This window comes from Ruditapes philippinarum, unplaced genomic scaffold, assembly GCF_026571515.1.
Source record: "Ruditapes philippinarum isolate M1 unplaced genomic scaffold, ASM2657151v2 ctg3395_1_1_1_1, whole genome shotgun sequence".
In the NCBI taxonomy this organism is placed as follows: Eukaryota; Metazoa; Mollusca; class Bivalvia; order Venerida; family Veneridae; genus Ruditapes; species Ruditapes philippinarum.
The window spans coordinates 1-130,077 of NW_026856044.1; the positions used below are offsets into that span (position 1 = coordinate 1).

The 130,077-nt window shown below is 32.7% G+C and overlaps 6 protein-coding genes and 1 long non-coding RNA gene across 7 annotated transcripts; all 7 read right to left on the reverse strand.

Moving 5' to 3' along the window:
- Positions 1 to 1,123: 1,123 nt before the first annotated feature.
- LOC132745220 (uncharacterized) lies at positions 1,124 to 3,259 on the reverse strand. Its single transcript, XR_009627810.1, has 3 exons — positions 3,210 to 3,259; positions 1,627 to 1,762; positions 1,124 to 1,351 (listed from the first exon to the last, which is right to left on the reverse strand). It is a non-coding gene; the product is annotated as an uncharacterized LOC132745220 (long non-coding RNA).
- Positions 3,260 to 15,461: 12,202 nt separating this feature from the next.
- LOC132745222 (neuroendocrine convertase 2-like) lies at positions 15,462 to 26,229 on the reverse strand. Its single transcript, XM_060734071.1, has 13 exons — positions 25,962 to 26,229; positions 23,563 to 23,658; positions 22,666 to 22,788; positions 21,417 to 21,551; positions 20,912 to 21,006; positions 20,325 to 20,413; positions 19,582 to 19,781; positions 18,858 to 19,076; positions 18,326 to 18,423; positions 17,880 to 17,986; positions 17,396 to 17,516; positions 16,538 to 16,851; positions 15,462 to 16,003 (listed from the first exon to the last, which is right to left on the reverse strand). Exons 1-13 carry the CDS (start codon positions 26,136 to 26,138, stop codon positions 15,744 to 15,746), a joined length of 2,034 nt encoding a protein of 677 aa, XP_060590054.1. The 5' UTR covers positions 26,139 to 26,229; the 3' UTR covers positions 15,462 to 15,743.
- A 4,490-nt stretch (positions 26,230 to 30,719) lies between these two features.
- Positions 30,720 to 47,255, reverse strand: LOC132745221 (neuroendocrine convertase 2-like). Its single transcript, XM_060734070.1, has 13 exons — positions 46,881 to 47,255; positions 45,622 to 45,717; positions 44,347 to 44,463; positions 43,829 to 43,963; positions 43,332 to 43,426; positions 42,945 to 43,033; positions 40,546 to 40,748; positions 39,832 to 40,050; positions 39,514 to 39,611; positions 37,864 to 37,979; positions 36,719 to 36,839; positions 33,540 to 33,865; positions 30,720 to 33,383 (listed from the first exon to the last, which is right to left on the reverse strand). The coding sequence occupies exons 1-13, from the start codon at positions 47,043 to 47,045 to the stop codon at positions 33,052 to 33,054; spliced, it is 2,112 nt and encodes a 703-aa protein (XP_060590053.1). The 5' UTR covers positions 47,046 to 47,255; the 3' UTR covers positions 30,720 to 33,051.
- Positions 47,256 to 47,964: 709 nt separating this feature from the next.
- On the reverse strand, positions 47,965 to 51,628 carry LOC132745225 (asialoglycoprotein receptor 1-like). The gene is made up of 5 exons (XM_060734075.1): positions 51,486 to 51,628; positions 50,520 to 50,617; positions 50,013 to 50,109; positions 49,571 to 49,790; positions 47,965 to 49,387 (listed from the first exon to the last, which is right to left on the reverse strand). Exons 1-5 carry the CDS (start codon positions 51,514 to 51,516, stop codon positions 49,357 to 49,359), a joined length of 477 nt encoding a protein of 158 aa, XP_060590058.1. The 5' UTR covers positions 51,517 to 51,628; the 3' UTR covers positions 47,965 to 49,356.
- A 2,298-nt stretch (positions 51,629 to 53,926) lies between these two features.
- Positions 53,927 to 68,802, reverse strand: LOC132745223 (neuroendocrine convertase 2-like). The gene is made up of 17 exons (XM_060734072.1): positions 68,665 to 68,802; positions 67,765 to 67,862; positions 67,283 to 67,379; positions 66,810 to 67,029; positions 65,304 to 66,523; positions 64,702 to 64,785; positions 63,378 to 63,494; positions 62,904 to 63,038; positions 62,453 to 62,547; positions 62,061 to 62,149; positions 59,953 to 60,155; positions 59,149 to 59,367; positions 58,839 to 58,936; positions 57,322 to 57,428; positions 56,475 to 56,595; positions 55,410 to 55,735; positions 53,927 to 55,254 (listed from the first exon to the last, which is right to left on the reverse strand). The coding sequence occupies exons 5-17, from the start codon at positions 65,466 to 65,468 to the stop codon at positions 54,932 to 54,934; spliced, it is 2,082 nt and encodes a 693-aa protein (XP_060590055.1). The 5' UTR covers positions 65,469 to 66,523; positions 66,810 to 67,029; positions 67,283 to 67,379; positions 67,765 to 67,862; positions 68,665 to 68,802; the 3' UTR covers positions 53,927 to 54,931.
- Positions 68,803 to 74,156: 5,354 nt separating this feature from the next.
- Positions 74,157 to 76,528, reverse strand: LOC132745224 (perlucin-like protein). Its single transcript, XM_060734074.1, has 5 exons — positions 76,280 to 76,528; positions 75,956 to 76,035; positions 75,617 to 75,719; positions 74,764 to 74,974; positions 74,157 to 74,400 (listed from the first exon to the last, which is right to left on the reverse strand). The coding sequence occupies exons 1-5, from the start codon at positions 76,464 to 76,466 to the stop codon at positions 74,382 to 74,384; spliced, it is 600 nt and encodes a 199-aa protein (XP_060590057.1). The 5' UTR covers positions 76,467 to 76,528; the 3' UTR covers positions 74,157 to 74,381.
- A 7,569-nt stretch (positions 76,529 to 84,097) lies between these two features.
- Positions 84,098 to 97,065, reverse strand: LOC132745226 (uncharacterized). The gene is made up of 4 exons (XM_060734076.1): positions 96,901 to 97,065; positions 91,403 to 91,491; positions 90,641 to 90,689; positions 84,098 to 86,007 (listed from the first exon to the last, which is right to left on the reverse strand). Exon 4 carries the CDS (start codon positions 85,721 to 85,723, stop codon positions 84,755 to 84,757), a length of 969 nt encoding a protein of 322 aa, XP_060590059.1. The 5' UTR covers positions 85,724 to 86,007; positions 90,641 to 90,689; positions 91,403 to 91,491; positions 96,901 to 97,065; the 3' UTR covers positions 84,098 to 84,754.
- Positions 97,066 to 130,077: the final 33,012 nt, after the last annotated feature.

Here is a 130,077-nt window from a genome sequence, read left to right on the forward strand (position 1 = left end):
AATCATCAGTGATCTTTAAGTCATCAGTTACCTTTTAAGTCATCAGTGATCTTTTAAGTCATCAATATATTTGGAGTATTATTCAACTTGGAAATTAAGTGATTTATTGGAACTTGGATTATTAATTATTTTCTTTGTGGATTTTATTGTGGGAAATTTATTCTAAAGTGTTCTTGGATTTACTTGGATTTAACTGTGCTATGGAAAAGGATCATTCCAGGATGCAAGACTAGACATTTGTCAATTTTTATTTGGACTTCAGGTATTTGTAAAGTTATTTGTTATTTTATTTTTCTTTAATAATTTTTCTGTAATAAATTTGTTATTGTTACAAGTTTGTTGCTGGCTTTTCTTTCTCGTTACGCCTGGCTCGTAACAACGCTCAGTCAGACAAGACCACCGACCAGAAACCTGGTTTTCTTTTTCTCTTTTTTATTTCGTAAAATGGCTTTAGAAGAAAACGGACAGTAAAATAATCAAATGAAGAATGCCTGTAGGTCGTCCAACATTATAAAAGTAAAAATTTCGCCTTCTTAATGTCATTCAAATTGTTCATTAAACGGCATAAATAAATCCATGATACCGTCCTTGCCCCTAGGTTCAGCTCGAGCATTTTTTAAATAAGATATTTAATCCGCCGATATACACATTTAGCTTTTCTCGTAGAACGTTAAGTCCACAAGGCGTTGTATGGTCCCTAAACTTGTAAATGAAAGTTCAAGCAATAAACGAGATAACAGTGAACAGATCTAAAAAACGGGATTTGATAGGGTTATGAAGACTGTTGTAACTATGTCATGTGTTCCTAAATGGCAAACTGTGAAACAAATTAATGAATATAATTTATCTTCTTTTCATAAGAATTAACAAGTTCAAGTTCATTTTCAGCGCTAATACATTCATTTGTTTTAACATCTAACTTGCTTTAAATCCATTACTAGAACATAATTGAACACATGTTGAACCTGTCTAAAGAATTAAAATTTTACTGATTTCTTAGACATATTGCGCCTTAAAGTATTATGGATAAGTTCTTATAAATTAATTGTTAAGTCTGATATTGGTGATCCTGAATATACATGTATCATGCTATGCCTCATAATTGAAAAAAGGAAACAATAAGACAGTTGTATGTGATAAATTAAGAATATGACTCTTTTCAACAAATTAGAGATCCTTGTATAGCGTGTCTACTGAAGGATGGATTGGAATATTGCAATTGTCTGTAACACAGCAGTAGGTACATTCAAAGGAAAGAAAGTTGAAATCGCTGCCCTTGAATTGTCTACATTTATCGTTATCCGATGATCCAAGGAACCAGTCTGTATAGCATGTAGAAAAGTTCCCGCAGCTAAATACAAAAAAAATATATGTTGGTGGTGCCTTTCTGAAGAAGGTGGTAACTGTAAGGTGTATATGTAGACAACTGTGTTAGTAAGTGGTTTCTTACAATATAAGTTTATTTATCTAGATAAACTCATAATTTTAGCATGTTTCGTATTTTTTCTATCCCTATCATAAATGTGCAATACGTTTGTGCATTACAAGTCTAAGAAAACAAAACATAGCAGTAAAAGATGATTACATGTATAATGACCTGTTTGGCAAAACATAATCTGTATTTACCTTCTTTCAACCGTCCTTGTGCCATCAATGTAATTTGTTAACTTGTTGATACAATAATTATTAGGCGGCGAGCAAGGTGTAGGGGCATATAGTTGCTCACATAGGAACCGGGGTCCTGTACATACAGCACACGTTGCTAAAAATTGAAATATCTATTAAGAAATAATGCAAATCAATCAATATATTCTCATTTTTATGCTAAACCTTATATCACATCCGGCAAACTTACGCTCAAATTTCAAAATGTAGTATGCTGAAAAACGAGCAAATAGAGCGGGAGCTGTTTTAAACGGCTGAATGTAAGTACTCTTTAATAATTTAATAATGTGTTTGTCTTTTTATTTATTTAATTTTTGTTGTTGTTGTTGTTTTTTTCTTCAAAAAACGGTCAATGTAGTTCCCAGTAGGACTGATAGAGGCTCACAGTGATTAGATCTGTTGCAAAAATGACAAATTAAACTCAAAGGAACATTTTCCCCTGACGAAATGAACGACGATTTCTTGAATATTGAACGTTTAAACCCTGAAAATGCTCTTCTCATTTCACATTTTGAGAATGTGTATTAGAAAAAAATAACTACCCGTTACAAGAACTTGTCATTAGATCGTAAGCCTGTCGGGTATGATATATACATGTAGGTAACTTTAATAAAGCAAATTTCAAAATGTAGTATGCTGAAAAACAAGAAAATAGAGCGGAAGCCGTTTTAAACGGCTGAATGTAAGGACTATTTAATAATTTAATATGTGTTTGTTCTTTTATTCATTTAAGTTTTTTTTTAAAACGGTGAATGAAGATTCCTGTAGGATTGTTGAAGGCTCCCATTCCAATGATCTGAGCTGTTGCTAAAATGGGAATTAAACTAAACTCGAGAGGACATTTTTCATCTGACGAAATGAACGACGATTTCTTGAATACTGAACGTTTAAACTCTAAATAATGCTCGTCTCATTTGATTTTGTTGAAAACGTGTATTAGAAAAATAACTACCCGTAACAAGAACTTATCATTACAGCATAAGCTTTCCGGGTGTGATATATAAATGTAAGTTACTTAAATAAAGCTTGTGCTGAGGGGTTGCCTTTAAGTGTTTAGGGAAGAGTATTGAAGCCACCGTTCATCTCTTTATGATCGTTAGAGGCGTCTAAATGGGATCTATGCATCTCTTAGTTCCAGCAAGTGAGGTGGTTTTGATCCCATGTGATGTTCTAAGTTTGTAACACCTGAGATAAACTATAGTCATCTTTCCTGTTTCGGGACCATATATGGCTTAAATTGTATATGTGTGCAAATAGTAAGCAAGGCAAAACGTGGGATAGTATTCATTTCAGTAATGCTATTTGAGTCAAAATGTGCACAAAAGTTGAACATGACCATCCACAAAATAATTCTAAATGACAAAACACTGGGGATAATACTGCTATTCTAACAATCAAGCTCGTTAAAAAGAATTATCTACATCTCGCGTTCATCAAAGTGTATCGTGTTTCATTCTCAAGAACACATTTCATTATAATTGAAGCTTTTGAATGTGTGTGTGTTTGTGTCTAAAGAGAAGTTTATTTGTGCAATAAAATGTTACTTGTAACTGGTGGTAACGTCCTGGGCTGCCTCGATGTTGTACTTGTTTGTACAGTTCCATTCATGAACGGGCTCAATCAAACCGAGCCTGCAACATTAAATTGTGTCGTATTGGCGTTCTTTAGGGATTCCTTTTTTCTTCAATTTACATGTTTTGATTTTACAAAATATTTCAATTTTCTAATCTAAAGTCTTATCAGAACCACATTTAATGCCGAACGTGATTATTTAAACGGAAAATATTTGAAATGCTCAAAGTTTGATGCATTTTAAGAGTTATATATATGTAACGAGTGTTACCTATTGATAATGCATTAGCCACTGCTAGTGTCACACATACGAGGAAAACAATCCGAAGTTTAAACATTATTAAACTTTATACACTACTGTCCTAGATTTTTTGATGAAAATAAAATAATGACACAATGACTGTATCTTATCTTCATTATCACAGGGTTAAAAATTGTTACTTGTTACTTTATCTTAAAATGCCCTCTAAATCTGACCCAAACAGGCCATATATAAAATATTTTCTAACACTCACGAGAATGTGTCACTATAGACAAAGAAGGGAAAAAAACGGTGTTAAACTGCAAATAAACACTGGTTAGGGACTGCTTGTATATGCGGCTGTTATGTTTTCACCCTCTATTATATTATTTGCAAAGCCTTTTAAAGCAACGATATAAAAAGCATTTGTATTTATATTTTCAGTTCTTATAATGTTTCATACAATACCGAAATAATATCTCACATACACTAACGCCACATATTTGATTCATATCAATATTTATATTGTACCAAAATGGCGTTAGTATAATTATACATTACCGTTCTTCTTATTATATGACCATTCATATTTGGTTTTCTTCTTCTTCTCCTTCTTCTTCATCTTCTTCTTCTTCTTTGAAAGTTTATTTATTTATTTATTTATTTATTTATTTATTTATTTATTTATTTATTTGAAGCTTGACTAAATGTTCAAATCTGGATTGACATGATCTCGTATTAGGAGTGATGGTTTACGGGTAGATATACAATGCCACGACCTTGCATTTTTGGTTGGTCAGTCCTTTCCTTGATTTTAAGTAATACTGAATGGGTGGCGTGTTCTCTGAATATACCGTATCATAATTATGATAGAAATGTTATAACGATTGTATTAGCATGTACATGAATCTTTCAAATTTCAATTAGGGGTACAAATATATATTTAACTTATTGCAAACATAGACATGTAAAATTCTTACAATAGGAAAAAAATATATTATTATATAATATATATCAGCAGCAAAATTATTGTCTGAATTAAAAAAAACATTTAAATTGAAAATGCTTGTATGAAAGAAATATGACAGTAAATTGCCTCAAAAGCGAATGACAGAGGCACGAAATCATTGATAAACTGTTAAAACCCTATTGAAAATAGCAACGTTGAAACATTTTATTCTGTTGACATTTCTAATATTCATGTGTGTTGAATAACAGAGACATGTTAGAACTCAGAAAAATTGTTGTTTCTGATAGTCTTTGTTACATACGTAGCCCCTAAGATAACATGTTTAACACTTTTTTTTCCCGGCACTTAATTCGTTTTTACGAAATATTGGTTAGAAGTTTCGAAATATTTATTATATTTTCACAAAATATTAGTTCGTTTATACGAAATAATAATTCGTTTTGACAACATATTTATTCGTAATTACGAAATATTAATTAGTTTTTACGAAATATTAATTCGTTTCTATATTAACTGTAATTACGAAAAATTATTTCGTTTTAACGAAATTTTATTGTCATTGTGAGCTTGACAATCAACACAATCATATACAAGCCTGGATCAACTTCGACACCAAATATAATGATTTTATTTCATGCTTTCCAGTGTTTTATTGTAATTTGTCAGATGATTATATTCTGATAAACCACTAGTGAAATTTATAAAATATAATTTTCACTGTAGCCGAACTATATCTGAATGCGGATGAAAAGAAAATCATAACTAAATGGAATAGCAGGCTGAAATAAATGCCGTCATGCGTAAATGTTGCTTCTTTAGGACAAGAAAGTCTATGTCACCATACATCATGTTAAAAATGTAACAAAGTTAGAGAAATTTAACAGCACTATATTTCAAAATTGATGATGTGACGTCATGATGTGATGACGTCAAAAAGGAGAATGCGCGACGTTACGCGGCAAAATCAGTAAAAAAATACTTAAAATCACTGAAATAGCATGAAATAAAAAGAAAATTTATTTGTTTTACATAAAAGATTGGAATATAATTTCACTGAGTGAACACCACATGCAATATTTTCTCTAGTTATTATATTTTTGTGAAGAGGATTTTTGAGTGAGAAGTCATTTTCTTTTTTCCCATTTTGAAATACATATTTCCAACAGCTAGTAACAGCTTTTAATTTTAGAGACAATTAATATTTTTTGATATGTTTCTTTGAAAAGGAAACTGGCTATATTATTACTTTCTTTCATCATACACATTAGTAAAACGTAAATGTGATAAAAAGCGAATTACGCAAGCACGAAATCATTGGTAAACTATTAAAGCAGCACGCCTCCAGATTCATGTTAATTTTCGTAACAATTTTGGAAATGTATTTAAAAGTAATATAATGTGAGGTGAACAAATAAAGAATTTGCAGTCGGAACTTAAAACCCACGAAAAATACCAAAAAATGGTCAACATATGCAAATACAGCCCTTATTGGTTAGTAACACAGTACAAATATTGTGATAATATACTGCAAAATCTGTTTTAAACTGATCATTACATGTAAAATATAACTTGGACCTTGAATGATTTTACCTGTCTTAAAAGTTTATTGCATTTTTCTCAATATTTGTTTTCTTGAAATATTCTGGCTCATCTGGGGGCGTGCAGCTTTAAAACACTACTCAAAATAGCAACATTATATTTTGTTACAAAACATTTTACTCTCTTGACATATGTAATATACTATTTTGTAAAATAACAAAAACATTGTATGTTAGCTTTAAGAAAAATAATTGTTTCTGGAATTCTTTGTAATTCTTCATTGAAACAAAATCTACATTAAATCAGGCATTGAAATTCTACATTGAATTCTACATTGATTGCATTACCATGCTGTTTAAAGATTAATCCCATGAGCTCAAAGTCAACAAATTTCTTAATGAACCTAAAACTGATGGCGCCTAATTTTAAAAATGGAAAATTGCAATAGCGCACAGGGCAATAGCAGATATAGATAAGAACATTATGATAAGAGTAAAATAAGATATATAGCTTTCATTCGCAGTTTTTACGATCTCTTCCTCGTCATCTATTAAATCCTCGTCTTGAACATAATTACTGTCACTAAAATCAGTCTTATCATTTATCCTCTTTTCAGTTACATTATAAAATGATTTAAACGGGTGACTGGCCAGTTCCAAAAAGTGTTAATGCTAAAATTCTTCACCTCTAGTTGTTCTGAAAAAGAAAACGATGTTTGAAAGTTAATATCACAATGAAAAGCCAAAATTCCTTCCATCAAAATGTTAATTCTTTACCTCATAAAATTTGTCAACTTTTTATTATTATTATCATTATTATTTTTTATTATCTCATCATTATCAAATTTAACATCAGCCCCTTAAATTTACTCTACACATTAGGATCTAACATTTTACCATAGGCATCTTCTCGTGGTCTTTCAAACAACCAATTATTGGCGAGCTTTCATTATTTTGAAAGCGATGCGGTTTCTAATTCTTACCACTCAGTAGTTAATTTTCACAATTTCGAGTACAAACATGACGTTGTCAGATAAACGGTCAATACAATCTTGCCATTTAAAAGTGACTCTATTATTTCAAGTAAATTTGTTAAAAATTACTTCAAATCAACAATGTTTTAACTTCCATGGATAACGTTGTTTTGATACTTCTTCTAATGCCTATCTGTAAAAATCGCTTTGATTGCATGGCTAAAAATAGCTTTCTCGGGAAATCCAAATTATAAAAAAGGCGAAACATATACGGTCGTCATCAGATCTACATGGAAGAAATAAGTAGATCTGAACATAAGTCAGAAAGTACAATGGATATGAATAGATCAAGGAATGATAAAATCTTTTCTCTTTAAGATATTGCGTAATTATAATTTCAACAAGCTTTATTTAAAAGAAGGAAACACATCTAGAAAAGATAGGAACTCCACATAGGAACACATACTTTGATTAATGTTTATGGCTTATATTGAAAACAAATTGTCAGTTTCCGGCAGGGGTTTTCACCCAAAATGAACATGACGTAAAATTTCATATTCTCCATCCTCGTAAGTTTTTTTTACGATTTCACATTTCCTTTGCGACTTAAGTTAGCTTAGTGAACAAGTCCGAGTGTGGTTGAAACAAAGAACAATGTCAAGTAAGTCGTCATGCTGTTTTGTATAGCTTAAACTTATTTTGCACATGCTCTAATTGTTTTATACAGTCTTTATCCGACAGCACAATGGGTCTACTTGTAGGTAAAGTGAGTTATAACATTTTCTCGAGGCAACCTGTAAATAAAAAGTAAATTACTGACATAATACAAGAATAAACAAGTATACTACGCAGACTTAACATCGGCGGGGTAACAAAATAAAATATTCAGACAGCAAGAAAACCACTTGTAGAATACTTTTTTAAAAATTTTATTTGTTGGTCAAAGCAAATTCAACTGCGTACATTAACTGGTATTTATCTCCAACACTCCATTAACACCAGTTTGCATAAAAAATGAAATGAAATGACCAATGAAGTAATACATTAGGGTTTAAATTAAAGTGTTTATTTTATCTTAGCCGTCAAAAATTACTATTCGCCGTCAAATTCATATATGTTTCATGCAATACAATCAATAACTTTAAGATAACGATTGCAGACTCGACTTGATTTCGTCTGTTTATGAAAGGTTGTGCAAAATCTCGCACGCCTTCTAGTACCGGCTTAAGTAATATTTCTTAGGTCACTCTGCAAAATCTATGTATTTTAAAATCTTTCTTGTAGCATCAAACACAGTTTTCGTAAACTTTTTTAATTTTACTGACCGTATTCTGCAAATTGCGGCTTCTTTGACTGTCTTTTGTTTGTTTTTGTGCGTGGTACATTTGTCCAATTTCTTGCCATAAGTTGTCATTTTTGCAGATTTCATTAATCAAAATCCAAAAAGAAAGAATTCAACTGAAAATATGAAAGTTAAATGACTCTATGAAAATTATTTAAAAAAAATAGAGATAAATTCGCCTAAAGATTTAAGGCTTGCTAATGAATAGTTGGGTTATTAATGATCATTTTCTTTTACTTTGAAGATATTTTACCTGTGGTTTGTGCTTTTTCGTATTATTTTATTCAATAATTTCTTAGATAAATGTCTGTTGTTTCTACACCTTTCTTAAATTTAATAGAAAACAATTTAAGAGATAAACATGGCAGTTACAGAAAAAGATTCATTGAATGTATTCAAGTTCTTGTTCGATTATAGTTGGTAGCCTTTATTTTTCAACATTGATACAAGTTTACCTTTATAGTTTACTTTAAGGTGTTCACTATAACTTACACTGTAGCCAGCGGCATTTTTTCTGAAGTTGTCCGGTGTTTTCTAGTCTTTCATTGTGAGGCTGACAATACAATAATGTTTGTAAATCTCTCCATGTAATGTTAGGACTGGAAAAAGCGTTGTTATATACCAAGGTGATTTAGTAATATTCCATCTTTTACCTTGCACAGAAATATCTTAGATATATTGACATTTTTATCTATAACAATATATAATATTGAATTCTAAGATGACATATAAACTTCATATGATAAATCTAACAAAGAGTCACACTTGTGAACGCTTTTGGATAGCTACAAATGATTGAGGTGGTAATAATTTATATCTTTTTACGAAACTCTATGAAACTGCTTTCATTTTGTTTAAAGGTTTTGAAAATGACCACCTTAAATTAAAAAAATAGACTTAAAAAAAAAGGTAGGCCTCAAAACGTGAATTGTTTCATTATAACAGTCCGAGCGTTTCCTTATTTTTATGTTTTTATACTCTTTTTTGCCTGTATTAGTTAAAGCATTTAAATACCAGAAGCTAAAGCAGTTTTGAAAGCAGAATGTTCCCCCTAAAATCATTCAACACTTTGTTTGTTCGTGGCGTTGTAGTCTCCTGTGTTAAGCCAAAAGCAAAAACAACAATCATGGTACCCTTAATTGACCTTATTCGGGGGCTACAGGTTCCATTGGAACGTACCCAAATTTTTATTTATTTTCCATAATCAAACTGTATATGGAAATGGCCAAAAAAAAGTTTGTGACTGGGCTACATTAAAAGCTTAGGTTTACAGAAATTACATTTCATTAGACAAAAACGTCTCCAAATTAATTTGAATCAAAATAAATCCTATATAATGCACTGGACAGCAAGGGGAATTCTTCTTATGATTGACATAATTTTGCCCCTTTTATCACTTTCAATTTTGTTGATGTATCAATGTTTTAATTGAGGTCAATATCAAAGCCGAACAGTTTATATACTTAATATTATTCTTGTGTTGTATTTTCTCAAAAATATGTATTGAAAATGTTACCAAGGGATGATACGTTTTGAAAATTTTTTTTTTGCGTATACTTTCTAATATTTCTATATACATGTACATTAAGCTTTACTAAGTTTTTCCATGTCCCCGTTTTTAATTTGGAGTTTTAAAAACTCCCCGTAAGGGTTGGATTGCCCAAGGGTTATGAAAAAGGTGGGGGGCCACATGGAAAGTATAATGAGGTTCTTGATCCGCGTTCTTGCCAACACTTGAGATGGTGACATTGTATATTGCTGCTACCAGAAGCTTCTATGTTACCAATCATAATATAGGACCAAATGTCCTATTTCTCCTGGCAGAAAAAACACAAAGATTTTCTTCCCTCTTACCTTTTCGACCCATTTTAACAAGAAATAATAATTTGTTGAATTTTTTTACGAGAAAAGTTACTTAAGACAATAAACTAATTTTTACAATTCATCACATCTAGTTTCAGAAAACCAGCTTTTGGAGCATTCAAAATTTAATATTGTTACATTTTCAATTCAAAAATATTAGAATCAGTAATGGTTTGCTTTCCAGCCTGTACCATTGTTGGAGGAAAACTCAGCGGAGGCCTTTCTTGGTGCCAATTATTTCAGCCACGGAAAACGGACACCTTTTAGCAGCAAACCGCCGACATGCCCGTATAAGCTAGCTGGATAACTTCCCTCGCATTAAAAAATGGGCTTGAATCCCGGAAACTACCTTTATCTACTTCGGACACGGACGCGTAGCCCCTCAAGGTATTACATCCGTATTTCCCTTAGTTTCAAAGACATAGAGCCGAAAAAGCCCAATCTAAATGAAGGAGAAAAGCCAACAATTTTGAGTTTTTAATTTTTTCAGCAACTTGTGTTGATTACTTTGCAAGCCTAGGTTTATTCTTTACTAGGAAAAAACCAACTTCAATTAACGAAATAATTATTTAAACCTTTGTTTAACGCCTTCTTTTAGAGCCTTGATATTTCATGTAAATAGTTGAAGCCTTTCTAAATTTACCAGCTTTAGATTGAAACTGTTTGCCGCCTACGTCGCATGAATATATATCTATTTCATCCTTTTTATAAACAATAGCTGATGGAATATGTTTCTGTTGATAAGGCAAATCCATGAAACATCCATGAAACGGGGCTCTCGCCAGGATGGAACACTTTTAAAGCTAAAATATCGAAAGGGAATAATATCTTAAAATGCGAAAGATTTATGCATGATGAACGTTTCTACCGGTAATATCTTAATATATTTGTTTAGATTAAAGCGACAAATCAAATTGAAATAGTACATAAATGCATGTATTATCATTATTAGAAACTTTAGTCGTCGCCTTAGAAACGATAGTAGAAAAATATATAGAACCTCTCTCCCCTGAATAAAATACTAACTTACTTACTTACTTACTTAATTACATACTTACTTACTTACTTACTTACTTAACTACTTAAATACTTACTTACTTACTTACTTACTTAGTTACTTACTTACTTACTTACACTTACTTACTTACTTACTTACTTACTTACTTACTTACTTACTTACTTACTTACTTACTAACTAACATATCATTTAAATTATTTATTGTTTATTACTCTCAGTTGAAGAAAAAACAACGGAAGTTGAAATGTATGTTTGTTTATAAGAAACATATTGCAAACCTGCTAATTTTGCATTAAATGCAACTCCAGCAGAACAGTTGATTGCCGAATTCCGCACCAATAAGTCCAGTGGCCATTGTTCCATTAATGCAAAGACAATAGTGAACACATATACATAGAGAATAATAGGTTGGTGCCGTGGATTGAGAAAGTTTATCTGGCGAGGCGGAGGAATTTATTGGGTGAGCCGAAGGCGAACCCAATAAATTCCGGAGCAGAGCCAGATAAACTTTCTCCATCCACGGCACCAATCTATTATTCTATTTATCCTGTCACCGTTTTTTTAAAGAATTTTATTAGGCAAACAACCTTAAATCACACTATCGGAAATGTTTCTATATAAACAAAGAAGGCCCTAATTTTTCTACACCAATGCACTCGCCGTTCTTATTATCTCCCCGTGTATTTTCACATTGAGGGCGCCATTTTGTTTGAAAAATGTGATAAATAAAAACAATTTTTTGTCGAATTTTGTTGTGAAAACTATCTAGAATGAAGGAAAATGGTCTAACTAAGAAAATGAATTCGAATACCAATATCTTTTATTCAGTCGTTAACGCTGTACAGACGTTTAAAGTATTGTTTACGTGACGTCACAATGTAGCGCCAAACAGCACGTGCAAAACAATCAAATCAAGTACGCTATTCTAAAATGTCGCAAACAGTTAAGTTTTACATTTATTTCACTTTAAATAATTTTTATTTCGCTTGAAAAATTATAGAGTGAAATAAAATAAACAAACAAAGTTTTATCAACGTTTCCAAAATTCGTTATTCTACACACAGAAGATTTAACGACAGTTTTTATATTTTTTCTTGAAAAGTAGTCCGGCAAACATGCATACCACGTGATCAAGTGCCGTAGATCAGTAAAAATATACGGCACCTTGTTATCGGGCCGAAATTGAGACAAGTGACAGGATAAATGTATTTATCACATACCCTTGCCGTTTTTGCGACTCCGTAAATATATTATTGCACGGCCGTGTACATATTTTTTCGTGACGTCATTTACTTTGTATAAGCATAGCGTTATGTCACGCAAAATGTTAGTGCTACACTATAAGCGCATCGATGAAAAATGGTTCTTATTCAGTTCAAACGGTCTTTACTGTTGGTATATGATAAACTGAATATTAAATTCGTGTAAGTTCATTGCAAGAGACTCGCATAACAATTATACTACTCAAATTGCTGAGCACTAAGGGTATGTTTGTAACTTTCTTATAGTGTATGTCAAATATAAGATTTGTTCTTATATATGACATAGTGATTTAAAACATCAATTAGGAATTTGTTACCAATTTTTATGTGTTTTCATATTGATAAGTTTTGATTGTAATGAAATTGTGTTTTAGACGGGTGTGGTGGAATTTGTGAAAATACTCTTTTGCAATGTTCTGGTGAAATATCCAGTTTCGAGATCAAACTATAAATAGTGATTTTTAAAAAAAACATTTGTAAGTTTATTAACAAACTTAAGATTTTTGTAAGCTCCGTAACAACCGTTCGCCAGAGGCTTTTTAATAGGAAAAATTTACAAACTTCTTTAGAAAGGGAAAACATGAATTTTTAATGTTTAAATAATAGTATCAGAGAAATTTAAGATACTTGTTACCTGAATAAAGTAGCGATAAATGTGAAAAATGTCATTAAAGTAGCAAAATGTAAACAATTTTGTATTTGACTTCCATATAAAATACTTATTCACTATTACTGTACCCATTTCCAAAAAGCAACAGATGAAAAAGATGGTTCAGATAATTGGCCAATGAGTAACTTTTTGGATACTATTGAAGAACACCAAAATTTAAAAAAAAAGCTTAAGAAATACAAATAAAAGCATAACGGGCCTTTAAAACGTTATTTTTATAATATCGGGTGGATCGGGACCCCACCATCCCGTCTGGACTCCCCCCAGTCTTGACTTCCCCCTCAGTGAGAACTTTACATTATTGTATTTTCTGATGCTGACATTCAATCTCTGGCACAGCGCTTCACGACATAATTAACAACAAGTAGCTTTAGTTCTCAAAACAGCTTAAAATTAGCGACATAAAAGAAGAAATATTTTTATTTTGTTACAAGTATCCAACAAATTACAACGCATTCAAAGTTTAAAAGTAGTGTTGGCTTATAGAATTGTCAATAAATGCACAATCACAAATTACGCGGTTTTATATCATTTAATCAATGAAAATGCTATTTTTTAGCGATGTCGATTACCGAATACTTCAGATAAATCTGACTGTCGAGTGGTGGAGTATATACATGTCAGACTGTTTTGGTGAGAACATTTTTGCTAAATTATTTACATCAGTGCTAAACAAACAGATTTATCATGAACAAAATACGTCGAATTTAATAAGGATTACAAACCCTAAAATTCTATAAAATTATTTGAGTTTATTCAGTTTTCTTCGTATAACTTCCCCGTGGTGCAGGGGTAACATGCTCGTCCAAGGTGCAAGAGGTCTGGGGTTAAAAACCCAGTCGAGACAACTATCTTTTTTTGAAATGGTCTTTTTTAAGCCACGATATGCAAGGATAAAGTGTGGCTGTCATAAACAAATGAACATAAATGATTTTTGATGCAAATCTGGTCATGCAAAATTCCGTATGTATCAAACTCAAACTGTTACAGTAAAAAATCTAAACGCAGTCGCTGCATCTCGGTGCCCTGCAAGATAAATAATAGTATATTAATATAAACTTATACAGGAAAATATATACTTGTACATACAGATTTACAGTACGATTTAGTTGCAAAGATCAGAAAATATCACAGAGATTGCAGCCCTTTGATTATGAATGTGTGACTACTTAAATAGTTTATGATATTTTTGTGTTCTGCCTGTACGGACTAATACTTAAGTTTCTTAAATGTCACATTTAGATAAGCTTAATAAATGGCCATTTCAACATAATCAGGCACAATTTTTACTGAAATGTCTTATTAAGATTTCCCAGAAATTATACCTTTTATCTATGCTAAGACTATTATATTTCTATAAAATGTATCAATAAAAATAAACGGGAAAATGATGCAGTTAATGAAACGGAACAATGGAGTTAATGAAAGGTGTACATTCTTTTGAAATTAATGGAAAATGTGAGAAAAAATATATATTTTGAGTTATTAATTGATACAAATTCTTTATTTGATGAAAGTTCTTCACTCATTTAAAATACCTGCTGATTCTACTATAATTCAGGACACATGTTTTGCCTCTATTCAATACCTTGATTTTTGTTTACCATTGGCTTTGACTACAATATATTATTTGAAACATCATGAGAATTCATTTTAATGATTTATTTTTTATGACCCCAAAGTGCGGTCGCTTGTCTAATGTTCAGAAATGCATATGTACCTGTTGGTCAAAATTAGACCTCAAACTTCGTAACGCACTCTGAGGTCGGACCCCAAAGTACGTAACGCCCTTTTGGGTTGGACCCAAAAGTGCGTTTGATCCCAAATTGCGGTGTTACAAAGCTTGACTAAATGTTCAAACCCGGATTGACATGATCTCGTATTAGGAGTGACAGTATGTGGGTAGGATTAAGCGCACGTTTAACTTATTTAAAGAATATGATATATAATGCCACGACCTTGCATTTCTGGTCAGTCCAATCTTTTTATTTTAAGTAATACTGAATGGGTGGTGTGTTCTCTGAATATACCGTATCATAATTATAATAAAAATGTTATAACGATTATGATATCTCGTACATGAATCTTTCAAACTTTAATTAGGGGTACAAATATATACTGAACTTATTGCAAACACAGACATGTATGTAAAATTATTACAACAGGAAAGATATATGTCATTAAGCTATATATCTGCAGCAACATTATTGTTTGAATTTTAATAAAAAATCGAAAAAATCGAAAATGCTTGTATGAAAGAAATATGATAGTAAATTCCGTAAAAAGTGAATGACGCAAGCATGAAATCATTTGTAAACTGTGAAAACCATATTGAAAATAGCAACATTATATTCTGTTACAAAACATTTAATTCTCTTCATGTATGTAATATACACGTGTGTTTAATAACAGAAACATTCTTTATCAGCTTTAAGAAAAATAATTGTTTCTGGAATTCCTTGTAACGAATTCTACATTGAAATTCTCCATTGAAAATAAATCTACATTAAATCATGCATTACAATTCTACATTGAATTCTACATTGATTGCATTACCATGTTGTTTAAAGATTAATCCCATTAGCTCAAAGTCAACAAATTTCTTAATGAACCTAAAACTGATGGCGCCTATTTTTGAAAATGGAAAATTGCAATAGCGCACAGAGCAATAGCAGATATAGATAAGGAAATTATGATAAGATTAAAAACAGATATATAGCTTTCATTCGCAGTTTCTACGATCTCTTTCTCGTCATCTATTTTTTTATTACTGTCACTAAAATCAGTCTTATCATTTATCCTCTTTTCAGTTACATTATAAAATGATTTAAACGGGTGACTGGCAGTTCCAAAAAGTGTAAATGCTAAATTCTTCACCTCTAGTTGTTCTGAAAAAGAATACGATGTTGAAGTTAATATCACAATTGAAAAGCAAAATTCCTTTCCATAAAATGTTAATTCTTTACTCATAAAATTTGTCAACTTTTTATTATTATTATCATTATTATTTTTATTATCATCATCATTATCAAATTTAAATCAGCCCCTAAATTACGCTACACATTAGGATCTAACATTTACCCATAGGCATCTTCTCGTGGTCTTTCAAACAACCAATTATTGGCGAGCTTTCATTATTTTGAAAGCGATGCGGTTTCTAATTCTTACCACTCAGTAGTTAATTTTCACAATTTCGAGTACAAACATGACGTTGTCAGATAAACGGTCAATACAATCTTGCCATTTAAAATTGACTCTATTATTTCAAGTTAAGTAGCAGAAAGTACAATGGATATGAATAGATCAAGGAATGATAAAATATTTTCTCTTTAAGATATTGCGTAATTATAATTTCAACAAGCTTTATTTAAAAGAAGGAAACACATCTAGAAAAGATAGGAACTCCACATAGGAACACATACTTTGATTAATGTTATGGCTTATATTGAAAACAATTGTCCAGTTTCCGGCAGGGTTTTCACCCCAAAAATGAACTGACGTAAAATTCCATATTCTCCATCCTCGTAAGTTTTTTTTACGATTCACATTTCCTTTGCGACTAAGTAGCTGAGAACAGGACCGGTGTGGTGAACAAAGAACAATGTCAAGTAAGTCGTCATGCTGTTTTGTATAGCTTAGACTTATCAACACATGTTCTAAATTGTTTATACAGTCTTTATCGACAGCACATTGGTCAACTTGAAGGTAAGTGCGTATAACATTTTCTCGAGGCAACCTGTAAATAAATAGGTAAATTATGACTTAATACAGAATAACAAGTATACTACACAGCTTAACATCGGCGGGGGTAACAAAATAAAATATTCAGAAAGCAAGAAAACACTTTTAGAATACTTTCAAAATTTATGTTTGTCAAGCAATTCCCTCATGACTAACTGGTATTATTCCAACACTTCATTAACACCAGTTTGCATAAAAAAACGAAATGAAATGACCAATGAAGTAATACATTAGGGTTTAAATTAAAGCGGTTATTTTATTTTATCTTAGCTTTCAAAAATTACTATTCTTCCTCAAATTTATATATGTTTCACCAAATATACTCTTTCGAGAGCAATAAAATCAATAACTTTTAGATAACGATTGAAGACTCGACTTGACTTAGTCTGTTTATGAAAGGTTACGGATTGTGCAAAATCTCGCACCTCTTCTAGTACCGGCTTAAGTAATATTTCTTAGGTCACTCTGCAAAATCTATGTATTTTATAATCTTTGTTGTAGCATCAAACACAGTTTTCGTAAACTTTGTATTTACTGACCGTATCTGCAATTTCGCTTCTTTGACTGTCTTCTGTTTTTGTGGTGGTACGTTTGTCCAATTTCTTGCCATAAGTGTCATTTTTGCAGCATTCATTAATCCAAATCCAAGGAAAGAATCAACTGAAAATATGAAGTTAATGACTGTATGAAAAAAATATTTCTTTACAAAATGTAATTTGCCTAAAGATTTAAGGCTTGTAATGAATAGTTGGGTTATATGATCATTTTCTTTTACTTTGAAGATATTTTACCTGTGGTTTGTGCCTTGTTCGTATTATTTTTTCAATAATTTCTTAGATAAATGTCTGTTGTTCTACACCTTTCTTAAATTAATAGAAAACAATTTAAGAGATAAACATGGCAGTTACAGAAAAAGATCATTGAATGTCATTCAGTTCTTGTTCGATTATAGTTGGTAGCCTTTATTTTTCAACATGATACAGTTACCTTTATAGTTTACTTTAAGGTGTCACTATAACTTACACTGTAGCCCAGCGGCATTTTTCTGAAGTTGTCCGGTGTTTTCTAGTCTTTCATGTGAGGCTGACAATACAATAATGTGTTGTAAATCTCTCCATGTAATGTTAGGACTGAAAAAGCGTTGTTATATACCAAGGTGATTTAGTAATATTCATCTTTTACCTTGCACAGAAATATCTTAGATATATTGACATTTTTATCTATAAACAATATAATATTGAATTCTAGATGACATATAACTTCATATGATAAATCTAACAAAGAGTCACACTTGTGAACGCTTTTGGATAGCTACAAATGATTGAGGTGTAATAATTTTATATCTTTTTACGAAACTATGAAACTGCTTTCATTTTGTTTAGTTTGAAATGACCACTTAAAAAATAGACAAAAGCTCAAAACGTGAATGTCATTATAACAGTCGAGCGTTCCATGGTTTTTATACTCACTTTGCCTGTAGAGTTAAAGCATTTATACCAGAAGCTAAAGCAGTTGAAGCAGATGTTCCCCTAAAATCATCACACTTGTTGTCGTGCGTTGTAGTCTCCTGTGTTAAGCAAAAGAAAAGAACAATCATGGTACCTTAATGACCTTATCGGGGCTACATTCTATTGGAACGTCCAAATTATTATTCATAATCAAACTGATGGAAATGGCCAAAAAGTTGTGACTGGGCTACATTAAGCTTAGGTTTACGAAATACATTTCATTAGACAAAAACGTCTCCAATAATTGAATCAAATAATCTATATAATGCACTGACAGCAAGAATTCTTCTTATGATTACATACTTGCCCCTTTTCACTTTCATTTGTGATGTATCAATGTAATTGAGGTCAATATCAAAGCGAACAGTTATATACTTAATGTTATTCTTGTGTGTATTTTCTCAAATATGTATTGAAATGTTACCAAGGGATGATACTGAAAATTTGTTTTTTGCGTACTTCTAATATTTCTATATACATGTACATAGCTTACTAGTTTCCCATGTCCGTTTAGAGTTTTAAACTCCCCGTAAGTGGATGCCAAGGTAGAGGCACATGGAATAGTATATGAGGGTCTTGATCCGTTCTTGCCAACACTTGAGATGGTGACAGTGTATATGCTGCTAGCCAGAGTTTCTATGTTACAATCATATATATGACCATGTCTATTTCCTGCAGAAAACACAAAGATGTTTCCTCTACCTTTTCGACCCTTTAACAGAAATAATAATTTGTGATTTTTTTACGAGAACAATGTACTAAGACATAAATCAATTACATTCATCAACTAGTTCAGAAACAGCTTGTGAGCATTCAAATTTAATATGTTACATTTTCATTCAAAAATAGTATAGATCATATGGTGACTTTCCAGCTATACTGTTGGAGGAAAATCTCAGGAGCCTTTCTGTGCATTATTTCAGCCACGAACGGACACCTTAGCAGAACCGCCGACATGCCGTAAGCTAGCTGGATAACTTCCTCGCATGAAAAAATGGTTTGAATCCAACTACCTTTACTACTCGGACACAGACGCCCCTTAAGGCATTACATTTGTATCCTTAGTTCAAAGACATAGAGCCCAAAAAGCAATCTAAATGAAGGAGAAAAGCAACAAGTTTTAGTTTTAATTTTTCAGCAACTTGTGTTGATTACTTTGCAGCCTAGGTTATTCTTTACTAGGAAAACACAACTTCAATTAACGAAATAATATTTACCTTTGTAACGCCTTCTTTTAGAGCTGATTTCATGTATAGTGAAGCCTTTCTAAATTTACCAGCTAGATTGAAACTGCATGAATATATATCTATTTCATCCCTTTTATAAACAATAGCTGATGGAATATGTTCTGTTGATAAGGCAAATCCATGAAACATCCATGATTCGGGACTGTCGCCAGGATGGAACACTTTTAAAGCTAAGATATCAAAATGGAACATTATCTTAAAATGCGAAAGATTAATGCATGATGAACGTTTCTACCGGTAATATCTTAACATATTTGTTTAGATTATTACGACAAATCAAATTGAAATAGTGCATAAGTGTACCTATAATCATTATAAGAAATCTTAGACGTCTCCTTTGACGGCCAGACAGGAAGCCGACCCGAAAATGATTAATATAAGCTTCCACTATTTGTTTCACAATCAAGCGAAAATTTATCTGTTTAAACTAAACACTAGTCGAAATTCTTATTTCGATGTTTAAAAAATCCAGAAACATTCGTTTATAAGATATATAAGATAAGTTAAATTTTTGCTATACTGGAACATTTAACACAATACTGTAAAAATTCTAAGCATCATTGAAGATATCGAAAATTTATTATTCATTAAATTACACAATGGTAAATACATTGTATACAAAAACACCAAAATGGAATTTAGATAAGTTTAATGTTTCTTGCACGTGTTGATTCAAGTAAAGAGATGTCTTGAATAATGTAAAAAAAGTAAACCTGCTACTTTTGACTCAAATGCTACTCCAGAAGAACATTTGTTGTTTCCAAACACAGCAGCAATTAGTCCGGCAGCCTTTGTGCCATGGCTACAAAATATTCATTTTACATCTTTGCATATCAAACAAAATAATCTATATCATTTCACTGTCTAACGATACTGGGGATGCTCATGCAATATACACTTATTATACAAAAAACCCTAATGTACGTAACTTTAAATGGACCTCATCATATTAAAAAAAGAGTATTTTAAGAGAATTGAGCTGTTTGACGAAGTTCACATGATTGAATTTGAATCGCCGATAAATTATGAAAAAGAGTGTAAAATGATATTTTTACAAATATTGTACAGTGTTAATTGTCGATCATAAGTTCAAAAGTTCTGTTTAAGGTTTCTACTATTTTCAACAAACACTCTCTGTCGGTCTGTCTCAAAGCCTTTTTTTGTTTTGTTTGTCAGTCCTTTTTTGTTTGTTTGTTTGTTTGTCTTTGGTTATTATTTCATTGAGCTCCTCAAGGACCGTTAAGTTTAAGAAACTAACAAATGTTTAATAATATTAATATAAAAGGTAAAAACGTCTTACCTAGTAGCTTCTGATGTTTCGATGAAGTCTCTAAAACGTGGAGGGTAAACATGGCTATGGTTTTTGTCAACGAAACTATATGAAAGATCACTGGCCTGAAAATGATTTATATACTCATATATATATGTATGTATATTATCAAATTAAGTAACATATTTAAAGTGGTCCACTTCTCGATTATATTGTAAAGATAAAATGTTTTTTTTTTATTAATTACCTTGACAAAAAACAAACATGCAACAGATATTGTTGCAAATTCATCTTTAGGGTTTGTAAATGCTGTGTATTATCCATGTTGCTTTCCGCTGATGGAGGTAATGAAGAAACAATATATTGATTAAGTAATGTGTACTATAATGTAACAAGTGAACACATTACAAGGCTCAGTATTCGGCTTTTCTATTATTTTTAACGCTTATTAATTCGTCACTATGATGCCCTCAGGTAAATGTACACTCTTCTATGGTATAAATTACTTGTGCTATCGTTCTTTCTAAGAACTAACAATGTTAGATTTTAAGTCAGGATGGTCCACTTCTACTCCAATATCAACAACTGCCACGCTGACGCCATGTCCAGTGTAACCAAGTGACCAGGCTTCTTGAACAGCCATTCCATAGTATGGCCAGCATTGGCCTTTCTGCAAATACCATGTAATGACAACACGTTTTAAGCTCCATGCTTCCAGAAGAGACAGAATGTTTAAAGAAAATCAAATTTGAGAAAAATGAATTAATATTTTAAGAAATATAAAAAGATTCAAGATTCAAGTAATTATGTTATGTGCTATTTATGACTGATTTTGCAATAATTATTTCCATATTTCTACGGTGTGACTAACGCACTAAGGGCTATGTTTGCATGTTTTGGGACCTTTTTGGTTATTTACGTGGATTGAAAGTACCGTTTGCAGCGTGTCAATTACTTTTGTTGTTCATTTCACAATATTTCTCTTTTAAATTCATTTTCAAAGTTTACATGAACATTTACATTAATGTTCGAAACTGTATTTAAAAGTAAAATATTGTGAAGTGCAAAAACATGTTATTCACTCACAACAAACGCCAATTGAAATCTACGAAATATCTCCAGAAAAGTTAAGTACAAGTATGCAAAACATATATGGTGATTAATACTTCAAATCAGTTTTAAATGGCATATAACATGTGAATTATTTCTTTAAATTATTTGAATTTGAATATTATTACTTTTCTTAAAGGCTGATTTACATGAAATCTTTTGACTAATCTTGAGACATGCAGCTCATTTCTTGTAACGGTGTAATTAAGTTGTTACATTTTATCGAAAACTAGTTCAGGAATATCCAAGAGCTATACATTTGTCAAAATAATAAACGAAATAATAAACGAAATATTCAAACTCTATTTGATTTGTTCTGTTTTAGTTATAACAACGTTTGTTTTTTTCGCATTTAGTGTTCAATGCATTGACTTTAACTTAAAGAATAACAAAAAAAAGAAACAAAAAAAAAACATGCAAAAAGCATTTCACCAAAGGATGTGGTGACTATTTATGTTCTTAGTCCACACATTTCAATACCAGATGATCTGTATTAAGTGTGCTGTGATTTAATACTACTCCCGAACCAGAACGTCTCTTAATGATGACATAAACGTATCTATATTCTAATTTATTATTATAGATTTGTTACTCACTATCATAATCGAATGTGGAAAATAATCAGTTATCTAACTCCACTTATCTGATCTTATCTATAATGGAATTATACTTGCATATGCAGATCTCTTGCGTCGGAGTATCCATCTGCTGAACATTGTTTTTGCTGGTTCACTGGTTTGGTTTCCTCCAGTATGATATCTAACGATTCCCTTTTCACTTTTTTCAATGTTTAAAATCTGAAATGAAAAACGTGTCTTTTATAAACTCATAAACATTCTTGTATTCTACTGTAGAATAAATTATTATAGATTCCTTATGTATAGCGTCTGGCCATTAGAGCTTGAATTTGGCACCTTGCATATCCTGAATCCCTTGCACATGAATAGACGATCACATCGTTTGGACTATATTCTGGTGAAATATAAAGTGTGTAAATGCATAATTCGCGTCCAAGTGCCCAGAAATTACGTGCATTGGCTTTCAATTGTCATTTTGAACTTATAGTTTACGTAGGCGGTCACAAAGGTAAAGAAACGTACTTATTTATAAGTTTCAACGTGTTCGTCGGTGGCCAAGACATGAGTTTATTGCAAAAAAGAAAGGTCGCAGTGCTAGAAGCAACGTGCATCCATGTTCTATAGAAAAATGTGTGTAAAAGTAACGATGCAACGCCGGGCAAGGGCTCAATAACATGCAATGTCCAGATCGTTTGAACATGAAAAGAGGCCCAACGTAGGGAGGTCCAAACGATTCCTTTTTACTTAGGAAGGAAACTGCGGTCATGGCATATAACAGACGCATTAGTTACTTGTAAACTGTTATTCGCATATTTTAAGTATTTAACGTGATGCAGGTGAAAATATGGTGTCACGACATACTTGTAATATTTACTAGTAATTACCTTGATTATAAATCTGATTGTATAACCTCAAATGTTTCTAAAAACCAAACACAGATTTAAACCAAAAACATGAAAGGTTGATAATTCTGTAAAATGAAATTAATGTTACCTTGTCAACGAAAAAGCCCTTGAAAGCCTTTATATCAACTGTGATGCCCTCTGTGGGCGACATATTCCCTTCGAACAAGAGTATATTGGATACAAGCTGCAATGGAATCAAAATCATATCATACTTACTTACAATTTTGTATAATGTATTAATTAATAATAACTTTTGTCTGCTTGAATGTAACAAACTATTTACATTTTATTTTGTAATCTTTTTGCAAGTTACAGTTTGCCTTTTGCTTAACTTGAGCACATGTGTTTACAATAACTGATGATAACCACTCAGATGACATCCTATTACTTACATATGATATTGAAATTATGATTGTTTTAACGCAGAAAACATACGCTTTTATTGTCGATCTACCTCAATAATTATGTTTATTTTATGCTTTTCAGTGGATAACTGACTTATCCGTGAAAATTATATTTGATAATTGCACAGTGAAAATTATCAAAATATAATTTCACACTTTTCAATGACGAAACTACTTTTTTAAGATTTTCCCCATGTGGTACCTCAATTTTATTTTTGCTGACAAATCTGACAATGTCAGGCTGTTTAAAGAAAAAGCAAAGCTGAAATTGATAATAGTATAAATGTCAAAAGTAATCAAAAGGAAAAAACTTACTTCTATTCATTCAAATACCAATCACCAAATTTAGTCTCTAAATTTTTTTTGTTTAATTTTTACAGTCTAAAAAATACATTCCTTCCACATGTAAAACTGCTCTTGATGACATTTAGGCATATAAAAGTATCCTACGAGCAATAACTGCCTTATGCTTTATGAAAAATTGAAAAGCAATGATAACCATTATCGTAGAATAAGTAAACAGCCCAGCGTTCCTGAACCATTTTCTAAGTTTTCCATTTTCCTAGCTGCTTTTTTAATTTTTTCACATCTGTCAACACTTATTTTCGTCTGTTACAATCCTCAAATAAGTTTTCTTTCTTTTAAAAGGTGTATGACTAACAAATCCAAATGATATCTCTCTGAATCAAACACAATTATTTTCCTCCCGTGAAATACACAACTTTAAAAAATGGCTGCCGCTTACATTTAACAAAGCTATATTGTAAATTCCTGGTAAAATTATCTCCTACAAGATCAATCAGATGATTAAAACCCCAACAAACGCCCCTCGTTCCGGGTAAGGCTTTATCTAAACACTCACATGGCGATAAGTCTAAACCCAGTGCAAACGTCCGAAGCTAGTGCTTATTTTCAATTAATACTACATCATAACATTTACGTCTTTTTATATTATAAATCTACAAAGAGAGCGTGTATAGCTATACACCAAGTTTAAAACACCCTACGAGTTTTAACTACTTTCTTTAATCTGACCATTTTTTATTTATTTTTTTTTTCTTTGGTCAATTTTAATTTTTATAATTTTTTTTAAAAGAACAGTAAGGGTAATACTAATTACCTCTCAACTTTAAACGTATTATTGAAAACGATAAAAGCAAGATAAATGAAAAACATTTTTTTAAGATACCATTAATTGTAGCACATATCTTTTATTTATGTACGTCTTATATGCTAGTATATATCTGCCATATCTGTAATTGCACTGTGCATTTTGCCGCATGGGTCGTTCACATACTGGTTTGATATGAATAAAACTTGTAAAACTTATCTTCAACAATACTGCTAACTTGGTACATTTTCTTTACGGTGTAATTATGTTTTTACATATCTGGCACGTTTTAACCCACGTATTTTTGTTAGACTGTATCATATAAAGCTACAGTCTCACTTACATCCCGGCAAAGTCCCGGGAGAGCCCCGGTAGACGTCCGGGGTGATCCGGGGACGACCGGGGTACGACCGGGAACAACCGGGGTACATCCGTAACTCTGCCGGCAAAGTCCTGGATGGTCCGGGATGATCCGGGAACATCCGGCATTCGACCCCGAGACCTTACCGGGATGGTCCTGGGCTCTGGGAGTAAGTGAGACCGAGGCTTAAAATAGAATTACAATGTCTACATGTAATACTGCACATATCCAGAAGCGTAGAAAAATGTGGGTTTTTTCTCTATCATGATTTTTAATTTGTTTTAATGTTTCTACCGGTAAAATCTTGATCCCATACTAACTTGCCAACATCACAATATTCAAAGTCACGCGCCGTTTTGAAGCAATACTGCGAAATTATATCCGGCTAACAGAACATCTTTAAATTTTTCGGAAGTGACGTTGAAATAGCTAATTGAAATATTAAACATTTTCATAATATGTAAACAGCGCAAATTGTTATAAATTACGTAAACTAACAAAAACCCTGTCATAACATAATCATTCTCAGCATAATCATTCTCAGTTGACTTTTGCTATATAATGATAAATAAATAATGATTTATAACGTTTATTAACCAACGATTGTTTACCTTTCTGACATATTTAAGTCCAAATCTTTGTGACTCTAGTGTTACTGTATCTATCCATTTCTCCTGTATTTGAATAATGTATTCCTGCTTCCGAATCTTGTCTTTCTTTTCTAGCACTTCTGAAAATGCTAGAACAATAAAAAATATTAAATACCACATATAAACAAAATATTTCATTATCTACAAAGAAAATTTGTCGCGGTAGTCAAAATGATAATGGTTGAGTTAATTTAACCATGTTGTTATTGTTTAACCTTTCGAATACAGGTTTCGGTTTTATCGCAAGCTTACATTTTTATCTATACGCATTAGTCATATTGTCGGATGATGTTTTCATAACTCATCCGTTTATCTTAATGCGCAGTTATTGACTTTTCATTAATAATGTACTTCGTACTGGTTAACGACCAAGTCAAGTGCTTCTTAATGACTAAGTTCAGTTCTGATTAACGACAGAGTCCAGTACTGGTTAATGACCCAAGTTTAACACTTGTCAATGATCAAGTCCAGTACTGGTTAATGAACAAGTCGGGTACTGGTTAATGATCAAGTCAAGTACTTGTTAATTACCAAGTCAAGTACTGGTTAACGATCAAGTCAAGTACTTCTTAATGACCAAGTCGAGTACTGATTAAAGACCAAGTCCAGTTCTGGTTAATGACCAAATCTAGAACTGGTTCATGATCAAGTCCAGTACTGATTAATGAACAAGTCAAGTTCTAGTTAATTACCAAGTCTATAACTGGTTAATGACCAAGTTAAGTATTTGTAAATGACCAAGTCAAGTACTAGTTAATGACCAAGTCTAGTACTGTTAAATGATCAAGTCTAGTACAGGTTACTGACCAAATCAAGTACTTGTAAATGACCAAGTCAAGTACTAGTCAATGACCAAGTCTAGTATTGGTAAATGATCAAGTCAAGTACTGGTTTATGACCAAGTCTAGAAGTGGTTTATGATCAGTTCAAGTACTGGTTAATGACCAAGTCTTGTACTGGTTAACGACCAAGTCAAGTAGTAGCTAATGACTGCGTCTAGAGTACAGGTCAATGACTAGTCCAGTACTGGTTAATGACTAAGTCATGTACTGGTAAATGATCAAGTCTAGTACTGGTAAATGATCAAGTCTAGTACTGATTAATGATCAAGTCCAGTACTGGTTAATGAACAAGTCAAGAACTGGTAAATGACCAAGTCAAGAATTGGTTAATGACAAAGTTTAGTAATGGTTAATGACCAAGTCAAGTACTGGTTAACGACCAAGTCAAGTACTTCTTAATGACCAAATCTATTACTGATTAACGACAAGGTCCAGTTCTGGTTAATAAACAAGACTAACACTGGTTAATGATCAAGTCCAGTACTGGTTAACCCTTTTCCTCATGAGCATATTGTGAAAAATGGCCGTTTTCACTGAAAAGCCTCCTGTTACAAGTTCAAACTGCTATGAAACTATGAAAAATGCTTCAATACTAATATAACTTGGCACAAATATTGACTGGACCATTGCCTTTGTAACGACATGCTTAATCGTAAATTTCCTGTTATCATGGCAACGAGGGGACATCTCAAAATTGCCAAAAATCAATATTTTGCCTCGATTTTTCTATCAAAATTTATTTCAAAGTGCTGCAACTTCTCAAGGGATTGAGAAAGGGTCAAAGGCTTTTAAGTGTTGGTTACACGTTACCTTATGATCGACCTGGGGTCATTTTTAGCCTTTCACAAGTACAAAATTTTCTTGGCTATGAGGGGGAATCCGATCCCCCTTCAAACCGCCCAAACAGAAGGGGGACATCCCCCTTTTGGCAACCCCCTGATGTATCTGTTGGATGGGGGGCGCCGCCCAAATAGTGCTCACTTTTTAGCAACATTTCTCAAACGAAGACATGTGTTTGGGGCCAAAATCAAAATAGGACATTTTTTCACTATTTCAGGCCTAAAAAAAGGGGGGTGGGGTCGAAAGTGCGTTGTTTCGCGTATATATGAGGTAACGGGTTAATGAACAAGTCAAGTACTAGTTAATGACCAAGTCTAGAACTTGTGAATGACCAAGTTAATTACTTGTAAATGACCAAATCAAGTACTTGTAAATGACCAAGTCAAGTGCTAGTTAATGGCCAAGTCTAGTACTGGTTAATGATCAAGTCTTGTACTGGTTTATGACCAAGTCTAGAACTGGTAAATGATCAGTCAAGTACTGGTAAATGACCAAGTCTAGAACTGATTAATGACCAAGCTAAGTACGTGAAAATGACTAAGTCAAGTAGTACTAGTTAATGACCAAGTCTAGTACTGGTAAATGATCAAGTCTAATACTGGTTAATGACCAAGTCAAGTACTTGTTAATGACCAAGTCAAGTACTAGTTAATGGCCAAGTCTAGTACTGGTTAATGATCAAGTCGAGTACTGGTTTATGCCCAAGTCTTGTACTGGTAAACGACCAAGTCAAGTACTAGCTATTGACCGGGTCTAGTACTGGTCAATGATCAAGTTCAGTACTGGTTAATGACCAAGTCATGTACTAGTTAATGACCAAGTCTAGTACCGGTAAATGATCAAGTCAAGTACTGATTAATGACCAAGTTAACTACTGGTAAATGACCAAGTCCAGTACTAGTAAATGACTGAGTCAAAAACTGGTAAATGACCAAGTCAAGTACTGGTTTATGACCAAGTCTAGAACTGGTTAATGATCAGGTCAAGTACTTGTTAATGACCAAGTCTTATACCGGTTAACGACCAAGTCAAGTTCTAGCTAATGACCAGGTCTAGTACTGGTCAATGACCAAGTCCAGTACTGGTTAATGACCAAGTCATGTACTGGTAAATGACCAAGTCTAGTACTGGTACATGATCGAGTCTAGTACTGGTTCATTACCAAATCATGTACTGGTAAATGACCAAGTCTAGCACTAGTAAATGACCGAGTAAAAAACTGGTTAATGACCAAGTCAAGTTTTATTGATAACCAAGTCCTGTACTGATTAATGACCAAGTCTAGTACTTGTTAATGACCAAATGCAGTGCTACCAGTATTAATTCATGACCAAGTCTAGTATGGGTTAATGACCAGGCCATGTACTGATTAATGACCAAGTCTAGTACTGGTTAATTATCAAGTCACGTACTTGTTATTGAGCAAGTCTAGTACTAGTTAATGACCAAGACTAGTCCTGGTTAATGACCAAGTTAAGTACGTTAAGAACTGGTTAATGATCAAGTCTAGTAGTAGTTAATGACCAAGTTTAGTACTGGTAACTGGTAAATGATCAAGTCTAGAATTGGTTAATGACCAAGTCCAATACTGGTGAATGATCAAGTCTAGAACTGGTTAAGGACCAAGTCTAGTACTTGTTATTGACCAAGCCTAGTACTGGTTAATGACCAAGACTAGTACCAGTTAATGACCAAGTTAAGTATTTGATAATGACAGAGACCAGTACTGGTTAATGACCAAGTCAGTACTGGTAAATGATCAAGTCTAGTGCTCGTTACTGACCAACTCCAGTACTGGTTCATGACCAAGTCAAGTACTGATTGTCGACCAAGTCCTGTACTGGTTGTCGACAGTATATAAACTATCTCGAATATAAAAATATTGCAACAATGTTCGTTTAGAATAGAGTTTTACCGATATATTATGAACAATATTTACAGAAATATCCGTTGGTCAAGTAAATAATTGTTTTTTTTAGAGTAACATAAATTGAATAAATTTATGGCAAAATTTCAAGTTTTTTTTTTATTTGAACCTGTTCAGTGACCATTTGCACCTGAATATGTGACACATTAAAGTCCCATTATGCCTCAGAAATATTTTCTTTTTATTTCTCAAAGTTTTTTAATATTTTTGGTGTATTTCTATAGTTCAAGAAAATTACTTATTGACCAGTTATCTGAAACATGTTTTGCACCTGATGCTTTTTGGAAACTATTATACTTAAAGTGAATAAGTATTTTATATTGAAGGCAAAATACTTCTTTGTTTACATTTCATTTTGCTACTTTTATGACAAATTATTTCACATTGATCGCTATTCCTTCAGGTTTAAATCATCTAACATGCTCTTAATCATTATTTATACGTCATAAAATTCAGTTTTGCCTTTTCTAAAAAAAAATAGAAATATTCGTTACTGAGGAATTATGTGACTTTCAGAGAAGTACCTGTATGGTCAGCTTTAATAAACGCTGCGCTATGACGCTATGGCGTTACAAAATTATAATCGACAGGTTTAATTTAATTGTTCTGTAAGCCAAGAAAACCTTGATCATGCAATATACAATGCTTGGCAGAAAAATCACGACAAGGCTGACCCTTCTTAAGATTCAACTTTCTTCTTAATATTTCCATTATTACATCAACTTTGAAATTTTGAAATATTATCAATATGATGTCCAAGTCGTCTTTCAAAAAAGGGTGTTTTTTTCAGCCGAACGTGAAATATTTTTACCCCATCTTTTAGACACTTGCTTTTAATTTGTGCTTTTTAAAATCCTATTTGATTAAACATCTTGTCAAAACACATTGTGAATCATTTAACAACATGAGCACCTTGGAAACAACATCATATAAACTACTTGAGTTAAACCATTTTAAAACTAAATGGTTTAATTACTTAAACATGCTTCAAAGCGATAAATTTGTTTAATGTTTCTTACCTATATTCAAAGTATGAATAAAAAGTTAATGAGTATAAGAAAACACCAGAGCCAGGTCGTTTATGGGACAGATAATAGGATCAACTTCAGAAAAAATATAAATACATTTAATTCTGAAAGTATTTCAATCTAATACAAAGGCTTAATAATAAATTCGAAAGAGTTTACAAATCAAACAGATAGAAGAATCAAAATAGACAAAATACACTGGCACATAAGGACTCGAGGAATACATTCTTCATCGTTACAAAATACTTCTCATAAATGTAGATGTTTACACGGTTTTAATAAATAGCTTAAATTAAAGATATACTATGCTAATCTTTGAGAAAATAGTTTTATCGCAGAAATTTATCGAAATTAATGAAATGTTTACTTAATATACCTAAATTGATTTTAACAATGTAAACAAGAGCCATATCAACATGGCCATCCCCGCCGAATGTGTTTGCTCATTGGAAGAATGTTTATGTAGTAGAGCAGAATAATTCCATTTTAAGAGGTCTTTTGGTAATGAAAACTGATGGCTATAGTGATTACAGATTTGAAACCTATGTGAATACTGATGGTTGAAAATAACAAAGGGCAATAACTGAAAAATAATGCAGGGTAGGTTATCATTCTTGTGTGCTGCATCCCTCCTCAGTAAAATCTATCCATCTTGGAAGTTTCAAGTTGATACCTCAAATAATTTTGAGAAAAAATTGTATTGAAAAATTAAGTATGAAAAATAACAAAGGGCAATAACTCAAAAATTATAAAAGGTAGAGTTATCATTCTTGTGCACTGCACACCTCCTGAGTTAGATCTATGCACCTATGAAGTTTCATGTTGATATCTCAAAGGCCTTTTGAGTTATGCTCTGGACAAAAATTAATTTTGAAAAATAACAAAGGGCAATAACTAAACAATTATGCAGGGTAGAGTTATCATTCTTGCTGTGCACTGCACTCCTCCTCAATAAGATCCATCCAGCTATAAAGTTTCAAGTTGATACCTCAAATACTTTTTGAGATAAGCTCCGGACAAAATAGCATGAAAAAGAACAAAGGGTAATAACTCAAAAATTGTATAGGGAAGAGTTATCATTCTTCCGCACAGTATTGCTCCTCAATAAGATCTATCCACCTATGACATTTCATGTTGATATCTCAAACACTTTTTGAGTTATGCTCCACTCAGGTGAAAAATTAAGTATGAAAAATAACAAAGGGCATTAATTCAAAAATTATGAAAGGTAGAGTTATCATTCTTGTGCACTGCACACCTCCTGAGTGAGATCTATGTACCTATGAAGTTTCATGTTGATATCTCATAGGCTTTTTAAGTTATGCTCTGGACAAAAATTGATTTTGAAAAATAACAAAGGGCAATAACTCAAAAATTATGCAGGGTAGAGTTATCATTCTTGTGCACTGCACTCCTCCTCAATGAGGTCTATCCACCTATGAAGTTTCAAGTTGATAACTCAAATACTTTTGACATATGCTCCGGACAAAAATGTCGGACGGAAGGACGGACGGACGTTCTCACAGGACAGTAATTATGTGGCTACTCTATTGTTCTCTCTATTGTTCTTTTTAGCCACGTAAAAGAAAATAGCCACATAAAAGCATTACGGAATGAATGACATCAAAGAGAAAGAACAGTTACCTATTGTCCCTCTAGCCACATAATTACTCTCCTGTGAGTGCGGACGGACGGATGGACGGACGGACGGACGGACAGAGACTATTACTATATCCCCCGCCGCCTTTTCGGCGGGGGATAATAAACACTATGTAAACACTAGGTACAGGAAACTGCAATCCCTATTGCGGGTCAAGTAAATAAAGTTGTTCCTTTTCTTTAAAAAAAACGTTATTTTTATTTTTCTTTTAATCACAAAGAGACAGTGTATCAATTTTCAACGTCTTCAAATTTGAGCATGATATATCTTTAGCAATATAATATTATCACTTTTAATAGGCATGATTTTATGATACTGATTAATACAAAATATAGAACATAAGCGCCTATGATACTGGTATCAAAGAATCAATATTATTTGAAAAGGTTACTCTAAATACAGAACATCATTGTGACCCGTAATTTGGAAACGCAAAAGTATACGACAAATAATGATGATACATGTATATAATTATAATTATCCGAGGTATGGCAGAAAAAGACAAAAATAAAACAATATAAAAAATGGCATCAAAATCAACATATTATTATTTCAATAAATCACCAATGATCCATGAGCATTACATTTACATCAATATAACATGGAATCAATTAATACATACATGGCAAGATGGCTAATATCAAATAAATACTTGAGCAAAAATATCAGTGTAATAATTGAGGCATGGATAAATGCCGAACTAGAAGCACAACCCTATTTGTACGGGAGAATATCAAGAAAGGTTCCGTACGTACTACGTCCCAGCTACCTTGAATTCATTTAAATAGCAGCCAGCTAGAATAGTTGATATTATAATGAAAGGAGCGACGATGAAAATTAAAAGCACTTTATAGCTGATAAATCCTTGGCTCGACTCTTTCATATAATCTTGAGTGTTTTCTCTAGAATTCTCTGAAAGATCATTTATCACATAATGTTTAAACCTGCTATACCACTCAGTTAGATTAAAAAATTCCTGCTCTTTCAAGTTATTATTCTCATCATAATGCACGTTATAAAATCTCTCTGAGGGGTTGTGTGATGTTCCATATAACGTTAATGCAACTCTTTGCAGTTTTAACAATTCTGAAAAACATAATGATATTGCTATTGTTAATATAATACTATACAACATTTCTGTCAAATTTACAACTGAAAACAACTTGAAAATAACAAATTAATCAAACATTTAGGTTGTTTTCGATAATAAAACATGGAACATTTTAAATATCAGATACGTACCATAATCAAGATGATTGCTCTTATGAACAATCAGAACCCAATGTCCAGTAGGATTTTCTCCCCAAAAGTGTACTGATGTGTAATTCCAGTATCGTTTACCATGATATGAGTTAGTTTTGTAATCATGTTTCCCGTCATAGGCTTTCTTGTTTAGTAAAAGTGAGCAGGAATTCGACGGCGAACAAAGCAATATGTCCAACAAAGCTTCAAACTGTTTATCATATTTCAGCTCTACTTGTACATGCTCCAAGAAATTCACACATTGTTCACTCTTTTCACATGGTCCGACTTGAGCTGTTACAGCTATCGCATCTTGATGGAGTAGCCTAAAATATAAAAGTAAAGACCAATAGAATTTATTAAAAATTATGAATACTTGTGTATGATCAAAAAGTTCACGGTCCGATATAGTTCTAGCCACTACACTGACATTAACACACGATACGTCGATACGTTACACGCGGTTTTATAGAGATTAAGTAACATAAAACACACTTTGATCAGTAAAAAGATGTATCATTTAGACCAAATGGAGAAAGTTGAAATCAGATCAGTCATTAAGTACCTCTGTACGAAAGGGATGTCCCCAAAGAAGTCCATGAAGACTTCATGGATACACTTGGGAAGGTGTCACCTTCCTATGCACTGTGACAAAATGGGCTGCTGAATTTAAGAGAGGCAGGGAGAGCATTGGAGAGATGAGCGGCCTGGGCGGCCAAAAAAGGCCACCAACTATGAAACTGCCGAAGCTGTGCACGATCTGGTCATGTGCGACAGAAGGCAAGACATGCGAAGCATTTCTATTGAAGTGGGTATAAGCTTTGGTTCAGTTCAGGCAATTCCAGACTGATATCCATGGCATGTCAAAGGTTTCCGCTAGACAAGTTCCCAAGACAGTTGACTGACAACCAGAAACGGAGAAGCCTTGATATTTCAAGATATCGTTTGTCTCGCTACGAGGATGAAACTGATTTTATCTACCAGAACGTAACTAAGGAAGAAACATGAATCAATCACTCCGATCAAGAATCCAAAATAACAGAGCATGCCATGGGAGCACTCTGGCTCACCCCATTTGAAAAAATCCAAGAGGCTGCCGTCAGCAGGGAAACTGGTGGCTTCAATTTTTGGGCCAGTCAGGGGATACTCATGATTGACTATCTTGAGCAAGGTGGTACTATATTCGATACGTTTTATGCAGATGAATTGAGACGTCTGCGTCAAGGTCAAGAAATCGCGCCGCGCGTAAAAGGAAGGACAAACGGACTCAAGGCGTTCTGCTTCTGCACGACAATGCGCCAGCTCACACATCATGAGTTGCAATGCTGCTGTAACTGACTGTGGCTTTAAAATTCTTCCCCATCCTCCATATTCTCCGGACTTGGTCCCCTCTGACTTCTACCTACTTCCGAAACTGAAAACCAAGCTTCGTGGTAGACATTTTGGAAGCATTGAAGGTGTCATAGAAGGAGGTCAATGAATTCTTTGAGGACCAAAATAGAGAGTTCTATTTTGGAGGATTAAAGTTGGAGCACAGGTGGGCAAAGTGCATTGATGTAGAGGGCGATTTTATTGAAAATTAAGACCATAAGTTGGATTCTCTGACTTCTTTAAGTACATCGGGCCAATAACTTTTTGATCAATCCTCGTAAATCTTAGAATATTGTGGGTATTATAAAACAAAGTGTGTTTATAAGTAAGTCTTCTGTAAAGCTTATTTTACTAATAAGTTTTGTAATAACTGTTAAATTGCATAGTTGGCGTATTTACACTGTTTTGTAAAGTTCTCATTTACTTCTTCATTTGAGCAAATATCTAACCAGAAAAAAATCATTTTAGCGCGCTTTGTAAGATATTTGGCAATTTGTACACGGGTGGCGCTTTTTCAGTTTTTACTACTAAGTACTGACCCCAATTATATACAAACAATATCGGGAAGTTCTTGCCCTTTAAGTCTGGCATCTTATTAAAATCTGGAAACAAAGTGATCCCTTGGAAGCATTAATCACAACAAAATTACATAAGAATTGCAGACTCGGTTTGATTTAGTCTGTACATGAGGGATACTGTAAAGTGCAACATCCCTCATGCCCCCTAGCACCGGCTTGAGCGGTACTCAATTCTCAACACTTAATAGTGCTGGCATCAATGATCCCGATGAACCAGAAAAATATATATACACTGAAGTGAAGTACGGGGCAACTTTTTACAGCTGCCAAACAGCACTTGACACCTGCTGTTGTGAAGTATAAAAATCTGGAAACAAAGTGATCCCTCGGAAGCATTAATCACAACAAAATTACATAAGAATTGCAGACTCGGTTTGATTGAGTCTGTACATGAGGGATACTGTAAAGTGCAACATCCCTCACGCCCCCTAGCACCGGCTTGAGCGGTACTCAATTCTCAACACTTAATAGTGCTGGCATCAATGATTCGATGGACCAGAAAAATATATATACACTGAAGTGAAGTACGGGGCAACTTTTTACAGCTGCCACACAGCACTTGACACCTGCTGTTGTGAAGTCTAAAATTTTGGAAACAAAGTGATCCCTCGGAAGCATTAATCACAACAAAATTACATAAGAATTGCAGACTCGGTTTAATTGAATCTGTACATGAGGGATACTGTAAAGTGCAACATCCCTTATTAAATCAGATTTTCCACAGAAGCAACATTAGTTTTTGTAGCAGCAATCTTACGCTGACCGGGGCAGGGCCTCTGTTATGTCTGTTTTACCACTTTAAATGTTTCTTGCCAACTATACAACACAGAGGCTCATATATCTGTGAAGCTGATACATTATACCTTTAATATAAAACCCTTTTTCAAAGTTTGACGCACTTCTCATTGAACTTGCAGTATAAGAGCTAAATAACTACACCTATTGGAATTTCCAATAACTTTCGAAAGACCTCGTGAAAATTTTCAATTTGGTATTATTCATACCCTCTCTACATGAAATATCCACATTTTTACATAATTAAAAAAAACACAGCTTAGAGGCGCATCAGTGACACAATTCAATGAACTTTCATCCGATTATTTGACAATGATAATATATTCAAACCTGAAGAGTAAATCTAAGAGTATATGAAGTAATTTGTCAACACACATTTTGTTTTATAATTCATATAGTAATTGACGGTTTTGTGGTTCAGTCAGCAATACTTACCGATTTTCTCTTTTTGTTTCGTATACTGTAGTTTGTATTTGAAGTGGTACAGTCGACCATTTTTCAGCCAACAATGCCATAGCCGTAGCATTCATCAATCCAAATCCAAAGAAAGAAGTATCTACAAAATTCACATATTCACATTTGAAGGTTTATTATGCAAACCAGTTATTTTTCAACTTACTTCTGACATTGCAACAGCACAAGTTTACTTCAGCTTTATCCAGCATAATTATGTAAACAACCTGGTGTGTTTTGTACATTTATGATCCAACTTATCGAATTTATGTGATTAATATTAGCAGTATTATTCAAATGTCATGAAATGTTTCAAAAGATTTACTCTCACTTTGAACTTAATAGTGTGCATTCTATCGAAAGTCTTTCGAGTAATTAATATTTTAAAAAGAGGCCCCCGTGACCAAGTTAGTGGTTATGGTCGTTTACCGCTCGTCCTTGAAACAATGCACAGATGTCATCTTCCACTATTTAAGCTTGGAAATAGCTGTATTATCTTTCCTGCATTGGTGTGACTTAATCAAAGTAAGAAAAATCTGGAAACAATGTGATCCATCGGAAGCATTAATTACAACAAAATTACATGAAAGTTGCAGACTCGGTTTGATTGAGTCTGTACATGAGGGATAATGAATAAGTGCAATATCCCTCACGCCCCTAACACCGGCTTGAGCGGTACTCAATTCTCAACACTTAATAGTACTGGTATCAATCAAGTGACAGTTTAAAACGTCGAAAAAACATTGTCTATAAAGATACGCTTTAGAATTTTCGAGCTGTTGCAAATAATAATTATTATATAAAATTACCATATTTTTCACGGCTTCCATTTTAATAAATCCTGTATTATTTATCTAATAATTTCATGTATATTCTTATGATGCATCTACACGCGAATACAGTGATTATTCCCGAAGCATATATGCATTTATTTTATATTTTAATGTTACCCTTAACTGCAAATAGTTATAACTCAAAAGCACTTAAGTTCTTCCATTAGGTGTATTAATGCTAACGTCATATGATATCATGAAAACTGTTGTAAACCTACATTAAGGTTAAATTGCATGTATTTGATTTGATTATTTGAAAGTGTCGTGTCTTCGAGTATTTACATATCAGCTTACACTGTAGCCCGGCAGCATTTTTCATTAGTCTTCCGACTCTTCCGGTATGTTCAAGTCTTTCGTGAGAAGAAGATAGTACAATTATGTGTTGAATATCTCTCCAAGTCAGCTCGGGACTGAAAAAGTAAAAAACGTTCCAAAATATCTCAAGTCTATTTTTGTTTATAAATATTATGCAGCAGATTAAATATAATATGCATAAAAGTGTATACAATGTATAGATTTACATATTCTTAGCAGCTCCATATTATTTTATTCATAACTAAAACACCAGGCCCTTTTCATTTTTTTTAAATAAATTGTATATTTGTTTTACTAACGAAGATTGATCGAAAAGTTCTAGGCCCGATGTACTTCCGGAAGTTAGAGAACCAAAATAAATGGTCTTACTTTTCAATATAATAGCCCTCTACATCAATGCACTTTGCCCACTTGCGTTCCAATTTGTTTAACCCTTCAAAATAGAACTCTCTTTTTTGGTCTCTCTATTTTGGTCCTCACAGAACTTATTGACCGCCTCCATGACACCTTCATGCTTCCAAAACGTGTACCACGAAGTTTTGTTTTCAGTTTTGGAAACAAGTAGAAGTCAGAGGGGTCAAGTCCGGAGAATATGGGGGATGGGAAAGAATTTCGCAGACAGTTGCAGCAGCCATTGCAACATGGGATGTGTGAGCTGGCAGATTGCCCCTCCTTTTACTCGCAATTACTTGACGCAGTCGTTTCAGTTTGTCTGCATAGTACGTACCGTTTATGGTACGACGTTGCTCAAGATAGCCAATCATGATTATCCTCTGAATATTCCAAAAAATTGAAGCCATCATCTTTCCTGCTGATGAAACCCTCTTTTATTTCTTCGGAAGGGGTGAGCAGGTGCTTCCACTCCATGCTCTGATTTTTTGGATACTATCCGGTAGATAAAATCAGGTTCATCCTCGTAGCGAGACGTTTCTGGTTGTCAGTCAACTGTCTGGGGACCCATCTAGCGGAAACCTTTGACATGCCATAGACATCAGTCAGAATTTCCTGAACTGAACCAAAGCTTATACTCACTTCCCTAGCAATGCTTTGCAATTCTCGCCTTCTGTTGCACATGACCAGATCGTGCACAGCTTCGGCAGTTTCATCGTTGGTGGCCTCTTTTGGTCGCCCAGGCCACTCGTCTCAAATGCTCGCCCTGCCCCTCTTAAATTCAGCAGCCCATTTCACAGTGCTATAGGAAAGGGACTCCTTCTCAAGTATATCCATGAAGTTTTCATGGATTTCTTTGGGGGACATTCCTTTCTTACAGAGATACATAATGACGGTTCTGATTTCAACTTTCTCCATTTGGTCTAAATGACACACACCCCTACTGATCAAAGTGTGTTTTATGTTACTTTATCTGTATAAAACCGCGTGTAACTCAGTCAGTAATCTTCAATAAGATATGGGTATCGACGTATCGTGTGTAAATGTCAGTGTAGTTGCTAGAAGTATATCGTGCCGAGAACTTTTTGATCATACGCTCGTATATATATTTTACCTATTGAACAGTATCAGTTCATTGCCAATTAATCAAAAGGACATACAATTTGAGTAATATTTATGTACATTTATATAATTGAATCAATACGTGACTAATAATCGGACAAATTGTGTATAACTTACTTTGCTTGTAAGGTTAAAGCAATTATTCCAGACGCTAAAGTTGTTGATGCTGAAGTTCCTTTAAAGTAATCGCACATGCCATCGTGACTTGTAGTTTCCTTAATGAAGAGGTGTAATTAGTTTTGTACCAGAAATAATGATAATTATATTAAGTTTTAGAAGTATGCTTTTAGATACAAACTAAATTGGGTAATATCTTTCGAGTTAACATAGTAAATGTATTTTTCATAGCTGATTTTTTAATTGGCCAGATAGAATGAAAACATATGGTATTATAAAGAATTATTATATATAGCTGAATTTCTAAAGTGGCCTCACCAAAGTCTTTGGACCTCTGAGTGTATTAAACTCTCCATATGTAGAAGCCAAGGTAGTGGCACAGGGTATAGCATAAGAAGGTATCGAGCCGTCCTTGCCAACACTAGAAATTGTAATCGTATAAATACTGTTTGCAAGAGCTTCCATGTTACAGTCATAAACCGGACCTTTTTTATTTCCTGCAGAAAATACAAAAATGCTCCCCTTACCCGCTCTGCCCTATACAGAGAAAAAAATAAAAATATGATTTAATTATATATATGCTGTGATGATAGAAATATTGGTTTAAAAGGCAAAAAATTAGCATTCGTTGGTTAACTTAAAATCATATCGGCATATCAATACTAGAGGTGTTTCAGATTATCATTAACATAGACCGCATTCAACACCGTGTTTGTTTTTTGATACATTTCGAAAAAGGTAATAGTTTTGTAAATCGAGTAAATGGATATCTCAGAAATATGTTTTATTTGAAATATTTATTAATAAAACTGTATGTGCTAGAAGTCGTAGCGTACCAGGAGAACTGTAATAGAACCATCTGTTTCATTTCATTCTTTTTTCATGTTGATTTTCCTATTTCATTTAACACTTGCATAGATCAACAAAGGAAGCAGATGTCAATTAATTACTTAAGATAAATGACATGCATAAGCTGTTATTGTATATATTTAAAGTGAAATTAAGGAAATTGATCAATGTTTCTAAACATACCTTTAGAACTCCTTCCTGTAACGCTGTCTTCATATCTGGGGTTGCCGATTTGTATTTATTATGGAGATTGAAACTACAAGAGTAAATATCTATGTCTTGTCGTTTGTATTCAAGTGCAGAAGGGACATTAACTATTGAAAATGGAAATCCCTCTTTTATTGCCAAACTGATGTAATGCTTGTTTATTTGGAACACTTTTAGAGCTGAAAGGGAAATTAGAAATCGTCATTCTACGTCATCAAAGTGTAATCATGAAACATAGGTCAAACTACTACAACTTAATTGAAAGTTGAAAGTTTCTCCTTCTTACCACGAGAATACATGTACACCAATAAGATAATCAAATGATGCCGCTGTAGAACAAACAATGATTTCTTCAAACGAAATACAAATAACGGAACGCAGTATTATCAATTTGTACGTTTTGTTACGAGCTAAACGTAACAGAGAAGATAACAAAGCAACAAATATTACAATTTTAATTGAAGAAAAACAGAAAAACAGTTATTTACAATAGTATAAGAATTATGAAAATAAAGTTTAACTAACTATTATCCAAGACCTCGAATTTAACAAATGTCCTAAAGTTTAACTCACAGTTCAAAATTCAATTGTCCACAACTCAGATATTATCAATGTCAAATGTCCACAGCAGAATAAATACAATAAGTCCAAAGTATCCAATATGTCCCACACAGAATTACAAATCCAAACATATGTATTGCTATGTTAGCAGTACAATAGCACACAATCAGTATATCAATATCACACAACACCACAAAATAGCACACAGCTCGAAGTACAAACATTCATCATACATATACTATCAGTGAACAACTTTGAATACTAAACTATTAGAGAAAGAATATTCCAGAATGAACATGAAGAGAACTTTCTTTGAAAGAAGATGAATCAACATGAACAATTATGTAAACATTAAATTAATAAAATTATTAAAAATAATAGTGACCTTAGGCGAAAGGAGAGGACATGCAACGTGCAAAACAATATAAACCAACGGGCCATACGGGAACCCAAAGGGACAAGGGTCGTAATGGTGAAAGGGGAGGGGGTCAAAAATGGGAGGGTGTGTGAGAAAATACCTACCGTTAACGACAATTCAACAAGGCATAATATCACAATACATGTAAACATTCAAAAAAATAACAACACAGACATGAAAACACGTGAAAGATCATAGAGTGGTACCGCCTTGGAACGGTCAGTGGTAGTTAAATCGGGATTAGGCGCGCAAAACCTCATTCTTAACCCCAATATGTTCCTGAATGACACGAAAGTGTAAATAAAATTAATCCCCGCCGAGTGAAATTCTAACAATGGTCATGGTTACTTTAGACGAAATAAATAAAACACAGAAAAGATTTTGTAAATATGTAGAAAAAGGTACAGCCTATTGACCATTACCAAAGTACTCGATGACTTAAAGGAAGGCAGAGCAACAGGAAAATCACCGACAAGGGCCCGACGAAGCAAGACAGAAGACGAACATTAAGACAATATAGTCCCAAAGGGTTTTAAGAACTGTCCATCATAGAGTCTCCCACTTAGTCGTCAGATGTAATTAAAAGAGGAAAGAGTAGCGTCCAACTGTAAAAAGGTTGAACACCAAGCATGCGGTATGCCTTAGAATAATTGGGTCATAACCTCTTTTAATAAACCGTTTGATAATTTTAGTGAAGACGGCAGAAAAATTACTATGCGTCGTAAAAGAGTTTTCAAATAACAATTAAATTTCAAAACTAAATCTGAATTACGATGGTAAAACTTCGTAAAATATTTGCGCAATTTATGATAACGATAACCTTGTTTAAGATGTTTGCTAGTAATAAATAAATTGCGTAACACGTAGATTTTAGTTACTATAGTATTGTTAATGATAGAAATGTTTAAATCTTAAAAAGATGTTATAACGTCTGAAGAGTTAGTTTTATTCAATTTTTAGTTCACTGGGATATAATTTAGAAACAATTTAATCGAAATAAGGATTATTCATGTTAAGGATATCATCTAGGTAGCGGGAAGTGTTGTTAAATGCATGTATAATTTCCTGGTGTGAAGTAGGGGAAAAACTTAACATAAAATCCCCCTCATAGCAGTAAAGAAATAAATCAGCTATCAGGGGTGCACAATTAGTTCCCATTTGAATGCCTATTATCTGTTTGAAAACTGTATTACCAAACCTGGCATAAATTTTATCTAATAAAAACGAAAGTGCTTAACTTACTTACTTATAATTCCTTATGAAATCGTATTGTCATAATTGGTCTGCACGATAAATATAAAAACAAGCATATCAATTAAAAGCGTTTATAGTTTGTTACACACTCAGTTAAGGTGAACACAATGAAATTTGAAATGTTTAAAATTAGTTTGCAAACCTGCCAACTTTGCATTAAATGCAACTCCAGCAGAACATATTTGATTACCAAATTCCGCACCAATAAGTCCAGCCGCCATTGTTCCATGACTGCAAAATCAATATTGAACACGTCAAATATATATATTTATGTATGTAGGTAGGTAGGTATGTACTTAGTATGAACGTGTGTGCGTGTGTGCGTGTGTGTGCGCGTGCGTGCGTGCGTGTGTGAAAGAATAAAAAGACAATTATGTTTTCTTTCCTTTTTAAGATATATTTTTTCAGTTCAATAAAGTATTATTTAATGAAGGACGTTTAACATTGTACAATATGTAACTGATTATGCTACTTTAAGCAAAAGTAAGGGACAGTGAGACAGACAGCTATAAGATAAAAAAAATAGCACCTTGTTACTTCCTCGGTTTCCATGTAGTCTCTAAAACGGTCAGGACTAACAAAGCTGTAATTTTTGTCCACAAAACTGTACGAAAGATTCAAATCCTGTAAATGGAAACAAAAATATGCTGGCCTTGTGCTATTTCTTCAAAACTTTAATTACCCTCATAAAGGTGCTAGAGATCACATGTTTAGATTGATAGGACTGGTGCATTAATTTTTTCAAGAAAAATGTTTAGCTTATATAGCTTATTAAAGCAAAGGGTCAAAAAAGGGTTTTTGGGAAAGGGGAACTATATTTTTATGATTATTTGTTTTCTTTTTTTTTTAAAACACAGTTTGAAACTTTGGGGGCTGATTTCCAAAAAAAAAAATTTAAAACAAATTTTCCCGGGCTGTGGGTTTATTAGGGCTTTTAAAAAAACTGGGAAAAATAAATTCCCCCATATTCGATACTATAAATATTTTTTTTTATACTTCTGGCATTTTTCTTAAAAAACAACTTACAATGTTTCGTTTTAAGTCCGGGTGGTCAACAGCTACTCCAATATCTACAATAGCAACATTGACGCCAAGTCCTGTGTAGCCCAGTGACCATGCTTCCTGGATGTCCATTCCATAGTACGGCCAGCACTGCTTTTTCTAAAAATCGATATTGTTATCGTTGATTTAAAGGGTATCGATACCATTAAGTATAACAAATCCCCACTATAAAATGTATGTACATTTCACTATTGTTGATCATTATTGTTACTTATATTTAAATAATTGCAATTACATTTTATAACGTTTCAACAGGGTCAATTGTGATTTTCATTCCATACAAAATGATATTGTACTAAGTAGCATATTCGTCTGGTGTTGTATAATTTGCAATATCTCCGGTGATGTAAAATCTGGATAATCTATGCAATATCAGCTTAGTGAAATATTATATAAAGATATTTAAAAATTATATTATTAGTAGCTTCTTATTTGAAACGACAGCTTGATTTAAAAAATGTCCGTAATTACACATCACTTACGTTTTCATACTTGATTGGTTTAAGAAACCATCGTTCAAGCGTTTGTTTTTCGCTACTTTGATTTCTCCACGTGTGATATTTAACAATCACTTTTGCCCGCCTTTCTGCATGTTCAATCTGTAAGAATACAATGACTTATATTATACACAAATCATTTGATATTCGTGTGGCGGAATGGCCGATTGGTTTATGCGACGGACTCATTGTTATTATCACTAGCCATGTTTGGCTAGCCACTGTTTTCCTTGAATATGAAACTGACATTCATTGATCAGCTACTGTTTGGTTCTAGGAACGGATTACAGATTGTATCTGTAAGCGTATATAGCTACCTTCGAAATAAAAAAAAAATAAAATAAACTCTGTATTAAATACGATACATTTACAGAAAATATATCAGGTTGATTTATCTAATAAAACATAAATGCAAATATCAACCAGCGAGAATAAGATAAAGGTTCATTACCTGCACCAACACTAAGTCTCAAATTCATAAAAATAACAATACGCCTTTTGTCAGATAGTACCTTACAGAAATAATAAAAAATAAACAATACAATGGTATTAGCATAGAAAATGGACTAAATGGCAGGACATGCGATAAAACCAACATAAAGATATAGAACTTATATAAATAAATGCATGACAACTTTCAAATCTATTCTAGGTTCTTAATATTGCTAACATTTCTGACCGGATAGTTTGTTATTGTATTATTATGTCAGCAGTTTGTTACCAAATTGGTTGTTGTTTCATTGAAACCTGCTTTATCATTTACGTAGATTTCTTTATCTACCACTTTCTATATTTTATTATTTAAGTTTTAATTCAAACATCCTAAATTAGAACAACTTATTATTTAAATTATGCAATGTTTCTTATATAAACGTAGCTACGAGATGTATGACGCTCTTAATATGTTTAATTTTTATTCCGAAAACATAAAGAATACTACATTATGAAAATCCAATTTTCAATGTTATTCTATGCTCTATGTGATAATGAAGGGACGTCAAAATAAGACAACACGTGGTGCCAAACAATAAAAGAAAATCATAAAGAACGAACTTGATTATTTTTCTCTATTTACCCCAGCGTACTAAGTATACAAGAAAGAACTCTAAATGGATGTGATAATCACATATAAAAAGTATATACTACAGTAGTTCATAAATCATACTGGGGTTAGCCAAGTCATATCGTAATAAACCTATTCTTTTGTTCAAATATGTAATACATTAACTCTTATAATTAAATGAAAGAAATAATTTTTACCTTATTCCCGAAATGTTTCTTGAAACCTTTAATGTCAGCAGATTTGCCCGCCCCGGTAGAAAGATTCGCTTCAAACAAGAATACATTTGACACAAGCTGCAAAAGGAAAGTAGATTTCTAAGAAATGTATGCATCATTTCCAAAGGCTTCTGAGCAGCAGATTTTGATAAAAAATATTTATCTCCTAAAATGCCTAAAATCCTCCTAAAACCTATTTCCTTTATCATTTTACCTTTACAAGACTCGACAATGTATATCATTATTTCACGCTATTAAATTTTGACACAAATAAAAATAGGGCGTCCAGGGAAAGGGGTTAAAATCAAACCATTTTCCCCTCCCCACTGATGGTTCTAATCCCGTTATGGACTTTATATTCTTCAATGTGAGAAACATACCCAGCAATATTATCTGGGTCTACTCAGACGCCCGTGCGTATCTATAATAATGCACGGAAGGGCATCAGAGGTCTTCCTCCACCAGTAAACGCTTAAAAGTCGTCATATGACCTTAAATGTATTGGGTGCGACGTAACATACATTAAGAATGTACAAAAAGAAATAAAAATGTAAAACGACAAATATACAGATATAATTTGAGGAATAAATGGTATGAAACAAAACAGTGAATTATTTTTTAGTTTATATATGAGTGTTACTTAAACAATTAAACAGTTTGCATAAAAAACTCCTGTTTGTTTTTAACATAATTGTAAACCAGCGCAAGCTTCTTAAGGTAACAGTGTACCCATTACAGGGTAAATGGTGAGTGTACGGGTAAAGTCGAAATAACTTTACGTTTTGAAAAAAAAATGTGTTTAATGATATATTTAACTATGCAAATGTAATCATTAACGTTAGCCACGGACATTTCTATGTATATCGTTAGGAATGTGTCGGTAACGTTCATTTAAAAAAAAAGTGGGGCAGTCTTTTTATATAATTTGGGTAGGTTTTTTATATTACATCTTTACATTTATGACTATCAATTATTAGTTAATGCCCATTATGCTAGTCAATCTTTTGAAAAAAAATTACTAATTCAAGCTATAATTCAACTGACCTTGACAGCGGAAAAAAATCATCATAACTTTTATTGATTAGGTTCTGTACGACAACTTGAACAAAATCACATAGAAAACGCGATTGATGTCAAAATGTACTTGAATAATACACAACATGGTTCTATGTATTCTAACGATACTCTTACCCAACCCATCTAATCCGTTATAGTAATAGTAAAATACAAAACAATGTCACCTTTCTTTTGAATGCTAGTCCAAACAGATGGGATTCCGATTTCACCGAATCTATCCACTGTGTTTGTATCTGAATAATATAATCCTGTTTCTGCTGTACAAATTTCAATGAATCAATATAAACAAAACAGTAAATAAACAATATTACATGACATGTGGTTTTCATTCTCTATTCTATAAAACACATCTACAATAAAACATAACATAGTTTAAACCGGGTTTATATCCCCTTATCTTTATTTCGTCAGGATATCAACTATCTTTCATTATAAACATAAATATTAAAGTGAAGACACTTGTTTAGACATGACTGGAATTGATATTTAATACTTTAGGTCACATAATCATTGAGGTGTTTTGATAAGGTACATAAAAATACACAATACCTGTAGTTTACGTAAGACATGAAAACATCAGATAAGATATTATTGTCGGCGAGACACATGCATACGGAAGCACAGAGGTATGGAAGCACAGAGGGGACATTCCTGTTTTATTTTATTTTCCTATCTCGTGGCCACGAGATATAACTCAGAAAAAAACAACAGAAATTACAAATTACTTATCTCGTTCCCACAAGATATAAGTCAGAAAAAAAATTGCTATCTCGTGGCCACGAGTTATAACTCAGAAAAAAAATTGCTATCTCGTGGCCATGAGTTAGCCGTCCAATCAGATGAACACATCTAAGTCGTGGAAACGAGTTAGCTGACCAATAAAATCGAAGATGTGCTCGTTGATTTCGGCGCGAGTAGACATACTTGCCAAGATGGCGGCCTATAGAATGATTTTATGTCAACGAGATAGAATAAAAAGCTAAAAAAAAAAAGCTTATTGGCCGATTAACTCGTGGTAACAATATAGCAAATTTTTGTTTTTTTGGTTTGTTTTTTTTCTTCTAAGTTATAACTCGTGGGAACGAAATAGCAAATTTTTGTTTTTTGTTGTTTTTTTCTGACTTATATCTTGTGGGAACGAGTTAAGTAATTTTTGTTTTCTTTCTGAGTTATAACTCGTGGCCACGAGATAGTGTTTTAATGTTTTGTTTTTTTCTTAGTTGTATCTCGTGGGAACGAGAAAGCATTTTGTTATTTTCTGAGTTACATCTCGTGGCAACGAGATAGGAAAATAAAATAAAATCGGAATGTCCTCTCGGTGCTTCCGTACGAAAAAGCAAATTTAGTTGGGTTTTTTGTATTTTTTTCTGAGTTATATCTCGTGGGAACGAAATAACGATTTTTTTTGTCTGAGTTGTATCTCGTAGCCACGAGATAAATTTTTTTCTAAGTTATATCTCGTGGCCACGAGAAAGGCAAATGAAATAAAATCGGAATGTCCCCTCTGTGCTTCCGTACATGCGTGTGTGTGGTTGGACTGTTTACTTTAACTTTTTAAAGGGACACCACTGAGGTTTAAAAGCCTAAAAACATAACATTAGAATTTTTTTCATAAATGAACTGGGGCGCTTTAAACAGAAATATATGCAAAGATAGTTAATATACTTTAAAATAAATCAAAAATCGTAGTTTTATGCCTTTCTTAACCTAATTTGAGTGAAAAGCGTTTAAATGCTTTTCATTTTGGGTCATTTTTTTACAATTTGAATAATTATTATGGAAAAACGAAGTGCGCGAATGATCTGAAAGTTTGCACAAAGATTCGTGGTCTACACCTACATCAAATGGTACCTTCATCTGGAAAAAATATTTTCAGTCCCATCATGTCAAAAAACCTCAGTGGAGTCCCTTTAAGTTACTAACGATATCTTTTTATGTCATAGCTAATGATTTGTTACTTGATAACATTATTCGAAAAAGGAAATTTACGTATCGTTGAACTTTGCATCTTTAAATGTTACCTCTGTTGTTTTCTTGATGTACAAAATAAAAAATATTTAAAGAATGAATAAGTTTTATTTAAATTGTTTTAACGAATCATTATAGATATGATGTATGTACACTTCATTCACTATTGATTTTACTGACCCATATATTTTAATAAACATATTCTGGAAGCATTTTTTAAACCCTCTCATTTTTCATCTTTGTCTATTTATTTTTCTGACCCATATAATTTAAGGAACACATTCTAGAAGCATTTTTTAAACTCGCACAATTTTTACAGAAACGTTACATTGAAGGTTTAGTAATGATCTGGTAATATCTGCTAGAAATCAAGCTGGTTCTGAGAATATGCCTATTAGAAAAACCGTTTCACCTCGCTTTACGACTCCATAATTATTAAAGAGAGCATTTTAAAGCAGGAGAACATCAATTCCAATACTCTGCTCTCCTAAACACTTAAGTTTTCAACGAATAAATGGAATAAATTGATAAAAGTCAAGGTTTTGTGAGAACATTCTTTTTATCCTCAAAGATTAAACATATATGAAGCGAAGGTTTTTGTCAAGAGAATAGATACATTTATATCATTCATAACAATATATCATTTTCTTCTTGTATTTAAAAGGTGGTAACTTATCCTATCACTTCGTTTTGTTGTCCAACTCTGGAAAAGACAATTATTATTTATAAATGTGCATTTTTTAAATAAATATAAGAAGAATCTTGCATTTTATAAACTAATTGCATTTAAGATATATTTCAATAATGTGTTTGACATGAAATTCTTCTGCAATCTCAGAAAATAGTATTATATAAAATTGCTAAAGTGATAATGTAAGCAAATTACCTTAACTCGCACAGCGCAGCCCTCGATGTAGTACATGCCACATCTGCCCATCTAAATTTAAGTAAGTGGCCAAACATTGCACAGTCTTCACCTTCGAATGCATCCTGGGGCTCGCTAGGTGCCCAGTCTAGATAAGGTGCTACGGTATTGTCTCCGTCATTCAACTTCCAAATTCCCTCAACAAGTTCATCTGTCATCCCCAGCCAATAGTCTATATCAACTATACATTCCAAAAGATATATATATTAATTTCAAGTAAGTTGAATAAGTTAAATAAACTATTTTCCTTCTCCTCGTGATAACTTAGTATCTGTTCATTAAAAATGTCATAAATATGTGTCAAGATAGACTGTCATAATATCATTATAAATTTGAAAAAGTATTACATAAATTACAATAGCCATGTATTGGAGTCTGTAAGGTCGATTTCAAAGTTGTTAACCTTTTAAGTGATCCGCCATGTAACCTTTAAGGAACATATCCTCTTCTCGAGTATCTACATGAACCAGTCCACTGTTGTCGTGTTGACGACAATATGCCTAGAATAAACATAGTATAATATCAATGGCCCTTTTCGCATTTAAAGAGCTCTTAATTTGAATTAAAATTTTACATCTTTACAATTTCAACGAAATTATCATTCATTTAGTAATACAAATAGAAAATATTAATAAATGAATAGGGTATCAAATTAAATGAAATGATGCCCGGTGATTTTAGGAAGGAAAGATTTATCATAATTAAAATAACTTTTTGAAATAAATGCTATATACATGCATGTATTTCGTTTAGTAGTACCAAAGAAAAACTATCTCCAAAATAGTTGTTTACTTTAACGATATAATTAATCAAACGTTATCTGAATCATAATTTTCTTATCTTCTTTCAATCGTGCTTTAGAATACAGCAAAGAAATCGGGTAATTGGACTATTAGATAAAGGTATTGACCTCGGCCTCGGTAAAATGAATATTTCCTGAACCAAATAGGTAACATGATCCATGAAAGGCCAGCCATCCGTCTGGGCAATCGGTGGCTGATGTTATACCTAATCAAATAAGACAAATAAAAATAAATATTGACCTGAATATCTATTGAAATTGCAATAAAGGCGGATATGTGAACACCGTAGAAAGGAATTTAGACATTAAAACTTGTAATGAAATAAAGAAATACTGAGAACGTAATGGGAAACACTGTTGTGATGTTCTATACAGTAGTTATATATGTTTACATATTGAAATCTAGGGACGAGAATCCATTTTTCAAATAATTATTTTGCGGTGATTAAGAGAATATTTTTATTAAAATCAGTATTCTTTCCAACCTGTCCTAGAGTGAGAGTGCAAACTGTATTCAACTTAATAGTTTTTATACTGGTGGCATTGTTTTAAAAATACATTATAACGTTACAAAATGTGAAAATTTAACCAACGAGTCATTAATAACCTACCTGTTATTAATTAAGTACTACGAGTAACTTTTAAAAAAAGATAATACACAGTACTGAAGGCCTCATAGAATAATAGTGATCTATAAAGAATCTCACAAACATTTAACGGACCGAAGTATGTTGTGTGCCTTAGTAGTGCCCACTTGTATAATAGATGAAATATGCACTCATTTGTGTAAGGTAAAATAGTCACAGAATTGATAAATATGTATTATATTTAATGGAACCGAAACAAAAGGATATACGATTACTTATGGTAGTAAATTAATTAAATTAATTACTTTTTTCCGTGGCCCTTACCAAAGTAATTGATAAAAGAGAAGTTACATATTAAAGTCTTCTTTATAATACAATGTAGTAAATTAATCAATTATATCAATTAATCTGTCTGTGAATTGTATCAAAGAAATTCATTAAAGAGAAGTTACATAAATAAGTAAAAGTAGCGTTTAAAATTGCTTACCAATTAAATACAATACCAGTAATTGAATCATCTTATTTAAAGTTAACTTTTCCCAAACGTATATATGTGTATGTGTAGATGAAATGTACAAAATCTATATAGAACAACGGTATTTTGTTCAAAGCTAGATAGTCTAACGTCCACGTTAAGATAAGATAATATTTTTCAGCCGCTGTATGTTTATATGTTGAAATTCATAAACACTACTAACAAAACAATGACTTGTACTTTGGATCTGGCAATGCTCAACAGATGTAAGGCTTCTTTGTGGTAACGAGTCTACTAGTATTTATACTTTAATGTGAGAATATGACGAATGTATGTAAAGGAGACAAATTTGCAGTACATTCACAGGAAATGGTGTATAATAGGCTTTGGATTTGTCCCCCTTTATCAGTTTCTTTTTTTACACTTCACTGGTATTGCAGTTCTTGATTGTTTTGGTTTCACGTTTGTGGTGTATTTTTGTCAACATAAAAGATGAAACTATTATAGATTCAAATACTTTTGACAGTTGAAAGAGACTTTCGTTTCAAGATCAACTTTCTACAAACGTTTTCCCAAAGAAGGCAAAGTCTGTTCACTAATGGATACCGAATTTCAAAATGTTGATCATCTGCATAATTAAACCAATCAATGGTACATATATATGTTCCGCATCATATTACCTTTGATAACATTATTTTGCTCCATAGTCATTCATCTGTTTCCAAAGGTTAAAGATGTCTATTTCTGATACCCACAGCTGGTCGGATGATGATGTCAAACATGCGATTGATGAAAATATATATATAGAAATGCAATTGTCTGAAAAAACACAAAGATTTTGCAACACTCACAGATTATCAGTCAACCATCGTAATTAAGAACACTCACATAAGGAGCAAACTTTTTTTTTTTAAAAAAATGAAATCAACACAAATATAAAAGGAAGGTTCTGGTAGGTCTTTCCGATATTTGTTTGACATTTGATGTATGTCTTGGCCAATAGCTTGTGGGATTCTCTTTTAACGCATAAATATACAAAAACAAAACAAACTAACTCTTTGTTGGAGTTATTTAATTTCATTAAGTTATAATGAGTTGTAAGTTAGATAGAGAAACGCATACAAAAACAAATTTATAAGCTTTTCTGTCAAGTCTGATATCTATGGTATTGTAATTTTTGTCAGTTATTATGGACATAAGTCAATGCAAGCTTGTATTTGATTATGTCACAGTTGTCATCAAAAACATTATATGCATCAACATTTGTTTACCATAAGTAAGCGTACGTTCTCGTGTATTCAAATCAAAATATGAAAGTACACAAGATTTACGCGACATTTATTTTCATGATGTGTTGAAAAGGTATATATTTCAAGAGATTGGCAACTGTTATGGTGAATGATCAATAATTGATGATGAAGAAAGTTTATAATACAGTATATAAACTACCTTAAATATATAAACAGATTGCAACACTGTTCTTTAAGAATAACGTTTTACCTATATATTTTGAACGATATTTACAGAAATGTCCGTTAGGCACGTGGAATTATTGGTTTTTTGTATTTTCATAATTAATAGTAAGATATAAAATTGAATATTTACGGCAAAATGTCAAGTTATTATATTTAAACCTGTTCACGGACCATTTGCACCTGGATAGAAATAATGTCACGTAAATAAGTGACACATTAAAGTCCCATTATGCCTCATAAATGTTTTCATTTATTTCTCAATGGTTTATTTCTTCTTTTTTGTATTTCTTTAGTTCAAGAAAGTTACTCATTGACCAGTTATTTAAAGCATGTTTTGCACCTGCTGCCTTTTGGAAACTATTATACTTATAGTGAATAAGTATTTTGTATTGAAGGCAAAATACTTCTTTGTTTACATTTCAATTTGTTACTTCTATGACAAATTATTTCACATTGATCGCAATTTTTTCAGGTTAAAATCATCTATCATGCTCTCAATCATTATTTATACGTCACAAAATTCAGGTTTGCCCTTTCTAAAAAAATGATAATAGAACCTAAGCGCCTATGATCCTGATTGGCATAAAAGAATCAAATATTATATAATAGACTACTACACATGCAAAATATCATTGTGAGCACGTTTTTTGAAAATGCAAAGGTATATTACATATAAAAAAGCTATGTAATTATAATTATACGCGGTATGGCAAAGATAGAACGAAGAAAAATTCAAGAATTAAAAAGATACTTTATTGGCATAAGCATTCAACATATTATTAATGAAATAATTCATATATGATCCATGAGCATGAGATGAACATCAATAACATTGAATCAATGAATTTATACATGGCAAGATAGCATTATTGAATATATCCGCTACATGTCAGCACACAAATATAATTGCTTTCTATTAATTCTTTCAATAAATAGAAATGATAATTACTTAATAACACTTAAACATTTAACTTATTAGATACCAAATTTATACTTCGAGGATTATGATCTATCTTATTTCTCAGACCATTCTTCACCTGTTTAGCATATTTAACAAAATTATAGTTACAAATGTTCAACTCGAATTTTATTATTTTATGATATCTATTCTTAACAACAAGTATTTCTACCATGAATACATGTACGTACAAAACATAAAACTGTTACAACAGAAAAGTAAAGTATGATAATAAGTATGACATTGTTACATGATGACAAGAAAAATATCATGTTTTCAATATAAAGATAAGTGAATATATTTGGCTAAATTTTATGATTTCATTGTTTTGAACCTTTGTTTAAACTTAGCTTTGTTAATTCTTAAATCAGAATAAAATTGACATACAACTAAAACTGGTATTCATTTGCAATAACTTGCATATTGCATTTTATAATTAATATATTATTTCTATTTATATCGCTAAATGGTCGATGGTAAATGGATTTAGACCAACATTTTCATTAATTACTAATACTAATATTAGTAATTTACTAAATTTTCCATACACCGCAATATTTAGTGTTTTTGTCTAAATTTGCCAAGAGTTCAGAAAAAGATAAGCAATACAATCCTATCATTCATATCTATGTTTTTCGACCCACAGGGCGGAGTAAAGGCTGGGCTGAAAGACATAGAAGACGTGTCTAAGTTGTCCTATAAATCACATCAGTATTGTTATATTTTTCTTTGCGTTCGGGATCAAGCACGATAGTGTCGTGGATAGAACTTAAGTCAAATTAAGTCTGTGCTAGGATGTGTGGGAGATATTGCACTTTTATATTATCTCTCTCATGAACGTCATTCTATTAAATCGAGTCTGCAATTTTCATAAATTTCATGAAAAGAAATCATTACTTCCGAGAGATGGATTAGTCTCTTAGTGTAATGATTGAAACATTAGTTAGTACCGAACTAAAAGAACCATCCTATCATTATATCTGGGGTGAACAGAGTTGTGTATATCAAGACTGGTTCCGCACGTACTAAGTCATAGCTACAATAAAGTTATTCAAATAGCAACCAATTACAATTACTACTAATGCAATAAAAACAGAGGCGAGGAAGACGTAAAATAAATACACTTTATGGCTTGACTCTTTCAAATTCTCTTCCGTGTTGTCTCTAGAAGAGTTTGGGAGATCATTTAATACATAGTGTTTAAACCTGCTGTACCATTCAATTAGATTTAAAACATTATATTCTTTCAAATTATTTCTCTCATCCCATTGCAGGTTATAAAATCTTTTTGAGGGGTTGGTCGGTGTTCCATATAACGTTAATGCAACTTTTCGTAGTTTAAACATTTCTGAAAAATAGAGGTATTTCTTTTGTCAATTCAAAGCTATATATAACACTTCTTTAACATTTCAAACTAAAGACAACTGGAATATAAAACGAATTGATCAAACATTAGGTTGTTTCCGATAATTAACCTGAATTATTTCAATGTTAAATACTTACCTTGATCAAGATCACTGCTATTACGAACAATTAGAAACCACTGTCCAGTAGGATTCTCTCCCCAAAACTGTACTGATGTGTAATTCCAGGATCGTGTTCCATGATATGAGTTAGTTTTGTAATCATATGTCCTATCAGAAGTTTTCCTGTTTAGTAAAAGTGAGCAGGAATTCGACGGTGAACAAAGCAATATGTCCACAAAAGCTTCAAACTGTTTATCATATTTCAGCTCTACTTGTACATGCTCCAAGAATTTGATACATTGATCACCCTTTTCACATGGTCCGACCTGAACTGTAACAGCTATTGCATCTTGACGGGGAGGCCTACAATATAAAGGAACTAGTTTGTAAAAAATATGAAAATTTATACTTCAGAATATATTGGAAGCATTTTACCTCATGAGCATATTGTGAAAAATGACCGTTTTCATTGGAAAGCATCGTGTTACAAGTTCAAACTGCAATGAAACTTTGAAAAATGCTTCAATACTAATGAAACTTGGCAAAAATGTTGACTAGACCATAGCCCTCTGTAACAGCATGCTCAGTCTCAAATTTCCTGTTACCAAGGCAACGGGGGGACATCTCAAAATTGCCAAAAATTACTATTTTGCATTGTTTTTTTTCATCAAAACTGATTATTTCAAGGTGCTGCAACTTCTCAATGGAAAATGCAATATATGTACTGTTATGGTATGACCTTGCTCGAGATGGAGTAAAATGTAGCCTGTCACATTTCTAGAATTTTCTTGGCGATGAGCTACCGCCCCCTTCAAACCCCTAAAATAGAAGGGGGCACATCTCCCTTCTGGCAAACCGCTGATGTATCTTTCTGATACTTACTACTTCAAATATATTCATTTTTTTGGGTGCTTCAAAATACAACAATATTAATCATATGTGTCTTGTAAAGCTTTACAATTCAATGAACGCCACTGGTTGTGTCTTATAATGATATGATATTCAACTCTGAAGCATAATCGAAGAGTTATATGAGACACACATTTTGTTCTATAATTCATCTAGTAATTGACAGTTTTGTGTTTCATACAACAATACTTACCAGTTTTCTCTTTGTGTTTCATATACTGTGGTTTGTTTTTGAGGTGGTACCGTCAACCATTTTTCAGCCAACAATGTCATAGCAGTAGCATTCATCAATCCAAATCCAAAGAAAGAATTATCTACAAAATTAACAAATCACATTAGAAGTTTAATTGTGCGAACTAGTTATCTATCAACTTACTGTTGACATTGCAACATCACAAGTTTACCAAAGCTATTATCTCAATAGCATTGTTCGTTGTGTAAAAATAGTCCAAATAAGTAAAATTTATATGAGAAATATTAGCATTATCATTATTCAAATGTCATAAAATCAAATTAAAAAGTTTTCTTTCACTTTAAACTAAATATCGTGTATATAATTAAAAGTCTTTTGGGTTATCAATAGTTTAAAAAGCGGTATACGTGACCAAAAGAGTGGTGCAGGTCTTTTTCGCTCGTGCCTAATATAATGACAGTTTAAAACATTCCTATACGTCACAAAAACGTTCTATATAGATACGCTTTAGGACATTTCAGCTGTTTCAAAAAATTATATAATTACCACTTTTTTCATAATCTCTAACTTAATAAATCCTGTATTATTTCACTAATGGTTTCATTTATTTTCTTATGATGCATCTACACTTGCGTACATAAGCAAGATACAGTTAAGATTCCTGAGGCATCAACTTGTGTGTATGATACATTTACTTTATCTTTTAATGTTATCCTTAACTGCAAATACTAGTAACTCAAAAATCACTTCAGTGTATCAAGGCATATGATATCAGTTATTTAAACTATCGTATTGTATGTATTTATATGAAAGTATCGTGTCTTCAAGTATTTACATATCAGCTTACACTGTAGCCCGGCAGCATTTTTCATTAGTCCTCCGGTATGTTCAAGTCTTTCGTGAGAAGAAGATAGTACTATTATGTGTTGAACATCTCTCCAAGTCAGCTTAGAACTGAAAAAGTAAAAAACGTTAAAAAGTATCTCAAGTTTATTTTTGTTGATAAATATTATGCAGCAGATTAAATAAAATATGCATATAAGTGTATATTGATTTACATATTAGTCTAATTCTTAGCAGCTCCAGATTATTTTATTTAGAACTAAAACAACAGGCCGCTTTCGTTTCTCAAATAAATTTGTTTTACAAACGAGGATTGATAAAAAAAGTTCTAGGCCCGATGTACTTATTGCAGTCAGAGAACCTAACTAATGGTATTACTTTTCAATATAATCGCCCTCTACATATATGCACTTAGCCCACCTGTGCTCCAACTTGTTTAACCATTCAAAATACAACTCTCTATTTTGGGCGTCAAAGGACTTATTGACCGCCTCCATGACACCTTAATTGCTTCCAAAAAGTCTAGGGATTGGGAAAGAATTTCAAAGTCGCAGTCAGTTTTAGCAGCAATCGTAACTTGGGATGTGTGAGCTGGCGCATTGTCGTGAAGGGCAGAACGCCTTGAGTCATTTTGCCCCTCCTTTTACGCGCGATTTCTTGACGCAGACGTTTCAATTCGTCTGCAATATACGTACTGTTTATGGTATGACCTTGCTCAAGATAACCAATCATGATTATCCCCTGACTATCCCAAATATTGAAGCCGTCATCTTCCCTGCTGATGGCACCCATTTGAATGTCTTCGGAGGGGTGAGCCAGGTTCTTCCTCTGCATGCTCTGGGGTTTTTTTTGGATTCTGGATCGAAGTGATGGACCCTGGTTTTATCCCGAGTTACGATCCGGCAGATAAAATCAGGTTCATCCTCGTTGAGAGACAAAAGATATAATGAAATGTCAAGCCCGGTCCGTTTTTGGTCGTCAGTCAACTGTCTGGGGACACATCTAGCGGAAACCTTTGACATGCCATAGACATCAGTCAGAATTGCCTGAACTGAACCAAAGCTTATACCCACATCCTTAGGAATGCTTAGCAGGTCTCGCCTTCTGTCGCACATGACCAGATCGTGCACAGCTTCGGATGTTTCATCGTCATCCGCTCATCATCTCCAATGCTCGCCCTGTACCTTGTAAAGTCAACAGCCCATTTTTTCACAGTGCTATAGGAAGGGGACTCCTTCCCAAGTGTATCCATGTAGTCTTGGTGGATTTCCTTGGGGACATCCCTTTCTTACAGAGGTACCTAATGATGGCTCTGATTTCAACTTTTTTCCATTTGGTCTAAAATACAAACCCCTCTACTGATCAAAGTGTGTTTTATTTTTCTTAATCTGTATAAAACCGAGTGTTACCCGGTCAGTAATCTTAAATAAGATATCTGTATCGAAGTATCGTGTGTAAATGTCAGTGTATGTATTTGAATCAATACGTGAATAATAATCGAACAAAATGTGTATAACTTACTTTGCCTGTAAGGTTAAAGCAATTATTCCAGACGCTAAAGCTGTTGATGCTGAAGTTCCTTTAAAGTAACCGCACATGCCATCGTGACTTGTAGTTTCCTTAATGAAGAGATGTAAATAGTTTGATTCAGAAATAATGATAATTACATTAAGTTTTAGAAGAATGATTTTAGATAAAAATTAAATTTGGTAATATCTTTCGAGTTTACACGATATATGTATTTTTCACAGCTGATTTAATTGGTTAGATAAAAAAGTATATCGTATTATAACATTTATTATATATTGCTGAATTTCTAAAATCATCTCACCAAAGTCTTTGGACCTCTGAGTGTATTAAACTCGCCATATGTAGAAGCCAAGGTAGTGGCACATGGTATAGCATGAGAAGGTATCGAGCCGTCCTTGCCAACACTAGAAATTGTAATCGTATAAATGCTGTTTGCAAGAGCTTCCATGTTACAGTCATAAACCGGGCCTATTTTATTTCCTGCAGAAAATACGAAAATGCTCCCTTTACCCAATCTGCCCTATACAGAGAAAAAGATAGAAATAAAATTTAATAATATATATGCTATGATTATAGAAATATTGGTTAAAAAAGCAAAAAATAACATTCATTGGTTAACGTAATATCATATCGGCTAACAATACAAAAGTTGGACTAGAGGTACTTCAGATAATTATGAACTTAAACCACATTTGACACCGATTTATTTTAAATTCATTTCCAAAAGAAAGGCAATGCGTATATTAACTGGAATAAATTTTGTAATTGTATTGGTCGAGTAAATTGACTTCTCTAAAATATGTTTTATGAATAATAGTGTATGTCATGTATGTGCTAGAGTGTGCAGCGTACAGCGTACTGCTAAAGAACCATCTCGTTATTTTTTTTTATTGAATTTCATTTTATTGTTGATTTTTTCAATTTTATTTAACAATTTAATAGAACATTTAACAATTTGATAGAATAACTAAGGAAGCAAACGCCAATTACAATGTAATTACTTAATTTATTGTCATTTACATTTATCTTCAACTGTATTAAATATTGTATTCATAAATGGAATTTAAAGAAAGTGATAAATGTTTCAAAACATGACATCCTGCACCGTTAGCACTCCTTCCTGTAATGCTGACTTCATCTCTGGGCTTGCTGATATGTATTTATTATGAAGATTGAAACTACAAGAGTAAATATCGATGTCTTGTCGTTTAAATTCAAGTGCAGAAGGGACTTTATCGATTGAAAAGGGAAATCCCATTCGTACGTCCAAACTAATGTATCGCTTGTTAATTTGAAACACCTTTAGAGCTGAAAAAAAGAAATAAGTATTGCAACTTACAAACAATCCATAATTTAGATTCATATAACAGTATAAGCATGTTCAGATTTGCAGCAGTGACTCGAGATAAAAGCGGATCATTGAGATGAATCCATGTGCAGTTCTGCAAAATCTACCCACAAAGAAGTACGTTGCGATTGACGTTAGCGGTTGGACGTATGTGATTGGACTACTGACAATAATGAACAGCGGATTAATTAAGTAAATGGTTTGAAAAGCGATATTATTTTAATGTTAATGCATCCACTTCGTCGGAGGTGAAAGTTTGTAGGTGAATTCATGGCTTTGTTAGGAATATGTTTCTGTGGGCTATAAATTTGTTTCATAGGTACAGGCTACAATTTCATATTATTTACGTGCTCTTTGTCGCTCGTGGCTCAAAGAATTTGCGCTCTTTTGTTATTAGAACTATACATATAAAGCGAAACCAAAGTATTTAATTTACATTACGCGATTGATGTTGACGTTGTGTACTCAAAAACACTGAAACATCTAATTGTAATCAGTTTTTGCCCAAACCGTGTAGCATGTACTGACTCTTCATTCAAAATAGGTGAAAACATATTTAACGCTGGCGGATAATTAAACTATTAACTAAATTATTAAGGTGACGTTTCATTGCAAAGATGACTTATCATTGAATGCTAAAATTCTCGCAAAAAATGCCGTAAGAGCACTTGGAAAAATAATTGCTCAGACTAGAGATATAAAGGAATTTTACATTAATACAGCTGAATTTTTCTCAATTCATTTGCTGTTCAAATTATGGATTACTGCTCGGGCGTGGACAAAACATCTATAGAAAATACCAAACAATAAAACAAAGTGCAGCATTGTACGATTAGATCATTTCTTGGTGTCCACATATTTCAACCCATACCTGCAATTACCTGTCATATTGTTTGGATTCGGGCAATATGATAGATCCTTACTCTGACCTTTTATTTGAATTACAATACATTGACATGTGTTTTTTGTTAACAAATAGGTTATGATGAAAATCATATATTAAAACACTAGTCTGATAATTTGAATGAGACAGATTAGGGTTACATAGGGATCTATCCATTAAAGATGATAGTTAAAAATGCTACGGATGCAGAACAGGCCCGTGTTTCTAAATGACAAAACAATCATAAAAGTGTTTTTGGATTACAGCCGTTGTATAGCCATTGTTAATGTAACTGGTGCAGTGAGGTTTAGGATCGAATTAAATGACAGCTTTATTTAAAGACAACCAGTAAGTCAGAAAACAACTAGCAAACAATGCATAATTGAAAATCATTAAAATGATTGGCCTTGGGAAGTTATGAAAGTTTATAAGTTGCGAATATTATTCCATTTCAAGAGCGACTTTAAAAATAAAACATATCTTGACCTCAGCCTTAAAGAACGAGCGATCGCTACTAGCACATTCGCGGTATTGTATCCTGCCATTCCGTATAGAAACCGGGCGGTATGTTGGTGAAGCGCCAGATCAGAGACTGTTGCAAACTGTGAAATTCTGGTAACATTGAATATGAGCAGCATTTTGTACTCAAGTGTTCTTTATATCCGGATAATATACTCGATAATATAAGTAAAGTTCTCTTGTGTGATCAAACTATCAACATGAGAGATAGAGATATGTTTCTTAACATTATAAGATATTACCCTAGGAGAATTGTGTTCTCGTTTTTCTGCAGATAAATAAAATGTTAACTTATTTACTTATAATTATGTATGGCATCAGAATGTAACGATTATTCTGCACAATAAAAATAAATACCAACTGGCTTATAAATTCAAATCATTGATAGTTAATCACACTCAGTTAAAGGTAAAACAATGAAATTTCAAATGTATGTTTGTTTTTTAGAAATAATATTGCAAACCTGCTAATTTTGCATTGAATGCAACTCCAGCAGAACAATTTTGATTACCAAATTCCGCACCAATAAGTCCAGCCGCCATTGTCCCATGACTGCAAAAATGAACACAAATATCATATATGTATGTTTGTATGTGCGCGCGTGCGAGCGTGTGCGCGTATGTATGTATGTATGTATGGAGATGTGCGTGCGTGCGTGTGTGTGTGTGCGCGTATGCACGTGTGTGAGAGAATAAAAAAATCAATTATGTTTTCTTTCCATTATATATATGACATTTTGTGTTCAATAAAGTATTATTTAATGAAGGAGGTTAAACATTGTAAATTGTGTAACTGATTATGCACTTTAAGAAAAAGTAAGAGATAGTGAGACAGACAAAATAAAAGATTTAACACCTTGTTACTTCCTCGGTTTCCATGTAGTCTCTAAAACGTTCAGGATTAACAAAGCTGTAATTTTTGTCCACAAAACTGTACGAAAGATTCAAATCCTGTAAATGGAAACAAAAGTATGCTGGCCTTGTGCTATTTTTGCAAAACCTTAATTACCGTCATAAAGGTGCTACAGATCACACGTTTAGATTGATAGATGCATTGATCTCTTCAAGAAATATGTTTAGCTTATTAAAGCAGGATCAAAGGTTTTGGCAAATAAACTATAATTATATGATTATTTGTGCTTTATTTAATTACAGTTTGAAACTTTGGTGCTTATGCATTTAATCAAAATCCAGTCTTTGTTGATAGAGCTTCATAACTGCATATAAATTTTGCACATATTCAACAGCTATACTTTTGTTTTGTACATGTTGTATACTTCTGGCATTTTTCTTGAAAAACAACTTACAATGTTTCGTTTTAAGTCCGGGTGGTCAACATCTACTCCAATATCTACAATAGCAACATTGACGCCAAGTCCTGTGTAGCCCAGTGACCATGCTTCCTGGATGTCCATTCCATAGTATGGCCAGCACTGCTTTTTCTAAAACAAAAGAGCAAAAGTTTTATCGTTGATACCGAGAACATCACTACAACATGTATAAAATACAATTGTTGTACTTTTCTCTACAATTAATCAATTTATCGATTATCAATATCTAAACACCTTCAATTATTTTTACAGGTTTCATAAGAGTCAAATGAAATTGTACTTAAAATCATTAACCGTGTGGTATAATTGTAAAATGTGAAATATCTGTACACTATCAACTTACTGAAATATAATGTAAGATATTTGAAAATAACTGGTAGGTAGCTTCAGTTTCGAAATGAGAGCTTAATAACAAAAAACACAAAGGAAACAACATAACACAAAACTTACGTTTTCGTACTTTATTGGTTTAAGAAGCCATCGTTCAAGCGATTGTTTTTCGCTACTGCGATTGCTCCACGTGTAATATTTAACAATGACTTTCTCCCGCCTTTCTGTATGTTCAATCTGTAAGAATATCGTAACTTGCATCATACACAAATTACTTCTGCTAAGAAATTTCTCTGGCAGAATGGTCGAGTGGTTAACGCTAAGGACTTGTAATGTTAGGATCCCTAGCTATGTGTGGTTCAAATCTCGTTAGGGACAAGCCGTTGTGCACTCGAGCAAGAAACTATACACTCATTGATCAGTACTGGCTGGTTCCAGAAACGGATTTGATAGTGTGTCCATAAGCTTTTAGCGTTTTACACAATGAATGTGAATAATGGGGACAAAATGGCGGGACAGGAGCAAAACAATGCCATTAAGAAAAAACAAAGCAAGGCAATCATAAAGATACATGACCCACTAGATGGTATGACAATGTATAATCCTATTCTAGATTCATAGAATTGCTGAAATTCCCGGCAGGACAGTTCTTTTAGGTCAATGGATTTTTTCTCCTCAACCATTCTTTGTTTTACTATAAAATTTCATCTTGGTCGTTGATTTATTTATATACACTGTATCATGATTTTATATGGTTTTACTTCAAACACTCTTGAAACCCATGTTTAATAAGATTTGTTATGTTTGAAATCTCTCGAATTCCGCAATGATTATAAACATGCAAATTGGATGCACGCCACGAGATGTATAATGTTTCATGTAAAATACTATATTTAACTCTCAAAACGAATTCCGAATACATAAGAAATACACCATTATAAAGACCCTATTTTCAATGTTATTTGTAAATTGCAAAAACATAAAAATATACATACAGTTAAATTTACAGGGTTTTTTTTCTTGTTAAGTTTTTTTTTTCTTTTTTTTTTATTATAATCTATGCCAATCCAAACTGTCCTATACGATATTTATTTAGTTGACAAAATATCAACGTCATATACACATTATTGATATACATATACCTTCGAATAAAACATTATAGGATCGAAAATCCAGTATCAGTAGTTGTTGAAGGAAAGTAAAAACAAGACACAGCGTCAAAATAAAAAGATGAATTATTAAGGCCGACTTTGGATAATTTATTATCTGTTTACATTAGCCCACTAAGCAAACACTTGATCGTATAATCGCCACTAAAAGGGGATATAGTTCTGATATCATATGGCAGCTTGCCAACTCGTATCAAAATAAACCTATAGCGTATTCATATATTCAAATACATATATTACTATAATTCTTAAATCATGAAATATAATATTATTACCTTATTAGCAAAATAACTCTTGAAACCTTCAATGTCAGCACGATTGCGCGCAGTGACCCCAAACAAGAATATATTTGACACAAGCTGCAATGAAAAAAAGATCGACAAGATGTATGCTGAAAAATTCTGAGTCACAGATATTGATCAAAATTACGTATTTATCTAATAAAATGTGTCGCAGTATCATCATTCATCGTTATCAAATATTGACACAATGAGTGTTTAATAACAAATAGCTTCAGTGTGTTTCATGAAACAGGCAAGCAACTTAATTTCACTATCAAACACCTGTCATATTTACAGATGAGATGAACACATCAATATTACATAAAAACCACGACTGATGTCACGGCAGCAATTTTACTTTTCCACGTAGAGCATGTTTAAATGCTACGTGGTCCAAATATTAATCACTTGACCTTCTGACAATTAGCCTTTAATTGGTTTAACTTGGTTAGCTATCCAGCAAATGGAAAGTCGTTCGATCTTTTGAGGTTGTACTTGGGTAATACAAAATAAACGTTGATTTATAGTTTGTTTTCGGACGCTCTTCCGACTAATGCGTACAGTGAAAGTAATAGAAAAATACAAAACAATGTCACCTGTCTTTTGAATGCAAGTCCGAACAGGTGAGATTCCGATTTCACCGAATTTATCCATTGTTTTTTAATCTGAACAATATAATCCTGTTTCCGTGGTTCAAAGTTCTTTGAATCAGTAGAAGCGAAACAGTAAATAAACAATATTAGATAATATGTAGTTTTCATTTTTTATTCTATAACACTGAAATTTTAAAATATCGGTTTCCCCTGATCTAAATCACGATATCATATCCCATAAATATAGTGAAGACACAAGTTATGACAGAACTACATAAGATATTCTGATAAGGTGCATTATTTAAGTAGGTAAACAATATGCAGTATTTTTACTTTTTTTTTTTCATCTTCCTTGTGTTACATAAGTTAAAACACTGATAATAAAACAATACTATCTGCTATCGATGTAAGCGTGTACAAGATATGAAACAAACATACAAATGTTTAAGTGAAAGAATATTAGTTGCGTAATTATATTACAAGGAACAGTAATAAACAAGTATATATTAATGTCCTCCCTTTATTCATTTCTCTTATTGCCAGTATGTAAAATTGTATCAGAGAAACATATTGTGAAGTTAGTTGCCAAAACCGGCTATTTTATTTAAGAAAAAGGGGAAAAAAGTTTGTATTGTCAGACAGACTGAATTTAATATTTTATCAGGGTGTTATTTTATGCCCTTTTTCGTGCATATAATTTCATCGTGGAAATGTGTAAAGGAATTTATTGCATGAACTTATTACCGTGTAGATATGAGATTTAATTCTATACTGCAAAATGAAAAATGTATGATATGTTTGTGTATACCCTCTTTATATTATTTTTAATTAATTTATTTATTTTTGTATTTATCATTTGCTGATTATGCTGAATGTATGCCTATTAGACAGAAAGTTTTATCTCGTTACTTCACATACTGAGTTTTTTTAACCGATAGCCACGGCGAACAGGAGTACTTTGCTGTCCTCAAACATATATCTTCAACAAATTAAAAAAAATAATGTGATAAAATTCAAGCTTTGAAGAAAAATATGTTATTATCAAAGATAATCGATTTTATAAAGCGAGTTTGGTTGTTATTTTTGAAATAGAATTAATAAATGTATTCAGTTTATGACAATTATATTTGTATAAATATAATACAATATGTTCTACTGTATTCCGTTTTTACTCATGTAGTTAATAGGTAGTTTATCCTATTACTTCGTTTTGTTGTCCAACTCTGGAAAAGAAAATGATAATTTCTAAATGTTTGTGCAAACATCATTTCAGTCATTCTTTCTATTAGTCCTTTTGTATTTAAAACAAAATTGTGATAATGTGTTGCACCTAAAACTCTTCTGCATTCGTAGAAAGGCAATGCCATTAATTAACTATAATGAACTGAAATTTGAAACAAGTGTGACCATATTTATCATCAAACGTAATTCTTGAAATAGAATATCTATAATTTATTATGTAGAATGGTATTATATTAATTGATAATGTGATGAATGTAAGCAAATTACCTTAACTCGCATATAGCAGTCCTAGAAGTAGTACATGCCACATCTGCCTATCTAAATTTAAGTAAATGGCCAAACATTGCACAGTCTTCACCTTCGAATGCATCCTGCTGCTCACTAGGTGCCCAGTCTAGATAAGGTGCTCCGGTATTTTCTCCGTCATTCAACCTCCAAATTCCCTCAACAAGTTCATCTGTCATCCCCAGTCAGTAGTCTATGTCAACTTTACATTCCAAATGATATATATATTAATTTGTAGTAAGTTGAATAAACTACTTTCCCTCTCCTCGTGATAACTTAGTATCTGTTCATTAAATATGTCATAAATATGTGTCAAGATAGACTGTATCATTAGGCTAGTTATTTGATTAGGCACCAATAACTACATTGTATCATAATTAATTTGAAAAAGTATTACATAAATTACAATAGCCATATGTATTGGAGTCTGTAAGGTCGATTTCAAAGTTGTTAACCTTTTAAGTGATCCGCCATGTAACCTTTAAGGAACATATCCTCTTCTCGAGTATCTACATGAACCAGTCCACTGTTGTCGTGTTGACGACAATATGCCTAGGATAGACAAAGTATAATATCAATGGCCCTTTTAAAATTTAAGGAGCCCTTAATTTGACATTCTACTTTTATTAAATTATATCTTTACGGTTTCAACGAAATTAGAATTCGTTTAGTAATAAAATAGAAGTCAGTAATCTTAGTATGAGAAGACTTTTCGTAATTAAAATAACCTTTTGAAATAAATGTTATATACATGCATGTATTTCGTTTAGTAGTGCCAAAGAAAAAATCTCCAAAATAGTTTATAACATTAACGATATAATTAATTAAACGTAGCCTGAATCATAGTTTTCTTTTCTCCAATCCTTTTATCAGTAGTGCTTTGGAAGACAGCAAATACCACATGAAGATAATTGGCAAAATTAATTAAGGTATTGACCTCTGCCTCTGTAAAGTGCATATGTCCTGAACCAAACAGGTAACATGATCCATGAAAGGCTAGCCATCCATCTGGGCAATCGGTGGCCGATGTTATACCTAATCAAATAAGACACATTGAAAATATATATTGACCTGAATATCTATTGAAATTGCAATAAAGGCGGAAATGTGAACACAGTAGAAATGAATTTAGACATTAAAACTTGTAACGAAATAAAGAAATACTGAGAACGTGATGGGAAATATTGTTGTGCTATTCTATACAGTAGTCATGTTTACATATTGAAATTTAGTGACAAGAATTTTTTTGTTTAAATCAAATTTTTGCGATTAAAATCAGTATTCACTCAAAGAGTGAGAGTGCAAACTGTATTCAACTAGTTTTCATACTGGTGACATTGTTTTAAAAATACATTATAACGTTTCAAAATGTGACAATTTAACCAACGAGTCATTGATAACCAACCTGTTAGTACTACGAGTAAATTCTAAAAATAAAGTACACAGTTCTGAAGGCCTCATAGAATAATAGTGATCTATAAGTCAGCTCATGAACATTAAACGCGCCTTAGTAGTGCCCACTTGTATAATTATAGATAAATTATGGACTCATATGTGTGAGGTAAAATAGTCACAATTGGAACATATAATGTTCTATGGAACCGAAGCAAAAGGAAATACGATTACTTATGGTAGTAAATTAATTACATCATTTTTTTCCGTGACCCATATAAAAGTATTTGATAAATGAGAAGTTACATAATACAGACTTACTTATAGTACAATGTTGTAAATTAAGCAATTATATCAATTAATCTCTCCGTGATTTGTACCAAAGAAATTCATTAAAGAGAAGTCACATAAATAAGTAAAAGTAGCGTTTAAAATTGCTAATTACCAATTAGAAACAATACCAGTAATAAAAGCATTTCATTTAAAGTTTACTTTTCCTTAACGTTTATCCACGTATGTGTAGGTAAAATGTATAAAATCTATATAGTACAACGTTACATTGTTAAAAGCTGGAAAGTCTTGCGTGCACGTTTAGATAAGACAATAATTATGAGCCACTGTGAGGCTATATGTTTACACTAGCTAGCTACCAACAAAATGACATACTTTAGAATTGGAAAATCTTTGGGAGGGCAATGCTCAACAGATGTAAGACTTCTTTGTGATTACATGTCTACTTTTTATACTTCAATCTGAAAATATGACGAATGTATTTTAAGGGAGACATAACTGCAATTCATTCACAGGAAAGGCTGTGAAAAAGGCTTTGGATTTGTCCCCCTTTAACAGTTTCTTTTTTAACACTTCTCTTGTATTGCAGTTCGTGTTTGTTTTGTTTTTCATGTTTATGATGTATTTTTTGAGCATAAAAAGATAATACTCTAATAGGTACAAAAACTTCTGACAGTTGAGCAATGACACACCAGACAGACTTTCCTTTCCAAAACAACTACAAAAGTTTTTTCAAAGAAGGCAAAGTCTGTTCACTCATGGATACCGAATTTCGAAATGTTGATCATCTGCTTAACTAAACCAATCAATGGTGCAAATATGTTCATCACTTCATACAGTAACATATAACATAATCACTCAGTGAAAGCAATGCCATTGTTGACAAGTCTTTTTCCTTGACTATTGTGAGTTTAAAATATTACCCTTAATAACATGATCTCGCTCCATAGTATTTCATCTGTTTCCAAATATAAAAATGTCTATTTCTGATACCCACAGTTGGTCAGATGATGACGTCATACATGCAATGAATAACTTTCTGAGCAGTGAAGAATATATATACAAAGAAAATTGTCTGAAAATTTAAACTTAAACATTTTCAATGCTAATAGATTGTCAATCAACCCTTGTAATAAAGACTTGCTTGTTTGTTTTGTTTAATTGGGATTTAAGTCACACCGACACATTATAGGTCATATGGAGACGTTCCAGCTTCACTGGTAGAGGAAGACCTCAGGTGGCCTTCCGTGCATTATTTCAGGCACGAACGGGCACATGAGTAGAACCACAGACGTTCCGTAAGCTAGCTGAATAGCTTTCATACATGAAATAATCCAAGACCCTGTCGGGATTCGAACCTGCAGCGGTGAGGGGCAAGTCAACGGGCAAGTCAAGGGTTTGAAGTCAACGACCTTAACCACTCGGCCCCGGACGTATGTCTTTGCCAATAGTTTGAGTGAATTTTCAATCCTTCCTCATCCCGTCAGTCAAGAATAATCATTTGTTATGTCTAAAATTATTTTAAAATGATCAGCGTTGCAGAAAATCGCCCAAAAGATTGATATTTAATTTGATTCTGAGTAAATTGCTTCATTGTATAATAGTTTGAAGACATTTATATTTAATATGTGTCGGTCTCAAATCGTATACCCGTACATGCATAGTGCGTAAGCTGAATTGCAGGTATTAGTTACTAAATCCCCAGTTTGCGCGCTGTTTGTCAGGGACAAAATAGAGCAGGCTTGTGATTGGCTCATCTTTTTAGTGAATTACTTACGTGACGACAGGAGAAGAGATAACAAAAGAAAAGACTCAAAAGTCATACTCAGATGCTCTCGTAGTTGTAAAATACTTTTTTCTGGGGTTTCATTGTGTTGTGTTGTGTTGTGTTGTGTTGGACTTTCTTTAGGGAATCTGTTTTTCTCTATTTTATTGTCACATCCGTGTTATTTGTGCCGTGTGGCGGCTGTAAAAAGTCTCTCCGTACATATAATCAATGATGTTATATTTTCGATCCTTGAAGATTGTTCAGCACGACATTATTGTTGTGTATACATGTTATTTGGTACTTTTAGTTTCTTCTATTTGGCCATTTTCAACTTGGGTGGTTCCAGTATTCCTACTTGAATACTGTATAATCACCCTTAGGATATGTTGCCTGCTTTTTAAATTTGTCTTCTGACGTCTTATCTGTGATATGCAGGCTTCATAACCTCAGATCCCCTTTCAAAATTCCATGTTATTTAGTTCCGCCCATTGTTTTCTCGTTTAGGGCAAAAGCATTCTTTAACTTGGGGACAATACGCCGCTTTTCATGGAATGGCACTTCTGTGTCACATTTAAGGTTCCATGATAACCGCCGTATGAACACATCTGCGGATGTTTCTAAATTCAAAATTTCACCATTTTCGTGTTAAATGTTGAATTCTGCTAAAGCCGGTGCTAGGGGGCGTGGACGGTAAATTGCACTTTCCAGTACCGTCCATGAACAGGCTCAATCAAACCGAGTCTGCAACATTTTCAATTGTGTTGTGTTGGACTTTCTTTAGGGATTCTGTTTTTCTCTATTTTATTGTCACATCCGTGTTATTTGTGCCGTGTGGCGGCTGTAAAAAGTCTCCCCGTACATTTAATCAATGATGTTATATTTTCGATCCTTGAAGATTGTTCAGCACGACATTATTGTTGTGTATACATGTTATTTGGTACTTTTAGTTTCTTCTATTTGGCCATTTTCAACTTGGGTGGTTCCAGTATTCCTACTTGAATACTGTATAATCACCCTTAGGATATGTTGCCTGCTTTTTAAATTTGTCTTTTGACGTCTTATCTGTGATATGCAGGCTTCATAACCTCAGATCCCCTTTCAAAATTCCATTTTATTTAGTTCCGCCCATTGTTTTCTCGTTTAGGGCAAAAGCATTCTTTTACTTGGGGACCATACGCCGCTTTTCATGGAATGGCACTTCTGTGTCACATTGAAGGTTCCATGATAACCGCCGTATGAACACATCTGCGGATGTTTCTAAATTCAAAATTTCACCATTTTCGTGTTAAATGTTGAATTCTGCTAAAGCCGGTGCTAGGGGGCGTGGACGGTAACTTGCACTTTCCAGTACCGTCCATGAACAGGCTCAATCAAACTGAGTCTGCAGCATTTTCAATTGTGTTGTGTTGGACTTTCTTTAGGGATTCTGTTTTTCTCTATTTCATATTGCAACGACAGGGAACGAATGTATTTTTTTGCCTACGTCCCTTCGTTTAAATCAGATAGCCTCGTGTTTCGATGCTCTTTCTATTACTTTTTATTTGCAGGCTTCTCTATGTTCAGTGCTCCACTTGTACAGTGTTAAAATTAATTTTTTTATGTTTAAGGCTTTTTGATCCGCCTTTTACGCATAAATATACAAAAACAAAATCATTCTTTGTTGTGATTATTTAATTTCATTAAATTATAATGAGTTGTTAGTTAGATAGAAAAACGCATACAATAACAACTAGCCTCGTGTCCACTAACAAAAGATCGGGATCAGGATAAACTGATCCTGATCTCTTTGTTTTATTAAACTGAAATTCAAAAGTTATTTTCCCTAGAACTAAATGGTACGAGGGATGATCAAAAATTAACCGGACTGGGACTGTCAATTGAACAATTTTCATCATATCACTTATTGTTATATATCACACCTAATCGGAAAACAATATCTGTAAGCTGATACAATATCTAATCTGATATCGCAAGTAGCTTGTCCGGAACAGCGAATTTAAAAACCATGGTAACGCACACCCGGCGCAGTGCGTAAATTTGTGCTGACATCAGGCACTAAATGGTGCGTATATTTTACAATACGGCGCTTTTAGATTTTAAAATACGCCAAAACGTCATGAGCCATATCTTTGACGTTGTCAAAACACATGACTTCATTTAAACCATATTTATATTTGCAATCACAATTCAAACGTCACTTGTTAAAGAAAAACTCACGTTAAAAGTATATCGTCCGAACGTCTCGAAAATCGATCAATAAGAAAAGTTTGTCAAATGTAAGGCGAGAAACTGTTTAAATCGTAGAAAAAGATTATGGCTACCATCGGAAAAGATCCAAAAAGCCACAACATAGTTTTTGATTAGCATAAACGATTAAGAAAGGGTAATAGAGAAATGGAAAACAAGTAAGGGAGAGGCAATTAAGAAGAAAATTTCAAGGACGTTGGTGACGTCAATCGCCGAGACGTTAAAAAATGACAGTCGATTGACTGCAGAGATTGTCAACTATGTTCAACAGTAGCTAAGTGACGGTTCAGTCAACGCTGAGTTTTTTGAAATGATAATTGCTTATTTATTAATTACATATATCATTTTTTTGGTTTACAATTGTATAGATTATTTTTATTCTTTTTCGTAAGAGTCTAATGGAGAACTTGTGTCAATAATTTAACAGTCAGGGTTCAAAATCGATTATGCGTTTTATTTATTTTAAAATAATAGCAATTTTGTTCTTAGTTGTATTTTTTTTATTTTCTCGAATGTTTGTATGATACACTGTATCAATGAAAAAGACATAATATTGTTTATTGCATGTGCGATTTGTACAGAAGGAAATCACGGAAGTTTGCGTCATTAAAGGAGCACTTTATCATAATCCATTCTATTACAATACAATATGATACCAACTTGTACAGAGATATATATAGGCAGTCGATCCGCTGCCATAAACAACATAATTATGGAACACGTATTGGCCTACCACGTGAATGAGTAAAAAACTGCTCCGTTAAAGACAATACGCTTGTGACGTCGTTAACGTCAATTTTAAAGTTATACCGTGCGCCGCATTGCTTTACATGTGCATGCCAATAACAGCATAACTTTTTTATTTGTTAATATTTCTTATTGGTATTTTTTTGTATCATTTAGGGGATAGATTCCGATTTATGTTTCGTGTATTTTTATGTAAATGAATTTAACAGGCAAAAAGTGATCTACAAAGTCCGGTTAATTTTTGATCATCCCTCGTACATGAACAAAATATAAAAAAAACTGATTTGCGAAGAAACAAGCAGATATCGAGATGATATTTGCACCAACCAAAACAAGTAAATGATCGAATCAAAATAAGGATAAATTTTGTGATCAGGATAAATAATTTTCGCAACTGTAAAATACGCATACCTTGTTAAAAAACTATAACATTATTCTTAAATTTCAAACTCATGATATTTTGTATCAAAATCCATAAAATTGATATAATTGATTAACTCACTGAGAATAATTCATGGAGGATATGGGATTTTTTTGTTTTCAAATTTCATTCTGATCATAAAATCACGGGACAAATTGCATCAAATTAGTTTAAAGTGAAAGGTTATTGTAAAATGATAATACATAATAATAATAAAAATATTTGAAATGTTATTTAAAACGTTTTTACTCATTACACATTTATCATTTACCACTTTGAAGAAATTATGAATAGAAGGTAAAAGGACTAATGCCGTATCTTTTTTAATTTGTAGCTTATTCTTTAAAATGTAAATTATAACAATGATTTCATGTTGTCCCAGTTTAAATCAATTAATCTTCACTTTTTGAATTAAAGATTTATATCGTTATATTCTCATTATATCTATAAAATACAAACGCATTATTGGACAAATGCACTTTCATGTGTTATTAATAAGTACTGTAATATTATTTAGATTCATGTCATAAAAGTAATGTTAAGAAGCGGCTAAATTATGTATAAATATAGTTATAATGCTTATTTCAATTTTCATAAAAATTGTTCTCGCTATATACAATAAAGATATCTTTCAATGAGGCAATACCACAAGACATTTCCTCAGTGTGTTGTCGAAGAAAATGCTTGTTTAACTCTTGATTCTCATTCTGGAAATGAAAAATAATAATTATTTATCTTTCAGCAAATTAAATGCAAATTTCCGCTATTTGTCGGTAAATACAATTGTACAAATTACATTGTTTAGCAATAATTTCCTTACGATTTTACAAAACAATGTTGATGCATATAATAGACCAATAATGTTGATTTTATCTATCAAAAGTGTCTGTATATTTAAAATTAAACAATTATATCTTAATTTAGACATTACTTAAAGGCGTTAACTGGTAACCTGAGAAATTTGATTCTTCTGACAAAAGCTCAATAAAAACATGGAAATGACAAATTTGTTTGGGTCCTTTATTTGACATGTTTGAAACGTGAACGCAAATTATAAAATTAAAGTATACCTTTTCTCACACAAGGGAGTTGTTTTTCTATAGCAATGAATATCTGACCACCTATAACCATTAATCTGTTCAAACCAAACACAATCTTCATCTTTTGGATGAAGATGAGGTTCAGATGGACCCCAGTCAAAAAATGTCGCTTCCGTGCCTCTTTGTTGCCATATCCACTTTCCTGATGAATGTTCGGTCAGTCCTGACCAGTACGAGGTCTCTAAATATACACAAACATTATCATTCATTGACCACGCATTGTACCTATTTTTGGACTTATGTGTAAAACACGGGCAAAGTGATTTTATTTAAATTTACGTTAGAAACCGCATCTTGGCTTTTCAGGATTTTAATTTCGTGTTATGTGAGAAAACGAACAATCTTAAGAGGACCATGTCAACAATATTAAAAACTGCAAAACTACATACTTAGCTTGAAAGGCAACAATAATTTCTCACGATCCTAGCACCGGCTAAACTAGTCTCAAACATCAATATTGAAAGTGTTGGAGGAAATTATTCCAAATGACGAGGGAACTATAACAATTCAGTATGAGGCAACGTTGCCAGGCAGCATTTGCCACCCACTAGCTGAACCAAAAACTGAACCATGGTTAAAGTTCTTTATTACATTCACAATTATTTACTTTACGCTTGCCTGAGAATTTCGAAATTGATTCACGGTGTTTTGTTTTAAACAAAAATAAAATAATGCATCTACTGAGTATTAGTCAAACATAATACATTATGAGATAGCTTTATATACTTTTGCTGACATTTTGTTGCAACATGACTTCATTTTTAAATATTTAAAATAACGTTCGTGTAAATTATAATACCATTAAAAATGAAACTGTACTCACCATTCTGTACTCCTTCAATAGTTTTCATGAAACTTTTCAGAAAATCATTTTCTTCTTTTGTTTCCACGACAACCATATAAGAACCTCGTTCTGTGCAAAATAGCTGCAAAATATAAAGAAGGATTAATACACACAGTAAACAATGGTAAACAATGTTCAAGTAAACATATCGATTATACTGTATGAGCGTTTTTAATAAAAAAAAAAGGATTTATTTTTCACTCATTCTTTTTAAATAATCTGTAAGTAAAAAAAACGATATTCCTACGAAAACCGATTCTCAGAACGCTCAAACAACAATACAAAATTTCAAATACGATCCACGTTTAATTTATTTACCTTCGCTGCATTGAATGAAAGTTTTCCTGCACCAAATAGGTAACAATTATCATTGAAAGTCACCCAACCATTTGGACAGCCTACGTAAATTTTGATATCAGTTTAATTTTGGTATCCAAAAGGATATGAATTATAGATAAATACAAAAGTGATTACAGAATTAATGTCAAAATGTTTTAAAATAGTTTAAATAAATAAAGTTTTTTAATATGAATTTCAAAAGTTATTTCCTGCTTTAAATTTCCTTTCTTACTTTTGATCTATGCGAACTATAACACTGACAAAATTAGCAAAGAAAATACATATATAAAAAACAAAACTCACCAGCCCACTTCAATATCTTGTCTATTTTAGATTCCAATACTGCAAGCCGTACAAGAACATCGCTTTCACGTTCTTCGCTTGACTCTAAAAAACTTGTAGAATCATCGGAGCTTTCTTCTATGTTAATAACAACACTGTCTGAAGTGTGTAATAAAAACAGACTAAGGCCAGAAAATATGAAGATCATCCTGCTTGGTTGTAAACTTTCTATTAAATGGGAACAGAGCAAAAATTTACTCTATGCGTATTAGCGGTTGCAAATCACCGTTCGGATTGTTCTGCATGTCTTCTTTTTGACAAAAGACAAATGTTTTAAAAACTTTTTTTCAATGCAATAGAAAAGAAATTGCCGCTGGTGAATGAAACGTATTGTTTTAAAAGATAGCAATCCTTTTTCAAATGTACATTTATGTAAAAACAGGAAGTAAATTCATCATAAAACAATGGATTGTATAAGAAAATGTGAATATACACCTTCTTTTTAAACCACTTCGCCTCAAAAACTGTTGTAAAAAATTAAGTACAAACGCACTTCCTGGAGGGAACTTTACAAATTTAACATCAGCCTTTTTTTATTGATTAGTGCATAAGTACTTGAAAGCATTGTTTTATAAGACAAACTGTTGTCTGAAATCTTTTGCGAAATCGTCTATGAAATCTTACTTTTAAATAAACTGGTATGAAATATATTACATACAAAAGCATCATCCATGAATTACAAACAATTCGATTTCAATGTTTTTAATACTAGAATATAGTGGTCCGCTGTGAAGCTTTTGAGAAACATATTATCTTCTTTTGTATCGACATGAACCAATCCACTGTTGTCATGTTGACGACAAAACTTCATGTATATAATAACAATGCCCAGAGCTTACATATGTAGAATATAGCACTGACAACCAGACCTACATTACTGGTACTGGTACTGCAGTGATTTTGCAAGTAATGGTACTGATACTGAATAACTCTTGCAAAATGTTGCTACTACTGGTACTGGTACTGGATTAGAAAACCAAGTTATAAGAACTTAAGAAATTACATTACATGAAAATTTAACTTTGAAGTTTGTATAAATTTTTGTTGTAGTGTGTTTTTGAAACTGTTAAAAGAAATCATTTATAAAAAGAGATTCATCATAAAGGATTAATTAAACAGAGAGAGGGGAGAGGGTTGTGAAACATCTCAAAATTGCCAACAATCACTATTTTGATTTTTTCCTTCCAAACTGATTTCAAAGTACAGAAAATTCTCAATGGATTGAGATAGAGGCAAAGGTGTATCAGCGTAAGTTTCACGTTACCTTCTGCTCAACCTGAGGCCAATTTAGCCTCTCACAGGTCCAAAATCTTCTTAGCGATAAGGTTGCCACTCTTCAAACCCCTAAACAGAAGGGGACGCATCCCCCTCTGACAACCCCCCCCCCCTGAATGTTTCTGATAGGGGGCGGCGTCGAAAAAAGCGATCACTTTTTCTGACAATATTTCTCAACAAAACATGTACAGGACATTTTTCACTATTTGATGCCTAAAATTGGGGGGGGGGGGTCGAAAGTTTTGTGTATATATGAGGTAAAGTGTTAACAGAAAATGATGAAAAATTTTGGCATTAACCATAATCGAGTTGTTTCATGTCAAAACATGGCCTTTAACTTAATTATGAAGAAAAATGTTCTTTGTTGGCATTTTTTATTTCTTTCATTAAAGTTGTAAAAATGCAATGTTAACATCTGCATCTGTAGAGAGGGTGTTTCAGTGGCTGGAAATATAGCTACTATGAATGACAAAACATTCCAAATTGTTAAATGATCAAATGTAATCAACGAACATCACTTCACTAAAGTGTGCACATAATAAATGGAAATACTTGTTCAAAAACGTATAATACATAATGTGTTGTTTTTTGTTGTTTTTTATTTGACAATGTGTATTTATTCAAACTATGATGAATATGTAATAGTACTGGTACTGATACTTAATTACTACTTTAAAATAGTGCTGGTACTGCAGTATCGAGCTAAAATCTAGTACTGGTACTGGTAATAGTACTGCATAACTTGGCAAGTACTGGTACTTTAGTATTACACCCTTAGTACTGTTGCAACCCTGCTGACAACTGGACCTCTATAACAATTACATGACCCTGAAATCAGAATATATCTTAAAATGCTTCTTCAAATAAACTTTAACGCTTAAAGCTTAAAAAATTAACATGTAGCATCACCTTTTGGTCCACTACAAAAGATAAAGGAATCATGCCACTAGGACCAAAATTAGCCCCTTCTTCGTTGTTATTTAGTGTACATAGACATGTACAGTGTAGAGTGTATTTCTTTAAGCTGCTCAATGTAAGAATTTTAATGTTTTAAGGCCTCAGTGGAGCTCCTTTTAATAATAAACTTAATTAACATTTTAGAAGAGACACATTCGCTGTCAGTTAGTATGTTTACATTTTCATTTTGTAATTTAACAAACAATTGCCAAATTGCTAAGTATTCAATAAGTTTTTCCGACAGTCTATAGATATCATTTTGATTTATTTGGTACTAAAAACCCTACATTTGATAAATGGCTAAAATAATGCTTATATTTAAATCGCGTTGACTATCTTTGAATAATAATAATTTGCCATATCAATTTTACTGTTCTTTTTTTTCTTAGACAGTACTTGATGAATCAATAAATCTATCTTTGTTGAACACACACAGATGATATGAGATTTTATTTCCGTTATAAACATGTCATACTTTTCAATGAGTTGATAACGATAAAACAGTACTTGACAGCATTTGGCCATACTTATGTTTTCTAGTTATAAATTATGTCTTTTTACCAACATAAAAATCAAAATATGTAACATGAAAACAATAAACAATGATCGCAGTAGGTGTTATTAAATTTCTGTAAGATGACTTGACTTCTATAACTTCATCAATATTTTTCCTATACAAACATTACTGTTACTGCGATATTAACATTACATAAGCTGCGGTATAAATATCATAACTGTGGTTATGTGGTTGTAACATTTTGCATTCGGCCTAAGAGGGTGATTGATAGTGTATAAAATGTGTCCAGTTAACTTTCTCGACTTTCTCAACGACTGCGGTTGCCCACTTGTTATGAATTTATTCTCATTTTTAGATCGTCAGTAACAATACGCTGCACAGTGCAATACGAGAGAGAGTGTTGTTCTGCAATACCTCGCACCGTGTTCCCGAAATAATGCTGCAGTCATGCAGTTGATTTCGCGCAAAAATAAATGTGCATTTATTTTTACAGCACACCAATGTGTGTTTGTGAAATCACAATTATTATTCATATACCTGATAAAGAAATTAAAAATAAGTGTTATTAAATAGCGTGTTAAACAAAAGACATTATGTTTGAGAAGGGCATTCTGCGAATTAATCAGTTAGCACTCGTATCTATATGAAACTGTAGGATACTCGTTCTGTTCGAAATTTGTTGCCAACAATATTTGCAAGATATTAGGCATTCTGAGATATATATAACATGTGACCAAATTGGTCTCATCCTGGTTATATTCTCTCGTAAGCAAAAATTATAATGCATTTAAATCCGCAAGGCCGCTTCACAGTCTAGCTACATATACTTGTACTACTACATGCATATCATTAGATAAGGTGTGTCATACATCTATTTCATGCTTAAAAAGAAATGATCATGTAATCTGTATAAGCAACGGACGTTAATAATTTTATATTCCGGTTAACGGCTTATCTGACTTCGTATTTTGGGGAAAAGTGTAAGAAACTGTGTAAGAAAATGTTAAAAAAACGCAATCTGTTGCGCTAATCAAGTCTTACTGCTCTGAATTTCATATAAATCTAAATAATTTTGTCATGTAGAAAAATCTAATATTTTAGTTTAATTATATCACGTAAAAACCTAAGAAAACAACTACAAAAAAGTTATCCATGGCACTTTTGTACTTTTGTGTTTAACGTTGCGACAACATTGTATAGATCATATGGCGACATTGGAGGAATACATCAGATACCTTTCATAACATTAAATCAGACACAAGCGGGCACCTGAGTAGAACCACCGACTTTCCATAAGCTATCTGGATAGCTTTTTTCTCATATGATTAATCAGAAGAAGCTAGTGCGCTCGAACCTACAGAGATGAGAGGCAATTGGTTTGAAATCACGGCCACGGACGCCTCTACTTAACAGCAAGAGAACTCCAACGATGGAATTTCTTAAAACCTAACTCCTCGCTTTCAAAAAAAATTAAAGTTGAATTCAAACACACATGTCATTATTAACAAAGTCAATGTTGTCTCACTATCAAATCAACAAATGCACAGACGACATGTCAATAATTAACACGCTGATAATACTACAAAAAATGTTTTCGTTTTGAAAGTATTTCGTTTAGGAAAATTATTCATCATCAGTTTCAGGAACACCTTGAAAGACGTTTTCCAGCACTACTTATCCAATGTAGCCAAGTCTAACAAAGTGTGTTCATAACAGAAGTATGCGTCTGCACATTATTTAGCAGATTCATCATAGTCAGTCTTTTTTTAAAATTCTGATTTAGCAGCAGGAATTACATGAGTGAAAATATTCAAGAGTGACAATTTTTAGAGCCGGTAAAGCACCTGTCAGAGGCAATCTCGTATGTAAAATCAATGCCTGTTATTTAAAATGGCAACAATATAATTCATTTAATTTTAAGCAGGATATAATTTTGATTCAAATGTGAAGGCATTTGGCAAAAGTTTTGTGCATTTGAATATTATGGAATTTAAACAATAGGCGATGAATTTCTCTTACTATTCTTAGGTTAGTGTGATTGAGACGCCAAATTTCAAATGAAAGAGGTGGGCCGATAATATATCGAGTTCTTGTGTCTCTTATTGTCTTGGGACTAGAATTATAAACTATTTCTGATTGGTGTTTTCCCTTCCTCCTTTTGAAAGAAAATCGGCAAACCTAACAAAAAATGAATGGCATGCGAAAGCAAATCTTTTTAATAAATACCTCACGTGATATGGCTTCTTATATTTCACAGATTAAAATGTACAAGAAAGAAACACCATCTACCCATTTAATACGGTACTTAAATCAATTCACTTATGCTCATGTTTGCGCATTCTATTTAACATTTCATGTTTGAAAAATGTTGGTATAATTTTTTAACCAATTGAAACAAAGATATGAAATATGGATTTGATATGTAGTAGCACACATTTTGCTGATACTTTAAAAATAATGGAATAATATTCTTTTTTATTTTCTCTTTGTGTAGATTAACAAAATTGAAAGGCTATAAGTGTAATTGACAATGTAGCTGTTTTTCAAATAGTGCGTGGCAGCATAAGAATAATATTACCTCTTGATACAATATTTAAGTAAGTTACTTATTTTGGAATGAGATCCCAAAACGCACGTAAGTGATATTTCATGAACGCAAAGTCGATGCAACAAGAATTAAATTAATTTCATGAAAGCGAATTTATTACTTCATACAAAATGAGTGAAATTTACCAGGAATAGCGTGATTTATGTGTCATTTAATCAGGAGAACATAATCAAGAGGATTTAGAACATTGTATTGAGACATTTGAGAAATTCATACAGGATCAAAGTAAACTAAAATGCATAAGAGAGGCCGAATCATGGTGGTTTGACAAAGTTATATCTACTGCAGAAGGTCTGATGTTAGTTTTAGAAAATATATTTTCAGTTAACATTGTTGCAAGTATTTTCTACTAAGCCGTCTTTAATATAACATCTAAACTGCTAAGAAGTGACATTTTAAACGACCTAGTAGAATATAACTTGTTCCCAGATCTGAAGAAAGCCGTTCACACACTGCAAAAGATCTTAAGTAATTCTTGTCGGCATTTACAATGATATATTACGAAATGCCAGCAACTTATCAGAAAGAAATGAAATTGCTGATGACATAGTAAGTCACTTCAATATTCATACTGCGGGAACGTCTGAGGGCAGTGATCGAGATCATCTTACAGATTCAATGATGGTAAAGATAGAGTGGTACTGTTTTGTGTATTTGATGATGGAATTTATTATCTTCTAGCTATTAAACTTAAGAACATATGTAATGAGAGTTCATCAGGTTTATCAGATGTTCTTGTAAGTCGCAAAAGCGAAGATAAAGAATTGTGGTCGTTTTTGTACAATCCGAACGCAAATACTTTGAAATTGTTGTTTTTGAAGTACACATTCGAAAAGAAATGGTCTCTAGTGAATATATTTTTACAAAGTAGAGGTTTATTGGTTGACAACTTCGCTAGGCATGACATCCATCAGCGCGTTTTTTCAGATTGTAAAAGCTGATAACCGAAGAATAAGGCTTTACTTACACGACTGTTTTTCCTTCTTCTGCATGCGAGCACATAGAAACACCATGGTCAGGAAAACATATTTAAAGATAGAATGCCAAGATATTGGGAGAAGTACACTTTCGTTGTTCACAACACATCGCTTTCTGGTATCGAAACACGCCTGGACACGATATACATGACATATTCACGACTCTTTAAAAGAATCTAAAAATACATGACATATCCACGACTCTTTAAAAGAATCTTAACACACATGACATATTCATGACTCTTTGAAAGAATCTAAAAATGACATATTTACAGCTCTTTAAAAGAACGACTCTTTAAAAGAATTTAAAGATACATGACATAGATACGACACTAAGATATTGACCAAATAATTTTTTAAACACACGTGAGAAAGATTTGACTCTTGACTATTGGCCAAAAAAACCTATATTCACAAATTTCATAAAAGGAAATCATGTCAAAAGATATTGACATTTGATAGTGGTCATGTATATAGTTTCATTTGCATGTCTTCATATGTTTTGAAGATTGACATTTAATGCTTAATTGTAACCAAACATGTTTAAGTTCACTTAAAGTTCCCAAATTGATGACTGTGTCCGCTATTCTAATTTCATTTGAACATGTACATAGAGATTCGTAAATATACAGATACTATCAGACATTTATTTAAAATTCTAACACTATCGGAAATCTTTTCTATATAAACAAAGAAGGCCCGAAGCGTGCAGTATTCTACAACAATGCACTCGCCGTTCTTATTATCTCCCAGTGCATTTTCACATTGTGAAGATAATAAGAACGGGCGCCAATTTGTTTGAAAAATCTGATAAATAAAAACATTTTTTGTCGAATTTTGTTGTGAAAACTATCTAGAATGAAAGAAACTGGTCTAACTAAGAAAATGAATCCGAACACCAATATCTGTTATTCAGTCGTTAACGCTGTACAGACGTTTAAAGTATTGTTTACGTGACGTCACAATGTAGCGCCAAACAGCACGTGCAAAACAATCAAATCAAGTACGCTATTTTAATGTCGCAAACGAGTAAAATTTTACATTTATTTCACTTTTAATAATATTTATTTCGCTTGAAAAATTATAGAGTGAAATAAAATAAACAACAGTTTTATCAACGTTTTCAAAATGCGTTATTCTCAAAATGTTTCTACACACGGAAGATTTAACGACAGTTTTTTTTTCATACCACTGTAACAGCCTTTAAAGGACGTTTCTATTGGAAACTATGAGGCGAAAACAAATTTAATCACCACACATAAAGTCCAACATTATAATAATAATTATATTTTTTCTAGACGTGTTAGAATGGAAATTGGAAATAGATATAAATTCTTTGTGCATTATTCTATAATAATGCACGTTTTTCGTTCAAATGCTTTGTAATTAATCACTAAGGTCTATCGGCCTTCGTAATTATATAACTACGCATTTGAACTCAATCCGTGCATTATTCTACAACAATCCACTCAGAATCGATATCTATTTCCTAAATATTTTGACAAACCGCAGCTTAAGTACTTCAGGTGTTACAATCACAAATCATGGCAAAACAAACTGCATGTACAACATAACACGGTTTCATGAATATTTTTATTCATTTGATACTACAACAATTAAGTGAAAAATGAGATTCTGTCCTTCACATTATCACGGAGTTGAATAGTGTATGCATATCTGTGACATTATGTACACACAAAAAATAACAACGTAATATGCGGAGAATATAATATTCAACATAAATCTACTGGGTAATAAATGTAATATACGCCTAAACCAGTTGCATGTAAATTACATCAAATACTGTTTTCTATGAAAATTAAAATTGAAATTTCTCCCATACAAAAGGAATATAAAATGAATAACTGATATTCATTTCCTAAGTCCCTTTTATAAAACACTCGTTTTCAAAACTTTCTCAGTCAAAAGCTATTGTACATGTATATAAACATACAAAGAAATTATATAACAAGGAAATGCTTAAATCACTGCGTGGTTGTATCTTCCCTTTGGTTTGCGAGGCTCAAATATTTAAAGCGTTGAAGCATTGTCATGAAGCAGTGAATGCTACGCAATATCAGTGTGTGTCTGACAAGAAATTTCTAAAGGTTTTGATTTTCAATTTCCCATTTGTAAAGCTTTATGGTTTTGTCTCCCAATTTAAACAACAACTGTCTCCATACTGTCCAGTTTGACTCTATCAGCATCGAGCAAAGGTCAGACGGTTTTTGTTCCATTGCAGAAATACTCATGTTTATAGCTTCATCTTTCACGGTGATATGCTGTGCTTCACCAAGGCCTTGTCTTGCATCCACCAATGCCTGGACGTAGTCACATTTTCTTGTCGCGCTGAAAACATTGTAAATAGGTGTTAAGAACGGAGAAAATGTTAGTAAATTGTAGCTGGAAAGTAGACGGGCGAGTCTTCCGTTTCCATCACCAAATGGATGTAATGAAAGGAAACAAAACAGAAACAGACTTGAACATTTAAAATACATTTTTGCTCTTTCTTCATCTGAAATATTTTTCTGTCTTATGCTTTCAATTATTTCATTCACTTTATCAACTAAAGTCTGGATAGCTTGTTCAGCTACAGCTACATTTTCAAATTTAGGGTATTCGTGTGTTTTCCCGTTAAATTCAGCTGTTCTTGGGTACGTACTAAAATTACCGGGAGGTGTACCTTCATGCATGATGTCTTCCATCAGAATGTTATGTGTATGCTTTATCAAAGACTCAACTTCTATGAAACCTTTACTATCATGCTTTCCAGAAAAAAAATCAATTTCTTTATTTGGAGTATTGGCTTCAGCCATATCATCTATTGATTTTTTAAGCTCATCTTTTATATGCTTGTAGGCAAGGTACAAATTAGTGGTCTCCTTCGTACTTTTGGTTGGCGTTTTACCCGTTTCCTGTATCTTGTCATGGATACTACCAATTTCGTCAAAATCTAAACTTGGTAGTTCAAGTGAATTATGTCTTTGATACGACCCTTCAGATTTATTTTGAAGCAGCTGTTCAACACGTGTCGACATGGCACCATTTATTTCTTTATCAATATCTTCCATAATTGATTCCGTCAAAGTTTCTTCTTGTACTCCAATACCTTCTTTCTTTCTGTATAGTGCATAAAAATCTAACAAGTAACCATCTGTGAAATTTTCCTTTCTTTTAGCTTCTGTTGAATTCCCTTTAGTCGCTCATAGGTTTCCTTTATAAATAACTATATCTTTTAGCATCTCAGAAATAGTTGGTGCCTCTGTGGTCCTCGTTTCTAGTCGCCATTTCGGTATTTCTGTTGGTTCAAATGCAAGGAAATGTTCCACATTGCCTGATGACCATATGCATTGACCTGTAAAACAGTTCTTATCGATACAGATATCAGGTATATTACAGATTTATACATTCTATCGAAGTGCATAGTGATGAAAATATGGTGGCTGATTTTTTTCATTCGTGTTTTTCGCCCCGCGACCCCGCCAAGCGAAAAGTCGGGAATTAACAAGTTAAAATGGCGGGGGCGCTAAGGAAAACACGTTAATAAGCGGGGCGCGGGGCAAATTTTTATAAATAAAACTTCACCCCGCGGAGGCGCGGAGCGAGATTTAAAGGAGTTAAACGGCGGGAATGCGGAGCGAAAACACGCTAATAAGCGTCCCCGCTTATCAGCGTGTTTTCGCCTCGCGTCCCCGCCATTTTAACTTGTTCATTCTCTACTTTTCGCTTGGCGGGGTCGAATCAGTTTTACGCTTAGATGTCTGCGAAGTGCGCCATTTTCCTTAGGCAGTAGTATTTATATTGAAATAAATTTGATCTTTTGTCAATTTAAAGCTATTACATTGGTATATCTAAGTTACCAAATATCCTGAAATATTGACAGATGGAGTCAGTTAATTAGTTCATTTTACAAAAAGAAAATATCAGTAACTTTCTATATATGAGAATAATATGTTATATAGCACGTACGGAAGGTAAAACTGGCTATACCAAAATGCACTGAAAAAGAATAAAGTTAAAACAAATACTCTATTCCTTCCTTCATTACAATAATGTCTATTGATAATCACATCATATATTATAAGGTCCCAGAATATCCAAATGATATGACATTTTTTGTTTGTTTATAACATAGTGTCAATAAAATGCTGCAGTAGAAATACTTGCAAATAAAATGAGAGAATATGCAATAAATATTTTAGGTGAAATTATCCTACATAAATATTTCTATTAAAGCTCAATGGATTAAGATTAAATATTTAAATACATCTGCTTCAATAACATCATATCTGATCACGGTTTAAATCTAAAGCCGAGGTCTGGTGTATGCGAAAGTTATTTTTATGTTTTATCACGAAACATATCTAATGTACAAATATACATTTAATCATATATCATACTACAAAGTTACGAAAGGGTAATTTTCTCATTCAATTTTTACAATGTATGCACAAATGCATTATACATGTATACAAGGGTGCCATAGTCACAAAATACGCCCGTTTACGAAAGCTTTAGATGGAGATGGGGGCAATATGGATAAGTGTTATCTAGCAAGCAAGTTTTTATCCTTAGCACTGTGTTGTTAAATGAACCTTAAAACAAATCAGTAGGGAAGATATGCACAGGATGTGTGACCTTGACCTTGGTCGCAGGGACCTGAATTTTATGCACGACACTCAGCCTTACAATGATGAACATTTGTGCCAAATTATATTGAAATCCCTCTATGCATGTAGAAGTTTTGCTCCAGATAAGCGTTTTGCTATGAGCTCTAACTGTGACCTTCACCTTTGACCTAGAGACTTGGTTCATGTGCAGGGCACTACGTCTCATGGTGGTGAACAATTCTATAAAGTAACGTTAAAATTCCTCCATGCATGTAGAAAATATGCTCCGGACAACATGTGGATATTTAATCATCTCCAGTGACCTTGACCTTGCAAATATTAACCTAAATTAAATGTGTCACACCTGTAGTCATAATAGTTACCATTTGTGCTACAATCCATCAATAAATGATGACTAAATGGTCCCTATACACATCTGCAAATGTTATCTGAACTTTGACCTCTATGTGTAACCTTGACTTTGGTCGCAGGGATCTGAATTTTGCGTGCGACACTCAGCCTCACAATGGTGAACATTTTTGCCAAGTTATATTAAAATCCTTCTATGAATGTAGAAGTTTTGCTCCAGACAAGCGTTTTCAATGAGCTCTAAGTGTGACCTTGACCTTTGACCTGGAGACCTGGATCATGCATGGAGCAATACATATCATGGTGGTGAACATTTCCATAAAGTATTATAAAAATTCTTCCATACATGTAGGAGATATGCTCCAGACAAAATCTGGATATTTCACCATCTTTAGTGACCTTGACCTTGCATATATTGACCTAAAGTACATGTGTCATAGCCGTAGTCATGATAATGACCATTTGTGTTACAATCCCTCAATAAATGAAGATTAAATCGTCCCTATACACATCTTCATATTTTTATCTAAACTTTGACCTCTATGTGTGGCCTTGACCTTGGCTGCAGGGACCTGAATTTTGTGCGCGACACTCCGCCTCACAATGGTGTACATTTGTGACAAGTTATATTGAAATCCCTCTATGCATGTGGAAGTTTTGCTCCGGACAAGCGTTTTTCAATGAACTCTAAGTGTGACCTTGACCTTTGACCTAGAGACCTAGTTCATGTGCGTGACATGGCTTCTCATAATGGTGAACATTACTTTGAAAATTTCGTTAAAATCCCTCCATGCGTGTAGGAGATATGCTCCGGACAAAATCTGGATATTTCATCATCTTTAGTGACCTTGACCTTGTATATATTGACCTAAAATTATATGTATCACAGCCATAGTCTTGATAATGACCATTTGTGTTACAATCCCTCAATAAATGATGACTAAATGGTCCATATACACATCTTCATATTTTTTATCTGAACTTTGACCTCTATGTGTGACCTTGACCTTGGCCGCAAGGACCTGAATCTTGCGCGCGACACTCCGCCTCACAATGGTGAACATTTGTGCCAAGTAATATTGAAATCCCTCTATACATGTGGAAGTTTTGCTCCGGACAAGCGGTTTTCAATGAGCTCTAAGTGTGACCTTGACCTTTGACCTAAAGACCTGGTTCATGTGCGCGACACTGCTCCTCATAGTGGTGAACATTTCTATGAAGTTTCATTATAATCCCTCCATACATGTAGGAGATATGCTCCGGACAAAAACTGGATATTTCATCATTTAGTGACCTTGACCTTGTATATATTGACATATATTATATGTACCACAGCCATAGTCTTGCTAATGACCATTTGTGTTACAATCCCTCAATAAATGATGACTAAATGGTCCATATATACATCTTCATATTTTTATCTGAACTTTGACCTCTATGTGTGACCTTGACCTTGGCCGCAAGGACCCGAATCTTGCGCGCGACACTCCGCCTCACAATGGTGAACATTTGTGCCAAGTAATATTGAAATCCCTCTATACATGTGGAAGTTTTGCTCCGGACAAGCATTTTTCAATGAACTCTAAGTGTGACCTTGACCTTTGACCTAGAGACCTGGTTCATGTGCGCGACACTGCTCCTCATAGTGGTGAACATTTCTATGAAGTTTCATTAAAATCCCTCAATACATGTAGGAGATATGCTCCGGACAAAATCTGGATATTTCATCATCTTTAGTGACCTTGACCTTGTACATATTGACCTAAATTATATGAATCACAGCTATAGTCTTGATAATGACCATTTATGTTACAATCCCTCAATAAATGATGACTAAATGGTCCATATTACACATCTTCATATTTTTATCTGAACTTTGACCTCTATGTGTGACCTTGACCTTGGCTGCAAGGACCTGAATCTTGCGCGCGACACTCCCGCCTCACAATGGTGAACATTTGTGCCAAGTAATATTGAAATCCCTCTATACATGTGGAAGTTTTGCTCCGGACAAGCATTTTTCAATGAGCTCTAAGTGTGACCTTGACCTTTGACCTAGAGACCTGGTTCATGTGCGGGACACTGCTCCTTATAGTGGTGAACATTTCTATGAAGTTTCATCAAAATCCCTCCATACATGTAGGAGATATGCTCCGGACAAAATTGGACGCCGCCCGCCCGCCAGGGGCGTTCCCATAATACATCCCGTTTTTCAAACGGGCGTATAATAAGTGATTTCGCACATATAACCCCAAAAACATTTGTAATTTATTTTGTCAGTAAAATCTTCCTTGAAGTCAACGAGGAATATAACGTGACCTTTGCCAAACGTTTTATTCATCATTAATGTATGAATGCAATTTTAAATACCATAATAAATTGAACTATTCAATAAAATCATTAAAATTTTATGTATACTTCATTATTACATACGATAAATTCATTAGTCATTTTAGTGTAATAACAGTTTCGCGTAAACGTCGGTACCGTCTTTTGTCTAAGGTTCTGAATGACCGGGTCACGTGAATCGGTGGGAAGATGCAATCTCTTCTCTGGCAGCGTGTTTTTTCTCCCTGTACCCGCCGTTTATTTCTTAAATCTCGCGAGACAAAGTTTAATTTATTAAACCTTTCCCCGAACCCGGCTTATTAGCTTGTTTTCGCTCCGTGCCCCAATCACTTAACTTGTTAATTCACGATTTTCCGCTTGGCGGGGTCGAGAGGCGAAAACACAAATGCACAAAGTAGCCACCGTATAAAATAGTTAAAATTGAAATTATAAACTAAAGGTCGTTCAATACGGCCTGGTTTAATGTAATTCTTTATGTACAGAACAAGTAAATATAAGTTATCTGCTGTATTAGCATAGCTATGAATTTTGGACTTGTTTTATTGAGAATTTCGAAACATTTCCAAATGTGTTTATACGACAATCATCATGATAACTTAAAGGTATCACTTTTGTGCCTTTCAAAAATAAATTTTTTACAAAAAATTCAATAATTCTCACTTTCTTTTTCTCCGTTTCTGAGGCGGGGCCTTTTGGATTCAGATCTGTCCTGAAAATATAAGGTCAACTTGTTGCACATCGTGTGAAGTAATTGTCACACTTGATGATATGTATTTATATATATATATATATAATTGATTTTTTTAAATGCAGATTTAAAGCTGCACGCGCTCCAGATGAGCCAAAATGTTTCAAGAAAATCAATATTGAGAAAAATGTACTAAAATTTTAAGTAAAGTAAAAACATTCAAGATCCAAGTTATATTTTTCTTGCTATATGCGGTTTAAGAATGATTTTGCAATATTTTATTACCATATTTCTACTGCGTAACTAATGCAGTAAGGGATTTTTCCATATGTTGACCACTTTTTTGGTAATTTTCTTGGATTGTAAGTTCTTATTGCAAAATGCAAATTACTTTATTTGTTCACCTAATAATATTTTACTTTTAAATACATTTTTTCATGAAAATTAACATGAGTCAGGAGGCGTGCTGCTTTAATGCAGCTCAATTTAGAAAATTATAAAAGGTATAATACATATGATTCGAAATATTATTGATTAAAACGTATTCAAATAACGTTAAGTCTTAATACTGTAAAGGGCACGAAAAATTATTTCTGCTCTTAATTTCAGCCTTATAACATGTAAAATAATATGTCCCATGATTTGAAATAAAGTTTAGATACTGCCGCCGCAAATGCAGACATCTACATGTACATAAAATTATAATGTTTACAAATTTTGAACATAACCGGTACCTCGTATTCATTTCTTTGTTGATCATTCCCATTATCATTTGGTGTTCTTCTTCTGGTACGTCCATCCATTCTGACTTTCACCACGTCCACTACAATTATAACAAAATGTTTTTATATCAACAAAGGAAATAATTAAGAATTTGTTAGACCGAAGGTAATCAGTATTGGTCTCTTGAGTAAAGGAAAATAAAGATAAATAATTCCGCGAAGAGGAACCTTTTTCTAACAAAGGCTATGATTTTTCCACTACAAGAATTGCATTTCTTAGCCTTTTACTTTCAAAACTGAAAAGAATGACTCCACTGCCGGACAAATTAGCATTCTTTGCATATGACAAGAACATTGTTCAAACTCTTTCTTTTGCTTCTGTAGTACAACCTAACCCCTTAATGACATTTTTTACTTTTCTTATTTAAATTAAAGTCATCCACCTATGAATCAATTTTATTTTATTAAATCAAACTCTTAGCATTCAATCTGTATAAAACATGTTTTCAAAACTGAAAAGAATGACTCCACTGCCGGACAAATTAGCACACCTTCTTTGCATATGACATGAAAATCGTTCAAACCCTTTTTGACTTCTGTAGTACAACCCTAACCCCTTAATGACCTTTTTTTACTTTTCTAATTTAAATTAAAGTCACCCACCTATGAATCAATTTTATTTTATTAAATCAAAATCTTAGCAAGATAATTTTCATTCAATCTGTATAAAACATTATAGAAAAGTGACTTGAAACCCATAACTGTCATTTTGATAACTAAATGAAATTATCTAATTATATTTTGTGGAACCATATAAAATCAAAGAAACATTTTGAAAAAGGGATTTTCAAAGTGTTCGTCATTATGTAGGCATATTTAATGGTAAAAAGAACACACACCATAGCGGCCATATCTTTGATAAATCAAATATTTAAAAATATATTGTTACATGGTCTTTGAGAAAGGATATCAAATTCAAATAGACAGCTTTTCTGAATACAGGTATTAACAGACTATGTCCCCTAGTAGCAATTGTTATCAAAATAATTTGTACAACATTGGTAGATGGTCCCCTTGTGACAATTTCTCTGAAATAGTGTGGACATTTATTAATTCGACAAGAAGCACTGTGCTAAACAGAATAAACGGCAAGTTTACTTCATTTAAATGAACTTTAACACGATATGATAAAAAAAATATTTACACGTTGGACAAAAAAAACGGAATAATTTTTGTTTATAGTAATTCAAAAATGTATTTAGGTATTTTATATTAAACCTTTTCAAAATTCATGAATATAAGTGAGTAATAAATATAATCGTTACAAACATGCAAGTGGTTAAAATTCCGCTAAACATGTTTCAAATTTCCCCTCATGCTGACTCATGCAAATCAAGTAGTATTGAGTGTTTTGTCGTTGTATACAACCACAAGGAAAAATGTGTTTCATATCTCATAAGTGCATACTGTTATCGTTTGGGTAAAAACAGTTTTCCCATGAAAAAACAAGAGGTTTATTTTTATCGGGGAAAACAATTTAGTGCTGAACTACATGTATGTATTTCAATAATTTTATCTTGGAAGGTATTTCTTCCCCGAGAGTTATAGACGCCTTGCAAAATGTAAGGTCAATGTCAGGTCACTCATGTTGGCAGAAAGCTGCTACTGATAAGCCTCCAGAACAGGTTTAAAGAGAAGTTATTACTTTAAATGTTAAAATAAGCAGTTGTTATTAGCAAAATATAGCTTCAGAAATTTGTGAATTATTTGATGCTTTTTTTTGGTTTATTTGAGGTTCGTTTTATGTAAAAATTAAGGATATAACTTAGAATAAAATAGTTAAAGGTAAACAAACTTATGAAATATCAAAATGAAATATTCTAATGAAATATTTTTCATAAAATTCAAAAATGATAACATTGATATTTCCATCTCACAGTCAGCTCTCAACATAAAATAGTTCTTTTATTGAAAACAGAAAAACTGTGCTTTAACAGAATAAAATGTTGCAGAACAAACTATTACGCTACTATTTTAAAAAGTTTTTTAACAAAACAAAACATATTTATTTCATAAAGGCATTCTTATTCAAATTTACGGATGCTCAAATAGGCAAAACACAGAAAATACTATGTCATTACTTAGATTCCTAAATACGTATTGTGGAGAAGGGATGCATGGACAAAAGCTATTAAAAATAAGACCAAGATAATTAAAGCCGTGGCAACAAACAAATAATTCTTTGCATGCATGTTACGTTTTTATAATGTGACAAATTGTTTTGCTTCATGATTTTTACCATGTTTCATAACATAAATGATTATTAAGTACTAGTAACTGTTGGGTCTAATAATTTCTCCAGTCCACATAGTTAATTAATTGTTAGCAAAAAATTGAAGTTTAGCCTTAATTTTATGAACAGGCTTTTCTGCAGAAGTCGAAATATTTTAAATGACTAGGTTATGCATTTCAGAGTCAAATAATATCTGTATAATTTGGATAGATGTTCCACAAATATATGTTTTAAGCCAGTCAGTTGTTTTCATTTTTTTCTATATTCTTTATATTTATATTCTTATATTTTTTATAATATTGGTAGTTTTAAATTGTAGTTTTGAAACTGAGTTTATGCCTGAGGTTAAAAATAAATTAAAGATGCTTTAAAATAAATCAATGACAATTTAGGTTGCATTGTTTTGATCATATTTTTTATTTATCAGGTAAGCCTTTAACGTATGTTATTTATACACTGCCTCTTGCTTGCAAACACTTGTCAGTTTCTCATAATAGAACTGGCTGCACATGTCGAAACACTGGTACATAATAATAATAATAATAATAATAATAATAATAATAATAATATTATTATTATTATTATTATTATTATTAACAAGCAAATTCGTTGAATTTATATCCCCCGCCGAGTACTGGTTATTATTAACACAATAATTGAAGACATAAGGCTTTATTTATATATTAATCATGGCATAAACAGTAATATTCTTTGAACTTGATAAATATTCAGGGCAATAACAGAGCCATAACTTTGTGTTAAATAGTAAAATCTGGAAATGCCAATGAGATGTATAAACTACATTACTAATCAAGGGCCATAAATCTGAGTTATAAGTATCTGACTGGAACAAGGCGACTATATGCACATCTCCTCTTAGTATCTGAATTCCAGCCAGTAGTAGCAGAGAAGTAGCGAAGAAACAAATATTTTTCTATATGAATACTGCATAAGTAATCAAGGGTCATAACTCTAAGTTAAAGTGTCTGACCCGAACAAGCCGACGATATGCGCATCTCCTCTTGGTATTGAAGGTTCCCATAAAGTTTCGTTGAATTCCAGCCAGTAGTTGCAGAGAAGAAGTGCGGAAACGATTTTTATTCTATATGCATACTACATAACTAATCAAGGGCCATAACTATGAGTTAAAGGGTCTGACCGGAACATGCCGACGATATGCGCATCTCCTCTTGGTATTGAAGGTTCCCATAAAGTTTCGTTGAATTCCAGCCAGTAGTTGCAGAGAAGTAGTGCAGAAACGATTTTTTACTCTATATGCATACTACATAACTAATAAAGGGCCATAACTCTGAGTTTAAGGGTCTGACCAGAACAAGCCGACGATATGTGCATCTCCTCTTGATATTGATGATTCCCATAAAGTTTCGTTGAATTCCAGCCAAGTAGTTGCAGAGAACTACTCCGGAAACGATTTTTACTCTATATGCATACTACATAACTAATAAAGGGCCATAACTCTGAGTTAAAGGGTCGGACCGGAACAAGCCGGCGATATGCGCATCTCCTCTTGATATTGATGATTCCCATAAAGTTTGGATGAATTCCAGCCAGTAGTTGTAGAGAACTACTCCGGAAACGAAATTCGGACGGACGGATGGACGGACGGACAACGCCAAAACTATATCCCCCTCCCGATTCCATCGGCGGGGGATAATAATAATAATAATAATAATGATGATGATGACTTTATTTAAAGGGGCAACATAGTTTAGCAACTTCAGGCTTCCTTTTGAGTCTCTATCAAAATGTACATATAGTTAACAGTTCAAACAAATGATTTATATAAAAATACATATTGTTTATATGATATTAAATGATTTTGCATATATTCAGGGAGATGAGTATTTAGGGATTTATATACTTAAATGGCATTTTTATAATTTACTCTCAGAGATTTTATAAATACAGTTTAATTCAGAAAATAGCTTATCAATGGGCGCATTGAATGCCAGTATCTGTCGTTTATCCAAGATTTTTATAGTGTCCAATAATGATGGAAAGAAGTGTTTGGTCTGCAGAAATGGATAGTTTATCAAAGAAAACAAAATTAAATATACAGACATAAAATATAAAGACAAGGTCATTTTTTGAGCATGTGTACACTCTTTTCCATGAACTTAGCCTATTAGCAGACAGCTTTATGCCTCCAGAGATAACCTGTGGCCTGTAATGATATGCATCGTTCTATTTTTAGTAATTTTTAAAGGGGTCTATTTATAATGCGCCAGAGACGTTCGTTTCTGTACATGTAGAAGATTGGGAAACGAATACTCCACTTTAATAATTTACTTTTAGGGGTATATAGGGGTTTCTTAGTTTATGTATTCTGACAATTATATGAAACGATTTATCTAAAGATAACATATTTAACCTTAGAAGCTGAATGGGTTTGTATTAAAACCAAATTCACCTTAATATATTCAATTATTTTTGTTGGTTTCGTTTTCTTAATATTCTGTTATCGAATTTGATAAGTGGCTACATTTTTTTTTTCGTTGTTTTTATAGGAGGGTCTTTTTTCCGTTTCCTATCATATCGTTGGTCGGTTAGCAACATAAATTCATTGTGGACTATATTAATTAGATTAGATTCTTTTATCCTTGATATTTCAAAAATATTATAAAATTAATTATCATAAAATATACTTATTAACTTATTTCTTGGAATGAATTGTCTTTTAATTCGTTCGCTGCAGGATAGTAAAATATAAATTTATAAAAAAAAAACAAGTTAACATTAAAAATTGTTCTTTATTGCATGTAATCCATTATTACTGACCTTTTAATTTAAGAAATAAAGTTGAAAATCAAATAAAAAGTATTTTATCTTTGTATAATCTGGATCAACACGTCGTTAGATACCCACTGCCGAACCGTTAACATTTATCAGATTACATGTAGGTATCCGACGATGGGATCAAGGGTACTTAAGAAATCTACATATTTTTATAATGTGTAGTCCTGCAAAAACAAAGGGAAACTAAACAATTAGAAACCTTATGACATAATAACAATTTATTTCCTTCTAGTTCACAATGAATTGGATGTACATGTGCTTCAAAATGGCGCAATCATTACAGTGGGCGCTAGGGGAGTGGTAAAATGCAGTACAGCCGCAAGCCAAAAATATGTGATACAGCCAATTAGTAATATAACAGAAGTAATATTTAGAAAATAAGATATACATTAAAACAAACCTGATTCATAAACTTTTCCAGATAACAATAACAATAGTTTATTTCAACACTTTTTCAACTTGCCAAGTTTAACACTTTGCTTCCTGATCTATCACTGAGCTTTATTTAGTTTATCTGGTAAATACAGCTTGACTCAATAAACTAAACATAGAAACCAAACGTCATTGGTCGATTTTGAAACATAGCAGAGCTGTTTACACTGGAAAACGGTCGATAGCGCGTGATCATTGCATTTTGCAATGTTAAACAAAACTAGCGTCCTAGTTTATCAAAAACAGAGTAAAACAAAGGCGGAGTTCAGATTTTGTTTCGATTTTTCTGGGCCCTGTTTGAGCTTGGAAAATTTATTTATTACCTTAAAACTTTGGCATAAACGTTGGTTCATTACATAGTTTCCTATGCTTAAACGGTCGTTTTCAAAATGTTATAGAAAAGATAAATTTGAAATCTACAGCGTTACTACATATATGATCAACGTACATTTATACATGTATGTTTTATACACAAGTATATCAGCCAACAACAAGTATATATAGTGTTTAACTGACAAATATCTTTTAGTTTCCAGACAAGACACAACGTACAAAAAGCGAATTATTATTGTACTTAAACTTTAAAAATAAATTATACACATTTAGTACATTTTATACACATGAAAGTAATTGCTATACCCAAAACATTATAATATTGTTCTGTAAAAGTTGTAAAACAATTTTATATGTTATATTTAAATAGGACAATTTTTGACTTTTATCATTTTGTTGATAAAAATGTTTTACTTACACTTATTAAATTCAAACTTAGATTAGTTTCTCCACAGATATTTGGCCTTTAAATTTTGAATTTCACATAAAACCCCTAGCATGGTTTTAAGCTATTTGCCAATATATAATATAATGTATAACCACAAAAAGGATTTATCATTCAATTGTAATCTACTTTGTACACGTTATTATACTTTAACTTTTGCCTGTCTTGTCAACGTTTTATTAAAGATCAATGTGATGTTGCAGGGAATGTTGATAGATCTTTTGTAGGGAAAAATTGCTTCAACATATTTAATTTGGTTGATTTTTTTTCTATACATGCCTGATATAGCTTCAGATTGAGAGACATTATGTATCCTATAATCATGCCATAGTTATTATTTTCCTTTACTTCACACTGTAAAGTACTGGATGTACATTTGTATAAAAAAAGTAATCTTTAAAGTAAAATAATAAAGCATTTATCATGTGCCCTTTCGTTTCATTTTACTTACATGATTCTAAGGCCCTGTCTACACCTATCCAAGTCTTGAATGCAAGTATCATATTCTCTTGTATTGGACAGTGTAGACACCCTACTTGAATGGTTTTTAAAGAGAAATTATGTGACATCCATGAAATTAATTTCTTGCAAGAAAAGTAGAAAAGGTTCTATTTTTCTACAAGTTTTTGGCTGTCAAGACACTGATAACACTAGTTTGACACAGTTTGGTTCCTTGAAGAAGGAAGAATAGTAAAATAAGTTTCCAATGTTTAACGTTTTTAGCAAAATGGTTTTATACATGAGAAAAATAATGAATAATCATGATAACAAAATGTAATTAAAAAATAATGAAAAGTTTAAATTTAATAAATGAAAGAACTGAAAGAACAATTTAAATATTTACTATATACATTTTAATATAAGGGATAAATTATTAGATGAAAGTGATAATCAACAAAATATGAAATGAACATTTTTAATAAACATAAGAATAAAATGAAAAAAAAACTAAGATAAAGAATTGTTGTCGTTTTTGTACAAGCCGAACGCAAATACTTTGAAATTGTTTTTGAAGTACACATTCGAAAAGAGAATACATTTCTACAAAGTAGAGGTTTATTGGTTGACAACTTCGCTAGGCGTGACGTCCATGACGGCGTATTTCAAATTGTAAATTCCGATGACCCAAGCATAAGGCTTTCCATACACGACTGTTTTTCTTCTTCTGCATGCAAGCACATGGAAACACCAGAGGATGGAAACATGTTCCAAGATAGAATGCCAAGAAAATGGAGGAGAAGTACACATTCGTTGTTTACAACATAAAAGCTATCTTGTATCGAGACACGCCTGGACACGTGCGGTTTGGGACACACCTGGAAGTAACAATGAAAACGTTGACTGGCGGTTAGTAAAGGTAAAAAGAGAAGACGACTCAGATTGTTTTGTCATTGTTGCGAAGTCAACTGAAAACAGTTGTATATATTATGATGATACGGGCCGTGTGTATGACAAAGCTTACGATCCTTCAGACGTTCGTTGTTACTGGAGACTACAGCCTGTTGATAGAACGATGTATGATATGCATGTATTAAGAACGATGGTCCAAGCATTTTTTAGAAAGAATGCACATTAGAATGATTTTACCAAGCATATCGGTGATATAAATGTACATGGATAACAACAACCGTTTTGATTCATTTTATTCCTCCAAAAGATATCTTCAGCCTTCCTGAAAACAAACAGCAGTCACACGTTGCTATGTAACACAGCAAATGCGCTTAAAATATTCGTAATGTCATGACGCATGCGATAACAGGACATTGGCCAAATCTTTTGTGGTTTGTGTTTTACTTTGTTTCTTTCTTCACTTTTCAAAAGACTTAACATATATTTTTCTCATCTTTAGGTAAATATTTATTGCAGAATGTTATTGAAATCTAATAGAATATGTCTAATTTAATTAAGAAATCCCTATGACTGGTCAAATTATTGCCCTTTTCTCAAAAGCTTTAAGGAGCTGGGGAAGGATGTTGGAATATTTAATTATCCCTCATGTTAATAATCTGTGTGTACTTAAAATATGTTTATTTTACATTTCCAAAGAGATTTATGTTTATTTTACATTTTCAACGAGATTGGTCTTATCTGTGTGTACTGACAAGATGTTTATTTTAGATTTAGACTTTTAATCAACTGAATTGCCTTTGTGTACTGTAAACTGAATGACAGGACCCTGGGTTGTAAGACCGATGACATACTTTAACTTCTTTGCACTCATTGTCATCTTTTAATTTTTGTTCTGAACCCTTTGTGTGAGTTTAAAATCATGAAACTAGTGATATACGACGGATCAACATTGTTATTTGAAAACTATCAAATTTCTCAATGTATCTGTCTGCTTAACAGCCAGTAATTGGCTGAAGTCCATCTTGCTCATTTCATACTACGTCTAATCAGCTCCTTGTAAGATGCCAACTATTCCGTGGCAACTATTTCTTTCACTCTAACAATTGATAGTAGACTTCAATATTCTTACCGACGGTCGTGTTGTGCATCTGATGTTGAAACTACTAGTATATAACATTTTATGCAAATGACGTTACTGACCCCCTCCTCCCCCTTCCATGCAACGATTTCTAAAACCAACAATGTACTCTACAATTTGTATAACAATATACTGGCGGACACTATTTAGGACCAGACGCAACTTATGTGATTTTTTAATACATGTATCTACGTTGTTTTTACTGTTTAAATTGGAAGCATAGAAATAAATGTATGTAATCTCTCCTAAATGCTTATTTTATTTTGTGATTTATGGATAATTCAGCAAGATAATATTTAAGGTGTATTCGCATTAGAACAACCATAGTTATTATTTTAACAAAGTGACATTAGTCCACTTTTTTCCTTGTCGCGATGAGCTTAAATGGCTATACATTTAAGAATTTTAGATAAAATTGTAGTTATTAACCAATTATAGATGATGAAACATGATCAGGATAAAACGTTAGAACTGCTTGAAATATAAAAATAACGATTGCCAAAAATGATTCGTTCCGTAAGATAGTTATAGAATTTTAGAGTCACTAGGTTTACACTTAAATTATACTATAAAATGAAAACAATTATGACAAAAACATCTAAAATTATTTTGTCAGAGGTTAAAATAAACTAACTTTTAAATATGACTTAATTCGAAATTCAGTTTATATTTACGCTGTTTATCCGTAAGCGAATTCTTATTATAACATTTTTAGGAGAAGAGAGAAAAAGAGAAAAAAATGGTATAACAGCTTTCATATGAAGGATCAAAATGTAACCTACGGAATAAAACAGAATGAAAATTAAAATTTACAATAATTACAACAAATGACGATCTAAAAAAGAATGCATTTGAGACAACAATTTGAAACGGGCATCTCCAGCAAGCCCAGTCGGTTTTAATTTTGACTCCTATTATATTAAAAATGAACTAAACCTTTTCTTGCACACGGATGTTGTTTCCCTATTGCAATGCACATCTGCCCACTTATAACCCTTAAACTGCTCAGACCATACACAGCGTTCATTTTTCGGAAGGATAAGGCTCAGAAGGCCTCCAATCAACGAAGGTAGCCCCGGTACCTCTTTTTTGCCATATCCACTTTCCTGTTCATGGATTTTCCGTCAGTCCTAAACAGTACGAGGTATCTACAATTACACATAAGATGATTTGGTAGACTTATACAATATTTAAGTTGATGATAGTCAAGAGAGTATTTGATGGTTAGTGTGTGCAGATAAATTCTCAAATTTATGTTTAATACTTGTGTATGTTATTGCCACCTGGCAATTCGTCTAGACAAGTGGATGTAAATGAATTTTATTACTCTTTGCTAACTAGTGTTTATATGTATCAAACTTATGGTCCAATTATAATTTTTGGTGACTTTAATTGCAGAATTGGCGAAATGAATGACTATATTACTGGTATTGATGATGTTATTGAGAGAAATACTATTGATTTCACAAGCAACTTAAATGATGAAAACCTAATAGATTTAATTGACAGTAACACATGTGTTTTAAATGGGAGAAATTTTGTAAAAAATGGTTTTACATCCGTATCAGTTAAAGGTTGTTCTGTTGTTGACTGGTGTATTATACAGCAAGAATATTTACAAATGTTTACAGAATTTAGTGTAATAAGGAGTACTGAACTGATGTCAAGAGTAACTTTCAAAGATAATTTTCTGCCCAGTTCAATTACATTGACTTGGATCTTTAACATTCCTGGAAACCATGAAAGGTGTAACAATAAAAGTGATTTTTTACAGTCTGCTACTCCTCATTATACTAAATTTGATCTAAATACTAGTAATATACCTGATACACATACACTTTTATATTCTGATGATGTCATCAAATTGTTACATGATAAAGTAAGTGCTCTTGAACAAAGTGATAGACAGCAAACAGATGTTAATAATGCATATAAAGATATTTGCAATATTATTAAAGGTGATATGTATGATAAATGAGTCATAAAACTGTCTATGTTGGTACCTCGAATAAGAAAAGAAAGGTTGGAAAACCTTGGTGGAGTGATACTCTCACTAAACTATGGAACTCCCAGTGCCAGACTGAAAATAACTGACTCAAATGCGCAGACCAAGTATTGAAAAGTCATTTGAAAATAGCTTTTGTGCAGACTCAAAAATGTTTTAACAGTGGAGTTCAGAAAAGTAAACGAGCTCACTGGGTTTCTTTCCAGACTGAATTGTTAAATGACTGTATTTCAGACCAACAGGGATTTTGAAAGACCATTGGTCAGGTGGGGTATCGCTCAAACTAGGACAACGTCCATCCCAATGGAAGTAGTTTGTATTGATGGGTCGATCTCCAAATATGTTAATGTTGTTCTTAGTAAACGGAAATCTGCTTTTAGTAGTCTATTTTTAACAAGAAGTACAGAAAATCAAAGTTATAGTGAAAATTTGCAAGATCAAGATGTTAATGTTAACATTGACTGTACTACCTTAAATGAATACATATCTATATTCGAGGTTCAGAAGGCTGTTTAAAAGGCCAAGGCCAAGTTGGGTAAGTAAATCATGTGGTATTGATACTATCCCTGCTGATATTTTAAAGAATGATAATTGTACTTGTTATAATACCGGTATTATATCATCTGAGTGGGGAAAGGTCATTCTGACCCCAATTCCTAAGTTTAGTAATGCTGATCGACGGGATCCATTATCATATAGAGAAATTGCACTATCCTGTTCCGTGTACAAAATTTATTGTAGCATTTTGAATGATAGATTATCCTCATGGTTTGACAGATATAACATCCTAGTCGATGGATTTAGGAAACAAAGAAGTACTGTAGACCACTTGTCGTCACTCACAAGACAGATGTTAGTTTTTAAACCCATGGAAATAGATAATAACTTTGTTATTATCAATAACCAGGAAAAAATATTTTTGTTCTCTCCAACCAGGATATTGTAAGGGAAACTGCCAAAACCTGTTGCGTATTTTAAAAAAGAGAAATAATTTGTTATATAAATAACATTTATCTGACAGTATTTTTGTTGTTTTAGTAATACTTCCTTGTTAATTACTTTGTGTTATTTTATGTGTAACTTTCAATAACATTTTTTCATGTTCTAGTTAACTACATTGTAACTCTTATGGCAGACGAAAGTATCTTTGTGAATTAATTTTAGTTTACTCTGATTAAAGTTAGACCCATATTTTAAACTATCTTTCAGATAACAGAACATTTTGTCATAGATTTGAGTTGTCAAGGTTTTATAAGACATATGTAGATTAATATATTAGCAAGGGTATTTTAGCTTTTAACTGTTGATATTTAGATAACGTTTAAGTAGCACGAAAAGAGAGGTAACTCTTCAGTACATATTGGAAGTATTTGCAATATGGGCTGAGGAGTCGTCTCCCCTGTAACAATGTAGACGTCTTTTAAATAGATCTTACCAGAATGACCATACAGGCAATAATTTATTTTATGATTTTATGTTTTACAATTTGTAATTGAAATGTTGTAAATGTTATGTATGGATGAGACTTTAATAAAGATTATATATATCTGGTTATTAATTGACCATTATTATCTTCATCTTATTTCTAATTTGATGTATGACAAAATCTGCTAAATTATTTCAGAACTCTATGTACCTCTTCCCGGATCATATCATAGGAAAGAAACATGTCGTTAAACAAATAGGCTCTCAAAATGACACCTCGATAGACCTTCCAATTATATTAACATTCCTTTATATTCACATTTATTGACAATTTTCAAATTTCATCGCGGTGTTTAGTTAAGTTAAAACAATGCATAATGAATAGTTAAATTAAGTCGAAAAATAAAACATAATTCAAAAATTTCACATTTGCAACTTCAAAAACATGTTTTTCATAAAAAAGTAATTTGCGATTACTTGTATTACTAAGATAATTAAAAGGCGGATTTTACTTAACATTATACGTGAGAGTGTATGCTATATACGTGTTTTGTATTACTATTTGTATATGTTTCAATTCTGTTTCTTATAAACGACATACACCAATGTTTCTTGTACTATTCAATATATAACTATTTTGTACTCCTTCTATAGATTTCATGAATTCCTTCAGGAAATCATTTTCTTCTTTTGTTTCACGACAAGCATATATGAATCTCGTTATTCGCAGAATAACTAAAATCATAAAAGATTTATCCTTAATACACATATTGTATCATTGAAGTATGTTGTATGTTTAAGTGACATGAATTATTAACAGAGGGTACAACGATACTCAGACAACTTTCCTACAAATGGATATCAATATTTTCGGTACTTATGTGAATGATAAAACTATCAGATGAAAGTTTATTAATTAATACCATCAGGTCCGTTTTGCTCCGAACTATATGTAAAAGCAACTTAAATTGAAATACCTAAGATGTTAATGTTACCTTTGCGTCGTTGAATGAAAGTTTGTTTGGACCAAACAAATAGCAGAGGTCATTGAAAGTCACTCAACCATTTGGACACCCTACCTAAATTGAAGTAAGCATCATGATTTCAAAAAAGATATACGTTGTTAAAATATAGAAATTGATAAACAATTATAATAACGAGTTTGCAGTCATTGTTACACTTCAATAAGCTGTCTATTTTAGATTCAATTCCGCTAATTGTACAAGAACATCGCCTTCACGTTCCTCGTCGGACTCCGAAGAACTTGTAGAATCATCTGAGCTTTCGTCTATATTAATAACAACACTGCATGAAGTGTGTCAAGACAAAGCAAAGACAATAAGGAATGAAAATGGGAAAGTCATCCTCGTTGATTGCTAGTAGATATAAAGTTCTGCGGTTAACAATTCGGCTTGTTCTAAATCTAAGTGTCTTTTGTTTGAAAAGGACAGGTGCTTTTTTTTTTAAATATTTGCGACACTTGAATTGAAAAGAAAGGATGTTTGGTGAAAAATGTACATTTTTTGAAGATGACAACTTTTTCAAAATAATTATTTGTTTAAAAACAGGAAATAAATTCATCAAAGAAAACTTGTTTACCATGAATAAGTGCGCAAATACCTTCTATTCAAATGAACACATCAAAAAGAGTTTCAAAATATCATTTTTTTTAAACGCACAATATGAAGGGGAATTTACAAAGTTGATGTTTTTATCTTTAAAAATGATAAAATAATAATATGTGTACTTAAGCATAACTTCACACAAAGGAAACGAGTTGCGATTAGTTGTTTGTGTTGTTAAGTTGTAGCTGTTAAATTAGAATTAATTGAAACATTTTTTCTACCATATAGTCATATGAATGCATGGTTATGAACAAAAATTATAAGAGTTCTACATTTGCTTTCCATTACTAGAAAAAGTCATAGATTTTCAACCAAGGAGCACGTCAATGGGTCACATGTAAAGTCCTAAAATATATGTCAAACTTTGATATTTCATATACAATTCATAATAAAATAACTTTCTTTTAAGAAAGTGACAATTTTATTCAGCCATTGTTTTATTATTATTATCATCATTATTATTATCATTTATTTTATTAGTATCATCATTATTATTATCATGATTATTATTAAATATACATATTTGTAAATATGATACAATTCTACTGAGAATATCATTGATATATATGTTAAAGCAAATGTAACTGTATATGATATTTGAATATAGGCAGAAAACTTGTTTTATGGGTTGCGGAGTAGTTCCCATTAAGGTCTGAAATGAATGACTTCATATGATTGTTATATTCTACATTCTTGTTTTGTTTTGTTGGTTCAGTGCTCCAGTTAACGAGAATAAGATTAAGAAAGTGAAATACATTTTCAAACGATTCAGTTTTAAAATTTACAAAAATTATTTGCGCTCACATCCAAAAGTTCCTTTTCTTAATCTAGGCAAGTTTACTGCAAAAACTTCAATGCAAATATTTAATTGTATATTTAAAAAATGATTCATGTGTCGATGTATTACAGAAGCCAGACGAGTGTATTCACTGAACCTGCTACGTGACCCAAGGTATAAACAAGGCGGGGATGAATAATGCAAAATTTCATTTCAGTGTATACTAGCATTTAGAAATTTACATATCGTGACGACATGAAAAGTATGGATATGAGACAAAACAGAATGAGTTATCTTATTTTTAATCTGGGATTTGATCAGATAACCTCGTGCGTTGATGCTCTTTGATGCTCTTTCTATTATGTAGGCTTACATAAAGATAAGAAACAAAAGAACACCGTCATCATTGATATACAATTTCACATATTTGTCTTATTTGTATCACTTCAAATGCATGTATATATGCATGTACAGCCATGGGATATTGCACTGTTATATCTGTTAAAAAAACAATTACAAAGTTAAAATTAATTATTGAACGCATTAAATGGAAAATTCTATGATATGGATTTCTTTAGCTGTTTTTTTCATTTTATTGCCATTTTCATATCAAAAGCTTTATTTCATAACAAAAAATAAAGATATAAAACAATTCGTTTAATACCGTTTTAAAGTAAATGAAACAAGATTTTGGGGGCATGCATTTTAAAACAAATAAAAAGTTTAATCCACTATGACAACAAACTGACAAATCAAAAATGAATGACACGGAAATGATGAAAATATGAACACAATGAATGTATTTTTATTTAGAAACAAGTCATTCGTCTATACGTTTGAATGGTCTACGTGCAATTATTTGCAAATACCTGTACATGTTTATGTACCGTATGTGGTAATGTGTTTTTTGATGTTATTTTTCTTGTTATTTCTTTTTTTGTTTTTATTTATTTTTATCTTTTTGCTGTTTTTTTTTTTTTTTTTTTGCTGTTTTTTTTTTTGTATTTTGATTTAAAAAGGCGAGTCCACAAGGCGGAAAATTCGTGGCCGTTGCTTCGTCTAAAACAAAAACCCGACGCAAGAAACGATAATGCTATTTTCGGGGGCTTTATTCCAATACTTTATTATGTATTATCATCTAAGACAAAGCCCTGATTATAGCCACAGACACAGCCTAGCACCTAGCTTTACCAGTCCCTGCCAAATGTCAATAAAATAACTTTTAACACTTCAACATATATGGGGCATCTATCTTAATCATAAAACTTGTTTTAAAACAATTTTTCAGACGAATACAAAATCACATTTACCTTCAATTCTTTAAATTATAAGATAACGATTGAAGAGCTTCTTGCTTAAGTTTGCGCCGTTCTTTAAATGTCTGAGCCGAGCATCCTTCTCGTATTTCATGTACAAGACGCAAGTGTACTTTCGATACCAACACAATGCTTTGGTTGTTATTCGTGAATTAAATAAAATAACAAAAACGGCGTTTTTCCAATGCTACATTCATGACGTTAGCTTTTGGGAATTTGACAATGGTGTGTAAAAGCGATTAATATGCTTTGGTCTTTTTATGGATTAAAATGAGAAAAAAACAATCATTTAAAAATGATTAAATATCATCGTACAAATGATCCCTTGCAAAATGTTATCTCTATTTATTCTGGCACGTGCCACTATGCCTGTTTTAAAATTCTGTAGATTGACATCGGAAAATCACTGTAAATTGAATTTTTTTAATGGCTTTAAAATATACCAAAGAAACGATTTTACGTTCTTGAGTCTACAATCTTTACTTTATTGAGATTTGATGGTTATTTGGAGTTTTTAATTCACGTCGAATATCAATCAAACTAAGATCATGACTACGACAGATGTCCCAGTCGTTCTTAAATGTAAAAAGTTTCTGATATGATTAATAAAGGCTCACGGTCTGATTCTATAGTGTCTATGATTATAGCGATATACATGGTGTTTACTCAGGTATACATAGCATTTGTAAGAAACGGAAAAACAAATAGAACATGTTGCTTTTCTGTAAGTTAATGAGCATTTACTTTATAAGCAATGAACCGAATTTGATCTCATCCCGTCTATGACAATAGTGGTCACAAACAGTGTCTTCAAAATATTTATATTATACAAATAGATAAAATATAAATCATTTTGGAGACGGAGTGTTGAATATTATATAGACCGTTACATTATAAGGTTCTTTACCGAAAAATTTACTCATCAAAACATAATTTTGTGGATGTTCTTGTATTGATTTTGTTCCATAACGAATGTTAGCTTTAGATGTACATACAAAAACAAAAAATTATCTCTTATGTTAAATGAAGAATTAAAAAAAATCTGTATTTGAATTGTTACTTACAAAATGTTATTATATATATTACACTTACCTTGAGTTTTAAAACACTTGATATTGACGAGATACAGTTTGTGGTAGCTAAACAGATCTAAGCGGTTCACTTTCATGAATAAAGAGGATGTTGATAAAGTATAGTATAGAATATCAAACTATGATTGCACGATGGTGAAAACACGATAACACTATGGTGAAAACGCGATGGCACGATGGTGAAAACGCGATGGCACGATGGTGAAAACGCGATGGTACGATGGTGAAAACACGATAGCGCGATGGTACGATGGTGAAAACGCGATATAACATCACGTTTTCATTCGTACAATCGCGACATCGCGATTTCACCATCGTATCATGGTGTTTCACTATCGTACTATCGTGTTTTCATCATCGTGTCATCGTACCATTGCGTTTTCACCATCGTACCATCGTACATCGCCGGTAAGGACGAAATAAAAAATTGTCAAAACGGAACACCTTACTTCAAAGTTGAAAAGGTAGTTTGCTGGTCTCATTGGGTTGCAGCGTGATATCAATATAAGATTTATAAAGACATTGTATGACATTAAAATAATACTGACTATTTAGTTAGAGCTAATTGGAGAAAACCTTTAGTGTCAATTCAAGTTGACTGTTTATGTTATAACTTCGTAATCATTCAAACGGCAGGTAGCTAAAGGAAAAAAATATCATATATTCGTTATACATTCGCTTGGTACACGTAACACTTATTTCATAGTTTGACGCAGTTTTTAGTGTACTTGTAGTAATACAGCTAGTTTAAATGACTACACATATTTGTATTTTCAATTTTTGTTAAATAATGCACGAAAATGTACCATCTTGCTAATCTACAATCTACTCTTTTCTTTCCTGTAGATCTGATGACGACCGTATATGTTCCGCCGTCTTTACAATTCGGATTTCCAGAGTAATTTTCACAAATTAACTTAATAGTGTTTACTTAAATAATAGTTTCAATTTTGAATGGGATAGATTGTTTTCCCAGTTTACCTGTCGGTTGTATGGCCAATGCTATGTTTGTTCTCAAAATCATGACAATTACCTACTCAGTATTGGTTTATTGTTGTTAAATAGAAAGCGCATCGCTTTCAAAATTATGAAAGGTCGCCGATAAGAAGCTTTGTGAAAGGTCACCAGAAATGAATTCGTATTTGGTCACGGTCAGATCTAAAAGTGGAGCGTTATTTATAGCTGATTTTAATCAGATTAGAAAATGTACAAAATAAAGTTATTCTTTTATAAATCGGCTTAGTCTATGTGCAAGCATTGCAAACAAGTACTTTTTTCCAAGTGTATTGAAATACAGTTTGAACGTTACCTAATTTATAACGCAGTATGTTTATGTAACAGGTATTTTCATTCATAGCTTATATGTTAAATATGTATTTTAATTAATATATTGAAAACAGTTTTTGGTATGAAAATTATAACAAGTTTTCTCATCCATAATCCTCTCTACATCATTACCATCCTGTATCATGAAATTGTTAAGGAAGTTATAATTATTGCATCATATATTTTTTCTTGGGCGATATTTAAGGCCTTCATAAATCTTCCTTGTTGATGTTTGTTGATCAACAACTAAGTGATTTGAGATTTTATTTCCCTTCTAACACATATCATACCTCCCGGTGACTTTATAATGATAAAACAGTCCTTTCCCGTATTTCGGCATTTCTATGCTTCTAGGTATATCTCATTTCATGAGATCAACATATATAAAATTAAAATAATTAAAGCAATACGGCATTGGTCCCAAAGTGCTAACCTGAGGACAGGCTGTTATTTGTGTAAAAGCAGTTAAAGCTAGTGTTTTTGAACGATGTTGGTCATTAAAAAGTTGACTCGTGCCAGTCAGACAGGTGTTATTCCAAAAAATAGCCTAGGTATTGATGTGTGTTATCAATGAAAAAGACATTTGTATAATCTAATGTTTCGCCATTTTACATATCCATACAATAATACGTACTTCCGGTTAACGACATTTGCTACTTTCGTTTTCGCCCGATGATTAGTTCACATTCTCCAAGCATTAGACATATTTTGTTTTAATAAATATGTTATTGTGCTTCTATAGTAATAAATTGTCATGAGAACTTGAGTGCAGCTCAAACATACAGAGGCAATTGGTTTGAAGTCAACGACCTAAGCCTCTGCCACTGACGCCCTTTTTTAAGAGTATGGGAACTCCATTGCAGGACATTCTTAATTCAAACTCCTTGTTTTAAAGTATTTAAATCACTGTTTTTAGATCGAATCCAAAATCTTTTCATAATAAGCAGATTAGATATTTTCTCACAATCAAATCAACAAGTGCACATACGAATACGTCATTAGTTATCACGATGATAATCCTACAAAAAATATAGTATCTTTTGATAGATATTTTCATGTATCTTAGGGATATTATTGATCACAAGTTTCAGGCAACTCAAAAAGGACGTTATCCAGCACATCATTCTCCAGGTGAGTCAAGTCTAACAAAATATGTCCATAACAGAAGTAAACATCTGCACATTCTTCAGCAGTTACACCATAGTCACTCTATTTTAAAACGCAGAAACTACATGAGTGTATATATCAAAGACTGACAATTTCTTTCAGAAAGCCTGAAATTATGGTCTGTTATTTAAAATGGCAACAATATATTTCATTTAAGTTTTGTGCAGAATGTAATTTTGTTTCATATAAGTGGGCATTTAAGTATCATGGAATTTAGAACTTGGCGATGAATTTCTCTTACATTTCTTATGTAAGTACAATGTACGCGCCCAATTCCAATTAAATGAAGTGAACCGAGAATAAAAGAATTGCTTCTATTTCTATCTTCCTGGAGACTAGAATTATAAGCTTTTTTTCTGATTTTTGTTTTCCTTGCATCTGACCTTACATTTTCTTGACAAAAAAAATCGGTAAACCAAATAATAATAAATGGCCTAAAAATGCAAATCTATGTATAAAATACCTCACGTGATATTGCTCCTGAAATTTCACGGGTTAAAATGTTAAAGGAAGTAACGAGGTCTATCCATTGAAAGTCATACTTAAACCAACAAACTTTCTGTTTGCGCATATAATTCATCTTGAAAAAAGTGTTTCTAATATTTTGAACTAATATAAACGGATATATGAAATATGTAACTAAAGTTGAATTGTAGTAATACACGTTTGGCTAATATTTTAGCAAAAAAGAATTATTCATTATTTTCTTATTGTTTTTGATTTTCTGTGTGTTTAGTATGCAAAAATGACAGGGTATAGATGTAATCGAAAACGTAAATGTTTTCCATATAGTGCGTTCTAAGATTGACTGGCAGTAGAAGACTCAAATAACTTCTTAGTACAATATTCAAGTAAAAGACTTATTTTGGTATGATATTCCAGGTGATATTTCGTGATTTCGAAGGACTAAACGCAAAAAACAAAGTGATCTCTCGGAAGCATTATTCGCAACAAAATTACATGAAAATTGCAGACTCGGTTTGATTCAGTCTGAACATGAGGGATAACAAAGTCAATGCAATAAGTAATAAGATTATTTTCATAAAAGCGACTTTATGACTTCAAAAGATTTGTCTTTGATAAAAAGAAATGAGTATGATATGCCACGAGTTACGTAACTTACTTGAGATTTTATCAACAGAACCTAATCAAGAAAGATTGTTAAATTGTATTGCACAATTTGTTAAATATGTAGAACAGAAACAGACAAAATCACACCTAAGTCAGCCGCAGACATGGTGGTTCGACAAAGTTATTTCAATTGCACAATTTCTTATGATAGTTTTAGAAAAGATTGCTTCAATTGAATTCATTACGAGCATTTTCACCGCCGTCTTGAATATAACATCTAAATTCCTGAGAAGGGACATTTTCATTGAGTTAGTAGAACATAACTTGTTCCTAGATTTACAGAAAGCCGTTAACACACTGAACAGATCTTTAAGTTATCTTATCGGCGTTTATAATGATATAAAAGCCAAACAACTTTCAGAAAGAAAGCAAATTGCTTGTGAAATGGCACATAATTTCAATATCCACACTGGAGTCAATGAGATAGAACATCTGATGGCAGATATCAAAGGAATTGTTTCATCACAATATCTAACAGATTCAATGATGAAAAGGGTAGAATGCTACTGTTTTGTGTCTTTGATGATGGAACTTAATTATCTTCTAGCTATTGAACTTAAGGAAAAATGTAATGAGAGTTCATCAGGTTATTCAGTTAATCTTGAAATGCGCAAAAACCTGGATAAAAACTTGTTGGGTTTTTTGTACAAGCCGAACGCAGAAACTTTGAAATTGTTTTTGAAGTACACATTCGAAAAGAAATGGCCTCTAGTGAATACATTTCTACAAAGTAGAGGTTTATTGGTTGACAACTTCGCTAAGCTTGACATCGATGAGCGCGTTTTTCAGATTGTAAATGCTGATGATCAAGGAATAAGGCTTTCCTTACACGACTGTTTTGTCTTCTTCTGTATGCGAGCAAATAGAACCACCGATGGTAGGAAAACACATTTTCAGATAGAATGCCAAAACAATGGAGAAGTACACTTTCGTTGTTCACAATACGATCGCTATCTGGTATCGAAACACGCCTGGACACGAGCGGATAAGGACACACCTGGAAGTAACGGTGTAAATGTTGATTGGTTTTTAGTAAAGATTGGCAGGCAAAAAAGTACAGAAGGTGACCCCGAATGTTTCGTAATAGTGGCAAAATCTACTGAAACCAATTGTATATACTACGACAAAACTGGCCGTGTGCATGACAAAGCGTACGACACTTCGGATGATCGTTGTTTCTGGACACTAAAACCTGTTGAAAAGTCGATGGTTCAGCGTTTTTAACATTTCATAATAGAATTGTTATTGATATATAAAGATTGAAGAACATTTTATATATTTGTATATTACTTTAATGGAGTAGTGATAGCCTAATTATCGTGATTCCAATAGATGCAAGCGTATAAGAGAAAAAGTGTGAATCAACACCAATTATTCAAAATTATGACTTCATACAAAATCTGTTCTCTCTAGAGCAAAACCTCTTGGAAACAACCAAACTATTTTGTCTCCAATTAGTGTTATTGTATAGAGGTTGATCTGTATATAAATATTTATGAATTTATGTTGTCAGAATAATCGTACATTTTGTCTGTAGATATATATTTTTTACAACGAGTAAATATTCCCCTACAGCGATACTTTAGATGAAGTGTTAATATCATGAACAGTTATTTAATGAAAAGTTATTTTTAGATATGTTGATGTGCGCGTATAATCTTTATCTACATGTAAATATAATATCGTTAAAGGCCACAACAGACGATAGGATTTAGTTGTACAAAACTAATTAGAGATAAGATGAACAATTTTTCAAAGCAATACAACACTTGCATTCAGACCGTAATTATTCATTGTAGGACTCATCTGAGGTTTCATTAAAAAAGTTCCCTCCAAACTGATCCCTTACATACCCCTACTCATTAAATATTTTTTTCTCCATGAGTAATGATTGAAATAATTTGTTCATAATTTTATTTTATTATATTCAGCCTGGTCGCGACTCAAACCTGGCACCTTCTGAATACCGTACTGCAGCTCTACTGACTGAGCTAACCAGCTGCCTACATACTACCTCCCCTGATAAGAGAACAGTTCAATACCGTGACATAATCATTTTTGGAATAATTTGGGATTCGGACATACCACAACTCCTAAAGAGGTTTTCAACATTATTTTTACCCAATCTTACTACTTTGTTTACCTTTTAGCCCTAATTGTTCTTGAATTTCATTCATTACACCCATTACTCGCTGTTACTTGTCATTGCGGGAGGTCTGTACGAAAAGATTTTCAAAAAGGAACATGTCCTACCCCTTACATCCAGTATTTAGGTTTACGAGTTCAAGAAATAGTAGCCTTCACACAAGATTTGCTTGTACATCTTTGTTTTAATTGGTATTGTACTCAAAATCCTACTGTCTGTTGAGGCCTTAAGCTAGCAAGTATGCGAGTTTTGGGAGAAGTTTACATCAGTTTAGGGAAGGCACACTTGTAGTGTCTTTTAGAGAAGAAGAGAATATTGCTGTTTTGAAGGTTAGTTGATTTGTTTAAGTTGGTTGAATTTAATTCTTAATTGATAAGTGTTCATTCGTTGTAATTTGTTTTGTTATTAATTGTTTTGGCTGTTGAATTATATTTGGTTATTGAGTTATATCTGTTTGGTAAGAAATGTTTGGTTGACATTGGTTATGTTGTATTGAGTGATTTCGCCTTGTCTAGTTTATCATAGTTGATGTTTTGTTTTTGAAGCTATCTGTAAATATTGGTTGTTTTAGATTAAGTTGTTTTCTGATGCTGATTAGATTTTGTGAAGTTAATATTGTTGTGGTTTATACAGTATCTTAGAGTTGTAATAATATTCATTTAGTGTTCTTAATTTTTGTGGTAATATAATATAATTATTTTGTTTAATCATAAGTTGTTTGGTGCGCAGGCATTCCAGGTGTCTAGTATAAAAGACGTACGAGTATATGTGAAAAGATATTTTGTATAAGTAGTTAATAAGTGGTATGTGCTTATTTTAGGTGTAAATAATGATCAGATTTCTTTGTTTTAGGTGTATATAATAATCAGAGTTTGTTGTTTAAAAAATACCTAAAAAAGTGTTAAATGAACAATTATATGCAATTTTTCTAAATGAGAATATTTCTATTTTATGTCAGGCGGTGCTGCCCAGCAACCATATCTTGGAAGTTGATTCTTGTTTTATTACTATTTTTTAACCTTAGATTAGATAACATTCTCCTGACATATGTTTTATTCCAAAGAATGTTTTTGAAGCATATATTCACCTGAAATATGCTCAATAATTCAGAATCAATAGGAATTTAAATATAATTCAGCTGACAGACATAAAATGTATATATTTAACATGTATTGCATATACATTATTATAAATTTTCTCTAGCTGTGTCAGTCGATTTTCACTAAATATTGATAGAACAAAATAGTAGATTTCTGGATCAGCATTTAAAGGAATAGGAACGGATAAATTGATGTCTGTTTTATATCAATATTTATCCTTTAAAAAGAGGTTCTGTTGAAATCAACTGTATAACAGAGAAATTCATGTTTAAAGACAATATTTATTGACAATTTTTTTTCCAAAAGTATAAATAAGTAGTACAAGTAGCTACCGACATTGAAATTAACGCATGTTTCGGACATAATGTGGATGCTTTGTCAATTGAAATTTTCTCCCGACTATGGATGGTTTTTACGTTAACTTTATAATTACCAATATCTTCCCTATAAGTTTTAATTTATATGTTATTTCCTTGTTGATTTTTTTTTCTTTCTTCAATTTAAATCAAAAAAGTTTTCGTATTGATCTGAGATGCCTTGTGTAATTGATTGAATGCACCTCGACATTAATTAACATTGGCCCGATGATCAAGCTTGAGGCACATGATCACTGCATAATTTTCAAATGTTAAACCATTTTATTTACTTGGTCAATTTAATTTGGGTATTGTAATTATAAGTAGGGAGGAAATCCTTCAAATTGACAATAAATCAATTTATTTTGAATTGAATTTTTGCAACAAGCTGTTTTTAGTATTATTATCGGATGCGTCGCGAGACATATATCTTTTAAATCCAGTAATGTATATAACATATGTTTCAATCATTGGCATAAATACGACATAAAGTCGAATTGAGAAAACGATATGTTTATATATTCAATCCTATGTAAGGTGATTTACGGTGGCACAAAGGTGACTTGTGTGCGTTTTTATTTATCTCGTGGCCACGAGATACTATGTCGTGACCAGGAGTTACTAAGTCGTGGCCACAAGATAGCTTAGTCGTGGCCACGAGATACTATGTCGTGGCAAGGAGTTACTAAGTCGTGGCCACAAGATAGCTAAGTCGTGGCCACAAGATAGCTAAGTCGTGGCCACGAGATACTATGTCGTGGCCACGAGTTACTAAGTCGTGACCACGAGACAGCTAAGTCGTGGCCACGAGATAGCTTAGTTGTGGCCACGAGATACTATGTCGTGGCTACGAGTTACTAAGTCGTGGCCACGAGATAGCTAAGTCGTGGCCACGAGATAATTAAACTAATCAGAATACACTATATATATTATGAGTTTTTTAAACTTCACAACTTTCTTTTACATGCAACATTAATCTTTGAAAATATTGAAGATATTCACTTTGAACTTGTCTTTAAGATCACATTAGAAAGTCATCTTCAAAGGCCCATCAGTACGGTGGCACGAAGGTGACATGTGTGTGTTTTTATATATCTCGTGGCCACGAGATACAATGTCGTGGCCACGAGTTACTAAGTCGTGGCCACGAGATAGCTAAGTCGTGGCCACCAGATACTATGTCGTGGCCACGAGTTAATAAGTTGTGGCCACGAGATAGCTAAGTCGTGGCCACAAGATACTATGTCGTGGCCACGAGTTACTAAGTCGTGGCCACGAGTTATTAAGTCATGGCCACGAGTTACTAAGTTGTGGTCACGAGTTAGCTAACACGTGGCCACGAGATACTATGTCGTGGCCACGAGTTACTATGTCGTGGCCACGAGATAGCTAAGTCGCGGCCACGAGATAAATAACCAATCAGATTACACCATTTATATGAATTTCCCTAATTAACTAGACATGTGCTTTAGTACAAGGATGCCCCTACTTCACCAGCCTGTAAAAGTGCCATTTATACAACTTATTGAATGGTCAATAATTTTACAGTTAGCGTCACTGTGACCCTGATTTTTTGACCCAATGACCTCGAAATTATTAGATGCCATCTACTGATCAGGTGCAATGATTTTTCTGGGTTATATAAACCATGGCTTATCCCTTCTGAATTATTCATCAGACAAGGATTTTAGCTTATAGGCTATCTACTGTCCATGGGCAATGTCCCTTCCAAATAAAATAAACCGTGACTTCTTCCTTTTCATTTTATCGTATGAACAAGGTAAACAGGCCGTAGTACACGTGTACAACTGACCAATTCGATCACAAAATTGTCCCGTCAAAATTAATGTCTTATGTGCCTTGGAAGGTGACTTTCTAATATGATCCAAAAGACAATTTCAAAGTGAATATATTCAATATTTTCAAAGATTAATGTTGCATGTAAAAGTAAGTTGTTAAGTTAAAAAAATCATAATATATATAGTGTATTCTGATTGGTTTAATTATCTCGTGGCCGAGACTTAGCTATCTCGTGGCCACGACTTTGTAACTCGTGGCCACGACATAGTATCTCGTGGCCACGACTTAGAAACTCGTGGCCACGACATAGTATCTCGTGGCCACGACTTAGCTATCTCGTGGCCACGACATAGTAACTCGTGGCCAAGACTTAAAAACTCGTGGCCACGACATAGTATCTCGTGGCAACGACTTAGTACCTCGTGGCCACGACTTAGTAACTCGAGGCCACGACAGAGTACTCGTGGCCGCGAGATAAATAAAAACACACACATGTCACATTTGTGCCACCGTAGTGAATACACATTTGATGGAATTAAACTTCATTGTAATTCTACTTTCATTTGAGCGTATAGCTACGGTGGCACAAAGGTGACATGTGTGTGTTTTTATTGATCTCGTGGCCACGAGATACTATGTTGTGGCCACGAGTTACTATGTCGTGGCCACGAGTTACTAAGTCTTGGCCATGAGATAGCTAATTCGTGGCCACTAGATACTATGTCGTGGCCACGAGTTAATAAGTCGTGGCCACGAGATAGCTAAGTCGTAGCCACGAGATACTATGTCGTGGCCACGAGTTACTAAGTCGTGGCCACGAGATAGCTAAGTTGTGGCCACGAGATACTATGTCGTGGCCACGAGTTACTAAGTCTTGGCCATGAGATAGCTAATTCGTGGCCACGAGATACTATGTCGTGGCCACGAGTTAATAAGTCGTGGCCACGAGATAGCTAAGTCGTGGCCACGAGATACTATGTCGTGGCCACGAGTTTCTATGTCGTGGGAACGAGATACTATGTCGTGGCCACGAGTTACTAAGTCGTGGGAACGACATAGCTAAGTCGTGGCCACGAGATAATCAACCAATCAGAATACACTATATATATTATGATTTTTTTAACATAACAACTTACTTTTTCATGCAACATTAATCTTTGAAAATACTGAAGACATTCACTTTGAATTTGTCTTTAAGATCATATTAGAAAGTCACCTTAGCATATATCGAGTTAATTAGGGAAATTCACATAAATGGTGTAATCTGATTGGTTATTTATCTCGTGGCCACGACTTAGTAACTCGTGGCCACGACATAGTATCTCGTGGCTACGAGTTAGCTATCTCGTGGCCACGACTTAGTAACTCGTGGCCACGACATAGTATCTCGTGGCCACGACTTAGTAACTCGTGGCCACGACATAGTATCTCGTAATTTATCAGCATACATTGTAGAGTAGTATCAACACATTTTGAAAGGAACAGTCAATTGTATCAATAAATAATGATTTTATATTGCTTTTAAATAAGCACATACACGGCACCCGGCGCACGGTAGAAAAGCGCAGCAAGTCATAGTATATTTTATGCTAAAAAAATAACGTAGAAAACCCGCTGGACATCGCATGTTTCTTCTATGATGTCATTTAAGTAATTATTTAAAATAATGAACGTCATTTCCGTTTATTTTTGTTGATATCGCTAGAAACGCCAGACGCCTTATTGTTTAAAACGGGAATATGACAGACACGCGGTAATTAGAAAATCGCACGATCATATAAAAGATCATAAATTTTTTTGTAATTTGGAAATGACACCTACACAGACATTTGATAAAAATCAGCAGACGAACAGAGAAAAGAAAATTTCACGATCATTAGTGTTAGTTGGCATAAAAAATTTAGTGATGGACACTACTTTGAGATTGACTGCGTAACGGTGTACGTTATTATTACGACGTTGACGTCAAAACCTTTTTGGAGTGTGCCGCTGTCGCCGACATGTGTTTATTTAAAATTAAATATTGTTGTAAAGTAAGAAGCTACTCACATGAATTTTTCTGTGTTTATTTGTTATTAATTATTCTAAGCAGTGTAAAAATTTCAAATTAATATCTCAAATATATTTTAAGCAATAAAGAAAATCCACGAAATTTTGGATAACCCCTCGTATTTACGACTTTTTAAAAGAATTGAAACATTCATGACATAGTTCCGACTCTTGGATATTGACCAAATAATTTTTAAACACACGTGAGAAAGATCTGACTGTCGTATATTGGCAAAAAAAAAACATATTCACAAAGGACCAAATTTCATAAAAGTAAATCATGTCAAGAGATAATGACATTTGATAGTGATCATGTAAATAGTTTCATTTGCATGTCTTCATATGTTTAAGTTCACTTCAAGTTCCCAAATTGATGATTGTGTCCGCTATTCTAATTTCATTTGAACATGTACATAGAGATTCGTTAATATACAGATACTATCAGACATTTATTCAAAAATATTTTGACGAACCGCAGCTTAAGTACTTCAGGTGTTCCATTCACAAATCATGACACAAACAAACTGCATGTACAACATAACACGATTTCATGAATATTTTTATTAATTTGATATTAGAACAATTAAGTGAAAGATGAGATTCTGTCCTTCACATTATGAACAAACAAAAAATAACAACGTAATATGCGGATAATACATGTATGATATTCAACCGTAAAAAATGTAATAAAAGCCTAAACCAGTGGCATATAAATTACATCAGATACTGTTTAAAGGCAAACTGTATAAAATGAATGAGCTGATCAGTTCAAATAAATATCTTAAATTACAATTGTGTCGCCTTACTGAGTCCGTAATAATAATATGTCCGTGCATTGACCTGACGTCATTTGCGTTATACAAACATAGCATAAAGACGCACTAAATGTAGACGTTAAACTGTAGGCACATCAATAAAAGGTGATTCAGTTTTACTGGTGACAGTTAATATTTTGGATATAGGATAAAAAAGAAATAGCTTGATAACTGATTTATTGAACTTGTTGAATTAAAGTATTATGCTCGCCAGAGTTTCGCATGATATAACTTTATTCAACATTTTCATGTTTCATGGAGGAATTGTTTGAGAACGACTTACTTAAAACGTTTTAGTAATGTCATACATATGTCAAATTCCTTTTCATACAGTATGAAATTCTACTAAACAGGTTTAGGAAATTGTTATTTAAAGCGCGCCTCTTACAAGCTTCATAACACTTTCATGGATGACTAATAAGATATGATTATTTAAAGACTGAACGTGATCTGGAGAATGTATTAGGGGCCTCCGTGGCCGAGTGGTTAAGGTCGCTGACTTGAGATCACCGCTGTAGGTTCGATCCTCACTTGGGTAGAAATCTTTCATGTGAGGAAGCCATCCAGCTGGCTTACGGAAGGTCGGTGGTTCTACCCAGGTGCACGCTCGTGCCTGAAATAATGCCCGGAGGGGCACGTTGGGTCTTCCTCCGCCAATAAAAGCTGGAAAAAAAATCGACGAAAAAATCTCGGCGGGACGCTTTAGGATGGCCCGACTTGAGTGTACGGACGCCCATATGGGCTTTCCGGTGGTGACCTTAAATAAACGCATTAAAAGAAAAATGTAGAATGTATTTGACAATATATGATTCAACTATAGTAGGATCTGAAGACGCCTGATGGTGCAAAGTGTAATCTGTTTACGAACAATCTATGAGAGCCCAAAACAAGTAATTGATCGTGATACTCATTTACCTTTCAGTTATGAACCATTACAAATTTAAGAACATATTCAACTATAATTTGTAAATCGTCAGCTACGTCATTGTCGAAACACTCAAGTGTGACACAGATTTTTTTCTGTTAGGTTATATTTGTGCATGTATATATAAATTAAAAAGAAATGTTTTCGCCATCAGTGGCGTACCTGCCGATACTCCAATACCAACGGGCGTATTTAATGAATAGAGTTTTGAGACACTAAAATTGTAAAAAAAATGACGTGAAAAAAATTGATGTAGATCGATCTATAGTTGCGTAGCTGCTTGTTGATTCCATAGGTATGCTTACGATGTAACCTTTGTCAAATATATGTCCCTACAATCAAAGGCGAGTAAAGCACATACATGTAAGAGGAAAGAACACGGGAAGAAATTTTAGCAAGAAATTTTCTATTTTGCTTTTTTTTTATTTCTAATACAAATAATCAATTTTTAAGTAGGTTATGTTTGAATTACCATAAGAATTCAATTTATACCACCCTATGCGGATTTTATTAAGGATAATCATTTTTAAAACTTAAAAAACAAAATGTTATTATGCTTATAAACCTCACTAAACTTATGTTTGTCTGGAACTTTTGTAGTACAAAGAAATCCGAGTCAGCATTTTCATATTTAATCCTGTAGTTGTTTGTCAATGTATTAGTCTGTGTTACGAGCCAGGCGTAACGAGAAAAAAAAAGCCAGCAACAAACTTTTAACAATAACAAATTTATTACAGAAAAATTAATAAAGAAAATCAAAATAACAAATTATGTGTACAAATACCTGAAGTCCAAATAAAAATGTAAATTTCAAATGTCTAGTCTGATCCTGGAATGATCCCTTTTTGAATAGCACAGTTAAATCCAAGTTAAATCCAAGAACACTTTAGAATAAATTCCCACAATAAAATCCACAAGAATAAATTTAACTATTTTAAGATAATCCAAGCTCCAATAAATCACTTAATTTCCAAGTTAAATAATATTCCAAATATATTGATGACTTAAAAGGTTACTGATGACTTAAAAGATCACTGATGACTTAAAAGGTACCCAAATGAAAAATATCCCGTAATATATATATATAAACTAGGAACATTCCAGAAAAGTCTTTTATGTTCTATCATAATCTAGCAACTTCAACAATAAAGATCATTCCGGAAATTTCTATCTAAATATAATGCTTGAGTTTTCTACAACAGTTAAGAAAGTTCTAGTACATACATGTAGTTAATGTTCTAAAAATAGAACAATGATAATATTGGAAATACCAACTGGTCAGATATAAATTATATACATGTAATATGTTGCATACATAACAGTCTGTCACATTCATACCATCTAACATTTGAAATTGTGTAGAATATTTTGGTCCTACAAATCTGATCTTAGCAGCAAACAATATCCCACAACTATCATCACAAACTGAACTCAACTTTATTGTAAATAACATTTTTAATCAAATTAAAGTCCCTAAAAATATTAGATTTACAAGATATATCACTATACAAAGCTATTTAAACATATTTCATTGTGTATAGAAATGAATTGCATATTTCTGCAAACAATGACATCTTTTATATACTTTATAATAGTCTCATCTATATATACATACAGAACAGAGATAAATTTACAATAAAAACAGTAAAGCCATATGAGAGAATTTCTTTCTTCTTTTTTTTCTCATTTTGAACTTTTTACAAAACTAAAATATTGTTTCCACTCTTGCTTTAAATAAACCGTAATTTATCTGTTCATTTGTAAATATTTGTATGCGATACAAAATCCAATATGATATTTTCTTTTTTTTAAGGTTTTGACTTGAATTTCTGCCTGGCTAGTAAGGCATTAATTTTAACTGCGTAATAATATAACTAAAATATATCGGTAAAATTGAGGAAAAATTGTCAAAAACAAATATTCTCTAATATTAACATAATGCACTTCTAAAATTATTAATTTTTTATGGACCTAAGTGATCGCGTATCAATAAATTTAAGGTGTGGTGTTGATGATATATATTATTGTTACACTTAAACATTTAATCTGCTATGTTCGTTTTATGGTCATACAGATCGTTTTAAAAGCGATATTTTCCTTGTTCCTTGATAATATCTCATGTTTAGGTATGTTGAAATAAAGAAATCAAAGTGCTGAATGTACTGAATGCGACGGACATGCAACCGGAGAGACATTAAGGCTTTTTCAGAGAAAAAAAAACACAGAAGATATAACGTACAGAGACAATTTGTTCAATACAAGTTCGAGATTTGTAGAGAAATCTATTTTAGGTGTCCACGTCTGATATCATTCAGATTTTCTACTTTCAAGCAGAACACGTCCAAATTTTTAAATACAGAATGAAATACAGAATGAAATTTATGCCTCAAAACTCTGGTCAAACTTGTAACTTCTTATCGATTTATTTGTAAATAGAAAAAGATTTCAACGAAATATTTCTTAAATAAAACCATGCAAATAAACTTCAAGCATAATACATAATAATGCAAGAATGTTAATTAGAATTGCTTCGTGTTATATCATAGTTGGCATATAGCAAATAAAATATAAGTCATAAGTCTTTTTATTTTTATTTCTCTTGGATATGTCTCATTAAAAAAATGTTTGGTTAAAACCATCAGCAATTAATGGTGTATTTTTTAGAATTTGTTTTTTCATTTACAAGGTAAAGATGTAGAGGCCAGAGCACATCGATTTAATTTTAATTTAAATGTCACTTAAGCACTACAGTGTTTCGTTGTCCCTTTCAATTTCACACTAAATTCCATTTTCAACTTGTTTGCTTCTTACAATTGTATAAAATTTCTTTAAGTATTGCATGTAAACAAAGTATGTATATATCCGCTGATTTATTACATGTATAATGTGTACTACGTAATCGCTTGTCAAGTTATGTAGTGGTGATTGGGTAAAATCTATTTTTAGAATAGTGTTATCCCAGATCGAAGGCTATTATGGGGGCAGGGGACATATTCGAATGATGGCCCGGTCAATTTTTTTAATAACTCAGACATGGAGTTTTGAAGGTACTGGAAACTTGTGATATTTCTCTGTTATTGTAATTCTTTCTTGTTTGTGTGTAGGAAATGAGAAGTATTTTTGGGTTTTTATCCGAAACTGAGCATTTTGGTAGATTTGTATGTATTTCTGACTCTCCGAAAGGAGGTTGAAACGTTAAAAATCAAGCTTTGGGGTCAGACACTCACATTGATGTTTCCATAGACTTACATTATAAGAAATGGTCCCTAATCCTACCTTAAAATTGAGTTTTCATGCTAAAGAGGTGATTTTTCTAGCAGAATGAAATGCCTGACACATAAAAATGGTCCTGTTATATAGTGGTAGCCAACCAAAATTTTGCAAAATGACTTCAAACAGGATTACCCCCCCCCCCCCCATTTCATTGAATTTTTCTGCTGATCACAGGACTGACATACACTTTTAATAAATGCAAATATCCAAGTCAAAATTATCACAGAGACTCATGAAATATTTCATTTTCTTCAGAAAACAGTATAGTGTTACTTTTTAATTTAGTTTTTACACTTAAAAATACCTCATTCTCATCCAATCACCCCATGTATAAAGTGATTCATACGGTTTTCCCTGCATTTTTTTTCAGCAAATCGCTGGCCATGTTACAATGCGATACCCTGACCTAAAGGGAATATTAAATGTTTAATATTCTAATATCTAATAATAAATGAAGTTGCAAATACAATTACCAACAAGAATTTGTAATAGAGTTACCAACGTCCCCCGCCCCGGGAGTTTTATATGAAGCATAAAATTGTGCTATTTCAAAAGATTGAGATATGGATCTCAGGACATTCAGTCCAAAATTATGATCAATGCTAGATCTACAAATATAACAATAAATGTGTTAAAAAAATAAAATGAAACACGGAATTTAAAAATCTATCATGTTAAGCTTTGACCTCTAAGTGTGAACTTGACCTTGGAGGTAGGGGAGCAGGTGTTGTGCATGACATAACGTCTTATTATTGTGACTATTTGTGCCAAGTTATTTCAAAATCCCTTCAACTATGAAGAAGTTCTAGATTCAACACAAAATATACCCTATAACAGACTATGTTAATTTTTGACCTCTAACTGTGACCTTGACCTTGGAGGTAGGGATGCAGGTGTTGCGCATGACACATCCTCTTATTATAGTGACTATTTGTGCGAAGTATTTTCACAATCCTTTGATCTATGAAAAAATTATAGACCTGACACAAAATATACCCTGTAACAGACTTTGTAAGTATTTGACCTCCAAGTGTGACCTTGACCTTGGAGGTAGGTGACCGGTTTTTGCGCATGACACATCATCTGATTATTGTTAACAATTATGGCAAGTATTTACAAAAGTCCTTCATAGATAAGAAAGTTATGGACTGGACACGACATATACCCTCAAATAGACAATGTTGACCTTGAATGAACAAGTACGACCTTGACCCTGAAGGTACGGGTCTGGTTGTTGCGCATGACACATCGTCTTATTATAACAAACATTTGTGCCAAAATTTCTCAAATTCCTTTGATAAATGACAAAGTTATGGACCGGACACGAAATATACCTTGTAACAGATTATGTTAATATTTGACCTCCAAGTATGACCTTGACGTTGAAGGTAGGCAACTGGCTTTTGCGCATGACACATCGTCTGATTATTATGAACAATTATGGCAAGTATTTACAAAAAACCCTTCATAGATAAGAAAGTTATGGACTGGACACGAAATATACCCTGTAACAGACTATGTTAATATTTGACCTCCAAGTGTGACCTTGACCTTGAAGGTAGGTGACTGCTTTTTCCGCATGACACATCGTCTGATAATTGTGAACAATTATGGCAAGTATTTACAAAATCCCTTCATAGATAAGAAAGTTATGGACCGGACACGAAATATACCCTCAAATAGACTATGTTAATATTTGACCTCCAAGTGTGACCTTGACCTTGAAGGTAGGTGACTGGTTTTTGCGCATGACACATCGTCTGATTATTGTGAACAATTATGGCAAGTATTTACAAAATCCCTTCATAGATAAGAAAGTTATGGACCGGACACGACATATACCCTCAAATAGGCAATTTTGACCTTGAATAAGCAAGTGTGACCTTGACCCTGGAGGTAGGGGTCTGGTTGTTGCGCATGACACATCGTCTTATTATAATAAACATTTGTGCCAAGTTATTTTAAATTCCTTTCATAAATGACAAAGTTATGGACCGGACACGAAAGTGTGACGGACGGACAGACGGACGGACGGACAGACGGACGGAGCCTATTTCTATATCCCCCTTTTTTCTTCGAAAAGGCGGGGGACAATTATATGGATACATTTTCATCACTCTTATGTCATTTCAAACTTTGAAGTTCCCTTTTTTCTAACAAGCGCCATTGTGCCGCATTCCGGATATTATGAAAATGAATGTTAGCATGTGATTTTCATACATAATTCATTATTCTGAAGCCAATTTTGTAACAACTTCTATAAAATCACTCAGATAGCAAAACTACACTGTTCTCATTACAGAAGTGCTTCAAAGTACTAATTTTGTAGCAAAAGGATGTAGCAGGGAGCATTTTTATCACCCCACCCATAACAAAATAAGTGATTTTTCACCCAAATTTCAACATTTTATTACCAACAGACTTCCTGAATGAAGATTTAGCTTAGCAAACATACTTAATAACTACTTATAGTGACGTGACCTGATTATGGATTACACATTATTTGTACACACATAGCAATATTTTGGATGTAACTAGGTATCTTAAAACTGCCCCTGCTATACTTTTCTACTCCAAATATTTGCTGTCTTAAATACAAGCCTAAATGTCAATAAAATGCCAAAATTCATTTATATATATTTTGTTTCTCTCTTTAATGGATATAAAAAAAAATGCAATACATGGAAAAACCAAGTTCCTCTGTACTTAACAGCACAGTAATTGCCTAAAATTTGACTTCTACGCCCATTTTTTGACCACTTTTAATTGCATTCATTTCGAGCCAAATTTGACAATTGAAACCTTCTTTCAGGTGTTTTACCATGTAAATCACCTCTTCATGCCAAAATGTACTTGGAATGGAAAGTATTTGTGTATTTTCTTCAATTTAGGTAGCCAGAAACTAGAATTTATGCACTTATTTAAGTTTCTAAATAAATAAAGGGAGGTAATTCACTGAATATGTACATAATCACCCCCTTTGTGTACATTTATCTACCTGAATAAGTGCTTTTTCTGTTGATAGACACATCAGAGACACTAAAGCTGTGTTGTTATTGTGCCTAATATAATTGTGAAAAAGTAGATCAACTTTAACTTATCAATAAAACTTTTTCTACATAACAATTCTACCCTTGGCCATTATGATGCTCATTCAAATACGCCTTTAACAGACATAAAGTCTAAAATTTATGGCATTATACATTGTGAATGTGTAAATATGTATTACCAAATAGAAAACAATAAATTCTTAACACTGTTTTGCATCTAAACCATATAATAAGAGGCTATTCAGAGGCAACCTAACTGAATTATGCTACATTTTTCAATGCATTTCAATTTCTAAGTATGTGTTGATATTCATGCCCTGAAACCAAGTCTATTTTAAGACAAAAGCCTTAAAATGCTATTTATTTGAAGCTTTTATACTATCTTTGCCTGTAAATGAAACACATAACATTCTTATATGGGAAACAGTCATACAAGCAATTTATTTGTGACATTCTATGTAAATATTTGAGCAAAATGGAAAAAATTAGTGCCGAGCGAAGAACTTTCCGCACCTAAACAATGTCGAAAAGTTAACCGAAACAGCACCCTAGACTATTTTAAGTATTAACCATTTCGCTGCCAGAGGGTTATTGTTTTATTGATCACCTATTTGCCAGAGGGTTTTCTAAGAAATTACTATATTATTATTTAATATAATTATTATTTTTTTTTGTTATTAGTATTACAATATTTATATATGTTTCCAAATATGCTAATATAATGATAATTATTGTTGATGGTATAATTTTCTTTATATTTATTATTATTTCTATTATTATTATTAATTTATTATTATTATTATGATTATTATAGAAACGGCTAAAGCCGTCCATATGGCAAATACGCCGAAAATAACAGGGACGGCTTAAGCCGTCCCTATGGCAGTGAAAGGGTTAATATATTAGTTTTGAACCCGACAATATGCATTTGTAGTGATATACCTGCAACACCCATCAAAAGTGGCCAATGTGCTTACATCAGGTCCTGTCAAGTTATAAATGAAGTCTTCAAACCTGGCATGTGTATAGCCAATGAACAGCATTTCTTTGAAATCTGAAAACATATTTTTAATGACCAAGGTCTACACTATTCATCATCAACATATCACCAATTGATTTTCACTCAAATTCACTGTTTAAAGAAAATATAAACCATTAATAACTGTTAAGTAACACTAATACACTTGTTCATATGTATACAATGCATGTAGATTGACCCCCTTGACACATTATCAGCTGTAAACACCAACAGTTGCATTGAAATAATGAAATTTCATACCTTGAATGGCTGTATACATCCATTCTTCCAAAATATCAGCTTTTCATGGTGTAATCAATGAAGACAAAGTACTACAAAGAATTATGACAGTTCAAATGTCCCTCTCTTTAGGTCAGACACTCACATTGATGTTTCAATAGACTTACATTATAAGAAATGGTCCCTAATCCTACCTTAAAATTGAGTTTTCATGCTAAAGAGGTGATTTTTCTAGCAGAATGAAATGCCTGACACATAAAAATGGTCCTGTTATATAGTGGTAGCCAACCAAATTTTTTGCAAAATGACTTCAAACAGGATTACCCCCCATTTCATTGAATTTTTCTGCTGATCACAGGACTGACATACACTTTTAATAAATGCAAATATACAAGTCAAAATTATCACAGAGACTCATGAAATATTTCATTTTCTTCAGAAAACAGTATAGTGTTACTTTTTAATTTAGTTTTTACACTTCAAAATACCTCATTCTCATCCAATCACCTCATGTATAAAGTGATTCATACGGTTTTCCCTGCACTTTTTTTCAGCCAATCGCTGGCCATGTTACAATGCGATACCCTGACCTTGGGGGGCAATACACAGTTTTCAAGGCTTCTCGGCAAACAAGTGACTGCGCCACAATCAAAACCAAACACACAAGTCTGTAATCACACACCTGAAATAAATGCATTTCATATTTAACATATACATATGTATCTCACAGCAAACAATTAAAATACATGTCCACCTTCTAGTTTTCTGGCACATAGCCCTGTGTTTTTCATTGTTTTGGTCGCAAAAATCAACGACAAAAAGAGCGGATTACCCCTATTCGCAAAATACAACAATATATTAACGTCAAAAAATTAAATCACAAGCTATAGTGTTTCTTCCTTCTTAAACAATGCACACTCTGAAAATAACATCCAAACCGGGTGTCATCCACCTACTTTTTTCACTATTCTAAGTCTTCTGCATACCCTTTAAATTGAAGAACTGATTCACCGGCTAGCTCCAAAAACCACACATTCTCATCCGACAGGTACTTTCTCCAAAGGTAATCGCTATTGACCCACCATTAGCGGTAGGTACATTACGGGGACACCAGTGAGGAGAGGTTTCGGTAGAAACCGTACGGTTACGGTAAACCCCGTAACTCCGCCCTTATGGTGAGAAGGTGTAATGTTACTAATTTTTTTCATTCCTGAACTTTAGACACATTCAGTCATAATTAAAC

Excerpts from the sequence above, each read along its gene's own strand:
- LOC132745222 (XM_060734071.1), bottom strand. The coding sequence starts at position 26,138 with ATGAAATATTTTGTTTATATGTGGTATTTAATATTTTTTATTGTTCTA. Across the intron at positions 16,852-17,395 it reads GAAGCGAAATTGCAGATACG|GTTGCCTCGAGAAAATGTTA; the intron begins GTCAGTAAATAC and ends ATTTATTTACAG. Across the intron at positions 16,004-16,537 it reads AAGCCATAACATTAATCAAA|AACAACTAGAGGTGAAGAAT; the intron begins GTATGTGTTCCT and ends ATTCTTTTTCAG.
- LOC132745221 (XM_060734070.1), bottom strand. The coding sequence starts at position 47,045 with ATGAAAACCACATGTCATGTAATATTGTTTATTTACTGTTTTGTTTAT. Across the intron at positions 39,612-39,831 it reads TCAGAGGTCCAAAGACTTTG|GAAACTACAAGTCACGATGG; the intron begins GTGAGGCCACTT and ends CTCTTCATTAAG. Across the intron at positions 33,866-36,718 it reads GAAACAAAAAGAGAAAATCG|GCTACTCCATCAAGATGCGA; the intron begins GTAAGTATTGCT and ends TTTATATTTTAG.
- LOC132745225 (XM_060734075.1), bottom strand. The coding sequence starts at position 51,516 with ATGATTCAATTACTGGTATTGTATTTAATTG. Across the intron at positions 49,791-50,012 it reads CATGGCGGATCACTTAAAAG|TTGATATAGACTATTGGCTG; the intron begins GTTAACAACTTT and ends TGGAATGTATAG. Across the intron at positions 49,388-49,570 it reads GCTGCGCTGTGCGAGTTAAG|AGTTGGACAACAAAACGAAG; the intron begins GTAATTTGCTTA and ends TGTCTTTTCCAG.
- LOC132745223 (XM_060734072.1), bottom strand. The coding sequence starts at position 65,468 with ATGAAAACTACATATTATCTAATATTGTTTATTTACTGTTTCGCTTCT. Across the intron at positions 63,495-64,701 it reads AGAGTTATTTTGCTAATAAG|ATTGAACATACAGAAAGGCG; the intron begins GTAATAATATTA and ends ATATTCTTACAG. Across the intron at positions 58,937-59,148 it reads TCAGAGGTCCAAAGACTTTG|GAAACTACAAGTCACGATGG; the intron begins GTGAGATGATTT and ends CTCTTCATTAAG.
- LOC132745224 (XM_060734074.1), bottom strand. The coding sequence starts at position 76,466 with ATGATCTTCATATTTTCTGGCCTTAGTCTGTTTTTATTACACACTTCA. Across the intron at positions 76,036-76,279 it reads CAAGATATTGAAGTGGGCTG|GCTGTCCAAATGGTTGGGTG; the intron begins GTGAGTTTTGTT and ends AAATTTACGTAG. Across the intron at positions 74,975-75,616 it reads TATTGAAGGAGTACAGAATG|AGACCTCGTACTGGTCAGGA; the intron begins GTGAGTACAGTT and ends GTGTATATTTAG.
- LOC132745226 (XM_060734076.1), bottom strand. The coding sequence starts at position 85,723 with ATGGAAGATATTGATAAAGAAATAAATGGTGCCATGTCGACACGTGTT.